This window comes from Podarcis vaucheri (genome assembly GCF_965113315.1).
Source record: "Podarcis vaucheri genome assembly, chromosome: 16".
In the NCBI taxonomy this organism is placed as follows: Eukaryota; Metazoa; Chordata; class Lepidosauria; order Squamata; family Lacertidae; genus Podarcis; species Podarcis vaucheri.
In genome coordinates this window covers 4,647,338-4,780,238 of record NC_138754.1, presented here as the reverse complement: position 1 = coordinate 4,780,238, position 132,901 = coordinate 4,647,338, and the positions used below count along the sequence as shown (strand labels likewise).

At 48.3% G+C, this 132,901-nt stretch overlaps 1 protein-coding gene across 2 annotated transcripts; it reads left to right on the top strand.

The window, feature by feature from the left end:
* The first annotated feature begins 46,402 nt into the window (after positions 1-46,402).
* ADAMTSL4 (ADAMTS like 4) lies at positions 46,403-132,482 on the top strand. Of its 2 annotated transcripts, XM_082202034.1 has the most exons (19): positions 46,403-46,874; positions 48,507-48,619; positions 74,991-75,171; positions 85,614-85,689; positions 93,421-94,139; positions 94,942-96,358; positions 100,263-100,365; positions 105,406-105,542; positions 106,305-106,509; positions 109,140-109,312; positions 111,484-111,589; positions 111,831-112,151; positions 113,621-113,750; positions 114,803-115,007; positions 119,867-120,040; positions 122,420-122,593; positions 124,816-124,995; positions 126,558-126,702; positions 128,073-132,482. In XM_082202034.1, exons 3-19 carry the CDS (start codon positions 75,140-75,142, stop codon positions 128,210-128,212), a joined length of 4,437 nt encoding a protein of 1,478 aa, XP_082058160.1. In that variant the 5' UTR covers positions 46,403-46,874; positions 48,507-48,619; positions 74,991-75,139; the 3' UTR covers positions 128,213-132,482. The 2 variants fall into 2 exon arrangements, with proteins under 2 accessions (XP_082058160.1, XP_082058161.1); XM_082202035.1 differs by lacking the exon at positions 48,507-48,619.
* Positions 132,483-132,901: the final 419 nt, after the last annotated feature.

The window sequence follows — 132,901 nt, the reverse complement described above, 5'->3', positions numbered from 1 at the left end:
CTGCACCCCCAAAATGGCTTTCCTTCTTAAAAAAATCTCAACATCCTTGGCCTGAACCCCCAAAAAGGGGGTAGATCACTGCCAGTTTTTAACTCTGTGAGTAGATCACATTCTCTTGGGAGTTGGCCACCCCTGAAAAAGAGCGTACAGCATTTTAAAAAATGATATATGGATCCGTAAAACCAAATGAGCTCGTGTTGACACGAGCTTACCTTTGCAGTTCTCTCTTAAATATTACTCTTTTCCTTTTGTTCCAATCCCCTTTTACGGCCATCAAAATTAGTGACCATCGCTGCACCTTGTGGCGCTGAGTTCCGTAAGCTAAAGGTGCGTGGCGAGAATGGTCCCCAACATTCCAAACTGGCTCAGGGGGTTGAGCCTTTCATACATGGCTATCGGCTCAACGCTTAGAATTTATTCAGGTTTCAGAACAGATGTTTACCTAGATTTGGCCTGTTTTTAATTTCTCAAGGGCTTCCTGCGGCAACCTTACCTTGTCCAGGTTCCCTCCAAATTTAACCTGGACTCCAACCCCCAAGCAGCCAGGATGACCAGTGGTCGTTGGGAGACGGGGCCAGCTCAAGATATTTTGGCACCTGAGGCAGACTCCCAAAAGGCGCTACCCCAGGGAAGAAGGGGTGAGGGAAGATCTACATCAAGAACAAGGGTAGGGGGGAGAGAAAGATCCGCTCTGGGATCTGCCGCTGCAGCGGATCTTGCCGCCCAATGCAGGCTCTTCATCTTGTCTCCGTGAGTTCCACTGGCAGAGTGAGAATTTGGGGCATCATCTCTCCCAGGTCCTAGTCCAGGGGTTGGAAAGGTTTACCTTGCCTGGGCCAGTTCACTCCAGCGGAGAACCCTCCATGTGTGTGTAAGCGCCCACACCCGCAATTTCTGGCATCTGCGCAGATGTGAAGCAAGTCCCTGCACTGCGACGGTTTAGCGCAGTGTGGGGAGACTCACTGAGTGGGTGTCTCAGTTTGGGGATATCTTGTGGGCCGGCTAAATGCCCCCTGTGGGCCTCTTGTGGCCCACGGGCCTTAGGTTGCTGACCTCTGTGCTAAAACGTAAAGGTGAAGGCACCCCTGACCATTAGGTCCAGTCGTGGCCAACTCTGGGGTTGCGGCGCTCATCTCGCTTTATTGGCCGAGGGAGCCGGCGTACAGCTTCCGGGTCATGTGGCCAGCATGACTAAGCCACGTCTGGCAAACCAGAGCATCGCACGGAAACGCCGTTTACCTTCCCGCTGGAGCGATACCTATTTATCTACTTGCACTTTGGCATGCTTTCAAACTGCTAGGTTGGCAGGAGCAGGGACTGAGCAACGGGAGCTCACCCCGTCGCGGGGATTCGAACTGCCGACCTTCTGATCGGCAAGTCCTAGGCTCTGTGGTTTAACCCACAGCGCCACCCGTGTCCCGACCTCTGTGCTTGTCCAACGCTAATTTTGGAGGGTCCCAGAGTTGGGAAGGAAAGTGCTAGCTTGTGGGGAGACGCTCTCCCATGGCTTCAGCTCTTGGGGGCAGCGAAAAACAAACCATGTCAGATATTGATCCATCTCAGAAATGGGACCTTTCCCTTGGACACAGATTTGGATTTCTTTTCTTTTGGTTCTAAGAAGACGTGCCGCTGAGCTAATCCTTGGCTTCTTGTTTCAAAGCTGACCTGTTTTTTCCAGTGACCAAAATAATCCCAGTTCCTTTCGTTTGGAATGGCGAGAGAACGGACTTGTTTTGTTGGGGGGGGGGTTTTGCAGGAGTGGGCGAACGAAACTTTGCACGGCGGCAGCGAGGGACTTGGCACTGGCTGTGTTTAAAACAAACAGGCCCCGGGGGCATCCTGGTCGCATATTGAGGAGGGTGGGGCCGGGCACCGGGCAGCTTGGCCAGAAGGGTGGGCACCCATCCCAAGCAAACAGCGCACAGCTGATACAAGGCCCCCTTTTAACAACACGTCCCCCTTTCAGGCCGCAAAGTTCACAGGGGAAAGAAACACACACTGTGCGGTGTTAGAAAAACCCAGTCTAAGATCACAGGGGAAGGTCCTGCTAGGCCTGGACTAAACAATGGCCCCCAGCGTTGCCCCCGCCACTCCAAAGCCAGTAAAACAATGGCTGGTTTCGAAAGAGAGAAGAGTTGAATTGGAAGGGGGCAGGCGGGCAGAGGATGACAAGAGCAGATGTAAGCTGAGTCCATTTATCCTGGCAACCTCCTTTGTGGGGGGGGGCTGTGCGTGACTTTCGAAGGAACGCCAGAGGATGTTCTCCCCCCCCCTTTTTTAAAATAGTTTTTATTAAAAATTTCAACATAACAATTATCAAAAACATATCATCTTCATTCCACCCATTTCCCCCCTCCCCAAGAAAATCCCTCCCCCCCCAAGACTTCCCTCAGCTCCTCTCTCTGATTTTTCAACACATGTTATTCTCTGCATATTGTAAAATTGTAAAGATCCTTAAATTATCTGTCTATTGTATTAACAATAATAAATTTGTGTATGTTTATTCGAAACCTGCCAAGGAGTCCAATTCATTTTGTTGTTCTTTTTAGTAGTTTGTAAAAAGTTGGCTGATCGCTGAAGAATTGATGCTTTTGAATTATGGTGCTGGAGGAGACTCTGGAGAGTCTCATGGACTGCAAGAAGATCCAACCTCTCCATGCTGAAGGAAATCAGCCCTGAGTGCTCACTGGAAGGACAGATCCTGAAGCTGAGGCTCCAATACTTTGGCCACCTTCTGAGAAGAGAAGACTCCCTGGAAAAGACCCTGATGCTGGGAAAGATGGAGGGCACAAGGAGAAGGGGACGACAGAGGACGAGATGGTGGGAAGGTGTTCTCAAAGCTACCAGCATGAGTTTGACCAAACTGCGGGAGGCAGTGGAAGACAGGAGTGCCTGGCGTGCTCTGGTCCAGGGGGTCACGAAGAGTCGGACACGACTAAACGACTAAACAACAACAGAAAAGTTCCCATTCTTCTTTAAAGTCACAGTTGTCCTTGTCTTGCAGTTTATATGTCAATTCCGCCAATTCCACATAATCCATCAATTTTTCTTGCCACTGTTCTTTTGTTGGGATTTCCTCATTCTTCCATCCTTGTGCTATTAAGACTCTTGCCGCCGCTGTCGCATACATAAATAAATTCTCTATTTCCCTTGGCAGGTCTTTTCCTACAATCCCTAACAAAAATGCTTCTGGTTTTTTTTTTAATTTAAACATTTTCTTCAACTCATTGTATATCATTTCCCAATTTTTTAAAAATTTTCTACATTCCCACCACATATGGTAAAAAGTCCCTTATCACATAGAGGAGGGAGAAAGGTTGTTTTCTGCTGCTCCGGAGAAGCGGACACGGAGCAATGGATCCAAACTACAAGAAAGAAGATTCCACCTAAACATTAGGAAGAACTTCCTGACAGTAAGAGCTGTTTGACAGTGGAATTTGCTGCCAAGGAGTGTGGTGGAGTCTCCTCCTTTGGAGGTCTTTAAGCAGAGGCTTGACAACCATATGTCAGGAGTGCTCTGGTGGTGTTTCCTGCTTGGCAGGGGGTTGGACTCGATGGCCCTTGTGGTCTCTTCCAACTCTACGATTCTATGATTCTATGATTCTAGAACACCAGTGTGCCTGCCTTGCCCCCTCTATGCCCCCCCGACCCCTCCGATCCGCAGAACCGGCGCTGTTACACCTACCCTGTAATACCTGTTCTGCATTTGTATGCATTGGATCTTTTAGAGGGGCTTCAGCCACCCTTGGAACTCCTTGCCAATTGACATCACCTTCTCCACTGTCCTCTTTGGGGCACTTGCTAAAAATGTTTTGGTTTAGGCAAGCCTACTTGGATGTGTATGTAGAACACGGGGTACGTGCTTCGATCTGGTTTTTAGCTGGTTGTTGATTCTCAAAAGAAGGTTTTAAATTGCTGAAATTACTGATAATTTCATTCCCCCTCTCAAAACTGCACTTCATTGGGGAGAGGCATTGGTCATTAAACTGCTCTGGTAGGCGAATAAGGGTCTCTGCCTAATAACTCTCAGCATCCTTCACAAACCACAGCTCCCAGAATGCTTTGGGAGAAGCCGTGACCGTTTAAAGTGGTATTGTAGAAGTTTCCATGTATGGTAAAAGGTAAAGGACCCCTGGACAGTTAAGTCCAGTCAAAGGCGACTCATCTCGCTTTCAGGTGGAGAGAGCTGGCGTTTGTCCACAGAAAACTTTTCTGGGTCATGTGGCCAGCAGGGCTAAACTGCTTCTGGCGCACAGAAACACCGTTTACCTACCTTCCTTTTCAGAGGTACCAATTTATCCGCTTGCACTGGTGTGCTTTCGAACTGCTAGGCTGGCAGGAGCTGGGACAGAGCAATGGGAACTTGCCCTGTCACGGGGATTCGAACCGCTAACCTTCTGATCGGCAAGCCCAAGCGGCTCAGTAGTTTAGACCACAGCGCCACCCATGCTGTATGAACATGGCCATAGTTGCGGTGCGTCCCCTGTGATGCCAAGCGCTCTGTGTGCTTGCAATGACCAAAACCTCGGCGTGAAATAATCAAATGCTCTGCTTCAGCATATGCGAGGGCGTCAAAATAAAATCGCGGTATGTAATCGTCACGTTTGCCGTCCTCTCTTGAGGCATCGACATCCTGTGTTTTTCTTTCCTGGGGAAAGCGGAGAAGAGCTAGATGGAGCCCAGTTTGCTTTGGCAAGTGCCTGTTGCCACTCTCCCACTGCCGAAGCGATGTTTGCTTTGGCCCGGGGGTGATCTGTGGGGAGCAGGCCGCCCTCCCCAGGCCGTCTCCGTCCCTTCGGCCTCAGCTCCGTGAGCCGGCTTGCCTTTCCCTTCACACCTGCGTTCCCTCCTCTTGGCCCACAGGGCTGCCAGAAACCTCTTTTCATTCCCACATTCCTCCCCCCTTCTCTCTCTCTTTCCCCCCACTCCTTTCGGATTGTTTCAGGCTCAAGTTAATGAAGCAAGGCGAAGAAACAGGCAGGCTCAGAGCATCGCGAGGCCGCTATGGGGTCACTGGCTACCTGGGCCAGGTGCAGCTTCCGGCCCCACATCACCTGCCAAAAGACTGCCGGGCGGAATTTTCATGCATAGTTTGGAAACAAGGAGTTGAGGGCTTCTTGGATGGCTAAAGTATGGGCTTCTGGCTGGAGCTGAGAGCCGCCGGCTCAGTTTTTCAGTTCTGTGGAGAGAGGCCCGGCTAAAATCCCCACTTTGAATGTTCAATTGCTGCCGGGCTGTCCTTTTTTATTATTTTTTGCTTCCTCTAGCTGCCTCAAAGTTGTGCAAAATACCAGTTTTTGGTCACGGAGAAGGTTGGTTCCTCACACCCCTCGCTTTTTCCAGTCGCAATTTCTGGCACCGTGTGATGGCAGCAAAATATTATCCGGGCCAAGCTGGGTACAGAACTGAGCAGAAGGCCAGAAGAACTACATACCTTTTGTTATGGAAAAGTTCCGGGGTGAGAGACTACTCTCAACAGGGACGTGGGTGGCGCTGTGGTCTAAACCACAGAGCCTAGGGCTTGCCAATCAGAAGGTCGGTGGTTCGAATCCCCGCAACGGGGAGAGGTCCCATTATTTGGTCCCTGCTCCTGCCAACCTAGCAGTTCGAAAGCACGTCAAGTGCAAGTAGATAAATAGGTACCACTCCAGTGGGAAGGTAAACGGCGTTTCCGTGCACTGCTCTGGTTCGCCAGAAGCGGCTTAGTCATGCTGACCACATGACGCGGAAGCTGTATGCCAGCTCCCTCGGCCAGTAAAGCGAGATGAGCGCCACAACCCCAGTCGTCTGCGACTGGACCTAATGGTCAGGGTTCCCTTTACCTTTAGCTGCATCAAAGTTGTGCAAAATACCAGTTTTTGGTCACGGAGAAGGTTGGTTCCTCACACTCCTTGCTTTTTCCAGTTGCAATTTCTGGCACCGTGTGCAGGGGCGCCGACTTATAAAAAATATTGGGGGAGCCCGCGAAAGCTCATGAATAATAAATAAGCTCATGAATATGCAGATAAAGTGGCGCCGCCTCCTCGTGAGTGAATAGGGGAGAGCGTCCTGCGCCTATTAATCAGCTCCGAAGGAAATTGGGTGGAGCTTTTGCTCGGGAGGGAGGGCAGGAGGCATGCAGCCCGACCCTGTGCATTTTGGGCTGGGGGAGGGGCGGCGGCGGCGCTCTGCTGGAGGGGCGCCCGAGATTATTGGGGGGCAGAGCCCCCCCAAACGAATTTTTGAGGGGGCTCGGGCCCCCTCAGGCCCCATGGAGTCGGCGCCTATGACCGTGTGGTGGCAGCAAAATATTATCCAGGCTGAGCTGGGTACAGAACTGAGCAAAGGGCCAGAAGAAATACATACCTTTTGTTATGGAAAAATTCTGGGATGAGAGACCACTCTCAACAGCCCAGCTCATCGGGGTGCAAGTCCCCCACAGGTCCATGCAGTCAGTAAAAGAAGGAAGTTCCAGCTAAGTAATTTGGGGCAAAACAGTAGACCACGATCTTTATTGTTGTGCAACAGGTCCCCACAGGAGTAAGCACCCCGAGCCTGGGGTGACATCCTCTTTTAAAACATCCCTCTTTCCCCCAGAATACACTTTGAGAGGCATCACTGATACATCATCACTACATCACTAGCATGTCACAAACAAGTTCAACATTAGGTCCCTTTATCAGACAACTTTCCCAACACCTCTTAAGTACCCATCACCGAAAGAGCAACAAAACTCTTTCTATATCCTTGCCCTCAGGACTTGTCTGGAGATGGGCTTTCAGAACACCTGAATTGCTAAACTGCTTCTGTGGATGTATATCTGAAATAAACTCGGAGTCGAGAGTGGATTTCACGCTCTTGATTCAGCTCATAGTGGTGAGGAGGAATGGAAGTTCCACCTGAATGTCTGCCTTATATACATTATTTACACAATGGGCCCCACGTGATTGGCTAATTCCGGGATTTTCCTGTAGGCCAATCAGATTGCAGATTCCCTTCCACCTGGAGCTGGATTGGGTGGCTCCTGTGGACCAATCAGACTGCTGCATTCTGGATCCTATTGTTCTAGGACATAACACTATCCTTGCCCCCTTGGTCACTCCCTAGGTGGGGGGGCGTGTCTGTGCTCTCATGCTTGGGGAATTATGCCCTGTTCCTGCTGCCTACGTGACTTCCTGCTTCTTGGTTTGTGGAGCCCAAATTCAACTATCTTAAGGGTTAAAATGGAGAGTCAGTTAAAGTATGGATTTTCTATGGATTTAGGAAGCTAGGTATCTTCCCTGAGCTGTCAAATCGAAAGGATACATTCAGGCGTAATATTTGTAACATTGAAATAACTTTAAAGATGTGCCCCCTCCACCTTGTCATTTCTGTAACACTTACAAGCGAACAACTTTTCTTTTTTGTAGAATCACAAAATTGTTGAGTTGGAAGGGACCTTGAGGAATCATAACTAAAGGATCCCTGAGACGTGGCTGTCTAACCTCTGCTTAACCCCCCCCCCCCCAAAGAAGGAGAGTTCATCACCTTACGAGGGAGTCCGTTCCACTGTGGATCATCTCCCATCGTCAGAAACGTTTTCCTAATATTTACTCAGAATCTCAATTCTTGTCATTTGAATCCACTGGTTTTGGGTCCTCACCTTTCAAGCTGCAGATGTCAGGAGTGCGTGCGGGAACCAGGCCCTGTGACCAGTAGGACTTTGCAGGACTGGGGCCTTCCTAAGTTTGTTCTGGAGAGGCAAGGCGTGGCTGCACAGGTGAGGCTGATTGGTAACTCACAGCACCTGGTGGCAAGAGCCCAGAAGGGATATAAGGTCAGCATTTCCCTTTGGCTCTTTGCCACAGCAACATGTTCCCTGACTTTCTACATTTGGCTCCTTGACTCCTTGACTCCTTGCTTCTTGATCCTTGGCCCCGGACTTCGTGACTCCTTGCTTCTTGACCCTTGGACCCCTGACTTCGTGACTCCTTGCTTCTTGATCCTTGGCCCCTGGCTTCATGACCCCTCGCTTCCTGACCCTCGGACCCCTGATTTCATGACTCCTTGCTTCCTGACGCTCGGACCCTTGGCTTCCTGGCTTCTGGACTCCCGTTCCTGCTCCCACCCCGGTCCCGACGTCCCCAGCCAGGACTTTGATCGCCCTTGAACCAAACCATGACAGCAGAAAACAGGCTTGTGACAGCCCTTCCGATATCTGAAGATGGCTATCATAATCTCCTCCCAGCCTCCTCTTATCCAGGCTTTTGCCCAAGAGTTGGGAGTTAAACTATTTGGCCTCCTCTGGGCATTTGAATTTGGTTCATGTTTTTGGGGTGTGGGGCTCAGAGACGCCATTCCCAAACACCCCAGATTTCTGAGAGACGGAGATCTCTGTAGCCGTGCTTTCTGCAGGGAACAGTGTCTTCGAAAGCAAAGCGAGCAGGCAAGAGACACTTTCTAGAAACCTTCCCCCCTCTCCAGATGTGGAGGCTTTTGCCGGCAGCTGATTGGACCCATCTCGGCCCAGGCGCTGCTGGTCTGAAACGGCTGAGTCGTAAATCTCCACGTTTGGGATAGACTCTGAGAAAGGTTGTCAAGGCCTGAATGAGAGCCCATGGTCTGTGGCTTGACGGGAAAGGGCTAAGGAACTGAAGGCCTTTGGAAGTGGCGGGTTGGCCTGTTATCAGGGAACTGTAGGAAGGGCCTCCGAATGTCATCTGGTACGACCACTTGCAATGCATCCATGACAGAAATTACACCAATTTATCTTTGGGTATTGAAATATACTCGGAGTCAAGAGTGGATTTCATGCTCTTTATTCAGCTCATCATGGTGACGAAGAATGGAAGTTCCCCCAGAATGTCTGCTTTATATATATTATTTACACAATGGGCCCCACGTGATTGGCTAATTCCGGGATTCACCTGTAGGCCAATCAGATTGCGGATTCACTTCCACCTGAAGCTGGATTGGGTGGCTCCTGTGGACCAATCAGACTGCTGCATTCTGGACCCTATTGTTCTAGGACCAATCAGACTGCTGCCTTTTGGATCCTATTCAACTCAGTACATAACAGGTATGTATGTCCTACTCTGTTCCATCCAGACCAGTTCAGCGGGGCTGTAGCATGCTGTACTTGTGGGCGCTGATCATTCACTCTGACAGAAACAGGATGCTGGGCTACATTATTATTATTCTTATTCTTATTATTAGCATTAGCATCGTTAGCATTCATATCCCACCTTTTTCTCCATGGAGCTCAATGTGGTACGATGGTTCTCTCCCTCCCCCATTTAATCCCCCAAACAGCACTGCGACTGAGAGACAGAGACTAGCCCAGGGACAATTGAACCTGGGTCTCTTTCATCCTAGTCCAAGTGTCAGCAAACTTTTTCAGCAGGGGGCCGGTCCACTGTCCCTCAGACCATGTGGCGGGTCGGACTATATTTTTGAAAAGAAAAAAGAACAAATTCCTATGCCCCACAAATAACCTAGAGGTGCATTTTAAATAAAAGCACACATTCTGCTCATGTAAAAACACCAGGCAGGCCCCACAAATAACCCAGAGGTGCATTTTAAATAAAAGGGCACCTTCTACTCATCTAAAAACACGCTGATTCCTGGACCGTCCACGGGCCGGATTGAGAAGATGATTGGGCCAGATCTGGCTCCCAGGCCTTAGTTTGCCTACCCATGTCCTAGTCTGACTCACTAACCGCTGCACCACACTGTCTCTCAAAACCAGCTTGTTCGTTGAAATCTACACATCTCCTCTGAATTTCGCATGCATGTAATGTGTACAAAGGTGCCTGTATTGGGGTAAAGCGTACATTAAATGTCTCGGTCGGTGAAAACAATGTACAAAGATGCATAAGGATGTACGAAGAGGCCTGTAGCTGGATCAGCCCCAAAGGGGGCGGTGGCTACCTAGTCTAGCATCCCTGTTTTCACAGCAGCCAGCCAGCCAGATCTCTTGCAAGGTTGTTGTGGGGATTAAATGAGGAAGGGGAGAACCTTCCGCGGCACCTTGAGCTCCTCGGGGAGAAAAGTGGGATGCAAATCCAGGAAATGGATACTGTATTTTTCTGTGTATAACACGCCCCTGTGTATAAGACGACCCCTATTTTTTGGGACCCCAAATTAAGGAAATGGGGAGAGATTGCCCAGAGTTGTTCAGCATTTTTTAGGGGGGGGGGGTTGCCGACAATCGCTCGCCCACCTCAACCCCGCTGACAATCGGCCACCAATTGGAGGAAGAAGCCACCAATCGTCTGCCCGCTCGCTGCCAGCAGCCGCCAACCACCTGCCAAATTGTTGCAACAGCCAATCGCCAGCAGACTGACAATCTCCTGCTGGCGACTACAACCAATCGCCCGTTCCCCCCTCTGCACTATCCCTGCATAGGACCACCCCCAATTTTAAATTATAAACACACCTTGTCTTATACACGGAGAAATACGGTACATAAAATTTCAGTTCTTGTATTCGTTTACGAGGAGCGCAATTGGGATGATTGCAGCACAAAGCGACTCATGTTTACCGCCCCCTCAATTTCTGGGCATATAATTACCTGCTTTCTTTGATTTCAAATTGAGGGTAGACTTGCTTTCCCTCTCCTCCCCCCCCCCCAAAAGCAGAACTGAAGAAGGCGGTTCGAAAGATGCAATAGCTGTTCGTAAAGAATGTACGACTCCTCTTGCTTCTGGTTTGTGAAGTTTTCGCTTGCGTATGTGTCCTCCCCTCCCCAAGTCTGTTTGATCAAAGGTGAGAGGAAGGCAAGATAAATGTTTGCGTGTATTGCAGGGTGTTAGACTTGATGGCCCTTGGCAATAATAATAATAATAATAATAATAATAATAATAATAATAATATATTATTTATACCCCGCCCATCTGGCTGGGCTTCCCCAGCCACTCTGGGCGGCTTCCAACACAATATTAAAATACAGTAATGCCTCAAACATTAAAAGCTTCCCTGAACAGGGCTGCCTTCAGATGTTGTCTAAAAGTCTGGTAGTTGTTGTTCTCTTTGACATCTAATGGGTGGGCATTCCACAGGGCGGGTGCCACTACCGAGAAGGCCCTCTACCTGGATCCCTGTAACTTGGCTTCTTGCAGTGGGGGAACCGCCAGAAGGCCCTCGGTGCTGGACCTCAGTGTCCAGGCAGAACGATGGGGGTGGAGACGCTCCTTCAGGTATACTGGGCCGAGGCTGTTTAGGGCTTTAAAGGTCAGCACCAACACTTTGAATTGTGCTCGGAAACATACTGGGAGCCAATGTAGGTCTTTCAAGACCGGTGTAATGTGGTCTAGGTGGCCACTCTTAATCACCAGTCTAGCTGCCGCATTCTGGATTAGTTGTCGTTTCCGGGTCACCTTCAAAAGTAGCCCCACATAGAGCGCATTGCAGTAGTCCAAGCGGGAGATAACCAGAGCATGCACCACTCTGGCAAGACAGTCCGCGGGCAGGGAGGGTCTCAGCCTGCGTACCAGACGGAGCTGATAAACAGCTGCCCTGGACACAGAGTTGACCTGTGCCTCCATGGACAGCTGTGAGTCCAAAATGACTCCCAGGCTGCGCACCTGGTCCTTCGGGGGCACAGTTACCCCATCCTTCCCAACTCTACGATTCTACGTTGTGTATGCATAGCGCACGCCACAGGGAATGAAACCACGCTCAGATTCTCAATTCATTTTTAAAACGACCACAGCGATAGCCTGTCTGCGACCCCAGATGCGATAACTGCTCGGGGGAAAAACGCAGCCGCCTCGCGGACAAGATTTGGCTGTTCATCAGTGGCTCCATTATTCCGCTTTCATTTCCAAGCGAGCTTGTTGGATGTGGCTCAATCCCAGGCCTGTTCTGTCAGTGTCTTTTTCCAGGAGAGCTTCTTGCAAGATTTAGAGGCGCCATTCCGACCAAGTTCTTCTGGCAAAATCTCTTTCCCTCCTCCTCCTCCACCCCCACCTCAATTGAATCTCTTCCATGGATCTCTGGATCGGATCCTGACTGATCCTGGTGGCAGGGTTCCAGCACCAACATGCAGTGACCCTATTTTGGCCCCAGTGGGGGCGAAATCTTATTTTTGTCTTGAGAAGCAACTTCTGGAGCGCAATAATCCACTGACATGTGCAGGTCTCTGGATTTTGTGTCGTACTAGGATTGCCGATACTAGGGGAAAGCATGCATAAAAATGGACCTGCTTGTGAAAATAATGTGTAAATCACTTGCAAAAAAAAAATGTGCAAATTAGTCAAAGCTGCAAATGTGTATTTTGGGAGGAACATTTGCATATTACTGGAACCTGAATTTAAGACTGGGGAAATGGGGAAACGAAAGAAACTCAAACTGATTGATTGGTTGCTATCGCACTTGTGGTCTGATAACCATTAAGTGCGGACCCAGCTGTGCCCTGCAACGAAGGCAGGTTTCAAACTGTCTTCAAGGGCAGCCCCATAAACAGTGCATTGCTGTAGTCTAACCTGGAGGCTATCTCAGCAGGGATTACTGTGGCCACAATTTCCCTTGATAAGCAGGCTGAGAACAGAGTGTTTTTAAAAAGAAAAAGTATAAGAACAGTCCTGCCAGATCAGGTCTGAAGGTCCGTTTAGACCAGGGGTTGGCAAGGCTTACCAGCCATGGGCCAGATCACTCCCGCAGAGATCCTCCATAGGCCCGACTGGCGCAGCACGATGCCGGAAATCGAATCTGCACATGCCCAGATGCAGAAAATGCACCTGCGCAGAAGCAGTTTTTTGGTGTCTGGGCATGTGCAGATTTCCAGCACCACTCAGCGAGTCCCCATGCACCGGTTTAGTGCAGCGCACAGGAAACTTGCCAATCAGGCGGCTCGATTTGTGGGCCGGTAAAACGGTTGCTGACCCCTGGTTTAGACCCACCCCTGACTTGGGCAAGCAGATAATGCAATTTTATTTTAATTATTTGTGTTTCCTTCAGGAATGAAGCACAGCGGAGACTGTGTTGTCTTTAGGATATATGGCTTATTTACACATATTTACAACCTGAGCCATATATACAACCCGCAGGGGCTCGCAGTATTAGCACCCCCAGTAAGTTCTTGCGTCTCCCATAGCTCCTGTTTGGATTTAAACAGGAATCAAGCATGTCTCTCCTTCACAGGATTCAGCCTGCCGCCTGCTCCAAGCTCTCTCACACCTCAGCTCTCTGGCCCATTTCCTTCTTAACAACAACCAGATGAGGGAACGGGATCCACCCCTTTTATCATCTGGCACAAAGCCACTTCCTTTGTTACCTTAATGACCCATATTTAGGGGGTCGCATTACCAAGAAGCTCTCCTGGCCATTCCAACCATTGAATCCTTGCTGCATCCAGAAATTAAGAGGCACTCAGAAGGTTGGCGGTTCGAATCCCCGTGACGGGGTGAGCTCCTGTTGCTCGGTCCCTGCTCCTGCCAACCTAGCAGTTCGAAAGCACATCAAAGTGCAAGTAGATAAACAGGTACCGCTCTGGCGGGAAGGTAAACGGCGTTTCCGTGCGCTGCTCTGGTTCGCCAGAAGCGGCTTAGTCCTGCTGGCCACATGACCCAGAAGCTGTACCCCGGCTCCCTTGGCCAGTGAAGTGAGATGAGCACCGCAACCCCAGAGTCAGCCACGACTGGACCTAATGGTCAGGGGTCCCTTTACCTTTACCTTTACAGGCATACAGCCTAACTTCCCCGCCAAACTGACAACACCATGTATATTTTTTAAAACCCAGAACGTAGAGCTTATACCAGAAGGTACAGGCCTTAGCCTGACCGTACCAGTAATTTTTCGCCATTCTTTCGGACCGTCCTTTTTCCATCTGCAGGCCCAGGGAGCAGATTCCGACCCAAGGAGTTTGAGCTTTTGCTTCCCAACCTTAAAACTGCTTTTTTCCCACCCTCTCCCTCTCTTCCATGCTATGTTAGCTTAAATATTTGCACATGGTGTGCGGCAAGAGGTGCCAGCAACCAGAACTTTCCCTCTCGCCAAACCCAGAAGCCGCCAGTCTCCTGCCAGTTGGTGTGAGCTTACAGGAAAACGGGGTGGCAGCCAGTTTTGGGGAGCCCAGGCAGGGCCTGAAGGGGGCACACACATTTATTTGGGGAGACCGCCGCCTGGCTGGCCGTGCTGAGTGGCACGTGTGGGGAAGGAGGCCTCTGGGGTGTGAAAAATAAACCGGTCTCTCTGTAGGAAGCGGGGAGGCCAGCCAAGATTACAAGGCTCCCCGCATCCCCGAGCTGAAAGAAGGAGCGCTCAGGGTCAACGGGAAAACGCACCGTCTGTTTTCCTGTGTGTTGCATTAACTCTGCTTTGAATGGGGCTGAGTGTGTGCCAATGACAGAGAAAGGACCGTCCTTCACCAGAGTTCAAAGGAACAGGGCAGCATGACCTGAACGCCTGAGGTGGAAATCCCAGTGTTGCATGATGCAGAAGGAAGCCTCGTGTGGCCTGTGTGCGCATGTGTGCATACCCTCCAGCATTTCCCGAAGAAAATACAGTGGTATATAATAATAATAATAATAATAATAATAATAATAATAATAATAATAATAATAATTTATTATTTGTACCCCGCCCATCTGGCTGGATTTCCCCAGCCACTCTGGGCAGCTTCCATAGAAACCAAAAAAACACTAAAATGTCACACATTAAAAACTTCCCTGAACAGGGCTGCCTTAAGATGTCTTCTGAATGTCAGGTAGTTGTTTATCGTTTTGACATCTGATGGGAGGGCGTTCCACAGGGCAGGCGCCACCACCGAGAAGGCCCTCTGCCTGGTTTCCTGTAGCTTTGCTTCTCACAATGAGGGAGCCGCCAGAAGGCCCTCGGCGCTGGACCTCAGCGTCCGGGCAGAATGATGGGGGTGGAGACGCTCCTTCAGGTATATATATATAATAATAATTGGGTTGCCCCGGCCACTCTGGGTGGCTTTCAACGTATATAAGATGCTGAGGATGTGAGCTGGAGTCTGTCAGCATTGCGTGCTGCCCTCGATTATTACTTTGCTGAGTAAAGAAAGCATTTGGCTCACCTTCAGGAGAGTTGAAAGGCCTAAGGAGATAAAGGGATTAAATTGGGAATATTAAGAGCATCCTGATGGGGGAACGCAACTGCTCAGAATCGAAGGCATGCGGGCGGTTCCACTGAATCCGATCACCGTGACCCATCCATCTACAGTGATACCTCGGGTTACATACGCTTCAGGTTACTTACGCTTCAGGTTACACACTCCGCTAACCCAGAAATAGTACCTCGGGTTAAGTACTTTGCTTCAGGGTGAGAACAGAAATTGGGCTCCGGCGGCGCGGCAGCAGGAGGAGGCCCCATTAGCTAAAGTGGTGCTTCAGATTAAGAACAGTTTCAGGTTAAGAACAGACCTCCAGAACGGATTAAGTACGTAACCTGAGGTACCACTGTATTTTTTAGAGTCGTTCATTCATTTTAAAATTGCCATCCTTTTAAAAAAAATAATAGCTGCTTACCCAAATAGGGGAGGGGGCTGTTTAAAAGTACAGTGGTACCTCGGGTTAAGTACTTAATTCGTTCCGGAGGTCCGTTCTTAACCTGAAACTGTTCTTAACCTGAAGCACCACTTTAGCTAATGGGGCCTCCCGCTGCCACCGCGATTTCTGTTCTTATCCTGAAGCAAAGTTCTTAACCTGAAGCACTATTTCTGGGTTAGCGGAGTCTGTAACCTGAAGCGTATGTACCACTGTACCCTCCAAACAAACATTCACCGATTCCCTAGCTGTGGCTCCTGCACCGCAGGGGGCTGGACGAGAGTAGTGAATGCTAAGGCAGCTCATTAAGTGAGCTTGGGCTGGATTTGAACTCGGCACCTCCTGCGACTTGCTGTGAGTTACTTTCTCGAGACTTGCTGCCATTGTTATTTACTGCACTGATATGCTGCCTTTCCTGCCAAGGAGCTCAACATGGTATATGTGGCCCTCCCAATCCCCCCCCCCTTACAACAACCCTGAGAGGTAGGTTAGGCTGGCAGAGAGGCAGTGACTGGTCCCCAAGGTTGCACCCTTTGAGTGTCACGTGGTCACGTGGGGGGAACCCTTGTCTCGCTCAGGTCCTAGTCTAACCACTACACAACACAGCCTTGTATTCCTGGACCAGCGAGCCAGCTCTGAATCAGATTTCTGTCTTTTCTTACTTGAGGCCACCTGAGACCCCCCCCCAATCCCACTGCCACCCCATTTGGTACCCCCCCCCCCAATTATTATTGAAAATAGCTTGTTGTTGTTTAGTCGTTTAGTCGTGTCCGCCTCTTCGTGACTCCCTGGACCAGAGCACACCAGGCACTCCTGTCTTCCACTGCCTCCTGCACTTTGGTCAAACTCATGCTGGTAGCTTCAAGAACACTGTCCCACCATCTCGTCCTCTGTCATCCCCTTCTCCTTGTGCCCTCCATCTTTCCCAACATCAGGGTCTTTCCCAGGGAGTCTTCTCTTCTCATGAGGTGGCCAAAGTACTGGAGCCTCAGCTTCAGGATCTGTCCTTCCAGTGAGCGCTCAGGGCTGATTTCCTTCAGAATGGAGAGGTTGGATCTTCTTGCAGTCCATGGGACTCTCAAGAGTCTCCTCCAGCACCAGAATTCAAAAGCATCTATTCTTCGGCAATCAGCCTTCTTTTCGGTCCAGCTCTCACTTCCATACATCACTACTGGGAAAACCATAGCTTTAACTATATGGACCTTTGTTGGCAAGGTGATGTCTCTGCATTTTAAGATGCTGTCTAGGTTTGCCATTGCTTTTCTCCCAAGAAGCAGGCGTCTTTTAATTTCGTGGCTGCTGTCACCATCTGCAGTGATCATGGAGCCCAAGAAAGTAAAACCTCTCACTGCCTCCATTTCTTCCCCTTCTGTTTGCCAGGAGGTGATGGGCCCAGTGGCCATGATCTTAGTTTTTTTGATGTTGAGCTTCAGACCATATTTTGCCTCTCCTCTTTCACCCTCATTTAAAGGTTCTTTAATTCCTCCTCACTTTCTGCCATCAAGGTTGTGTCATCTGAAAATAGCTTAGTGGAACCTAAATGGACAGTGATAGTCTACCTCTGAATGCTGGATCTTAGGGACAAGTGACAGGGGACAGTCCCCTCTGCTGTGCTTCGAGGACTTTAAAAAAAATTGTACAAACTCACAGTGGGATACGCCTACCAACAGATTTCAGGCCTGGCAGATGAACAGAACCTCCCTGTCCAGACTCAGTGTACCTTAAATATTAGCTGGGGAGAAATATACTCAGAGTCGCAAAGTGATTTCATGCTCTTTATTCAGCTCATAGTGGTGAGGAGGAATGAATGAATGTCCCCTCACAGTATCTGCTTTATATACATTATTTACACAATGGGCTGCACATGATTGGCTAATTCCGGAATTCTACTGTAAGCCAATCAGGTTGTGGATTCACTTCTATCTGGAGCCGGATTGGGTGGGTCCTGCCAACCAATCATACTGCTGCATTGTTCTAGGACCAATCAGACTGCTGCATTCTGAATCCTATTGTTCTAGGACCAAGCAGACTGCTGCATTTTGGATCCTATTGTTCTAGGACCAATCAGACTGCTGCAGTTTGGATCCTATTGTTCTAGGACCAATCAGACTGCTGCAGTTTGGATCCTATTCAACTCAGTACATAACATGGGGGTAGGCAAAGGATGGGGAGAAGGGGGTCGCTGAAGGATGGAGGCTATCATTGCCTGCTTGGGCCTTCCTGGGGGCATCTGTCTGGCTGCTGTCGAGATGAGAACCTAAGAAGACCCTTGTGGATGAGGCCTATCTGCTCCAGCTTCCTGTTCTCACAGTGCCCAACAAAATGCCTCTTTTAGGAAACCCGTAAGCAGGATTCTAGCGCAAGAGCAAGCCTCCCCTCCTGGGGTGTCAAGCTATTGGGGTTCAGGAGATTGAAGCCTCTGCAAGTGGAAGCAGATTATACTGGGCTTTCGTTGCAGAAAATCCTTATGTTTGAAACACGGACCACTTATAAACGCCATCTCCAACTCCTTGAAAGTTTCCATCAATGGTGTCTCCTAAAAAATTTTACACATCACTTGGGGAGACAGGTGAACTAATGCCAGTGTACTGGAAGAGGCAAAGATCTCCAGTGTTGAAGCAATGATTCTTCAACGTCAACTTTGTTGGACTGGTCATGTTGTGCGGATGCCTGATGATTGTCTTCCAAAGCAACTACTCTATTCCGAACTTAAAAATGGAAAGCGTAATGCTGGTGGTCAACAAAAGAGGTTTAAAGACTGTCTCAGGGCAAATCTTAAAAAATGTAGTATAAACATTGACAACTGGGAAACCCTGGCCTGCGAGCGCTCCAGTTGGAGAACAGCCTTTCCCAAAGGTGTCACAGGCTTTGAAGACACTCGAACTCAGGACATAAGGGGGAAACGTGCTAAGAGGATGGCACGCTTGGCAAATCCACACTGTGATCAACTCTTGCCCAGAAACCAATGTCCCCACTGTGGAAGGACGTGTGGATCCAGAATTGGCCTCCACAGTCATTGTTAAAACCGTGTTTATGGAAGACAATCTCACTTGGCTACTCGGCGAGGAGCAGAGGGTGTGTGTCATTTTAAAACATATTAATTGGCATTGGGACGGAAGTCTATTTCGGGGAGGTAGGCACAGCCAGTTATAAATAGCAGGTTGGATGTGGTTATATTTTTATTTTTTTGTTCTGTTGACTCTGACGGATGGCAAATCAGTGGTGGGGGTATCTGTGATGCAGTTGAGAGCATGCTGGATTCCTGCCAAGCCCAATCCTTTCTGCCTCATTTTTCCTCCGCTGTTTATCTTGGGTGTGTGCGTGTTAATGTTCAAAACCGTACATGAGAGAAAGACAAAAAAAGAGCATTGAAATTGGGGTGCGTGGGAGAGAAGAGGTTAGCAGTCCTAGTTTCTTGCCAGTGCAACAGGATCTCCTCTTGTCTTTCCCTCTCACTCCCACCCTTTCTTTTGCTGGCTTCTCCAAGACAGCAATTTTGCACCCGAAAGTCAAACTGGTGTGTGCCTGACCTTCTCGAAACTCTCCAACAAGTCACAGCAAGCTGAGAAGCTGCTACAGATCATGCCCTCAGATTCCTGTGCCGGCAGGGAACAGTGCATGGAGTCAAGCACTCATGACCACAACTGCAACTCAGCAGGAGGAAAAAGTCCAAAAATCTCACACTGGATGCTTGGTAATACTCACTCTGGAATATTGCTCTAACAGAGAAAATCATGCACAATTTGAGATTTCAGCAAGAACTTAAGAACCTAGGGTTGCCCTATTTAACAAAGTAAAAACAACCGGGACACCCCAAAATTTGTTGAGCTTTTTTTAGACAAACCCCAAAGTTATTGAACTTTTTTATATATATACAAAAACACCAAAAAAAGCCACAAAACCCAGCAATTTGACTTCCTAAGATCCAGGACAAAGTGGACGATTCCCCGCAGACGTCAATTCCACTTCTGAATTCCTAGTAATGTCCAGGAAAACCTGGCGCTTTCTATAGAACTTCCAGGCACTTTCTATATCATTTGACATTCCTTTACTACATATACAAGAGAGCCACCATTTTAAAGACAAAAGCACCAATATTCTTTACTTGGGCCGTGTTATTTTATCCCATTTCATTGTCTGTTTCCCTCATTTGATTTTCATCTGTTGTTGTTACTGTTCTCTCTATTTATTTCATTTTTACAATGTATATAAAGCAGGCTTCTTCTTCTTCTTTTTAAATAATAATAATAATAATTCATTTGTACCTCGCCCAAAAATTCGTGTGTCGTTTTGTCCCGTTTGCTTGTTTCGCATCATGTTTATTAAAGCTTTAAACTTATAAGAAAAGGAGGATTTTTAGGGAAGGAAAATGAAAGAGGGAAGTTACTGGAAGAGAAGCGTTATACAGCATCGACACAGACGTGGAATACGAGTACTGCAGAAATATTGTTGAGGTTTAACAAATGTTCCCTCATATTTGGATAAGAAAAAGCTGCGGCAATTTCCAACACGTGGACTGGATCAAATAAAAATGGGCTGCACTTCATTCCCCTGCTCAGTGGCGTAGCATGGGTTGTCAGCACCTGGGGCAAGACAAGTAATTTGCGCCCCCTAACACAGCCAGCACTGCAGTGAGAGAGAGTGAGTGAGCCAGGTAGGGGCAGAGAGCTGCGAGTGCGAGCGCGCCCCCCCAGATGTTGTGCCCGGTGCGGCCGGGCCCCCCTGCACCCCCCACGCTACGCCACTGCCCCTGCTTTTCCTATCATGTGCGCACCATATGAATAGAGATGCGATAAACATAAAATACGATAAAATAAAACGAAAGGGCATGGGTGTGTATGGATTGTATTTTCACGTAACCCATATTATAGCGTTAGTTGGAGGGACCTACTGCTCATATGCCTCCTTAATCATAAACGATATTTTTGTGGGGTGTGATCCATGAGAGGCAGTCAAGTACAACATTCCTTGTAATGTATGGCTACCAGACATCCGCATTTCCCGGGAGAGTCCCCGGATTTACAAATCCGTCCCCGGACAAAATCCGTCCCCGGATTTCATTTAATGTCCCCGGATTTATATTTTAAGTGTTGTAGATTTATTAGTAGGGAACGAATGTTGCGTGATTGGTTCAACGGCACAAGACGCATCATATGGGGAGGCAAAATGGCGGGCGCCACAGCAGAGAGCAGCTCCTGAAGCCAGCCGGAGTCAACTGCGCTACCAGGCTGGCTCCGGGCTGCTGAGGCTGCTGCTGTCACTGCTGAGGGGGAACCGGGGACGCCTGGCGTGTCAACTGGGGGAACCGCTGACCCCCCCATGACCCAAATTGAGCCGGGACTGAGAGCGCCCGGCTACCCGGCCGACTGCCCAGCGGTGCTCTGGAGCCGTGCAAACCCTGGAGCTGTGTGGGGCTAAAGAAGCCATAGCCGCGGGCAGCCTCTCCCGGATGGAGAGGTTGCGCGTGGCTAAAGAGGAAGCCGAGACAGCCAGCGGGATGGATCCCGATCACTGTCTTGGCTTCTTTGCTCTTTGGGGCTGGGGGGACCCGGGCTTTCCCCGGCAGCCCCAGCAGCTCTGGAAGAAGCGGACATAATAAGATATTTTTTCTTGATTTCCCCCTCTAAAAACTAGGTGCGCCTTATGGTCCGGTGCGCCTTATGGAGCGAAAAATACGGTACATAAAGTCATACCTCATGTTACGAACGCTTCAGGTTACATGTTTTTGGGTTACAGACCGCGGGAAACCCAGAAGCACCGGAACTGGTTACTTCCGGGCTTTGCCGCTCGCGCATGCGCAGAAGCGCTAAATCGCTCTTTGCACATGTGCAGAAGCACCAAATTGTTCCGGCGCCTGCGCATACACTTCAGGATGCGAACGCTGCGGGTTGCGAACGTGCCTCCGTCACTGAACGGTATAATTTCTGTAAAATATGCAGGGATTTATGATATGTAAAATGAACCATGGAAAGAGAAGAAGGGAAGTCATTGATATCTTAAGGATGTAAAAATGAGTACATTAAATTGTAAAATATATCTCTATCTCTATCTCTATCTCTATATCTATATCTATATCTATACAGTATTGCCCCGCACGACGAATGCCTCGCAAGATGGAAAACTCGCTAGACGAAAGGGTTTTCCGTTTTGGAGGTGCTTCGCAAAACGAATTTCCTATGGGCTTGCTTCGCAAGACGACAATGTCTTGCGAGTTCCTGCTGGTTTTTTCCCCTCCCCCCTTTTTCTAAGCCGCTAAGCCGCTTATCAGCTGATCCGATCAGCAGATAAGCCACTAAAAGCCGCTAATAGCGCTAATAGCGCTAATCCGCTAATCCGTCAATGGGCTTGCTTCGCAAGACAAAAAAACCGCTAGACGAAGAGAATCACAGAACGGATTCTTTTCGTCTTGCGAGGCACCACTGTATCTATATAACTGGCTTGGGGGCTTTGGTCCAAATTGGAGGCCCCTTCGCTCCAAATTGGCTGGCGGTAGTTTGGTGTTCTGTCAGCAACAGGCTCTCAAAGATGATGCCCTTTCCTTCCTCCCTCCCTCGGTCTGGACCCCAAATAATCGCCCCAGAACACCTCTGCGCTACCAGTTCCTTCCGCCTGCTCTCGCGCCCGGCGGCCTGTGTTGAGAGAGGCCATGTCTGAGGAGCTGTCATCGCGCCCAGGCGGTTGGCCTGATGTCTTCCAGCCTTCTAGGCTGGAGGACTAGGGACATCTCAAAGCTTTCCTTGTGCTCCTCAAAGCTAAGCAATAGCTTTTCAGAGGAATAATTTTTCACATGGGTGTCCAATTATACACACACATATGCTTAAAAATCCAGTTTTTCCACAGTTCCTGCCCATAGCAAGTGCTTTTATGTATCAGTCAGCAACTACGGGGGGAAATGTTTTTGAGCCTGCACTGGGCATCAGTTCTTACTGAAAGCAACAGGATTTCGTACCCTCCAACATTTCTCCGAAGAAAATAGGGACATGCCCTATTCCATAATAATAATAATAATAAACAATAATAATACCCCACCCATTTCAATATATATGCTTTCGTAGATTTTCACGGGTACAGGAATGCAGGTTTTGGTATCTTCGGGTGTCTTCCCGTGTAAGAGTCGGGGTGTCTGTGCGACGTTTCGACGAGGTCTCACTCGTCATCTTCAGGCTGGTGCTTTCGGCTTCTTGTTACTGGAACAGAGCAGAGTCTGGTGTTTGAGTTCCTATAAATACTGTTGATGGGTGTGGTGTATAGCCTCCAACGTTCGCCCCTATACACGAAGCCAAGCCAGAGCACAACTAAATGCAGCACAGCCATCTTCTCAGAAAAACTCTTCACAAGCTCAAGAGGTCAAGACACGAAAGCTTTAGCAACTAATCTACACTTAATGACCCACCCAGTGGTATTCAGAATATCACTCATGAAATCACCCAAGATATCCCTCAAGTAATTAAGGAACAAAAGAAGAAAAGGCACACTAATCTAGGAACTTCCTCTCTGCCCAGAACGTTGGAGGCTATACACCACACCCATCAACAGTATTTATAGGAACTCAAACACCAGACTCTGCTCTGTTCCAGTAACAAGAAGCCGAAAGCACCAGCCTGAAGATGACGAGTGAGACCTCGTCGAAACGTCGCACAGACACCCCGACTCTTACACGGGAAGACACCCGAAGATACCAAAACCTGCATATATATATATATATATATATGCTTTCGTAGATTTTCACGGGTACAGGAATGCAGGTTTTGGTGTCTTCGGGTGTCTTCCCGTGTAAGAGTCGGAGTGTCTGGGCGACGTTTCGACGAGGTCTCACTCGTCATCTTCAGGCTGGTGCTTTCGGCTTCTTGTTACTGGAACAGAGCAGAATCTGGTGTTTGAGTTCCTATAAATACTGTTGAGGGGTGTGGTGTATAGCCTCCAACGTTCTGGGCAGAGAGGAAGTTCCTAGATTAGTGTGCCTTTTCTTCTTTTGTTCCTTCCAGTTCATAGAAACAATAAAGAAGCAATACCTACATCCCGATGACCTTCTTGTGAGCTTCGATGTTGTATCTCTCTTCACTCAAGTGCCCATTAATGAAGCCTTGACAGCCATTCAAAACAAATACAACCCCCCCAAATACATCCTGGACCTGACCAACCACTGCCTAACCAACACGTACTTCATCCACAATGGACAAAGATACAAACAGATAGAAGGAGCACCTATGGGATCACCCCTCTCACCGGTCATCGCAAATTTGTACATGGAACACTTTGAAACCAATGCTTTAGACAAGTCAGAACACAAACCCAAACTTTGGCTCAGATATGTTGACGACACCTTTGTAATTTGGCCACACGGGAAAGAAAAACTAGATAGCTTCCTCACACATCTCAACAGCCTACACCCCAAAATACAATTCACTATGGAAATAGAAGACAACAACCAACTCCCCTTTCTTGACGTCCTAATCTACAAAAAACCTGATGGCTCCCTAGGACACACTATCTACCGGAAAAAAACACACACCAACCGCTACTTACATGCACAATCACACCACCACCCTGCACAAATAAACTCCGTAGCCAAGACTCTCATCTCCAGAACCAAACGCCTGGCTGACAAAGACCACTTGACAACTGAGTTACAGAATCTCTCAAATGTGTTAATCGCCAATGGATACCAGAAAAACAGGGTTACGAAGCTAATCCAAAAAGAAACACCCCCCAAAAACCAAGACACAGAAGAAAACAATGGCATGGCCCTCCTTCCTTATATCAAGGGCACTACAGACAAAATTAGCAAAATCCTCCATAAACACAATATCAAAACAGCCTTCTGCACCAACCAAAAAATAGCCAATATCCTCAGAAACCCAAAAGACAAAATCCAGCTGGAAAACCAAGGGGTCTATGAAATACCCTGCAAAGTCTGCCCAGCCACGTACATTGGACAAACAAACAGACGAATAAATGCACGTATCGCAGAACACAAGAATGCCGTCAAAAAAGAAGAAAAAACTTCCTCTCTTTTCCAACACATGAAAGAAACAGGACACGAAATTAATTTTGCAGATTCCAAATTGCTCTTTAACATGGAACATCACCACAAGAGAATAATCATGGAAGCCATCGAGATAGAGAAACACCCTCACAACATGAACAAGCGTGACGACACGTCCCGCCTGCCAGACATCTGGAAATTAGCCCTCCCCACAAAAACCGACACCAGAACCAGAGGCACACAGAACGCCGTCACCAATCAACCACACCAGACCCAAACCCAGACCCTCTCCACAGACATATTACAGACTCCATCCAGTAGCCAAACTATAGTGGCACCTCCGGATGCTGCACCCCCCTGCAATCCCTACACAGATCTGGCTGGCACAAGGCACAAAATTACAGCTCGCCCCTATACATGAAGCCAAGCCAGAGCACAACTAAATGCAGCACAGCCATCTTCTCAGAAAAACTCTTCACAAGCTCAAGAGGTCAAGACACGAAAGTTTTAGCAACTAATCTACACTTAATGACCCACCCAGTGGTATTCAGAATATCACTCATGAAATCACTCAAGATATCCCTCAAGTAATTAAGGAACAAAAGAAGAAAAGGCACACTAATCTAGGAACTTCCTCTCTGCCCAGAACGTTGGAGGCTATACACCACACCCCTCAACAGTATTTATAGGAACTCAAACACCAGATTCTGCTCTGTTCCAGTAACAAGAAGCCGAAAGCACCAGCCTGAAGATGACGAGTGAGACCTCGTCGAAACGTCGCACAGACACCCCGACTCTTACACGGGAAGACACCCGAAGACACCAAAACCTATATATATATATATGTCCAGTAGCACCTAAGAGACCAACTAAGTTTGTTCTTGGTATAAGCTTTCTGCACGCACATGAAAGCTTATACCCAAAACAAACTTAGTTGGTCTCTAAGGTGCTACTGGACAATTCGTTTATTTTATTTTTATATATTTTGATTACGTCAGACCAACTCGGCTACCTACCTGAATCTGCCCCAGCCACTCTGGGCAGCTTCCAACATATATAAAAACATAATAAAACATTTTAAAACTTCCCTCTACAAGGCTGCCTTCAGATGTCTTCTAAAGGTTGTATAGTTACTTATCTCATTGGCTGGGGAGTTGCATACCATATATTCGAATATTTCTCCGATGAAAACAGGGACGTCCTACCATAGCCTCTAACATTTCTCCGATGAAGATATGGATGTCCTAAGGAAAAGCAGGGGATTTCAGGATCAAATCAGAAACCGGGATGACTTCTGTAAAACTGGGACTGTTCCTGGAAAATAGGGACACTTAGAAGGTCTGGAATTTGCCAGTTTGTTGTTGTTGTTTTAAAAAATAAAAATAAAATAACCACTAGTAAAAACAAAAAAGGGAGGTTGGAAAACCCTGGCACTCTGAGCATGTGCAGAGTGCTGTCAACTTGCAGCAAGCTCTCCTGCAGATCCCGGTGCATTCAAGAAAAGAGCATGTACAGAGTACACAAGAAATACAGCTGCCATTTAAAGATCACAAGGACCTGTGTGCATGTGTAATCGAAACTGCCCTCCCTCTGTCCACAAAAGTTACCTTTGAAAAACAAACAAACACCACAAGTGCATCTCTCAGTGCAAAGCAAAATAATAATGAAAACAGTCAGCAAAACATCCCTCTGACTTTACCTCTTACATTTTAAGGCCAGAGGATGAATTTCTGCTTAAGGCAGGAAAAATCCTGGCTTAGCAGGAAATTGTCTTTCTGATTCCTAAATCTGATTCTGCCTTTCTTCCGATCTTCTTCCTTCACTAAAAGGTTCTTGCAGCAAATAAGTTTATTCCAAGACAAGAGAGAGAGAGAGAGAGAGAGAGAGAGAGAGAGAGAGAGAGAGAGGGAAAATCCCCTTGAATTAAATACCTTTCAGCCATCGGCCTCCTCGCAATGTCCTTACGATAACAAAATAACTCAATCTGCTTTGATCCTCGTTTTTATTGGAATTGCAACCCATTTTGCAATGAGGTGTTTATTAAGAAAGCTGGCGCGGATGGTCTCAACAAAATACGATACGAAGGGAGCTTTTGTAGCCATGGATGCTCTGGAAGCAATTCTAGGATGGGGGAAAGAATGTAAGGTTTGTCTTTCTGGGGGCAAACGAAAGGTCTCTTTCATCCTGCTTTCTAGGCTGGCTGGTCAGATGAGTCCAGGAAAACCAGGTGCAATAGCTCCTGCCTTCGATTTGCCCCTTCAGCGTATGGCGTTAAGGGGTAAATTACCCCTACATACCCTCCAACAATTCTCTGATGAAAACGGAAAAGCCCTATTCCATCATCATCATCTTCATCATCATCACCATCATCATCAGTGCTTTTTTCCTTAAAAAAAATGTTTAGGGCTACTCTCATTTTCCTACTCATATTCAGATACTGCCCCTCAATGAGGCCAAACTTAGATTCACAAAATGTTTAGGGGTACGCATACCCCTGTGCCCCCCGCCCGAAAAAAGCACTGATGATGATTTGTACCCTCCACAGCTGAATGGGTTCCCCCAGCCACTCTGGGCAGGTTCCAATATATAAAGGTAAAGGTAAAGGGACCCCTGACCAGTAGGTCCAGTCGTGGCCGACTCTGGGGTTGCGGCGCTCGTCTCGCTTTATTGGCCGAGGGAGCCGGCGTACAGCTTCCAGGTCATGTGGCCAGCATGACTAAGCCTCTTCTGGCGAACCAGAGCAGCGCATGGAAATGCCATTTACCTTCCTGCCGGAGCGGTACCTATTGATCTACTTGCACTTTGACGTGCATTCGAACTGCTAGGTTGGCAGGAGCAGGGACCGAGCAACAGGAGCTCACCTGGTCGCGGGGATTTGAACCGCCGACCTTCTGATCAGCAAGTCCTAGGCTCTGTGGTTTAACCCACAGCGCCAGCCACGTCCCCTACCAGTATACAGTGGTACCTTGGGTTACATACGCTTCAGGTTACAAACTCTGCTAACCCAGAAATAGTACCTCGGTTAAGAACTTTGCTTCAGGATGAGAATAGAAATCGTGCGGCAGCAGCGGGAGACCCCATTAGCTAGAGTGGTGCTTCAGGTTAAGAACGGACATGCAGAACAAATTAAGTTCTTAACCCGAGGTACCACTGTATATAACAACACAATAAAAGTTTTAACATTAAAAAACTTCCCCTCTTCTGAAGGTTGCATAGTTACCTATCTCCTTGGCTCACGGTTTGCATAACTCCGTACCCTCCCAACATTTCTCCAATGAAAATAGGGACGTCCTAAGGAAAAGCCGGATGTTCCGGAATCAAATCAGAAGCCGAGACGGCTTCTGTAAATCCAGAACTGTCCCTAGAAAACTGGGACACTCGGAGGGTCTGTGTTATGTACTGAGTTGAATAGGAGCCAAAATGCAGCAGTCTGATTGGTCATGGAACAATAGGATTCAGAATGCAGCAGTCTGATTGGTCCTAGAACAATAGGATCCAGAATGCAGCAGTCTGATTGGTCCACAGGAGCCATCCAATCCAGCTCCAGGTGGAAGTGAATCCACAACCTGATTGGCCTACAGGAGAGTCCCGGAATTAGCCAATCACGTGGGGCCCATTGTGTAAATAATTTATATAAAGCAGACATTCTGGACGAACTTCCATTCCTCCTCACCACTATGAGCTGAATAAAGAGCATGAAATCCACTCTCGACTCCGTGTATATTTCAACATGGAGGTTCCATCTGAACATGGGAGTCCCGTCCTCGCAAATAGCTGCTTCTCCCCCTTCACGAATTCATCCGATCCATTTTTAAACTGGTCGGGATGCTGGCGGCCGCCATCCTGTGGCAAGGAGTTCCACGGGTTAACCGTGCGCCACGTTCAAGGCAGGCTCTCCTTCATCTGCCCCTGGATCCTACCGCCGAACAAATCTCTCTCTGCCAGCACCGCCCTCCCTCAGCATGCCAGGGATTGCGACGCTAATGATCCGATGAATTAGCCTTTTGTAGGTCACCGCTTAATTTTCTAAAGATAGACGAGGCGGCGGGAGCGGGGGAGGCAGGCCACGGCTCACTTTCAATTGGCTTCAACGGGAAGGTCGAAAGCAGACGGAGGTTTCGTAGGGGCAGGCGGCAAGGCCTGCTGGTTTTGATAAGATCTGGTGGATCCATGACCTGTCCTCAAACGATCCAGGGGTTCCCTTCCGGCAAGCCTGCCGTTGCCTCAGTTGCCGGGGATTTGGCGAGGTTATCAGGGCAAGAGAAAATCCAGAGCAGGCCAGGCATGCTTTTTGTTCCTGAATTGGAAAAAAAATAAACACACCTCAAGAAAGACTCTTGGAGTTGAAGAACATTTGGGTGCTTTTTTAGAGGGCAGACAAGACAAGAGGGGACATGATAGATATTCAGATACAATGGTACCTCGGGTTACACACGCTTCAGGTTACAGACTCCGCTAACCCAGAAATAGTGCTTCAGGTTAAGAACTTTGCTTCAGGATGAGAAAAGAAACTGTGCTCTGGCGGCGCGGCAGCAGCAGGAGGCCCCATTAGCTAAAGTGGTGCTTCAGGTTAAGAACACTTTCAGGTTAAGAACGGACCTCTGGAATGAATTAAGTACTTAGCCAGAGGTACCACTGTACGGGGTGGAGAAAGCAGATAGGGAAAAGTTGTTCTCTCGCTTTCGTAACGCCGGAACTGAGGGACGTCCAACGCAGCTGAATGTTGGAAGAGGCAGGACGATGGAAAGAAAGGACTTCTCCGTGCAGAACACAGTTAAACGGTGGAACTCCCTGCCACAGGAAACAGCGATGGCCACCAGCCCAGATGGCTTTAAAAGAGGATTGGGCAAATTCACGGAGGAGGAGAAGGGCTATCGATAGCTACTAGCTCCGATCAATGTTCTAATGGAACCTCCAGGTTGAGAGGCAGTCTATCTGCATCATCCCATTGTTGTTAGCCGCCCTGAGCCCGGCTTCGGCTGGGGAGGGTGGGGATATAAATAAAATTATTATTATTATTATTATTATTATTATTATTATTATTATTATTATCCCGAGATTCTATGGGGTATTTTTGAACCACTGTCAGAAAAGGAAGCTGGACTTGATGGACTGTTGACCAGCAGGCTCTCCTTCCTTGGAGGTTTTTAAGCAGAGGTTGGACGGCCATCGGTCATGGAGACTTTAGCTGAGACCAACCCAGGGGGTTGGACTAGATGACCCCCTGGTGTCCCAACTCTACAATTCTATGATTCTGTTCTGTGACTTGTATGTTTTTATAGCAGGCCAGAAGGAGCCTCATGGACTGAATTTCTGCTTGTGATACCTAACACTACCTCTATTCTCTGGGCAAGGGCTCCTGTGCCTTTAACACTTCTTTTTTTTAAAAAAAAACGGGCAGATATTTGGACCTGGAAGGGACATGGGTGGCGCTGTGGGTTAAACCACAGAGCCTAGGGCTTGCTGATCAGAAGGTCGGCGGTTCGAATCCCCGCGACGGGGTGAGCTCCCGTTGCTCGGTCCCTGCTCCTGCCAACCTAGCAGTTCGAAAGCACATCAAAGTGCAAGTAGATAAATAGGTACCACTCTGGCGGGAAGGTAAACGGCGTTTAAGTACACTGCTCTGGTTCGCCAGAAGCAGCTTAGTCCTGCTGGCCACATGACCCGGAAGCTGTACGCCGTCTCCCTCGGCCAGTAAAGGGAGATGAGCGCCGCAACCCCAGAGTCGTGCACGACTGGACCTAATGGTCAAGGGTCTCTTTACCTTTTTATTTGGACCTAGGGAACAACATAGGCACCTCTGTAGCTTTGATGTTACTGTGCTAAACAGGGATGCTTCTTCTCAGCCCCCCCCCCCCCGAGACAGCCAAGACAACCTGTGCACTTTTTCATCTGTTTTATGCGCCACACATTTAAAGCATTCCCACCTAAGAATTGTGGGAAGTGTAGTTCGTTAAGGGTGCTGCGAAGGATGAACTACAGTTCCCAGGATTCTCTGCAGGGGAGCTTTTTGCATGAAATGTAAGGTGTGCATGCAGCCTGCCTGTTAAATGGGGCCTTGCCACCGAATTAGGCATCTGGCAGCAGTAATAAAATAATTAAAAACGAAACCAAATACTGTACAGTGGTGCCTCGCAAGACGAAATTAATCCGTTCCGCGAGTCTCTTTGTCTAGCGTTTTTTTCGTCTTGCGAAGCAACCCTATTAGCGGATTAGCGGATTAGCGCTATTAGCGGTTTAGCGGCTATTAAAGGCTTAGCGGCTATTAAAAGCTTAGCGGATTAGCGGATTAGTGGCTTAGAAAAAGGGGGGGGAGCAAAAAAAAAATCGGAACACTCGCAAGACGTTTTCGTCTTGCATAGCAAGCCCATAGGGAAAGTCGTCTTGCGAAGCAGCTCAAAAACGGAAAACCCTTTTGTCTAGCGGGTTTTCCGTCTTGCGAGGCATTCGTCTTGCGGGGCACCACTGTAAATGAGATGGATGAAACCCTAGTCAAAAACAACCAGCTGAGATCGGTTGCAATATATTTACAAGTCATCTTGTAAAAGAGGTTTGGCAGGTGAGACTTTATCTCTCTCCACCCCCACCCCTGCTCATTACTGCATCTCTCCATCTGAAAAGAATCACCTGTTGGATTTCTGCCTGCCACACACCTGTGTGGGGAAGGGGGAAATGTCAGAAACCCTCCCCCCAAAAACAAACCTTTCCTCTATAACAACAGGCCTTTACCCTCTAACTATCTGTGGTTTTTCAAAAATGGGTGCAGTGTTTTCAATCTATTTTTCTCCCCTTTTAATATACCATATTTTTCGCTCTGTAAGATGCACCAGACCACAAGACACACCTAGTTTTTGGAGGAGGAAAACAAGAAAAAAAATATTCTGAATCTCAGAAGCCAGAACAGCAAGAAGGATCGCTGCACAGTGAAAGCAGCGATCCCTCTTGCTGTTCTGGCTTCTGGGATAGCTGCGCAGCCTGCGTTCGCTCCATAAGACGCACACACATTTCCCCTTACTTTTTAGGAGAGAAAAAGTGAGTCTTATAGAGCAAAAAATACGGTATTTATGTGGTAGTTTCCCCCCTTCCCCCCTTTCCCTTTTGATTATAAGTCACCTTGCACGAGATAGAGCGACTAACAAATTTATTAAACAACAGTCATAATAAACTGAAATGATAACGGGTACCTGAGCACGTGCAAAGCGTTTCCCCCCCGGCCAGCCTTATTTTAGCCAAAGGGTGAGGTCATTCGCTTCCCATAGGATCCCTGCAGGAGCATCCCAGGAACTCTGAGCCAGTGGGAAGACCGTGAGGTCGGAAGCGAAGTCCGGCTGATAAAACAGATCCTGTTATCTCGCTGGAGACAAATTGTACACCCACCGAGGTTTCTGTGCGTATTTCGTGGGCTAATCTTAGAACATTTTTGTCCTGGTTGCTTTCCTGTTCCGTAGCAAAGGAAATAGGGATAGAGTGAGTCACAGACACCAAAAAGGGTTTTGTTGTTTTTAGTGTGTGTGTATTTAAAATAAAACAGGAGATGGAGGGGAAGGTATTAGGGCTTAATTACTGGGACATTTCCCCAAGGCTGAGCCTCAAGCATCCCTCCCCAGTACCAAATCTTCAGCCTATGGAATGAGACAACCACCCACGAGCATGTGCAGAGTGCATTATTAACGTTAATCAACTGCTCACCAGGTCTTCATATGTTAGGATTTAGGCGAGTCGGGGAGGCCTTTCAGACCAGAGAGCGGTGTTTCCAGAAATATCCAAGCCCTCATTTTTCCTCCTGGAAATTAAGCACCAGGAATTACTTGCATTGGACAAAAGAGCTTGATTATTTTGGGAGCCAGCGAATGTTCGGAGAAAATAGAAAGCGTAATATTTAGGACCACCCCAAGAGCAGTTGGATGAGAAGCTCGGACTACTGCCAGTTTCTAGCAAGAGGGCCAGAGCTCAGTTTTGGAACAGCTGCCTTGCATGGAGAAAGTCCCGGGTTCCAGTCCCCCATTGTATCTCCAGGTAGGGCTGGGAATTGTCCCCTGTTCCTGAAACCCCGGAAAGTCACTGCCAGTCTGTGCAGACAATATTGAGCTAGATGGACCAAGAGTCTGACTCTTCCTAAGTCAACCCTAGATTCAGGACCATGAGGACTGGAATCTTAGGACAGCGGTACCTTGGTTCTCAAACTTAATCCATTCCAGAAGTCTGTTCCAAAACCAAAGCGTTCCGAAACCAAGACGTGCTTTCCCATAGAAAGTAATGCAAAATGGATTAATCCGTTCCAGACTTTTAAAAACAACCCCTAAAACAGCAATTTAACATGAATTTTACTATCTAATGGGACCATTGATCTGTAAAATGAAAGCAATAAACAATGTACTGCAGTCACATAATCAGTCAGTCAATCAATCAATCAATCAATCAATCAGTAGCTGAACTGGGTTCCACACAGTCACAAAAACAAAAAGAGCCGCAAGAACAAAAACGCAAAATAAATAGCAAAAACAGACAGACCTCAGTGTAACGCTCAAAATGGAAGTGTGGCACTCAAATTGGAAGCGTAACCCTCAAAACGGAGCACGTTCGGCTTCTGGAAAAAGTTCGCAAACCAGAACACTTACTTCCGGTTTTGCAGTGTTTGGGCTCCAAGTTGTTTGAGTACCAAGGCGTTTGAGAACCAAGGTTCCGCTGTATTCTTTCAAAGCTAGTCACAGAACACCTGCTTCACATGCAGAAGGTCCCGGGTTCGAAACCTGACATGGCATCTTCAGGTAGGGCTAGGAAAGCCCCTTTGCCAGGAGCCCTGGGGAGCTGCTGCCAGTCCGTGTGGACAATATTGAGATAGAGGAACAAGGGTCTGATGCTTCCTATGCACCCCAAAGATGGAGCAAATTGGGGGGGTGTAGGGCAATTAAACCTGTTCTTCTCCCAGCAATTGAGGGGAGCTGCGGTGAAGCCCCAAAGGCGGGACGCTGTCCACCAGGTTAGTCTCCTGCGTTTCAGGGGTGCGTGTGATTCGTGGCCCCCCCCAGATATCACCAGGGCCCAACTCCCATCCACAAAGAAGGCATCTGGGAACACTGGAGCAGAGAAAGTTGCCTTACCCTGAGCCAGACCAATGGGGTCCATCTAATGCAATGCTGCCTACACTGACTGGCAGCTGCTCATTCCAGGGTTTCACCCGGGGGTTGCCATAGGGGTGGAAACCGCGACCGTCTCTCCTCTCCCCGTCTCCCCTGAGACAGCCTCTGTTGCTTTTCTTGGTCTTTCTGTGTATATCGGCTGTAATCTTTTAAGTCCTGGTATTATAAATATTATTAATACTGTTCCATAAAAGGAAAGTCTCTCTCACTCTGTTTTTGTGGGAATCGTTCCTCCCCCCTCCCCATTTTTTCCTGACGACAGAAAGCAATGTTCTCTCTCTCCACCTGTGAACCCAGTGGGCCAGATGTAGTCCTTAGAACCTAGGAATACAGATAGACTGCCTCTGTGCATGGAGGCACCATAGGAACGCCACAAGATCCTGGCTGTGGATCGGGTCCAAAGGGGCCTAAGTAGCCCAGCGCCCAGCAGGAAGAACTACCGACGAAAGGAAAATGGAGGATGAAACTGATGGGCTATGCAGAATTAGATAAACTAACTGGAAGAATCCGAAACCTGCGGGACCAGAAATTCTCAGAAGATTGGAGTAAATTTGTGGACTATTTGAAAACTAATTGCGATGAACAGATCACGCTAGTAGGTTTGCAAGAAGTTTTGCAAGGTAAATTATTTGAAATATTGCAAAAAAGACAACGACAAGAATTATTACTTAAGGATACTAAAGGCAATATGAAATTAAGAAATGCATAATGTGTGATTAAATAATGGGAAATGACCAGAGGCGTTGGTGGAAGTCCAAAAATATTGTATAGGAAGAGAAGTTAAGTTGTATGAATGTTGGAAATAATACGTTTTAAAAAAATAATTAAAATGTATCTATATATATAAATAAGTAGCCTAGCACTTACCTCTTTGGAAGCCCACAAACACTTTGCTTCCCCTAGAACTGGGGTTATTCACAGACATTTACTGCCTCTCCTACATTGAAGTCATCCGTTACTGAGCTGCCCTGTTCCAAAACCCAGAGCGATGTTTTAAATTTTTTCTCAAAAAAATACAACTATATCAACTCCACTCTCTAATCATAACATAACCGCCCCTTCCAGCCACCCCATTCCCCATTCTGCGCCACAATCAAATATTTGGGGCTAGCGGATGGGGTTGTTTGGCAGCTCAGACTTGTGATTACGGCCAGAGGGGGAGAGAGAGAGAGGGGTGTCTTCTGCCGGCATCTGTTGGTTCTTGGGGCGGTGACGGGGTAGGGGAGAGATGGCGAGCTTTCAGATCACACAGCCTGTGGTGCACGTGGGTAACCAAGCAATTGCTAGTTCAAGAAAAACCCCGGAAACCTCAGTGGCCTGTGGGTGATTCTGAGCTGGCCTAGGAGCAGGTGTCTTGGAAGAAGAGAGCTACTGAGCTCAGGACCTGCTTGCAAGCTTTCCACCACAGTGGCCATTGTGAGAACAGGAGCCTGGAGGAGATGGGCTTTGGCCTGACCCAGCGAGGGCTCTTCTGGCGTCTTCCATGAGGACTATGGTTTCCATGAGGAGCTCTGGTTTTCCCAGCCGTGATGTATGGAAGTGAGAGCTGGACCATCAAGAAGGCTGGTCGCCGAAGAATGGATGCTTTTGAATTCTGGTGCTGGAGGAGACTCTTGAGAGTCCCATGGACTGCAAGAAGATCCAACCTCTCCATTCTGAAGGAAATCAGCCCTGAGTGCTCACTGGAAGGACAGATCCTGAAGCTGAGGCTCCAAGACTTTGGCCACCTCAGGAGAAGGGAAGACTCCCTGGAAAAGACCCTGATGTTGGGAAAGATGGAGGGCACAAGGAGAAGGGGACGACAGAGGACGAGATGGTGGGACAGTGTTCTCGAAGCTACCAGCATGAGTTTGACCAAACTGCGGGAGGCAGCGGAAGACAGGAGTGCCTGGCATGCTCTGGTCCAGGGGGTCACAAAGAGGCGGACACGACTGAACGGCTAAACAACAACAACATGAGGACTAGAATCTTACTTTATTTTTAGGGAAGGACTGCGGCTCAGTGGCATGGAGTTCCCCAAGCTCAATCTCCAGCCAGATCTCCAAGCAGGGCTGCGAATGCCCCTTGCCCAAAACCCTGCAGTGGCTGCTGCCAGTCAGTGTAGGCATTACTGAGCTGGTTGAGGTAACATTTGCTGAAACCCAAAGGGCAAAAAGAGCGTTGGCTGAACTTCAGGAGCGGTTTACGGAGACTCTGTGTAGATTTAATCTTGCGGGTCGTCAATGGGCAGCAAAGTCCTCTCCTTGTCGCCACAAGAGCGAAGTCTTTCTCAATCCTGTTTCCAGAAGGTGGGGAGGCGGCTGCCTTTTTCCGTCCAAAATTCCTGGACCTCTGTGCATTTTTTAATTTTTAAAGCGAAGGAGCCTACACAGTTGTCTTCTGTTCCTGGGGACGGCGCATGTTTTCCTTCCTCTGCGAGAGTGTTGCGAACAGTCCGGCCTTTATGTGCAGAGGTGCTGAAGAGGGCATTAACCTGGCGTCCAAAATCCACAGCGCCTCGGTCAGTGCTAGAGCCAGGAAAAGGCTGTGTGTGTGTGTGTGTTTTTAAAAAACTAAAACTCTGGAGTTTGCCGTTCCAAAGCGTGGAGGAGATTCTGCTCCCTGTCTTTTTCTCAATCCCGGGATTTTTTGGGAAACCCTCGAAGTGAGGGTCACCTCAGGGGCAAGAGAATTCTATCAGGGCTTGCAAAATTATCCTTTTCCAAACTCAGTCTGCATCAGGGGAGGCCTAGGACATTTTGCTGCCCGAGCTTGAAGAGTCACCCACTTTTGCATGCACCCAAAGCCAACTTTGGGTGAGAGCTGGACCATCAAGAAGGCTGATCGCCGAAGAATTGATGCTTTTAAATTCTGGTGCTGCAGGAGATTGTTGAGAGTCCCATGGACTGCAAGAAGATCAAACCTCTGCATTCTGAAGGAAATCAGCCCTGACTGCTCACTGGAAGGACAGATCCTGAAGCTGAGGCTGCAATGCTTTGGCCACCTCATGAGAAGAGAAAACTCCCTGGAAAAGACCCTGATGTTGGGAAAGATGGAGGGCACAAGGAGAAGGGGAGGACAGAGGACAAGATGGTGGGACAGTGTTCTCGAAGCTACCAGCATGAGTTTGACCAAACTGCGGAAGGCAGTGGAAGACAGGAGGGCCTGGCATGTTCTGGTCCAGGGGGTCATGAAGAGGCGGATACAACTAAATGACTAAACAACAAACTTGCACTAGCAAGTTCTATAACTTAGCAGAGTTTTACATTCCCTTTTTAAACGCACATCGGGTAGCTGGTTGCAGGCTTGTTTAAGCCTCTCAATATTAGGTTCCTGGTAAGTTCCCTTATATCTCTCTTAAAAGAATAAACACGCCACAATCTTGTGTAAAGTATATAAAAGAAGTTTACTCACATCATCAGTTCACAGTTGGATCCCTGAAGGCAGACTTAGTTTCAAAGTATATACATGTGGATTTATCCCATATAGAGATAATCCCTGTGTCCTCTGTTGGCTGACATCCAACAGAGCAATTCTAGCTAAAAGCTGCTGCTCCGGCGACGGAGGAAGTTAGAGAGAAGTTGTGCTGCGTGACTTGCCCTTTTGTTACTTGGACAGGTAAGGTCACACCCACCTCTGTTGTTGTTTAGTCATTTAGTCGTGTCCGACTCTTCGTGACCCCATGGACCAGAGCCCACCTCTAGTCACATGCAAAAAGAAGGATGCTCCAGCCCAGGAAGAAACAGGAAGTTTTTGACTGGCTGGACCAAACATTCTCCCGCATGTCCACTCTGGGAAAACAAGGAATGTTGTACTTGACTGCTACTTATGTAGCACAACTCACAGGATGCCTCTTGCCAGATTCGTCTGGTTCACCAACTATGGTGTCTCTGTGTTGGTCACCTCAAGACTAGATTGCTACAATGCGCTCTGTGTGGGGCTGCCCCTAGGGCCACTACAGAAACTCCAGCTGAATTTCCGAAACTGGCCGCTCATCTGCTAGGTTCAAGGTTCTTCAATTAATTTGCAAAGCTCTGAACAACTTAAGCCTGGGGTACCTGAGGGATTGCCTCAGCTCCATCCCTGAGATTATCCGCAGGAGCGTCGCTGGTCGTTCTCCAAGCCGGTGAAGCTCATTGGATAACAAGAAACCTTTTGTGCCGCTTGGCCAGTCCTGTGGAACTCTCTGCCACTAGAGATTACGCAGGCACCTTCCATTTCAACATTTTAAATGCCCGCTGGAAACTTTTCTAGACCACCAAGCCTATTCAGGCAGTACGTCCTTCCACAATTTTTTAAAAGGCTTTTTTATTGTGTGGTTTGTGTTTTTATTGCTGTAAAACTCCTTCGTATCTTTTTATGGGCACAGCAGTATGCAGATTTTTAAAAACAAACAAAAATAATAATGATGGACGCTTCTTTTTTTGCAAAGCAACTTTCTGTAGTAATCAGGCATTTTTGTTACATTATTTTCACTTTACCCCAGTGTATGCGTTTTAATCAGAGAGGGAGAGGTGAGACGCGTAATAATAATAATAATAATAATAATAATAATAAGACGTCTTTCTTGTTGCCCTGTCTTGGTGTTGAATAACAGATACCCCGAGGGAAGGCTGTTGAGTGAGGTCTTGGGCCAGCGCCCTTGCATTTCCCCTGGGGGTGACAATAAATTGAGTCAGGGCTCATTTGGGGCCTCGTCAGAGCGGCTTTCATCTGCTGGTGGAGCGTGAGACTGGCCGAGTCAAAAAAATAATAATCCGTAAACGGAGCGCAGAGACTGACCCTTTTAGCAAATGACTAATTAAAGGCTACAGACAAAGTGGGGGCGGCTGCTGGTGGTGGGGAGAAGAAGAGAATCATTTCTCCCTGTCTGTGGGAGAAACTTTCTATGGCCAGGCAGACATAACAGGCACCCCCACCCCCCAAAAAAGTCTGGAGGGCTAAATCTGGCAGACTCCATTTGTGGATTTTAGCCGGGATTAGCTGTCCTCCTCGCCCCCACAAGCCGATGGATATTCCAGTAAGTAGACTGAGCAGAACCTCATGGGTGAACACGGGTTGACTGCAAAGTTAGCTCTACCTAGAGTAGACCCATGCAAAGCAATGGACAGGACGCGCCAAGATCCGTTAATTTCAGCATTTGAGCAAAACCTGGTTGGGCACAAGCCCCGAATCTCCATCTCCAAAGCACGCCTAGTTCCTAGCTACGCTTTCGTCCCACTTGGGAAGTTTGCCTCCTTCTGACTGCTCCATCAACCCCCCCCCCGACGGCACTTAATTTATTAAGATAATACAGATAAATTGGCAAAAGGTTTTATGTTTTTTGAAAGCTCTGAATCAGGGGCTTCCCAGTGGGTGCTCCAGGGAAGATATTTGCTCCCAGCGTGGTATGCAAGGCGTTGGTGGCAACTTAGGGGTCTGGTGGGGGGTCAGGCACTCTGTGCATGCTCAGGAGTAAGGATGGTCACGCCTGTCAGTTTTGGTTGCTCAACCTTCAGTTTTCCGCTGCAGTTTGTGATTAAAAAAAAAGTAAAGGTAAAGGTACCCCTGACCATTAGGTCCAGTCATGACCGACTCTGGGGTTGCAGCGCTCATCTCACTTTATTGGCCGAGGGAGCCGGCGTACAGCTTCCGGGTTATGTGGCCAGCATGACTAAGCCGCTTCTGGCGAACCAGAGCAGCGCACGGAAACGCCATTTACCTTCCCGCTGGAGCGGTACCTATTTATCTACTTGCACTTTGACGTGCTTTCAAACTGCTAGGTTGGCAGGAGCAGGGACCGAGCAACAGGAGCTCACCCTGTCGTGGGGATTCGAATCGCCGACCTTCTGATCGGCAAGTCCTAGGCTCTGTGGTTTAACCCACAGCGCCACCCGTATCCCTTTTCTTTTATTAAAAAAAGTACTTTAAAAAAAGTACTCGTGGCTAATTCTATCTGTATTTTAGTGCTCATTTCAGCTCATCTACACATTAGACACTTAATTTCATGGTTGTGGGTTCGAGCCCCACATCAGGGCAAAAAGATTGCAGGGGGGTGCAACAGTTGACCCTCGTGGTCCCTTCCAACTCTGCAATTTTATAATTCTATGAGAGATAAACATTTTTTTTGCAGGCTGTTTTCCCCAGTATGTTTCATTTCTCATGACGTTTTCCTGGATAGAAGCCTTTTCCACACACTTGCCCCTCGCATGCATCTCTCTTACATTATCTTCACAGCTTCGTTTAGTACACACTTTTTTTCCTCGAATAATTGCAATTTTCACACGCGTCCTTGGCGGGAGATTTCTGGCATTGCAAAATTCAGAGAAGTACGATTATTATTATTTTTTCAAAGGCTCGCTGCATTTCAGTTTGTTCACTGCTTGGGAAAGCGTGGGTTGGTTGGGTTCTCGCTGACCACGTTTCATCCCAATCTCTGCTCGGAAGAGAACCTATTTCTTAACTTCCAAAAACAGGGCAATAATAGCTTTATCGGGCCAGCTTCAATGTCACCCACAGCGTGTCAGCTTCTGGGTCCTGCAGAATTCTTCGTCTCAGTAGAATGGAAGATGAAACAAAATTTGAGAGGAAAGAAGGGAAAAATCTGCAGTCAGTTGCTCCAACTGGAGCAACAGAACAATCTGGCCATTATGAAGAAACGCTGCCCCCTCCCCTCTCAGTTTGACTCCCTGGCACCATATTTGTATAAATTAGGTAAAGGTAAATGGACCCCTGACCGTTAGGTCCAGTCGTGGCCGACTCTGGGGTTGCGGCACTCATCTCGCTTTATTGGCCGAGGGAGCCGACGTTTGTCCGCAGACAGTTTTTCCGGGTCAGAGCAGCGCACGGAAACGCCGTTTACCTTCCTGCCAGAGCAGTACCTATTTATCTACTTGCACTTTGACGTGCTTTCGAACTGCTAGGTTGGCAGGAGCAGGGACAGAGCAACGGGAGCTCACCCCGTCGTGGGGATTTGAACCGCCAACCTTCTGATCGGCAAGTCCTAGGCTCTGTGGTTTAACCCACAGCGCCACCCACGTCCCTTGTATAAATTAACCATCCCAAAATACAGATGTGCCTTCACACTGGCCAGATTGGATGGGATGCCCTCTGCCGTACTTGAGGGCAGATACCGAAGGATTCCAACTGAGAAACGACCCTGCCCCTGTGGAGATGGCAACCTGGAAACAGTGGCTCATGTTCTCCTGTCTTGCCCCCTTTATAAAGACCTGAGGAATGAGATCATCACCCCACTCCTACTTACCATCCCAGGCCGCCCATCTGAGGCCACATTGTTCTTCCTGTTGTCAGATCAGAATGATCAGACAACAGCAAAGGTTGCTAGGTTTATCGAGGGTGCAATGAGATTAAGGGCCACTATTTGAACGATGGTCTTGGTCCTTTTTATCCATTGTTGTTGTTTTTTAATTGTATATATTGCTTGTTTTATGTTGCTACGGCCATTGGCTAATGCAGATAAAGTTTATCTCTATCTATCTATCTGTCTATCTATCTATCTATCTATCTATCTATCTATCTATCTATCTATCTATCTGCAGTCAGTGGCAAAGTTATCCGTAGCTGGTTCTGACACGGTCGCTTTGCATGTTCTGGGAATGGGGAGGCAGTATCGGAAACAAGATTCAAGGATAATCCCTGATGATGAGCTTTGACTCAAACTAAGGCCTAGTTGCATGAACATGCAAATAGATTGCTTCTTCATCTAGGCAGGTGTTTCTGCATTCCAGACATGAAACTCTCCCAAAAAACAGTATGGATTCCTGAGAGCCTTATAGAGAGGGCAGCTTTCATCCCTGGCTTCGAGAACCTGTTATTTCTTACGTGCTTCTCACCATCACTGCCATAAATTAAATATTTGAATTACTGTAATTTTTAAGCATTTTATTGATGCCTAGCGGGCTGTAAATAGATTATATTCAGTTCTCTCAAATGTCCTGTCCTCCCCCCTTTTGCATCTATTTTGTCTTGGCAGACAGAATTCATAAACCTCTCTCTGTGTGTCTGGTAGGAGAGACGGGAATTTAAAAGCAAGAGATTCGCCGCGAAACTGTGCGATCTCACCCTTACAATTGCTTCTCACAAAATTGGGGCTGTGACTGAATTAAAGAAGCCTTAGGCTGTGATTCTAGGTGTTCCTTGCCTGGGACAGAAATTTGAAAATAACAATAATCATGCATTCTTGTAAGTGCCCTTCTCAGATGTAAGTCCCATGGAGTTCAATGAGGCTTCGCACCAGGAAAGTGTATATCAGACCGCAGCTTAATTTTTGGCCAAAACGTCCAGTCCCAATTCATCGATTCATTACATCCCTACGTGGAATAATGCAATTAAAAATCTTCGCTTGCAAGCACACTGAAATTGCTCCCTCTCTATATGTGTGGATTCAGTACAAATCATGGGGCTTACAGTGATATTAAAGGAATTCATGTTTTCTTTGGATTTTTTTTTAAAAACCCTCTTACACTGCTTCTAAAAATGATCATTCCTTTCGCTCTGCAAACAGATTGGAATTTTTGGAGCAGCTTGTGTTATGTGTGTGTATATATCTATAATTACTGTGCTTTATTAATTGCACTGAGCTCATGAGATTCCAAACCCCCCCCCCTTATTGTTCCTTTGTGAAAACCTTCACACATGACTGTCACAATTCCTCTGGGAAGTTGCCAAGAGAGCTCTGTAGCTGGGCATATCCCGTAAATGTTGCAAAACAGTCTTATTGGGAATGATTGTCAGTGGAGGGGTAGCCTTTTGGCATATTTTATGCGGGACTTTATTAAAACAGCATTATGCATAGCCTGTCCAAACTGGCACAAAAACTACATTTTTAATAATAATAATACTAATAAACTAATTATTTTGGTCACATTCTAGATGTCCATTTTCCAGGGGAGAAGCACCCCCCCTTACCCATTTCCACACTCATTTCTGAACCTCTGAGCATGTACAGAGAGCCTTCTTTCCCCAATCCCAGAGTAACTGGTGTTTGTCAGGTTGCAATTAATGAGGGAGGAGGTCTCGGCCGCCGAGACTATATAACATCTGTCCTGAAAGACCTACACTGGCTCCCAGTACGTTTTCAAGCACAATTCAAAAGTGTTGGTGCTGACCTTGAAAGCCCTAACCGGCCTCGGTCCAGTATACCTGAAGGAGCATCTCCACCCCCATCGTTCTGCCCGGACACTGAGGTCCAGCTCTGAGGGCCTTCTGGCGGTTCCCTCACTGCGATAAGCGAGGTTAAAGGGAACCAGGCAGAGGGCCTTCTCGGTGGTGGCACCTGCCCTGTGGAACACCCTCCAATCAGATGTCAAGGAAACAAACAACTATCTAACTTTTAGAAGACATCTGAAAGCATCCCTGTATTGGGAAGTTTTTACTATTTAAGGTTTTATCATGGTTTTATATCTGTTGGGAGCCGCCCAGAGTGGTTGGGGAAACCCAGCCAGATGGGCAGGGTACAAATAAATTATTATTATTATTATTATTATTATTATTATTATTATTATTATTATTATTGCTACCTTCCTTTTGAGGATGAAAATACAGTGGTACCTCGGGTTAAGAACTTAATTCGTTCTGGAGGTCTGTTCTTAACCTGAAACTGTTCTTAACCTGAAGCACCACTAATGGGGCCTCCCGCTGCTGCCGCCGCGCGATTTCTGTTCTCATCCTGAAGCAAAGTTCTTAACCCGAGGTACTATTTTTGGGTTAGCGGAGTCTGTAACCTGAAGCGTCTGTAACCCAAGGTACCACTGTAGTTTGTCCTGTCTCCCGTGACTGCATACAGAGAATGCAGACCCCCAAATTCTGTTTTTTTCCTCCTTTGCAGTTACTGGATCATCATAAGAACGCTGTTGGATCAGGGCCAAAGGAGACCCATCGAGTCCGGCATCCTGTTCTCAACCAGATACCTCACCGAGAAGCCTGCAAGCAAGTGGAAAACACCCTTTCTCTCCCAGCTTGTGACCCTCAGTGACTGGTACCCAGAAGCAGCTCGTCTCAAATCCTGGAGGTAAGATGCAGCCATTGTGACTATTAGCCATTGATGGTCTTATCCCCCCGAATTGGCCTAATCCCCCTTTAAAGCTGCTTAAATTGGTGGCCGTTTCTTGCGGGGGCAAATCCCATCCTTTAAAACGAGCTGTTCTTCCGAATGATACAGAGGCGCACAGACCCAAATATGCTGAGCTTTTGGGGCAGTGAGAACATACTTTGTTACTCCCCTTAAAAGGCATATCAATTTCCCTCCAGGTTTTACTGTCACATTCCAAATAATAAATACACAGGAATGCACATTTGTTGTTTAGTCGTGTCCGCCTCTTCGTGACCCCCTGGACCAGAGCATGCCAGGCCCTCCTGTCTTCCACTGCCTACCGCAGTTTGGTCAAACTCATGCTGGTAGCTTCAGGAACACTGTCCCACCATCTCGTTCTCTGGCATCCCCTTCTCCTTGTGCCCTCCATCTTCCCCAACATCAGGGTCTTTCCCAGGGAGTCTTCTCTTCTCATGAAGTGGCCAAAGTATTGGAGCCTCAGCTTCAGGATCTGTCCTTCCAGTGAGCACTCAGGGCTGATTTCCTTCAGAATGGAGAGGTTTGATCTTCTTGCAGTCCATGGGACTCTCAAGAGTCTCCTCCAGCAACGAATGGAGGCAACGGACATTTAAAGCACACACACCCCTCCCCAAAATAAAATAATTCTGGGAACCCCTCACAGAGCTACAGCTTCCAAGCCCCACAACAACAAAAAACGTTCCCAGGATTCTTTAGAAGGCGAGGTGTACTCTGTTTTATTTCATAAAATTTGTGTGCCATTTGATTGAAAGGAAACCAAAACCTCAAAGCAGTTTACAAAAAAGAAAGAAATTATCCGTAAAAAAACAAAACAACCAGTTGAAAGCAACTATTAAGCTAAAACCTTATTATAGCATATGGCTGTAAAGGCTTGCCTGAACAAAAATGCTTTAAGTGCACAATGAAGGTGCCTGATGGACATCAATAGTCAGGGAGTTCCAAAGATCAATTTCTTATGTTATTTTTTGCATTAAATGGGTAGTGTGAATGCAGCCCTGGGTTTCACCCTTGATGACAATGAGGTTCTTAATTCGCCCCAGTGGGAGAGAAGGTGATTGGCAAACAAGTCCTGAGAGACTACAATCTGTTTGGAAAGATTGGTGTTAAATCCATCTGCAGAAATCGACAGCGCAATTATGCCCAAATGAATCTTGGGGGAGGGAGGAATCGGCCCAGTAGACCTGAAGGAGCGTCTCCACCCCCATCGTTCTGCCCGGACACTGAGGTCCAGCTCCGAGGGCCTTCTGGCGGTTCCCTCATTGCGAGAAGCAAAGCTACAGGGAACCAGGCAGAGGGCCTTTTCGGTAGTGGCGCCCGCCCTGTGGAACGCCCTTCCAGCAGATGTCAAAACGATAAACAACTACCTGACATTCAGAAGACATCTTAAGGCAGCCCTGTTCAGGGAAGTTTTTAATGTATGATATTTTAGTGTTTTTTGGTTTCTATGGAAGCCGCCCAGAGTGGCTGGGGAAAGCCAGCCAGATGGGCGGTTTACAAATAATAAATTATTATTATTATTATTATTATTATTATTATTATTATTATTATTATTATCTATGGAAATGATAATTTGGACGGGCTTGTAGCCAATGCGTCCTAGTCAGAGGAGACCCAATGAAATTCATGGGCACGTCTTCACTTTACTCCGTTTAAGGCAATGGGCTGCATCTCTGACAAGTCCATCTAGTTCAGTATTGCCTCCACCCAACACCAGCAGAAGCTCTCCAGGCTTTCAGGCCTTACCTGGAGTTGTCGGAGGAACTGAACCCAGGACTTTCTGCATACAAAGCAGGTGTTCAACCATCTGAGCTTCGGCCTTTTTACAATTAAGGTTCCAGTCCTCATTACAGTGGTACCTCTGGTTACAGACTTAATTCATTCTGGAGGTCCGTTCTGAACCTGAAACTGTTCTTAACCTGAAGCACCACTTTAGCTAATGGGGCCTCCTGCTGCTGCCGCGCCGCCGGAGCACAATTTCTGTTCTCATCCTGAAGCAAAGTTATTAACCTGAAGCACTATTTCCGGGTTAGCGGAGTCTGTAACCTGAAGCGCATGTAACCTGAAGCGTCTGTAACCCGAGGTACCACTGTATTCTGATTTAATGGGCTGATTTAAACAGGATCGCAGACCTACTGAAACAGACAACAATTTAGCCACATCCATTCACTTCAGTGGGCCTACTCTGAGCAGGAACTCCAAGCAATGGCTTTAAAAGCTGTCCTGGATGGTTTTCAAACTATTAAACCGAATCCCAACCCCTATTCCACTTAAGTGCTTACAGGCAATCATTGTGGGATGGGATGGAAAGCAAGCAATGGTTTTTTAAAAACTATTTGCAATGGTTTTTTTTTTAAAGTGTTAAGCTGAATCCCAGCCCCTGCTTAACCATTTACAAGCAATCATTATGGGATGCGAATCTAGCAGTGCTTCTGAGCCATCACCCAGCTGTTCTCTTCCAGCCAGATTCCCATCAGAGTTTTTATCCTGAAGTTGTTCCATGCAACGCCCATTCCTTTTACTTTCTGTTTCTGATGGTGGGGAGAGGGGGGGGGTTTCCTTTCTCTCTCCCCCCCCCCATCCTCAGCACCACCCTGGGCTATATATTAGCCTGGCAAAGGGGGAAGGGAGGGGGGCCGGCCAGGAGCATAGAAAGGGGTGGAGCTACAGGATTGGGGGGGCGTGGTGGGAGGGAGGGAGGGAGGGAGGTGTTGCCAGAGTGAGGAAGGGAGAGGAAGAGTGAAGGATCGGTGAATCTGAAAAGGGGAAGGGGCCAGAGGCAGGCCAGGGAGGGGGGCGGCTTGGGGGCGAAGTGACCGAGCAGGAGAAGGAGGGGGGGCAGAAAACGCGGAGAAGAGACAGTCTCTGCGTCCAGTCCAACCTCTCTGCCTGCCATCTCAGCTCCCAAGTTTTCCTCCCGCTTCCCTGGGAAAACAAGACTGCCCAGGACCACCACCAGAGGTGCAGAGAGTCCAGGAGGGAGGCGGAAAGTGGGGAGGGGGAAATCTCTCCTTGCAAGCCCTTCTTGGGGTCCCCCCCAAAAATCTGCAGCCCGGCCACGCGCTCCGTCCTGGAAGAGGCTGGAAGAGGAGGAGCGGCAGCAACAACAGACTTGGATAAGACACCACTGCCCCACTCCCTCTGCAGAGAGAAACAGAGAGAGAGAGAAATCCATCAGGGTGAGGAAGGCAGGAGAGCTACACCAGGAGAACTTGCACCTGCTTCCAGGGACTCAGGTGAGTCTTTTGTTTCGCTTGCCTCTGCAGCTTTAGCCTGGGGTGCTATCATAGGAAGACTTCAAGGCAAGGGACACTGCAGACATTCCCCCACCTCCCCCCAAAAAGTCTTAACTTTGGAAGTACAGTGGTACCTCTGGTTACATACTTAATTCGTTCCGGAGGTCTGTTCTTAACCTGAAACTGTTCTTAACCTGAAGCACCACTTTAGCTAATGGGGCCTCCCGCTGCTGCCGCACGATTTCTGTCTTCATCCTGAAGCAAAGTTCTTAACTCGAGGTACTATTTCTGGGTTAGCGGAGTCTGTTACCTGAAGCGTCTGTAACCCGAGGTACCACTGTAAAGGATTGGAACTTCCCTCCTCACTGACATCCCCCTTCCGTTTACATGCATTCAGGAAAGTTGTCAAGTCATTATTATTCTGAGCTGGTATTTCGGTTGGGGTGGGGCGCAATATACCTTCATGAAGCTTTCACGCTGTTTTTCCCCGCTGCCGCCTGAGAGACAGAGTTTTGCTTTCAAAGCTGCTCTTTACGAAACTCACGTTATTGTTACGACGAGGAAGGGCAGGTGGGATGTTTGACGTGATAATTGTGTGACTATATAACCCACTGAAGAAAGAAAGGGAGGGAGGTATATCGGACCTTGAAGTCCACATTCTAAACTGATCTCACCAAATCTCTGTATCTCCCTCCCTTCGTGCTATGGGCATCTATCTATCTGCTCCAAAGTCCTCTGCCCACATTTCCTGCTTGCCCCCATATCGCATTTCTAAATTCTGCCTGCCTGTCACTCAACCGCTCTGCTTGACTTGCTCTTCCATTCACGCGTCCAACTCTTTCATCCTTAGCCATTCCTTGTTGGACGGCTCCAATTCTCTGCCCATCGCTCCACCAGTTCGCTAAGCCGGACTGCCGTCGAATGCGCTCCTGTCCGGGGCTGTTCTGAGTAGGATTGCAGCCCTGGGGATGGCAATTAAATTCTGTTTGCATTCCGACGAGGAGCTACCCAGTTCACGCTTCTCAAAACCCGGTTAGCCTTTGAAATTTGCACTCCTGCAAATTTCAAAAGACGCGGTTTTCCCGCGGAACAACGCACTTGTGCATTCCCAAAAATGCATGTGTCTGTGAAGATGCCGTACAGATGAAAACATTAGGGGAATTTGCTTGTGAATCAAAACTGCATGCAGAAATGTGTGTCTCAGGAGAACTCCTCACTCAAGCAGTGGCGAATTTTTCACAAGGATTGAAATGCGGAATTTAAGACTGGCGAAATGAGCGAAATGGGACTGATTTGTCACTCCCTAGACCAGGCTCCCTGGGGTCTTTAATCCTAAAATGTCTCTGTGGTGTTGGTAATTCCTACGGAGCCAATCTGTTATTCTCTCTCCTACTCGTCTAGGTCTGGAGCTATCGACCGAAATGTCCATTTCCCTGTTCTCCCACTTCAGTGTAGACATCCTTGTCTGAGGTTAACTTTCCTTTCCTGACCCCCTTTCAAAATCTAAGCTTGTGTCTCTTCCCACCTTGGAGACACGCTATTCCTCTCTTGACAGCCTTCCTGAATTTTCCGCCTTCTGCTTCCTCAAAATTTTGACTCTTCCTCTTCATCCCTCTATGTTCCTTCCTCTAGATCACCTGCACATTTAAAAAGACGCGTCCATCTGTCCATCCTACAGCCAAGACTTTACCTTCCTCTGCTGTTTTTCTGAACTCAGCTCTTCACTCCAGACCGATGGCCAGCAGGTTAGTGCACTTTTAACTAAGCAAAAAAAGAAAAAAGAAAAAAAATCAATTGTGGTTTTATTTATTTACCCGCTTGATTTAAATTTGGGGCAAGGAAAAAGTGGCTGAGGTCAACCCTGTGGTTGAGAAAGCACAGGGTGATTGTGGTTTGTTTTGCAGTTGGGGAGAGCACTCTGCAGATGCTCAGAGGCACAGTCTTCTGAGGAGTCAGACCGAAATGATATCCAGGGCCGAATTTGCCCCATCAGCAATGGTGGTGGTTGCCACTGTGGACTGTTTTAACTTTATGTCAAAGTTTTTAAAACTGGGTTGTGGGGAGAGAAGGGGGTTCCGTGCATGTCTTGCGATGACATCGTGGGTTAGAAATAGTTTGGGTGCGATCCAGCGGTGGCTCAGGACAAATTAAGTCCTGTTGGCTTCAGAGGGCGAGTCAAATCTTTCCGATTTAAATCAACGAGACTTTCTTCTTTCTTTCCTTCTGTCCTCCCCACCCGCTTGTTCCTCGTGCCTCTGCGTTTTGAATAATTTTGGCTTCGGACCACCCACGACAGAGAATGCTTAAAAAAGAGAGATAAATGTGAGGAAGGAGTTCAGTGTGGCAGATGAACGGTGACGGCGGGCTTGTAGGTAGTCGTATCGCATGCAGATCTTCCCAAACCGAGGTGCCCTTTTAGGGAGAGAGGAAAAGGCCTATTTTTATTTATTTTATTTTGCAGAGAATCAGGCCCTACCCAGAACTCAATATTACCAACACTGACTGTCTCCAAGGTTTCAGGCAGAGAGTTGTCACCTGGAGATTCCGGGAACAGAACTTGCGAACTTTTCGCGAGCGAATCGTGCACTCTGCCAACTGAGTTTTCTATTTTTTCAAAAGCCCCCTTTTTATAGCGCCTTGTCAAATGGTGTGCTCTCGTTACCATTGTCTCTCCTCTGATCGCCAGAGGTTAGTAACCTGATAGGGGAGAGAATGACATTCCTCAGAGCTTTGGAAAGCCTAAAGCAGCTGATTTTAATATGTGTGTGTGTGAGGGGGTGCGTCCTCTCTCCCCCCCCCCAAGTACTTTTCCATCCAAGCCTGAGAAAGTAGGTGGAGACGTTTGCATACAGTACTTGCATTCTTATATAAGAATCCAAGAACTGCTGGATCGCTGGTGTTCGCTGAGCCCAGAGCGAGGCTTCGGGTGATGGTCAGCTGGACGATTCCAAGACTCTCACAAGCAAAGCAGGAAAACAGCTCCCTTCCCTCGTTGTCTTTCCTCCCCCTGTTGCCCAGTGTTGCAGAGGTAGACTGCCACTGCACCTGGAGGTTTCACTCATCTATCGATTCTTTAAAGGGCCGGATAAAAAGCCCTCTAATAAAGAGCTGGGTGAACCTGCCACTTTATCTTGGCTTCGCATTCCCCTCCCTGCCAGCCTTTCTTAAGTTTCTTTTGAACCATTTCCAGCATCAGTTTGCAAACCGTTTTTAAAATAAAATATTCTTATTTGCAACGGATTTATTTTTAAAGCCAGTGAGAAAGCTTTCCGATCTTTTCGCATTTGTGTCTCCAGCGGCTGCCCCTAGGTTGGGGACCTGAAATCTCAGGTTCTGGGATACACCTGACTATCTGGGCCCAATCCAGCCGAGCAAAGAGGAAACGTGTCTGCTTGCATTGAACCGCTTCCTGTTGTCAAAGGCCCCATTATTAACTATCCCTTTTTCAGAGCTGGAGGGGGGCACACACACACACACACACACAAACAAACAAATATTTGGCATTCTTTTCATCCAATGGCTCTGTGGAAGAAAGCGACGGGGTTTGTGCTTGTGAGAAAGACTGTTTACCACCAGCAATTTCATGTCAACAAGGTCTTGGGTCCGACCCAGATGGCTTAAGTGATTGCATAGTGCAATTTCCATGCGTGTTTACTCAAAAGTCAGCCCCACCGAGTTCAGCAAGTCCTAAGGGAGCAGGCCACTCACTGGTCACTAATTGAGCCAAGATTGCAGTTTTACTCCTGATGTGTAAAGCCATAAAGGCCAGAGATGGAGGCATGGTTCTGAATGGGTGGCCAAAGATAGGGGCAATTCTAAATGGGTGTGGCCAAAGACAGGGGTAGTTCTAATGGGTGTGGCCAAAGACAGGGGCAATTCTAAATGGGTGTGGCCAAAGACAGGGGCAGTTCTAAATGGGTGTGGCCAAAGACATGGGAAGTTCTAATGGGTGTGGCCAAAGACACGGGCAGTTCTAAATGGGTGTGGCCAAAGACAGGGGAAGTTCTAATGGGTGTGGCCAAAGACACGGGCAGTTCTAAATGGGTGTGGCCAAAGTCAAAGGAGGGGTTCTGAACAAGCATGGTCAAAGTCTGAGAGATGGTTCTGAATTTAGTTTATTTTTTATTTATTAAATTTCTATACTGCCCTTCATCCGAAAATCAGTGGGCGGTTTACAATATGAAAACGCAAAAATATATAAGTCATAATAACAAATGAAAAGAATACAGTTTAAAAGGCTAGAGATTGTTTGCCAAAGGCTTGGGAGAAGAGGAATGTTTTCCCCTGGCACCTAAGTAATGAAGGCATCAGGTGCGCCTTCCTCGGAAGAGCATTTCACAAGTGGGGAGCCACTGCAGAAAAGGCCCTGCTGTTGCCCTCCAGGCCTCTTGCGGAGAAGGCACACGAAGAAGGACCTCAGAAGATATGAGGGTCTGGGTTGGTTTTATATAGGGAGAGGCAGTCCTTGAAGTATTGTGTGGGGTGTTTCAATAGCTGAGCCTTTTTTAGGGAATCCCCAAAGTTGTTGAGCTTTTCTTACAAAAAGCGCCGCTTTCCAGAAATTCCCAACGGACGTCAATTCCGCCTTTGAAATCTCATATGCCAGCCCTAATATTGGGGTCCAGAGCCTCATAAGAGGTCAAAACCAGCACTTTGAATTGGGCCCAGAAACTAATTGGCAGCCAGTGCAGTCGGACCAGGATCGGTGCAATATGCTCAAACCATCTTGCCCTGGTGAGCAACCGAATTCTGCACCCGCTGAAGTTTCCGAACCATCCTCAGGGGCAGCCCCACGTAAAACGTCTTGCAGTACAGTGGTGCCCCGCAAGACGAATGCCTCGCAAGACGAAAAACTCGCTAGACGAAAGAGTTTTCCGTTTTTTGAGTCGTTCCGCAAGACGAATTTCCCTATGGGCTTGCTTCGCAAGACGAAACGTCTTGCGAGTTCTTGCGAGTTTGTTTCCTTTTTCTTAAAGCCGCTAAACCGTTAATAGCCGCTAAGCCGTTAATAGCCGCTAAGCCGGTAATAGCTGCTAAGCCACTAATAGCCACTAAGCCGCTAATAGCTGTGCTTCGCAAGACGAAAAAACCGCAAGACGAAGAGACTCGCGGAACGGATTAATTTCGTCTTGCGAGGCACCACTGTAATCTAGCCTAGGGATTACCAGAACATAGACAACAGAATGGGTCCGGCCCAAGACAGAGGGATGGTTCTGCATGAGATGGAGGGGCAAGGTCTCGTGTATTCTGATGTCCTTCCTTCACCTACCTGCCCCTTCCCATCTCGTTACGCAAACGAGATCAAGCTGGTGATTTTCCACGATGATTCCCGCCACTCTGGAATTCCCTTCTGAGGGAGGGCCTCCCAGATTGATCTTTCCCAGCGTCGCCCCGTCCGCCAAGCTCCTACTTATATCAAAAGCCTTTTGTCTGCCCGTCTTGTGTGTGTTTTGTTTTAAAGGAGAATAGAAAATCTTTCACGGGTATCTGTGGCTTTGTGGCTTGGCGGGAGATCACTCGAGAACCTTGCACTGTGGCGGCGAATTCCTTGAGCTCCGAGGGCGTTTCGGGATTAGATGTTTTAGCAGTTCCAGGCTTTTTGTATATAATTGCAGCATATATGTTTGGCTGTGGGATTTTGCCCAGAGAGAAGCTTTGGCTGCGATGCTGGAGTGTACAATGCACGTAGAAAAGTGATATATCAACACTGAGAAAAAGGTCCAAGACCAACATTCCTTATGTGTGTTTGTTTCGCCGCTTAACATTGCTGAAGTTAAGGATGACTCTCTGTTTTTAAGCAGTGCAGGCTGTGGTTGTTCTAGAAATATAGCCCTTGAATCTTTGGCAACATGCTCACCACACGGAAATCCTGGGAACTCTAGTTTGTTGCTGGGAATTGTAGCGCAGTGAGGGGTCTACTACAGCTATCTGGATTCTTTGGGGAAGCCATATGCTTTAAATGCAAGTTGTGCGGACATGGCGTTTGTTATGTTGAACAGTTCCATAGTACGTATATATTTCTATCCTTTGCTTTGAATCACACACAGGCCACCACACACCCTCCTTTTGCAGACTGGTTATGGAGGTGTGTTTCTGATGTCACAGATCCTTGCCAATAGGTCCTCACCACAGCTGTAACACAAACGTGGCATAAAAGGAATCTGCTTTCCAACGAAAAATCTGGTTGAATTTTCGTAGGGAACAATGGCGAACCACAAGCCTGAGGGTCTCTCCTTTGCACGAGTCCTTCAGAGGCGACTTGCTGCTGTCCCTGAACTGTGGCTAGAATCATTGAGCTGTTGCTCATTCCAAAAACCAAACCCTTGCCAGAGATTTCCTTGAAACTCCCTGTATTTGCCCTAGAGGTTGATAATTTTGCAGAGGCAAACATGGCCCTGCAAGATTAATGTCTGCGCTGAAAAACTTATCCACTGGTTTGTGCAGCCTGATTGCTGCTACTTCAGGAATTGATGGACTAGCACTCTGCACATGCATAGAGGAACCAACCAATATAACAGCTCAGGACCGAGTCCTGGCACAGGTTCTGGGGCCAAATCCTGAAGTCATTCATCCCTGCACCGTAGATATAGTGAGGGTGAAGACAGAGAAATGATATAAGGGATGATTTGCTTGCCTGGTGCACAGTTTGGAAAATCAGAAACGAGCTATGGGCCTCCAAACCAGCAGTATTTTTCAAATTCTGGAATTATTTCCGGCATTATCTGCAAACCACCCAGTAGTCGCTGAGCAGTTTGTCACGGTTTGCAAGCAGTGTGCTGTCTCTTCCAGCACAACTGTTGGCATTCAAAAAAAAGAGAGAGTTCAATTCCAGGTTGCAGAAGGGAGGGGAGGGAAAAGATGGGTAATGTTTTCCAGGTATAAAAAAAACCACCCTGGTGCAAAGCCAGGGTGTGTGTGTTTGGCTGACACATTGAAAGCAGTTGCAACGCAGTGGAAGAATTGCTTGCCTCCCCTTTTCGCAGCCTCCCTGGGTGTCTGTCACCTGAAGGGATAAGCAAGGCTTTGGAGAGACCTGCCCAGGTGCAGCAGGGTGATTTAGGGAGCACAGGCAGAAAAGCCCAATGGGTGTCTGTATGTTGGACAGAGAGGAAAGAATCAAGGAAAAGATGAAAACAGCGTCTCCAACGCAATTAGTTACAGTTATACCTCAGGCAAGGGACGCGGGTGGCGCTGTGGGTTAAACCACAGAGCCTGGGGCTTGCTGATCAGAAGGTCGGCGGTTTGAATCCCCGTGACGGGGTGAGCGCCTGTTGTTCAGTCCCAGCTCCTGCCAACCTAGCAGTTCGAAAGCATGTCAAAGTGCAAGGAGTTAAATAGGTACCACTCCGGCGGGAAGGTAAACAGCGTTTCCATGTGCTGCTCTGGTTCGCCAGAAGTGGCTTAGTCCTGCTGGCCACATGACCCGGAAGCTGTACGCTGGCTCCCTCGGCCAGTAAAGCGAGATGAGCGCCGCAACCCCAGAGTCGGCCACAACTGGACCTAATGGTCAGGGGTCCCTTTACCTATACCTCAGGCTGAAGTTGCTTCAGGTTGAGCATTTTCAGGTTGCGCTCTGCGGCGACCTGGAAGTAACGGAATGCGTTACTTTCGGGTTTCGCCGCTCACGCATGCGCAGACGCTCAAAATGACATCACGTGCATGTGCAGAAGCGGCGAATCGCAACCCGCGCATGTGCAGATGCAGGTTGCGTTTGCTTCAGGATGCGAACAGGGCTCCGGAACGGATCCCATTCGTATCCAGAGGTACCACTGTACTTTTGATCTTAATCTAGGACAGAGGAAGCAGTCCTATGTCAATCCATCCAGCTCAATATTATCTACTGTAATGGCAGAGGCTGTCCAGGGTTCCAGACCAGAAGTCTCTCCCAAGCCTTGTCTGAAAATGCCAGCGACTGGTCCCGGAAACCTCTGTGTTGAGCAAAAGATTCCTGCATTGCAGAGGGTTGGTCTAATTGACCTTCGTGATCCCTACGAACCAGAGCTAGATTAAAGGGTTGGCGTGGCTTGTTGTCCCGCACAGGGCGCTGAGACGAGAGGACACAAAAGAGTGCGCTTGAGAGCATGCGCAGAACAGAAGGCAAGAAAGGCGAAGGACCCCTTTCTTCCCAAAAGAAATTATTGTGAAAATAAGAAATGCTCCGTGCCTATTATGGACTGGTATAATACTAAGGGGGGGACGCAGGTGGCGCTGTAGGTTAAACCACAGAGTCTAGGGCTTGCCGATCAGAAGGTCGGCGGTTCGAATCCCTGCGACGGGGTGAGCTCCCGTTGCTCGGTCCCTGCTCCTACCAACCTAGCAGTTCGAAAAAACGTCATAGTGCAAGTAGATAAATAGGTACCGCTCCGGCAGGAAGGTAAACAGCATTTCCGTGCGCTGCTCTGGTTCGCCAGAAGCAGCTTAGTCCTGCTGGCCACATGACCCGGAAGCTGTACGCCCGCTCCATTGGCCAATAAAGCGAGATGAGCGCCGCAACCCCAGAGTCGGCCATGACTGACTGGACCTAATGGTCAGGGGTCCTTTTAGCTTTACCTTTATAATACCAAAACACTTTCGGCTTTTGAGCTTAAAGATTTACAAATTACAGCTGTACCTTGGATCCCAAACACCTTGGTACTCGGATGTTTTGGCTTCGGAATGCCGCAAACCCTGAAGTGACTGTTCTGGTTTTCAAACGTTCTTTTGGAAGCCAAATGTCCAACGGGGCTTCCAATTGGCTGCAGGAGCTTCTTGCAGCCAATCGGAAGTTGCGCCTTGGTTTCTGAACGTTTTGGACCATATCTCCTTTGGTCATCCAGATTGCTTCTTTCTACCTCCTCTGTTTTGTGTCCTCGGGTTGCTTCAGGTTCTTTCTGTCTGTGCATCAACAAGCAGTGCCAGAACTAAGTTCCCGGACAAGATTTGTTATGTGTGTGTTGTTGGTTATTGTGAATATATGAAGAGGTTTCTGCACCACAGCCTTAGGATCAAGTTCTTTGACTGCAAGGTCTGGGGAGGAGAAACTTGTATGTCACTGAAGAGATTTGTTCCCCAAAAGCAGAAATTTAAAAGGGTCAACTCTCTTCTAGCTTGCATCATCATCATCATCATCATCATAATATTTGGGGAAATTTTTAAAATTTGTGGAATGCTGGCACCTTCCTTATACACCTTTAGGCACCAGGTAAAAAAACGTTCCTCTTTAACTAGGCCTTTGGCTGATTGACATTCAATGCCCTTTTAAAACATGTTTTTATTGTTCATTTTGGGTTTTTATATTGTGATTTGGTGTTGCAACCACCCTGAGACCTGCAGGTATAGGGTGGTATATAGATATTATTATTATTATTATTATTATTATTATTATTATTATTATTATTATTATTTAATAATAAATGGCCTGGTCGCTTGTAGCCATTGCTGAGTCACCACTGGTGACTAGGCAAGTCAAAAGCCCTGGAGTGTGTTTGACATTTCCATGCACGTGAAATGACAGAACTCTTACAGCTGCGCCCCAGCCAAAGGGAAGGGATGGTTTTGACCCAATTTTGTGTGTGTGTGTGTGTTTACATGGGAGAAACCATTACTCATTCCGTTGGCCATGGGTCTCTCTCTGTGTGCTTGCCAGGTGCTCTGTAACAAATAATATTCCTTTCCCTTCTCCATCCTCTCTGAAGTTTGCTGCTGCAGTGTTAGGTTGCTTAACCCTTGATTCGCACCCGTGCCCTACCACTGTTTGCATTCGCGCCGTCCGGTCCCCACGGGGAAGGAAGCTTTGGCTGGTCCTCAAGCCTTCCTTTAGAGCGCAGCAGCAGCAGCGATGAAGAGCGCTTGAAATTCTCCCTTTCCCTTGGCGGAGAGCGAAAGAACAGCCCTCATTGCTTCATCGGTTAACAATGAACAGATGGACAAACGCGGCTGGACGGGGAGCCTCCCATCTGCAGGAATTGTTGAGCGGTGGAAAAGAGAATCCCAAGAACATTTCTTGGCCCCGCCGTGAGAACGTAAGAAGTAGACCCTGCTGGATCAAGGCCAAAGGCCTAGCCTCCTGCTCTCATGGGAGCCGAATGCCCTTAAGAAACCTAGAAATGCAGGTAGACTGCCTCTGGACCTGGAGGTTCCATTAGAACATAAAACGAGCTTGCTGGATCAGGCCAATGGCTCACAGAGGCTACCCAGATGCCCGGAAAACCCGCAACTAGGAAATCCCATCGCAAGAGCCCTTCCCCACTGTGGCTTCCAACAACTAGGATTCAGCAGCATTTGTTGTTGTTTAGTCGTTTAGTCGTGTCCGCCTCTTCGTGACCCCCTGGACCAGAGCATGCCAGGCACTCCTGTCTTCCACTGCCTCCCGCAGTTTGGTCAAACTCATGCTGGTAGCTTCGAGAACACTGTCCAACCATCTCGTCCTCTGTCGTCCCCTTCTCCTTGTGCCCTCCATCTTTCCCAGCATCAGGGTCTTTCCCAGGGAGTCTTCTCTTCTCATGAGGTGGCCAAAGTCTTGGAGCCTCAGCTTCAGGATCTGTCCTTCCAGTGAGCACTCAGGGCTGATTTCCTTCAGAATGGATAGATTTGATCTTCTTGCAGTCCGTTGGACTCTCAAGAGTCTCCTCCAGCACCAGAATTCAAAAGCATCCATTCTTCGGCGATCAGCCTTCTTTATGGTCCAGCTCTCACTTCCATACATCACTACTGGGAAAACTAGAGCTTTAACTATACGCCACAGTGGGGAGTGTCGGGGCGCACAATGCGCCTCCTCCCCTCGCTAGTATCCGCCCCGGAGCCACGGCAAAGGTGTAAAAGAGCCACATGCGGCTCCGGAGCCGCAGGTTGCAGACCCCTGCCTTAGGATGTCCCTATTTTAATTGGAAAAACATTGGAGGGTACGGCATTATCTGACCCCCAAGCCGTCTGAAGACAATCCTGTTCCATGTTTTTAAAGGCTGCTCCCACATCTGAAAAGGCTTGCGTGGCGTGGGTTGGGAGAGCTCTGCAACTCTCAAGGTTTCTTCAGGATTTTAAATATCTATATATATATATATTCTTTTTTGCAAGAGAGAGAGAGACTGAATGCCTGTATTAATTCCTTCTCCCACAGGCTGGTGGGCTCCGGAAACCACCAGCCTTCCAAGGGTTAAGACCCCAACCTTTTATTTTAGGCCCTAATCCTGCGCGCAAACCCTTTTAAATCCCTTTCCTGTGTCAGCCTGAAGCTAGCACGGAAAAGAAAGGAGATCTCTTTTCGCAGGAGCTAAAAAAACGAAGCACAGCAAACCGATTGTGACTCTCTGCTAGACGTCCTTCCCAAAACCAGATTTTTACCCCGGCACCTTAATCTTTCATCAAGTTTTTTATTATTGTTGTTTAAGAAAAGACATTGATCCAACAGCACACCTTTTGCGCGAAAGCGCCGTGCCTTAAATAAATGTGTGTGCTTGGAGAAACTTCACCCGTTGGGTTTCTGCCTGCTCAGCAGCTGTTAAAGGAATGGAGCCTTATGTCTGCTATTCCCCCCCCTCCTTCAGTGAGCACACAGTGGTAAGCTGGACAGAAAACATGACTTAGGTCCCGTCCCCCGTCCCCCCCCCCGATGAAATGCTGAGTCAGATCTGAAAACAGGAGCCCCACCCCTTAACCCACAGGGCTCCGCCTCTTGCCTGATGTACTTCCAGGTAGGAAATGGACATTTCCACAGACCTCATTCCAGCATTCATAGGCGGGAGGGAATCCAAGTCGGTAGCAGTCAATGGCTCCTGCGGAAGTGAGTTCCACAGTTCAGCTATGCGCTGTGTAAAGGACTTTCTTTTACCTAAGAGCTCTACCTCTCTTTTAAATCAGAACAAGTGAAGGCGGTGAAGGTCCTGTGTGAGTGCCTGGAGGCGGTTGGAGGATGGATGGCGGCAAACAGATTGAGGTTGAATCCTGACAAGACAGAAGTACTGTTTTGGGGGGACAGGAGGCAGGCAGGTGTGGGGGACTCTCTGGTCCTGAAAGGGGTAACTGTGCTCCTGAAGGACCAGGTGCGCAGCCTGGGAGTCATTTTGGACTCACAGCTGTCCATGGAGGCACTGGTTAATTCTGTGGTAGGGCAGATGTTTACCAGCTCCATCTGGTACGCAGGATGAGACCCTCCCTGCCCGCAGACCGTCTCGCCAGAGTGGTGCATGCTCTGGTTATCTCCCGCTTGGACTACTGCAATGTGCTCTACGTGGGGCTACCTTTGAAGGTGACCCGGAAACTGCAATTAATCCAGAATGTGGCAGCTAGATTGGTGACTGGGAGCGGCCGCTGCGACGACATAACATCAACATAAGATCTACATTAGCTCCCAGTACGTTTCTGAGCACGATTCAAAGTGTTGGTGCTGACCTTTAAAGCCCTAAACGGCCTCGGCCCAGTATACCTGAAGGAGCGTCTCCACCCCCATCGTTCTGCCCGGATGCTGAGGTCCAGCGCCGATGGCCTTCTGGCGGTTCCCTCATTGCGAGAAGCAAAGCTACAGGGAACCAGACAGAGGGCCTTCTCGGTGGTGGTGCCCGCCCTGTGGAACGCCCTCCCATCAGATGTCAAAGAGATAAATAATTACCTGACATTCAGAAGACATCTTAAGGCAGCCCTGTTCAGGGAAGTTTTTAATATGTGACATTTTAGTGTATTTTTCATCTTTGTTGGAAGCCGCCCAGAGTGGCTGGGGAAACCCAGCCAGATGGGCGGGGTACAAATAATAAATTATTATTATTATTATTATTATTATTATTATTATTATTATTACTAATGCAGCCTAGGACCCATGTACCTACGGGACCTCCTCTCCTGGTATGCCCCGCGGAGGACCTTAAGGTCCACAAATAACAACACCTTGGAGGTCTTGAGCCTCAAGGAGGTTAGATTGGTCTCAACTAGGGCCAGGGCCTTTTCAGCGCTGGCCCCAACATGGTGGAACGCTCTGTCCCAAGAGACTAGGGCCCTGTGGGACTTGACATATTTCCGCAGGGCCTGCAAGACAGAGCTGTTCCGCCTGGCCTTTGGTTTGGACTCGGTCTGACCCTTATGTTTCCCTCCCCTTGTCGTCTTGATTTATCAGCTACTTTAAAATGAGGCTGCATTTTAAATGCCATTTTAACCTGTATTTTAAACAGGGTTTCCCCCCCCTCTTCTCTTCCCCCCCTATTATGTTTTTACTGTGAATTTTATTGGTGTTAGCCACCCTGAGCCCGGCTCTGGCCGGGGAGGGCAGGGTATAAATCAAATTATTATTATTATTATTATTATTATTATTATTATTATTATTATTATTTATTACAGTGGTACCTCAGGTTAAGTACTTAATTCGTTCTGGAGGTCTGTTCTTAACCTGAAACTGTTCTTAACCTGAAGCACCACTTTAGCTAATGGGGCCTCCTGCTGCCGCTGCCACCGCCACGCGATTTCTGTTCTCATCCTGAAGCAAAGTTCTTAACCTAAAGCACTATTTCTGGGTTAGCGGAGTCTATACCCTGAAGCGTATGTAACCCGAGGTACCAGTTTATTATTATTTGAATCTTCCACGATCAGCTGCATTTGATGCCCACGAATTCTAGTCTTAAGAGAGAAGAAAACTTCTGTCTTTTTCCATTTTCCTCAGGCCGTGCATAATTTTCAAAACTTCCATCCTGCCGCCTCTAGCTCGCCTTTTCTCCAAATTAAGAAGCCCCAAGCGCTTGACGGATCGACTTGCCCTTTCCTGAACCTTTCCCCAAACTCCTCCATTTCCATTTTGAGGCAAGGCTTTTTTCCCCTCCCAAAAGGGACCTCAAATTCCAGGGATGTGCCGCGCCCTGGCAGGATCGCAGTGGCGAAAGTATGAGCAAGGCATTTGCCAAGGGACGCGATCCGCGTGGGGAGGAGACGTCGCTTGCCAAGACCTCTGGCCTAGCTGGCAAGTCCCTTCAGAGAAAGGCCGTGTCCTCCTGGCTCCGTCCTCCTCCTCTGAACATCGACGCCGGTCTTCTGGGGTCCCTCGGTAGCCGTCACACCAAAGCGTGACCAACGGAGGGGAGCTCTGTCAGCCGGCCTGGACGCCTCCACCCCAAAAAACTCCTCCTCATTCCCTGCGTAGGTCGGCAAAGCTTGGCTCCCTGAGGACGACAGGATGAGCTGGAATGTTCCGGCCGAGCGAGGAGCACGGATCGGAGCCTCTCCGAAGGCTCTCCGTTCCAAAAGTTTGCTTTTTAAGACTTCTTGTGGCGTAATTCCTCCCAGCGCATCAGCCGCTCGTTCTGGCAGAGATCCCGAGTTCTAGAGCAGGTGTCTTGGGGGGGTGTTTCCTGCACCTGGAGGAAGAGGGGGGTCTTCAACATCCCATAATACACCAAGCTGGAGACCGAGCCACCCAGGTTGCACCAGATTCGCAGGCCCTCTCCCCATCGCCAGCAGGACGCGTCTGTCAGAGGGTCGGACTAGGCAGACCTGAGTTCGAATCCTCACTTGGCCACAAAGTGCACTGGGTGTGAGCTTGGACTGGGGCGGCCAGTCACTGCCTCTCAGCCCAAACTGCCTCACAGGGTTGTTGTGGGGGCTAAGTGAGGAAGGGGAGAACCACACATGCCACCTTGGAGGAAAAAGGTGGGGTGCAATCACAATCGACCGAGTGTTCAACCTCCAGGCTGCCAGCTGCCCCCATTCGCCCAGAGCAGCCTTGCCAGCAGAATAAAGGTAAAGGGACCCCTGACCATTAGGTCCAGTCGTGGCCGAATCTGGGGTTGCGGCGCTCGTCTCGCTTTATTGGCCGAGGGAGCCGGCATACAGCTTCCGGGTCATGTGGCCAGCATGACTAAGCCGCTTCTGGCGAACCAGAGCAGCACATGGAAACGCCGTTTACCTTCCCGCCAGAGTGGTACCTATTTATCTACTTGCACTTTGACGTGCTTTTGGTTGGCAGGAGCAGGGACCAAGCAACGGGAGCTCAGCCCGTCGCGGGGATTCAAACCGCCGACCTTCTGATTGGCAAGTCCTAGGATCTGTGGTTTAACCCACAGCGCCACCGCGTCCCTCCAGCGGAATAGGAGACCCTTAATCTCATGGGTCACGGGTTCGAGTGCCATGCAGAGCAACAGATTCCTGCATTGCAGGGAGATGAGCTAAATGGCGCTTGTGGTCTCTTCCAACTCTCCAGCACTACGCTTCTATCCCCATGCAACCATTTTCGGCTCCCATGAGCCAAGGTGGCTTGAGAGGGGAGTGGGGGGTGCTTAGGAAATGACCCCCCAGTTGAAAACAAGTTTGAGAAGCGTGGCATCGGGAGAGGGCAGGACCTTTCAGCGCTAGAGAACCTGGTCTGCATGCAGAAGGTATCTTTCTTCAGAAACATGAGGACTGGAACCTTGCTTTATTTTTAGAGGAGGGCCATTGCTCAGTGCTGGGAAATCCGCGCTGCATCCAGGAGGTGCCGTTTTATCGCTTTGATTGATTGCTGGAAACTGCAGGAGGGGGGAGTTGCTCTTGTGTTCGAATCCTGGTATCAGATTTCCCACCTGGTTGGCCACGGTGAGAACACGATGCTGGACCGCTTTTGAACTGATTCTGCAAGCTCTTTTTAGGTTCTTAAGCTCAGCTAAGGGTGATCAGGGCTTTGAGTTGCAAGGCATCAGGTCCTTGGTGGTCTTTGCAGCACCTTGCCCCTCCCCCATGGTGAGCGGAATAAATTATGCCCAAATGAGTTTAATTTGCATAGATTATTCAGGCCATTGCATCTGAGTTATGTCTGTTTCGGGGGCAGGGTATGCAGATGGTCTTTGTGCTCAAAACTCAAACCTCCTGCTCCCGGGTTTCCCCCAAATACTGCACAAGGAAAATCCAGATTTTGCAGCTTGCATATATTAAGCTAAATGGCAAACATTTGCATCGTGTTTTTTTCTAGTTACAGCTGAACGGCTCAGTATCCCAGCTGATTCCTTCTGTTTTCACGCCCTTTTGAGCCTGCTTTTGCAACCATGTGGACTAGGAGCTTGATCTTCATGCGGAAAGCTGTTCATCTGCGGAACTGCCTGCCTCAGGACGTGGCGGGCTCTCCTTTGCTGGGGATGCTTAAATAGAGCAGAGGAGGAGAACTGCCCTACCCCACTATGGGCCAAATTTGACATCACAATGCTTGGCAGGTGATGTGGAGCTTTGAAGTCCCAACAACCAGCTGGTGGTCGGGACATCAAAGCCCTGCGCTGTCCTTTGAAGTCGGATTGATATGCTGATCAAGGGGAACTTTAGAAGCTGAGGTTTTGTCAGCCCCAATCAGCTGATTGTCAGGACTTCAGGAGTGTCTAGACTTGCTGATTATCAGCCAGTTGTTGTTGCTTAGGAGGCTGCTTTCAGACTGCCTTTTTACCTGTCCACACCTGGCATCATAGGTGCTTCCAGGTGATTGGCAGGTGGGCTTGGCCTGGCAAAATGGGGAGCCCTGATGCACAAGCCAGAGAAACCCTTAAAGAGATGCTTGATCCCTGTCACTACCAGAATCTCTCACGGGTTCGATTGGATGACCTCAGTGGTGCCCCTTCTAAACTAAAAAAAAATAAAAATAAATTCTATTATTCTTGTTGTTTAGTCATTTAGTCGTGTCCACCTCTTTGTGACCCCCTGGACCAGAGCACGCCAGGCCCTCCTGTCTTCCACTGCCTCCCGCAGTTTGGTCAGATTCATGTTTGTAGCTTCAAGAACACTGTCCCACCACCTCGTCCTCCGTCGTCCCCTTCTCCTTGTGCCCTCCATCTTTCCCAACATCAGGGTCTTTTCCAGGGAGTCTTCTCTTCTCATGAGGTGGCCAAAGTCTTGGAGCCTCAGTTCAGGATCTGTCCTTCCAGTGAGCACTCAGGGCTGATTTCCTTCAGAATGGAGAGGTTGGATCTTCTTGCAGTCCATGGGACTCTCAACTGTCTCCTCCAGCACCAGAATTCAAAAGCATCCATTCTTCGGCGATCCGCCTTCTTTATGGTCCAGCTCTCACTTCCATACATCACTACTGGGAAAACCAGAGCTTTGACTATACGGACCTTTGTTGGCAAGGTGATGTCTCTGCTTTTTAAGATGCTGTCTAGGTTTGTCATTGCTTTTCTCCCAAGAAGCAGGCGTCTTTTAATTTCGTGGCTGCTATGATTCTATACAGGTCAAAATTGGGAACATAAAGGGCACCCAGGTGGCAACTAGTGTGTCTGTCTATATAAGAGAGGGCGGAAATCTAGGCGTCTTTGTGGTGTGCTTTTCGAAGGAACAGTCCTTCTGTCCCCAGGGACTAGTCTCTTGATCGCTCTGAAGCGCGACCTCTGCACTCGCAAGCTGCATGCCAAATCGCAGAAGGGCGGGGTGGGGTATTGAGTTGGCCCGCTCCGTCGGAGAGGGAATGGTGTGGTGTGTTTAACCTTGGCTTTCAAGTTCCCCTCGGCTCGCTGCTCTTTTATTTCCCAAGGAACGAGAGCGCTCCGTTCTTTTCCAAACACCCCGGCCAAACAGCTAAACGATTTCTGCTCCTTCTGGTGAAGTAATACGAGGGGAATGTTACTGTAACTGTCCAGGCCAAGAGGAGGAAGAATTTACGCTGGTTCAGCCTTTTTGTTTTCTTTCCCCTTTCTGCAAAGCGTTTAGCTTAGTTTATATATACACAGTGAGGGAGGGGGCAAGTATTTGATCCCCTGCTAAATTTGCCCGTTTGTCCTCTGACGAAGAAACGACCAGTCCATAATTTTAATGGTAGGTTTTATTGTAGCTGTGACTTTTGTCTTCTGGGTTTCTGGGGGTTTTCCTGTTGTTGTTCTGTCTCTCACAGCTACAATAAACCTACCATTAAAATTATGGAGTGGTCATTTCTTCGTCAGAGGGCAAACTGGCAAATTTATCAGGGGATCAAATACTTTCCCCCCTCACTGTCTGTGTGTGTGTGTGTGTGTGTGTGTGTGTGCGCGCACACACACACACACACACAAACACACAAACACACAAACACACAAACACACAGAAGCAAAAGTCTTCAAAGGCTGACACAAGTCTCTGGGGATTCTAGCCTGATACAGTTGCCCTCCCTTGTCCCACATTTATTCCTCCAGTGAAGAACAGCAGGCACTCTGCACGTCCTCAAGAGCACCATTATTTTTGGTTGCTACTCCTCCCCCCCCCCAAGAGATCTGAAATATACTCGGAGTCGAGAGTGGATTTCATGCTCTTTATTCAGCTCATAGTGGTGACGAAGAATGGAAGTTCCCCCAGAATGTCTGCTTTAATTACATTATTTACACAATGGGCCCCACGGGATTGGCTAATTCCGGGATTCACCTGTAGGCCAATCAGGTTGCGGATTCCCTTCCACCTGGAGCTGGATTGGGTGGTTCCTGTGGAACAATCAGACTGCTGCATTCTGGGTCCTATTGTTCTAGGACCAATCAGACTGCTGCATTTTGGATCCTATTGTTCTGGGATCAATCAGACTGCTGCATTTTGGATCCTATTGTTCTGGGATCAATCAGACTGCTGCATTTTGGATCCTATTCAACTCAGTACATAACAAGGTCTTTTTGCTTCAAAATCTCCCGTGCCAGGATGTAACCTTCCACCCTGATCCAAATTAGGGTGTGTGGGTGTCCTCTTTTATGGGAGCAGTCCTCCTTGATGGGGAACTTTTTCCCAGCCATATTGGGCAATCTCCCACGGGCCAGGTGGCAATGGTGGGCGGGGCCAGAGGCAGAAGTGGGCGGGGCGACGAATGTGAAAGAAAGTTCCCTTTGGGCAGGAAAACAAAATGTCATGATTTCTGCTTGCCCTGTGGGACTTTCACACGCTCTGCTCCTCTGGGTGTTCACCCTCTCATGTCAACGATCCCCCTTTTTTTTAAAGGGAAATCCCCTTATTCCTGTTACCGGAAAAATCCGAGGGCTCCCTTGGACAAAAAGTAAAGACACCAACCAGAGTAAATTGAAGCAAATCAGCAGCCTGTAGGCTTGGCCTTTATTGAAGAAAGACTGTCACGACAGGGTGCTCCCCTCACTTGCAGGTGAGAGGAATGACACAGAAAAATAGTGTGCAAGGTCTTATAAAAACTTTTGAAATTCCCCTCCTCTAGGTCAAGCCCACCCCCAGAAACATCATGCATACATTACAGAAAGGAGGGGTTGAGGGAGGAGTTGTGGTGGTAACCTGAGTGTCCTGTCACCTGGCTGGTTCCTCCTTTCCCCCTGCCCATGAGTCACTTCCAGGAGACAAAGGGGAGATGGCAGTTCCCCGCCCCCAGAGGGAAGATCTGATCATTGTCCTTTGTTTCAGTCCAGGCTGAATCCACTCCCATATGCAAGTTCTTTGTGATCTTGATGGTCTTCTGTCTAGGACCATCAGGGTTGGCATAGCAACTGGGCAGGGCTCCTGTGGATGTGCTGGGATGGTGAAGGGATTATGGCTGACCAGAACCAAGCCACCCCCCTTTGATAGTCCCTGTCATATGGAGTAAAATAAAAATGGAACAGTGCAAATCCGATGTATGGTTGATTTTTCTATGAATTTATAACAGAAGTGTGGCATATGTAGTGTGTGAGTGTGAGTGTGTGTGAAGTTTGTACAAACAGAATGATTGGGGTGGGGGAGTTCCTGCTACATTCCGAATAGGATTCCTCGCAAGAAAAGGGAAAAGTTGACAGCTATACACCCTCTCCAACTTGCTCCAGAGGGTATGGGGAACCCCAAGAGCAGATTTAAGGGAAAGAAAAAGCCTGTTTTACAGAGAAATCCTTGCAATGTTGGGACACATTGCTCATTGCCACTCTGGATACAGCGCATTATTTTGTCGTTATAAATAGTCATCCCTTTTTTATATTATTTTAGCAGTTGGCTAAATATTTGTTCTATTTATTTATTTATTTTAAATGCTCTGCCAGGTTGTAAGAAAACAACAACCTCAAGGGGTTTGTGAAAAAGATACAACAATAAAATTACCGGGGGGGAGGGGAAACAATAATTCAAGACTTTAAAAACAGTTAAAGTAACATTATACTTGTTTGGAAAAAAAAAAGACTTTAAAAACAGTTAAAATAACAGTTTACTTAAAAACTTGCTTCAAATTTCCGAACAGCTTGAGTAGGCTTGCCTAAACAAAAAAACGTTTTTTAGCAGGCACCGGGAAAAATACAGTGTGTTAAGAAGTATGTGTCTGAACTCAAATGTGTGTCCAGCACTCACAAGTTTTCATGCACAAGAGTTTTAGGATGTGGGATTCGTTGAGAGCGCTGACGAAGTTCTTTGTCGCAGCATGGAGTGAGCTAACTTAACCATTAGGATTTTTGTACTAATTTTAGCCAAAGCGTTCTAATGGAGATGGGGGGAGGGGGGCTTGAGATGAGCAATTCCTCTAATTCCAATAATTCTGTTGTCTCTTCCCAGAGTTTCCTGCTTGTTTCTCATTTTGTTTATTTTGCTCCATGAAAAGTTGAAGGAATATAATAGCAGTCAGCAAAAACTGGTTGTCCTCGTTTGCTTTCTCATTTTGCCTGTGGAGCAGCCATTCCTAACAGGAGGTGTTGATTAGATTTTACTGGTAACTAGATTACGAGCGCTGATCTTTATACAAGGTATTAGCAGCTCAGGAATCTTCAGGGCACCTTTGAGATAAGACTGGTACCGGGGTCAAGGAAGTTCAAAATGGGGAATCTCCTGCGATATTAAGTTAGGCCGACCTTTTTACTCACGTCATGATCTGCAGCAATAAACCACAGAAAACGTTGTGATTGACGCGGGTGGCGCTGTGGGTTAAACCACAGAGCCTAGGACTTGCCGATCAGAAGGTCAGCAGTTCGAATCCCTGCGACAGGCTGAGCTCCCGTTGCTCGGTCCCTGCTCCTGCCAACCTAGCAGTTCGAAAGCACACCAGTGCAAGTAGATAAATAGGTACCGCTCTGACGGGAAGGTAAACTGTGTTTCCGTGCGCTGCTCTGGTTCGCCAGAAGCGGCTTAGTCATGCTGGCCACATGACCTGGAAGCTGTACGCCGCCTCCCTCGGCCAATAAAGCGAGATGAACACCGCAACCCCAGAGTCGGCCAAGACTGGACCTAATGGTCAGGGGTCCCAACTGGTCCCAAATTGTTAATGGCTCTATATACTAATAAGAGCACCTTGAACTTGGCTTGGTAATTATATTAGATATTATATTTGATTTGATTTTTGTGGGGTGGGAAAATCAAATTGCCTGATTTGACCAGACCTTTCCATTTCAGTCAAGGTCTTGTCATCTCCTGAGGCCAGATCTTGCACTTGCCTTCCAAAATATTCTAGCACAGGGAATGAGTGAGGCCCAGTTGTCCTTCGGAAACAATGTTCCTTCAAGGATTTCCCCACACTTACAAAAAAATACAAAATATTCCTAAAACCAGCGATCTTGGCAACTGCGATGGGTGCTTTTAATTGCTCCTTTTTCAAAGAGGGTTTTTGGATAGCTGACCGTGTCCAAACCTGATCTGTGATTCGTCTCACGGTTTTGGATGTGAAAACATCTGCCTTCATCTGTTCCTTTGGCTGGGCGTTTTAATTCCACTGGGATGTCTGCCTGTCCTAACCGCTGTATGCCAAATCTTGTCCTTGAGTGCTGGGAAACAGAGGGAAATATATCTCCTCTCTTCCTCCCTTCCTCTGGATATCAACTCTCCCTTTTTAAAACACCTTTTTGTAAACTGAGGCAGCATGCGCAGAATCAGTGTCAAACTCCTAGTCCTCATTGTTTAGGCTTGCCATATTGCTCAGCTTATATATATATATAGAGAGAGAGAGCGTGCGTGCTTTTGGGAGCTATATTTTAGGACAGCCCTAAAATCTTCTATTAATCCCTGTTTCCTCCTCCTCCTCTATTCTAAGCTAGTCTTCCCCAAAGCCTCTTGAAAATTCTTCTGCATTTCCATAGAATAACGAAACTTTAGGGTTGGAAGCGATTCCAAAAGTCATTTCATCCAGCCCCCTCAGATGTAGGACTTGCAGTGCAAATTTCTCCCCACGAACACATTTTTGCAAGCCGTTCCCCCGATATAATGTGTTTTGTGTTTTACTTTTATATTGATCTATACAGTGGTACCTCGGGTTACATACGCTTCAGGTTACATACGCTTCTGGTTACAGACTCCGCTAACCCAGAAATAGTGCTTCAGGTTAAGAACTTTGCTTCAGGATGAGAACAGAAATTGTGCTCCAGCAGCGCGGCAGCAGCAGGAGGCCCCATTAGCTAAAGTGGTGATTCAGGTTAAGAACAGTTTCAGGTTAAGTACAGACCTCTGGAACGAATTAAGTACTTAACCCGAGGTACCACTGTATGTGCACTTCCCCCTAATATATCCATTCCCCCCCCCAAAAAAAACCCCACCTCGTTCTGGTTCTCAACATTTTGGGAAGTGCAAATTTAGTGGATTTGGTTTGAAACACGAGCTGAATCGAATTCCATTGCTTGCTCCTGCTCCTCCTAGGCTCTGCTTGCAAACTGGCTGAAATGCGGCAATAATTAAAAGCCTTAGGACCGGCTAATTGTCATCCTTAGAAGGTCATTAGAAAGTCAAAATATAGCCTCTTTTTTCCCCCTTCTTGACTTCCTGGGTGAAAAGATTTCTGCTTCTGTTCTTCGTTCGCCTCGCTGCTGAGGGCACCCTTGCTTGGAGAGGACCGTTTGTTTGCAAACAATCCCATCTGATTTACCCATCAACCGTCACTTTCCCAGGCTCCTTGCCAGGGTCCTGCCAACCTATGGCCTGCGCCCACTCGGCCCCTGCTGAACGGATTAGCACGGGGTGGGGTGGGGATGCTGCCATGTCCTCAAGGTACCCAGGCGACATATTTTTTCCAAGAGGGATTTTAAAAGCTACTTTCCATGGATGTAAACAACAACAAAGCCCTCCACCCCAGACCAATTGCATTTCGCCTTAAAAACCACATCGCTTGCTGAAATTTTTGTGTGCCAGGGGTGCTTTTTCGGGGTGGGGTGGGGATTGTGTCTGTGAAAGGCAGAAAGCACGTCCCTGGGCCGATGCTGGAATTAAGGCACAAGTGCAATGAAGTTGATTAAAACAGTGTGGCATTTGGGTGTGTTGTGTTTTTCAGTTTTTGAATTCCCAAAAAGGCGGGGCATTCATTGCCTTGGGCCAATACCAACTTGATCTGATTTTAGATTGCAGGTGGTGGAGAATTCAAAAGAAATTGTAGGTTAAATTGATATAATTTTGTCTTGCTTTGTAAGTAAAATGTGTGTAAAGTTGCATGTTGTTTAGTGGTTTAGTTGTGTCTGACTCTTCGTGACCTCCTGGACCAGAGCACGCCAGGCACTTCTGTCTTCCACTGCCTCCCACAGTTTGGTCAAAACTCATGCTGGTAGCTTCGAGAACACTGTCCCACCATCTCGTCCTCTGTCATCCCCTTCTCCTTGTGCCCTCCATCTTTCCCAACATTAGGGTCTTTTCCAGGGAGTCTTCTCATGAGGTGGCCAAAGTCTTGGAGCCTCAGCTTCAGGATCTGTCCTTCCCGTGAGCACTCAGGGCTCATTCCTTCAGAATGGAGAGGTTTGATCTTCTTGCAGTCCATGGGACTCTCAAGAGTCTCCTCCAGCACCATAATTCAAAAGAATCAATTCTTCAGCGGTCAGCCTTCTTTATGGTCCAGCTCTCACTTCCATACATCACTACTGGGAAAACCAGAGCTTTAACTATAGGGCCCTTTGTCAGCAAGGTGATGTCTCTGCTTTTTAAGATGCTGTCTCAGGTTGTCATCGCTTTTCTCCCAAGAAACAGGCGTCTTTTAATTTCGTGACTGCCGTCACCGTCTGCAGTGAGTAAAGTTGCATAGAAACCATTAAAAATGATTGCCAAGTACTTGCAGATATGATGACGATGATTAAGATTAAGATTCAGCATTACCTGACCTTTTCAGAGGGTAAAATTAAAATTCTTTGGTTTTCCAAAAGCAGTTTATGTATCTGGATAACTCAGTTGATTAGACTAGAGGATTATCAAGCCCTCTTCCAACTCTACAATTCTTTGATTCTATTATCCATCAAACGTAGTCTTACCAAGCTAAATGTTGAACGGTCACATAGTAGCAAATTTGAATCCCTCACACCCCAAAATGTATTTTTAAGACTGAAGAAATGTGCAAAAATTAAGTTTCATACCTGTAGTGGTAGCTGTGGGTTTTAAAAAGGAGAGAGAGAGAGAAAGGAAGGAAGGAAGGAAGGAAGGAAGGAAGGAAGGAAGGAAGGAAGGAAAGAAAGTAAGTAAGTAAGTAAGTGTTTGGTGGGTGCCTTCTCAGGTGCAACGACCTTCCAGGTGTGTTTTGATAAAACAGCATGGCTTTGTTAAGTTGCTGGTACTCATTGCAAATTTGCCTTTCCAAGGTGATACTTACATTAGCAACCTGTGGGTTTTAAAAGGAGAAGAGAGAGCGAGTTTGGCATTTGGGCCGAGCGTTCTCTTGGGTGCAGTGACCTTTTCAGACATGTTTTGATTCCACAAAGCGTTGACCTTTCCTTACACAACTCCCAGCCAAGGATTCCTTTTTTTTTTAAATGCAGCCAATGTAACTGATTTAGAAAGATAAGTGGGGAATGTGAGCGGGTATATTTGGACGGTCCACTCCATATGGTGCCAACGCAACAAAGATTTGGACGGTCCCCAGCGGGATAAATATACCCGGGCCTGGGTTAAGCAAAGTTTGACCAAACAAAGGGAGTGGGGCCCAGACCTCGCAGGGCTGTACCTTGCACCCGGTCTCTCCTCTTTTCCCTGTGATAACCGCAGTAGCGGGACTGGTCCATGCGACGTCGAGACATTTTGGTTCAGGTGGGTGATGGTGATGCTCAGAGGAGGATGAAAAGGTGAGAGCGGAGCTCTTGGGGGGCGTTTTTTCAGTGTCAGCTTGCGATAAATAATGATATTTTTTAGAAACGAGTTGATATAATGAAATGAAGAGGCGACTGGATGGTTGGCGCCAAGTTTATGTCGGAAGGTTGTTGCTGAGGACTAGAAACCTAGGGCCAGATTCAACCAATGGGTCCTGCTGGAGGAAGTCCATGGTGAGGACATCGCCGCAGTGGGGCTTTCCCCCCTCTCGCCTCCACCTGCACCGCCCCCATTCTCCCAAATTGGCTCGGGGTGCCAGGAGAACCCCGACAATGGCGCCTTGGGGTGGAGAGCAGAGATGGTTGTCTCAGGCAAGCAGAAACTTGCCTGAACTGTTTAAAAAACATAAAAATAAAGCTGGGAAGACTCTGCTTCCTTGAAGGTTTTGAAACAGAGCTCAGTTGGTCATCTGTCAAGAGTTCTTTGGCACTGTTTTTTGCATCGCAGGGGGTGGGAATTCCAATGACAGTGGAACCTTGGTTCTCAAATGTCTTGGTACTCAAACAACTTGGAACCCAAACACTGCAAACCCGGAAGTAAGTGTTCCGGTTTGCAAACTTTTTTCGGAAGTTGAATGTGCTCCGTTTTGAGTGTTACACTTCCGATTTGAGTGCCAAAATTCCAATTTGAGTGACACACTTCCAATTTGAGTGTTACGCTGAGGTCTGTCTGTTTTTTCTATTTATTTTGCGTTTTAGTGGCTCTTTTTTGTTTTGTTTTTGTGGCTGTGTAGAACCCAGTCCAGCTACTGATTGATTGTGTGACTGCAGTACATTGTTTATTGCTTTCATTTTATGGATCAACTGTCTCGTTAGATAGTAAAATTCATGTTAAATTGCTGTTTTAGGGATTGTTTTTAAAACAACAGATTAATCCATTTTGCATTACTTTCTATGGGAAAGCACGCCTTGGTTTTGGAATGCTTTGGTTTTGGAACGGACTTCCGGAACGGATTAAGTTTGAGAACTAAAGTACCACTGTATACCATTCTATGGTTCTCTGTGTTATAAGAAAAAACTGCGCCTATATCCCTTATTGGGTATCCAAGAGCCCGTGCAGAGTTCTTATGTAGGTTCTCTGTCGGTAGGAAAAAATAACAGAGGCCAACCAGAGAATATTGAGAAGCAAAGCAGCTCGTAAGCCTGATCTTTATTCAACTGTTGCAACAGGGTCCCCACTCACCACACGCAGGAGGGAAGAGAGGAACCCAGAACATTGGTGCGCAAGCTCTTATACACAGTGTAGACTTTTGAAATTGCCTCCCCTGTAGCTCAAGACCACCCCCAAAACATCATACATACATCACAGAAAGAGGTGGTCCTCAGCAGAAATACATCACAGGGGGCAGTCTACAGCAGAAAACCTGTCTGTCGGGGTACCTGATAATGGTCACTGATTGCTTTACCTGGGCAGCCTAGCCATTCCCTTTGAGATGCTAAATACTTAGTTCCTGAATCCAGGTCACAGCTCACCCTATTTATACACAAATATTCCCTAAAGACAAGAGTTGGGAGCAAAGAGACAATGGAGAGAATATTTGAGGTTGCTGGAAGAGTCAAAATGGCTTCAGGGTTGCTCTCCTGTACTATTTCAGACACGTGGTTTATATACTTACGTATGTGTTTGCCTTGGAAATCGGGTCCTCCCTTAAAGGGGACACGTATTGTGATGAGTCCATGGGGCGTGCTCTGGTCCATGGGGTCACGAAGAGTCGGACACGACTAAACGACTAAACAACAACAAACAACAATTGCGATAAAACCTGGAAAACCGACTCCCTGTGTTGTGGGTGGGTACAATTGGTCAGCCACAACACCCAATTGGTAGGTCCCTCGGTGCAATCTGGCCAATAGGACGCAGTCCAAACGGTTCAAGGGACCTATTTATGCCCACGCACGTGACCCAGAGCTTCCTCTTTCGGCGCGTGCATTCAGAACACCCGCCCACCTCTCCCTACTTTTAGGGCTTTGCGCTTGACCTTGCTATGCCGTCGTGTGTCATCTCTCGTTGGGACAGGGGCACGGCAGGAATTTCCCCCACTTGGCTGATTGGCTGTTGCCATTTAGGTTTCGCCTGCAGCATAGCAAATCGTCACAACTTGTAAGATTGCGGATAGGCTCTGGTTCAGGTGATAGGGATGGGGGAACGCTCTCGCCATCCCTATGTGAAGGGTATTCCGTTAAAGGAATCCAGGGACTCGATGGTTTGGTCAACCCCTGAGAGGGGGTTGTGCCCGTGCCTGAGTCCAGGGGGACATTTGGGTGGCTGAGATAGCCTGTTCCCGGCTTTCCGCTCATCCAGGTGTTCACCCTTGGCTGACCTATGGTGGAACCCTGGGTCAGCGCTACCTGCAACGGTGCAGGGAGCTAGTGCATTCAGTCACTTTCTGTAATCAATAAAGTTGTGGCCTAAATTCTGCCAAAAACAAAATTTGAGTCATGTATGAATTTATTTAAGGGGGAGGTTTCTGGGTCTGAACACACAAATTTATGAACATTTATTCTATCTATCTATCTATCTATCTATCTATCTATCTATCTATCTATCTACTGTATCTATCTATCTATCTATCTATCTATCTATCTATATCTATCTATCTATCATCTATCTATCTATCTATCTATCTATCTATCATCTATGACCTTAGAATTCCTATAACAATTGACTGCTTCTGTATTCTGTTTTTTCTCTTTTGCAAGTCTTGTGCATGGGATAATTCAGCTCAGAACATCAGTTCTGTATTTTTTCATTGCCTGGGGAAGGGTTGTCCCTGAAAAGATTTGAGCGCTCGGTTCCTCTTTCTTTCGTTTTGCAAAAAAAAATTCAGCCTTTGAGGCACACAGAGGCGAAACGCGGTTGGCACGATGGAGCCCGGGTGATCGGAATCTGTTGCACATTTTTATGAGCCAATTTCCTCTTCTGGTTCTTCACCCCCCCCAACAAAAAATGCACTGAGTGACTGATTTATGAGTCACCCAAAACAAGAGTCTGGGTCAGCTTTCCCCCCTCTTCCTTTCAGAAAGGTCAACGAGGGGTTACGAGTTCAGGCATCGTTCAGGGGGCTTTTACGAGCGAGGCGAGCCCACCCACCCCCAAAATTCCCCCTCCAGCCTCCTTTTACAGGCCCACTTCTATAAGTCAACATTTAAAAGTGGCAGAGACACACAAAAGAGGTTCCAAGCTTCCGTTGTTGACTTTTGAACGCTGACATTTTCCTTTTTTAAAAAAAATTAAAATTTGTTCCTTTAGGGAGCTGGAAAGGTCTTGAAACTGGGGGGTCGCCCCCCACGCCCAGGAGAAGAGGGGCTTTGCGGCAGAGAGAACAGGCTCCTACGCAGATGGTGAGGTTGCGAAAGGGGTCTGGTCTTCTCTAAACCGACGGCACGAATCAGAAGGCGATGGGGGCAGCAAGCCACGGTCAGATTGGCAGGTAAGTAAGGGGGCAGCCCCCATTTTGGGGGGGGGGTTTCTGGGGTGGCAGGGTGTTTGGATGAGCCATAGGTAGGGAAAGACTCCTCCTCTGAACCCTTGAGAGCTGCTGCCAGCCAGTGCGAGCCGTTCAGAGCTTCCTAAGCCAGCCCTGCAATTGGAACCATGAGGACTGGAATCTTGGCGTTATTTTAAAGCCAGTGGTAAAGTGCCTTCTTTGCATGCAAAAGATTCCAGGTTGGATCGCTGACAGATCCCGGTAAGGCTGGGAAGGACTCTTGGCCTGAAACCCCGAAGAACCGCTGCCGACGGAGAAAAAGGGATGCCATGGTCTGATTCTCTAGAAGGCGGCTTCCAGGGTTCCATATGCCCATAGTCTTCTGTGACACGTGAGATCTCTGCCCCATGGTGCTTACAGTACAGGAAAGGAGCCAGGGAGAGAAATGAGCAAAAGACAAACGCAGCGTAGTCCTTAGAGTGTTTCCCTTAGAGCCTGCGAGCCCAGGGTTCGAGTCTCACACTCAGCTACATTTTTAAAATTTATTTTAGCCTTTTTTCTAAATAAACAAATGCTGGGTTTTTAGCTAGCTCCTTGTCTGTTCTCATTATTTTGGAAGGTTTTAAGCTGCTGTTCTGAATTGGTTGGGTTTTTTTTACTGGTTTTGTTCTCTTTTTTTTTTGTAAACCACTTTGAGGGTTTTTTTAACAATCATAAAACAAATTTTGTGAAACAGGTAAATAAATATGTTCTATCCTGCCTTCCCCAAAAGAGATAAGGGCATCAAACACAAGCATGTTAAAACAATACAGTTTAAAAGCAAGCAAGAATGTGTTTAAAACTTAAAAAAAATCCTTAAAACTATATAAAAGCAATTTACCAACCACGTAAAAACATTTGAGAGCACCTAAAATCCTTTTAAGGGACGCGGGTGGCACTGTGGGTTAAACCACAAAGCCTAGGACTTGCCAATCAGAAGGTCAGCGGTTCGAATCCCTGCGACGGAGTGAGCTCCCGTTGCTCGGTCTCTGCTCCTGCCAACCTAGCAGTTCGAAAGCACCTCAAAGTGCAAGTAGATAAATAGGTACCACTCCGGCGGGAAGGTAAACGGCGTTTCCGTGCGCTGCTCCAGTTTGCCAGAAGCGGCTTAGTCATGCTGGCCACATGACCCGGAAGCTGTACGCCGGCTCCTTCAGCCAGTAAAGCGAGATGAGTGCCGCAACCCCAGAGTCGGTCACGATTGGACCTAATGGTCAGGAGTCCCTTTACCTTTTTTTTAAAGCCTTTAAAAAGGGATTGCAGACCCTCACAGTTGTCCATTATCAGGTAGCTTTCATGAGGCCTTCCTGGAACCACGGTCTCTCAACCTTGAGCCTACTTCACAGAGTTGTTGTTCTGAAAAAGGAAAGGAAGAAGATCTGCTCCTCTAGCTCCTTGGAGGAAAAGGATGGCTATAAATGTCACGATAAATAAAAATGAACAGAGGAAAGTTGGAAACGGAGGCTAAGGCTTCAGCCAGGGGGTGGGTGACTGCGGCGGTTATACAGACTTAGCACTGAGAATTAGGGCTAAGCAACTGGGGTCTGTGCCGGAGATTTAACAGGAGAAGGGGAATCTGAAATAACAAAGTCCCCACATATGCACTTATTTAAACAATTTGCAAGAGTGCGTTTAATCCCACACATGCATTTATTTAAATAAGAATGCTCTTATTTCCACATATGAGTTTATTTAAATTGCCCTGCTTTCCAAAGGGTTTTCCAAACGTGCAATAAACGGAGCCTGTTTCACAGCGAGTTCAGCCAGAGGGCTGGACCCAGTCTCCCTGCGAAACCCCTGCAACGCTTTGCGTATTAATTTGACCATTTCACCAATATCCAGAGGTTTTTTCTGCAATTCCTTTTCCTTTGATTGGTACAACTTGTATTGTTTATTTATTGAATTTATATATCGCCCTGTACCCGCAGCTCTCAGGGCGGTTGACAGAATAAAGTCAAAATATAAAACCACAAAATCCATTAACAGAATAAAATAAAATAAAAATTTAAAAGGGCATAGGATGTCAATCAATGGCCAGTAAAGCTATTCTTTTAGCATGTTCTATTTGGGGAGCTTGGATTTTGAAAAAAGTGACCCTTACCTCTCTGGGCTTTTGTTTCTGCCTTTTGTTTTTGTTTCATGAGAACTAGAAACCTGCCCTGCCTCTCCACATATTCCTGGTTTGTGGCATTTTTGTACTGAGGGAGTTTGAGGTCTCTCTGTGTGTGTTTGTTTAAAAGGCTTCTGGGCATAGATTTTGGCAGGGTCAGAAAGGAATCCATCTCTCGCCCCCGGAAGCAGAAGCCAGCCAGGTGCGCCCTGGTATTTATTGATTTCCTCTCTGTCTGGAGTGTTTCAGGTAAAAACCTTCCCTGCAGGGCACAGATAGCAGACGCGGTCCAGGTGTTGCACTGATCTGCTTCGACAACTCCCCCCCCATGCCCCCCTATGGCCCTAATTGCAAGGCAACGAACAAATTCATTTCCCCCCCTGAAAACAAAATGGAGGCAGCAATGTTCATTGTTGTTGATGTTTAGTTGTTCAGTCGTGTCTGCCTCTTCGTGACCCCCTGGACCAGAGCACGCCAGGCACTCCTGTCTTCCACTGCCTCCCGCAGTTTGGTCAAACTGATGCTGGTAGCTTCGAGAACACTGTCCCACCATCTCGTCCTCTGTCGTCCCCTTCTCCTTGTGCCCTCCATCTTTCCCAACATCAGGGTCTTTTCCAGGGAGTCTTCTCTTCTCATGACCAAAGTATTGGAGCTCAGCTTCAGGATCTGTCCTTCCAGTGAGCACTCAGGACTGATCTTGCAGTCCATGGGACTCTCAAGAGTCTCCTCCAGCACCAGAATTCAAAAGCATCCATTCTTCGGCGATCAGCCTTCTTTATGGTCCAGCTCTCACTTCCATACATCCCTACTGGGAAAACCATAGCTTTAACTATATGGACCTTTGTCGGCAAGGTAATGTCTCTGCTTTTTACGATGCTGTCTAGGTTTGTCATTGCTTTTCTCCCAAGAAGCAGGCGTCTTTTAATTTCGTGAAAACAGATTTAAACCTCTCAAATTCTACGTGTCCGGGGGCAGCCTTGCCTAAATGACCGCGTTTTAAGCAGGTGTCGGAAAAAATGAGTATAGGAAAGGCCATCAAGTGGCAGGGAGTTCCAAAGTTTAGGTCAATTTCTCGCAAATGCAGAACAGATATTATGTGGTGCTGGCTCTGCAGGTCGACGCAGGTGAGGGAGCACGTATCAAAAGGTGAGATCCGAGGGCCAGACAGAGACTGCTTGAGGGCCGCATTTGGGAGTTTGAGGGCCGCATTTGGTCTAGGACGATGACAGGAACTGGAAGTTGGGGGGGGAGGCACTGGTCCCACACCCCCTAGCGTGACCTCTTGGGGTCATGCAAAGGAAAAGGGTGTGTGTCTTTTTTTCCATCAAGATTTACGGTATTCCTTTTCACGCATTTCAGGCAGAGAATTCCCACTGAAAGCTCACGGGGCGCAACCGGAAGACCCCCCCCCCCCAGCTGGGGTTCCAGTCCACCAGATGCCTCTCTCTTGGTGGGGTCCGTCTGCGTGATGTGGGGGGAGCCAGGAATTGGTTAGCGTTTCCTACCCCAAAGCATATGCAGTCCAGATGGTGTAGCAACAGCTTTTCTTTTTTAAAAAAAAGGAAATAAAGAGGGGGTTTTTTTTTGGTGGGTGGGGTAGTATCTTCTGCAACCTTCCTCTGAAATTGGAGGGCTTTCATAATTGGCGAGTGGCAGAGAATTTGGCCCATTTCCCTTCTTATTTTTCTATAGGGGAATCTGGGGCCGGCCCTACTGTTAGGTGGGTGTTGTAAAACGGCAGCCAACTGCTGTTTAATTTGGCCAAAAACATTATACTGATTTAAGTCAGACCTCAGGAGGTCTGCCTAGCTAGGTATTGTCAACTCAGACTGGCAGCTGCTCTTTCCAGGGGACATTCCCAGCCCTACTTGGGGAGGCTGGTGGGTTTCGAACCCGGGACCTTATGCATGCAAAGCAAATACTCTCCCGCTGAGCTAGGGGGCGTTCCCCTTAAAATGAAGCTAAGGTTCCAGTCCTCGTTGTTCGGAATAGAGGGCTGATTTAAATAGGAACACAGCAAAGGGCTTTCTATGGAGCCTTTTCAGATTGAAAACCAGGACACATGTCTTCCTGATCAAGTCAAATGACCTGCAGGCCAGTGTTTCCCAATTGTTGGTGTTTATACTATATATATATATTTTAAATATGCCTTGAGACAGTCTTTAAACCTCTTTTGTTGACCACCAGCATTACACTTTCCATTTTTAAGTTCGGAATAGACTAGTTGCTTTGGAAGGTGATCATCAGGCATCCGCACGACACGACCAGTCCAATGAAGAACATGGTTGATTGGGAACACGCTACTAACCCCAAATGGGATGTCTGAACTATTTCAGCGAACTAGTTCCTCCTCCCCCCCCCCCGTAAATACGCTGAGGGTATATATCCTTTGTGTATTTGCAGGACCTCCACTGAAAAGTTTCTGGGAGCAAAAATCCCGTTGAACTCTTGAAATGGGTTGGGTGGTTCAAAATGGCCAACAACAAACTTGTCTTGTAGGAAGGGGAATTGAACCCTGAATTCGGGTTTTGATTGGCGGGCATCTCGACGGCTTCCAGAACAGCTTGCCTGTGGCCCATCAGCTCTCGTTGGGCGGCCTTGACCAGGACTGCCGGGTTCCTCCTGAGAGAACGTTTCCTGCCACCCTTTTAAACGGTTGGCCCTCGTGGCTGCCCGCCATGTCCCACCCTGTCTGGAGAGCATAGTTTCCTGCCCTCGCGAGCCTTTGGCCTTGGAGCGATCAAACGCAGAGAGGCTGAACTTTCCCTCTTCTCAAGAGACTTCTTGTTTGTGGAAATAACTTTTATCTCTCTTCCAAGCTGTGTGGGACCTCTGCAATCGTAATAATCAAAGGGAGAGTTGACCTGTCATAAAGAAGGAATTATTTTAGGAGCAGAGAGACAGAACGATGGATTTTGAGACAGATCGCAATCTCAGTTCCAAGAAGGCCTGACGGGGAATGAAAGCATTTTCCCGCCCCGTGCGACAGAGGCCTGGGACCGTGTCCCGTACCCTCCCACCCAGTGCAACAACAAAGCCAAACATGCAGAAAAGAGCCGAATGTCTGCGCACCCGTTATATTTTCACAAGTGCTTGTTCTCTGCTCCCCAGGGTGTTTGCTAGCCAAGGGCGACGTTTACGATGTTTGGTGACAGTTTTGCCACGTGGTCAACGAAGCCCGTTGTGAAAGCGGCTTTGAAAATTGTGCCACCCAGGTCGACGTTTCTGGGGAAAGGGCCTTTCCTCTGCCCAAAACCACAGGTTGTGCATGAGCGATGATGGCTGCGTCCCACCTCCCGTGTCGGAGGCAGTAAACACCACTGGATGAGAAGAGTTGCTGGGGATCGCCAGGGAAACGAGAATTGCTGTTGCACCCAGATCATGCTTGCGAGTTTCCCTAGTTGACCCCTAGGATGGGGGTCAGCTAGGTTTATCTTGCCTGGGCCGGATCAGTCCCACGGAGATCCCTCCATGAACCGGATCATGCCCTTGCCCATGATTTTCGGCGTCTGTGTGTGTGCAGGCGCAATTTTCACACCTGTGCAGATGCGATTTCTGGTGCCACGGAAGCGAGTCGTCGTGCTGGTAGCTCGGTTTGGGGGCGGCTTGGGGGCCGGTCAAACATCCTCCACAGGCCGCTTTTGGCCCACGGGCCTTAGGTTGCCGACCCTTGCCCTAGGAGGACAGGATTTCTGGACTAGGTGGCCTAACTCCAGGGCTCTTCTGATGGAACCTCCAGGCCCAGAGGCAGTCTACCTCGATCCATAGGTTCTTGGGGACATTTGGCTGCTGTGAGAAAAGGGCTCCTTTTGCCCTGACCCAGTACCTCCACCTATTCTTAAGTTCCTGGAATCTCATGTAGTAGAAATGGGCTAAAGAACTTTCCTCCGAGATTTAGATTCTCCGATTTGGCCTTGATCGCCTTGATTCAAGGTATACTGCCTTGAAACAGGGAGGCTCCATATGTCCATAAACACACTGGAATACGAGAAGGGTCATTCAGCAGCTGCATCTGGCCAAAGCAGGACACTTCTATTACAACAACCTCTTCTCCCTGCGGCCGGCCAGGTGCCCAAATTGGAAAGTCCAAGAGCATAACAGTGGTGCTCTGAGATTCCCTCAAATTCTGCCTCTGACAGGAGAGGTAGGACATATGCAGCTACCTAGGCAATTGTCCTTCCTGAACCCCAGCTAAAGCCACCATTCACCACACCTTGTGACCATGGATTCTCTAAATGAAGTTTCCACTGTACTGCACAAAGGTTGCTGCAGACATAGTTCTCCACCTCAACATTTAATCCCCACAGCAACCCTGTGAGGTAGGCCAGGCTGAGAGAAGCAGTGGCTGGCAGCCCCCAAGCGTCATATCCCCCGAGTGAGCTCCCAGGTGAGCTGAGTGGGAGGATTTGAATCCGTGACTCTTGGATCCAACACTCAGTGGTGTCCAAACTTTTTTCAAAGAGGGCCAGATTTGATGAAGTGAAGGGCTGTGAGGGCCTACCAAAGGGCCAGCCAAAGTTGTTGAGCTTCTTTTAGGATTGAAGGTGTTGAGGTTTTTTTTAGGATTTTAGCCCAGGAAATAAACTTCCACAGGGGCCGGATTAGGCCCCTAAAATGGACTTTGGACATAACCACCACACCGCCACCGTCTCTCTCTTGAGAACTACATTTGAGTAGCACGTTAAAGTCTGGAAGAATAAGAAATCAAGATAGCAAACTTTTCGTAGCAGAATGGAAACGGTTTACTGAATATTTACAGATAAATTGTAAATAGATAAAAACATTGGCAGGATTATTGTAATAACCTGCAGCTTCATAAAGAAGATGAATAAATGAGCAAATTAAGTTAATTAGGAGATGCAGAAGATACTACAAATGAATTTGAGGAACCGCAGAAAGAGGGGGAAGGAAGTCAAGTTTTGAAATGTCAAAATGATTGTAAAATCAGTGAAATGTATAAACCTGAGAAGCATAAATAAAAAATTTAAACAAAAATGAAAAAGCAACAACAACCAAAAGTCCGAACAGTATTGAAAGCTGCTGAACAGGAAAATATTTTTAGTGTCAGCCGCTCTCTGCAAGGTGCATGTTGACGGATTAATGCGCTGTGCACTGAGTACAGAACCATGTGTGCGCGCATTAGAGAAGAGAGCGTTCTTTTATTGCTCTGTTGGAAGAAACTCCGAGGGCTGTCTCATCGTCACGGGCTCCATCCTGAGCCAGGACAACCTCTGCAAACATCCCCACCAAATTCCTGTCCAACTTTTTTCTCCCTTGCAAAAAAAATAATTAAAAAGCGCCCCCGGGGAAGGAGATTCCACAGCCGCCTCCCTGCGTGAGTCAACTTCGCTTGCTTTTGTGGCACCTGATTCCTGCTTGCGTAGGTTGATCTCTGGGCGCGCGCGGAGGGGGGGCGCTTTTACTTGTGGGGGTTGTTTTGCCCCAATCTGGTTGGTGACAATGCTAGCTACCTATCTGAGCCAGCCTCTGACTCATCCTTGGCCTGCCGCGAGAATCTCTTGGCGGTCACACAGGGTAATAAAACTGTTGCACGCTCGTTCCCCTTGCTTCCTTTTGTGCAAGATGGGCGATTTTTCAGGAGAGATGGGGAAGGTGAGAACTGCCGCCGCCCCCCCTTAGTAAGTGACTCACTTCAGCAAAAGGACAGGGCCGCCTGTTGACCTCTGGATAGGAAAGGATTGGAGCCAGAAAGTTTGTGATGGGAGGGCAAATGCCCCGAGGGTGAAACTGGGGTAGCTCTTGTGAAAATTTCTTTGGGGAAGAGATTTTGATTTAAATCTGCATTTAAAAGCAAACCTGCCTAATCTGCAATTTCTGAAACTTTTATGTGAACCAAAGCACAGCCCTCCCTGGAAATCTGCTATTTCTCTGAATTTTGCAGGGTAGTATCGAAAAATGCATATAACTAAGGTGAAATAATGCAGGAAGAACGTGTTGAATTGGGCGTCGTCGCTTTGCAAAAGCGTGCCCGTTCAGCGAAATCATGTTCTGACGTGGGTTTTAGTGGAAATGCGAAACGAAAATGCATTGTATAAGGGGAAATGGCTTTGCAAAGAAAATGTGTCCGTTGGGCAAAATTGCATCAGAAATGTGCGCGTTATGGGAAAGTCACACTAAAGTCGTCAATTTGTAGAGTCGGAAGGGAGCAAAGGAGTCATTCTAGCCCAGCCCCGTACAATGCTGACGAGTTTTTGTGAGGAGTTAAAAACAAAATCACAAACTGGTGTGGAGAACTGAACTTGAAATGTAAGGCTGAAAAAAATTTGCAGGTGTCCTTCATCCCTAGCACACATTAACCTTTTCAGTCTGCCAGGAGGGTTTTCTTAAGATCGACCGATCTACAATACCTTGAGCCATGGAAGCTGCCCAAATTAATGTCATGTATGTTGGCTTGTTTTAGCGTCCTGGTTGTCCCCAGCATCGAGTTCGACAAATATTTTCTTTCCTTTTTTAATATATTTTAAAATTTTATTAGTATTTTCCACACAACAACACGAAAAACATCGAAAAATAACAATACACAAAACACAAAAACCAACATACAAAAGCACCCAAATCCATATCTTACAAGTTAATAATATAAACGCTAAAAAGAAAAACACACTGACTTCCACCAATCCTACAACACCTCCTTTACCTCTCATTGTGTCTTCCTGTTTTCCTTATCATCTCTATGCTAGCATCTAGATATAAATCTAGATATAAATCTTTTCATCAGTAGGCGGGGAATTCCAAAGTTCCACACTAAGAGATCAATTCCGTACAAATGCAGAATGGAGGGAGGGAGCTGGCCTAGTAGGGGTAAGGTGATGGAAATAATAATAATAATAATAATAATAATAATAATAATAATAATAATTTATTATTTATACCCCGCCCATCTGGCTGGGCTTCCATCAAAGGGCCCCGGTGCTCTCTGAGCAAGGAATCGCGCATAGTTTCGCCCGCCAGATGTCCCCCACCACCCTCTGGCTCTGATGTGCTGGCGCCGTGGCAGCCAGAGACTGATTCGATCTCGGTGCCTGGTGACATAACCGCTGTACGGTTAATGAGGATCCCCTGGGAAGGGGATGCGAGCGAGAGACTCGGAGGCCAGCAAAGCTCTTGCTGCTTGGACTCTGCCTTGACGCAGCGGGGGGAAGCGCTGAAGTCAGTGGTCCCTGCGTGAGATTGTCCTCGCAGCCAGCTTTCAAAAGGGAGTTTTCTTATGTACGATTAAATCATAGGGACAGAAGATGCTGAGCTGGTTTTAAGGCGCATTCCTTTCTCCACCTACCCCAGAGGTCCATATGGTCTTGCAATAGCCAACGCAGCACCCTCACAGAGCCTTTTACTCCAGCGCTGGGCAGGCAGCGGTGCTCGGCGGTTAGGGACAATATGAGTTGCCGCCAAGCCAGACCTGTGGGGCCACTTCCGATTTATTGAAAACATTTTACCCCGCTTTTTAACCTTGTTTTGGAGAAAACAATCCCAGGATTACCAAAGATCAGTGGTAAGAACATCCCGAAACCTGGATGTCCCGATATACCTCATCTGGGTGCAAATAGGCATTTTTGGATCTGAATGGGTGGGTATTTGCCTCTAGTGCTAGTTCTTCACAGAGAAAAACCATGGATGTTAATAAACAGGACTACCAATGACTGCTAACCACAATGGCTATGTTTTCCCTTGATGGTCAGAGCAGAACTGCTTCTGAATGCAAAGCACAGAGAACCGTACTCTAAAGCAAACCACAGCTTTTGCAAGAAGAATCTGATTTTTAAAAATATTATTATTGCAGTGGTACCTTGGTTTACGAACTTAATCCATTCCAGAAATCCATGCTTAAACCAAAGCGTTCTTAAACCAAGGTGTGCTTTCCCATAGCAGCGGGGGACTCAATTTACAAATGGAACACACTCAACAGGAAGCAAAATGTGTTCTTAAACCAAGGCAAAGTTCACAAACCAAAACACCTACCTCCAGGTTTGCAGCTTTTTTCTTAATCCAAGTTGTTCATAAACTAAGCTGTCCTTAAACCAAGGTACCACTGTATTATTAATTAGATTCAGCAGTGAGTGCAAGACCGCCACAGCTTGCAGTGAACCTTCCTGTGTTCAGTGAAAGGGTCCTCCTTGACTATAAAGCGATGGGGCATTAAAAGCAGGGATATTCCCATCATGCTTTGCTCAGGAACTTTCCTGGAGAGGCTGCCTGACTCACCACAGCCTCCATCTTCCTGCCTCGCCCACAAACAGCAGCTCCCTGACCATCCCTGCCTTGTTTTCCTTTCCAGGTTTCCCTTGGCTTCCATCTCCTTGACTCTCTCCGCGATGATGTTGACGGCCAGCCTCTGCCAAGCCGCCGAGAAGGTGAGTCAGTCTGCAGCAATGGGCTTACTCACGAGCAAAGATCTTTTTTGCAAAGATTAACTACCTTCGCTTGGAGAAATCGATTCCCCAAAAGTGAAGGCGGTTAATCTTTGCAAAAGTTCTGGACGGAGAATAATAATAGGAGCTGGAGACTGACAGCATGAGAACTCAGAAAAGTGAGGACTAGCGGCTTGGAGTTTGGTAAGAATCTGCCTGCAATCTGATTGCATAAAGGACATCAGAGGAGCTCAGCTGGATCAGGCCAAGGGAACAAGTCCAGTATCCTGTTCCCAGAGTGGCCAACCAGAAGCGCACTAGCAGGACTAGCAACACTCTCCCCTCTTTGACTATGTCCAGTTCTCTTTTAAAGCCATCCAAGTTGGTGCCCTGCAGCAGTGAGTTCCAAAGTTTAACTATGTGCTGGATGAAAAAGGTCTTTTTCATTTATCTGCCCTGAATCTTCCAGCGTTCATCTTCTTTGGATGTCCACAAGTTCTTTTTGCTCTTTTCAACACGAGGACTGCCTGAGTCACTAAGCCTCTGGATACAGGTTAAGTGGCCTCCCAGCCCTCAGTTTTCCCCATCTGTAAAATGGGCATAAGAAACAGCAGCGGGCGGATTCGGCTAGTTGAAATAGCGTTCTCTTTTCCTCCTTGCAAGAACAGGGGGCACACAAACACACACACAGTTTTATTATCTGCAAAACAAAATTTGTTATAGAGTTGTGTGCAGGCTTTTGCCGCATTAATAGAACTGTTATTTTTAACTTTCTTTGTTTTTCCTGCCTCTGTTGAAGCCGGAGCAAGGCAACCAGGAAACTTTAATGGTGGGCAGGAGCTAAAATAAACGGGCTCAAGGCTCCACACTTTGGGGAAATCCTTTTTCAGTTATGGGAAAATCAAGACACCGGCTATTCCTGGAAGGTTAAAAGGGAGATCTGTTGCGTCTGGAGGCCTAAACATTGGCCTCAATTGTAATCAAGGCTCTTATTTGTTCCACAATAATAATAACAAAAGCTTGTTGTTGTTTAGTCGTGTCTGACTCTTCGTGACCCCTTGGACCAGAGCACGCCAGGCCCTCCTGTCTTCCACTGCCTCCCGCAGTTTGGTCAAACTCATGCTGGTAGCTTCGAGAACACTGTCCCACCATCTCGTCCTCTCTTGTCCCCTTCTCCTTGCGCCCTCCATCTTTCCCAATATCAGGGTCTTTTCCAGGGAGTCTTCTCTTCTCATGAGGTGGCCAAAGCCTTGGAGCCTCAGCTTCAGGATCTGTCCTTCCAGTGAGCACTCAGGGCTGATTTCCTTCAGAATGAATAGGTTTGATCTTCTTGCAGTCCATGGGACTCTCAAGAGTCTCCTCCAGCATCAGAATTCAAAAGCATCCATTCTTCGGCGATCAGCCTTCTTGATGGTCCAGCTCTCACTTCCATACATCCCTACTGGGAAAGCCATAGCTTTAACTATACGGACCTTTGTCGGCAAGGTGATGTCTCTGCTTTTTAAGATGCTGTCTAGGTTTGTCATTGCTTTTCTCCCAAGAAGCAGGCGTCTTTTACTAATTTCGTGGCTGCTGTCACCATCTGCAGTGATCATGGAGCCCAGGAAAGTAAAATCTCTCACTGCCTCCATTTCTTCCCCTTCTATTTGTCAGGAGGTGATGGGACCAGTGGCTATGATCTTCGTTTTTTTGATGTTGTGCTTCAAATCATAAAAGCTTACAAGCAAGCAAATCCTGAGCATTATCAGCCTTTAGCCTCATCCCCATAACCTGTGAAATGGACATATTCCAGACCTATCTGGACAACTGAGTTGTGAAGATCATGGCTGACATAAGGAGCCCTGCACTTTTAACAGTGTGGGGAAAACATTCATGAATAAGAAATACTGAACTGAGCAATGCATATCAGCAGCGGCTCCACCTCCTCGATCATTTTGCTAGCTCTTTTCTGAACCTACAATATCCTTTTCCAAGCGAGGCGACCAGAACAGTCCTCAAAATGCAGTCCTACCATCCATTGCATTATGATAGTGGCAGTTTTGATTTCGATTCGTTTCCTAATGAACTCTAGCATGGAATCTGCCTTATTCAGGTGTGGTTAAGAAAGTCAAAGGGCATCTTAGTTGCTTAATAATAATATTTATTATTTATACCATGCCCATCTGGCTGGGCTTCCCCAGTGCGGGGAGCAGAGAGTAGGGAGTTAATGTGGGGCCGGTGTGGAGTTGGCCGGTGGAGCGAGCAGCCCCCTAATATATACATACTTTCCGTAATATAAATATGGCAATCTTGATTAATGACCATCTAAAAACAGAATCCAAAGAGAATCTCGAGATTTGTTCCATCCTTTCATTTCCAATTTAACCTTTTAAATACATGTGCGTAATAAATCAACTCGTCCTTTTGGAAATTATTATTGTGGCCCACGCTTTCTGCCAGGCAGCTGATAAGCGTTGGCGTGACTTTGGCATCCATCAGCATGCTCCCAACCAAGTCTTTATCCTTCGGATTAACTGTATTTTTAAAAAGTCCAAGAAATATAGCATCTGGTTCGAAGGATATTCTATATATCCTATAATTCTGTCCCCCACCCCACTCCCAAAATTGTTTTTTTTTCCTTTTCTACAACAGGAATGAGGGACATCTGTGACCCTCCAGGTGGGAGCTGGAATCCAGCAAAATCTGGAGATGGCGAGGCTGAAGGGGGAAGATGTATATGCAAGCCATGGGTGCGGATTCTGAACCCTCCAGATGTTTCTGGATTCCAGCCCTTAGCAAGCCAGTGGGGGCCGGCCAGGGTCAAGGGTGATGGGAACTGTAGCGCAGCAACATCTGGAGGATGCTAGCACTTAAATAACACAGGGGCCGTCCAGAGAGAGAATAAATCCCGATAACACTTTGGAGAGGGAAACTGGACAAAAACAGCGTATGATTCGAATCGAACGAAACAGAGAGGTTTTGTCCCCCTGCTCTGTGGCACTTTTCCCCCTCCTCTGCACGTGCAGAAGTGCAGAAGGGGCAAAGCTTTCCCCAAACTGACTCCCCAGGGACGTTTGCCGGCGGCCGGATTTGTTGCTGGCGAAATAAGGCCGCCTTTTTCAGAAGGGGGACAAAGCGAGAGGTTGTTCAAATGAAAGACCCTTCTCTCCGGTCGGCGTGAAAAGAGGCATCTCAGTTTATTTCTCTCTGGGTGGTATGCGCTGCGTCAGCTTGGACCAGTGTGCGTTGAGCATCTGGGCTCAATTTTCTAGATGTTGATTTTGTAACTTTAGACGGAGACCCTGGAAGGCGGTGGTTTGGGGTGTTGCATCACGGACGAAATGGAAAGCAGGAAAGAGTAGCCCCCAAAGGCCTTTCTGATGCGTATCGCTGGTGGAATCAGAACGGGGAATTATTCCAGCCAGAGGTGGAAACTCCTTCCTCCTTGTGCCTTGGGGTCAATCATCACCTCTTAATTTTTTATTTTATTTTTTTACATAGGAAATTACTATCTGTACAACAAACCTGTAAGGTTTACTGTTGATATTCTGGTTTTTACAGATACAGGCTCACAGCTGAGAGATAACCCTACTTGGGGACTTCCCTGGCTTTTTTCTGGCCCACGTAGGACCAGTCTGGATAGTTAGCCTTGGTGAAGACTTGACGTTTTCATCCCCCCAAAAAGTTTTTGCGTTTCTGCTGAAATGAGGCTGCATTTTAACGCTGTATTTTAATCTTGTTTTTAAGTTGTATTTCAATCAATCTGTTTTATATTTGGTTAGCCGCCCTGAGCCTGGTGATGGCTGGGGAGGGCGGGGTATAAATAAAATTTATTATTATTATTATTATTATTATTACAGCCTGACGTCTTTGTAGGTCTGAGGCAGAGCGCCTGTTTGGCATGCAGAATGTATCGGGAAGTTTTTAATGCACGATGTTTTATTATGTTTTTATATTTTGCTGTAAGCCGCCCAGAGTGGCTGGGGTATAGATAATGAAATTATTATTTTTATTAGTAACGTTCCTGGTAGTCATCCCTGTAAACTCCAGTAAGAATTATCTCAGGTAGCCAATGATTCCCTGTTTATTTCGTTAAACTGTGGAACTGACTCCTGCAGGACAGTGACGGATGCCAATGTGGTCGGCTTTAAAAAAAAGAGGGTACGAATTCATAGAGGAGGAGAAGCCTATTAAGGGCTGCTAGCCATTGATAACCTTCTTGACTCCCTCTCTAAAAACCGGCTTCTGGTTCAGCGTGCAGCCTCAGTTTCCCATTTCTTACAACCAGTTTGGGTGGCGCTGGCTTCCTCCTCAATCTCAGTGTCGCTCCTTGCAGAACTCAGCAGAGAGCAGGATGGGAACAAAGACTTAGAATCACAGAGCCACAGTCGGGTGGGACCCCGTGGAATCATCTAGTCCAACCCCAGGCAACGCTGTAAAGAACCCTCGAAAAATGGCCACCCAACCTCTGATTAAACGCCTCCAAGTGAAGGAAAGTCCATCACCTTCCAAGGAAGTCCGTTCCCCTGTCTGTCTTTTCTTCGCCTGGCTAAACATACTCAACTCCCTCAAAAATCAAAATTACTTGACTCTGACTGTCACTAGTTGTGGCGCCCCCTGTTGGGCTCGTCAACTTTTGCCCTCTCCCCAGTCCTGACGGGCAGCAGCCACCCCTGCAAGAGCCTGATTGGTCCATCTGAACCTCCACATTCAGAGGAAGTCTACCTCTGAAAACCAATTGTGGCGGCAATAATAATAATAATAATAATAATAATAATAATAATAATAATAATAAATTTCATTTATACCCTGCCAGAGCCGGGCTTAGGGCGGCTAACACCAGTAAAATGACAATAGAAACATAATGGGGGGGGTACAACCCAATTTAAAATACAGGTTAAAATGCAATTTAAAATGCAGCCTCATTTTAAAAGTAGCCCATAGATCAAAACCGTAAGGGGAGGGGGAAACGTAAGGGTCAGACTGAGTCCAAACCAAAGGCCAGGCGGAACAGCTCCGTCTTGCAGGCCCTGCGGAAAGATGTCAAGACCCGCAGGGCCCTAGTCTCTTGTGACAGAGCATTCCACCAAGTCGGGGCCAGTACTGAAAAGGCCCTGGCCCTAGTTGAGACCAATCTAACCACCTTGCGACTTGGGACCTCCAAAGTGTTGTCATTTGTGGACCTTAAGGTCCTCCGCGGGGCAGACCAGGAGAGGCGGTCCCGTGGGTCCTAGGGCTTTAAAAGTCAAAACCAGCACCTTAAACCTGACCCTGTGCTCCACCGGCAAATAACCCACAATCCTTTTGAGTGCCTTTTAGAGCAAAAGCAACCCGGGTTGCCTTTCGCCCGACGGACTGGTGCCTCTGTTATCTTCCGCCCCAGCGCTATCTCTCCCTGTGACCTGGTCCCCTACCCCACACTGCCAAGGATTTGGGTTATAGAGCACGCCAGCCTTTACACATTATTAATAATTTCCTTTTTTGGCTGAAAAATGTGCCCTGTCCAGACCTCTCCAGCTCTGTGCATCCGCGACGCCCTCGCCCAGCGAGGGAGGGAACCAGCTGCCCGGTCAGACGGTCAGCAGCTGGGAAGGATCTCCTGCCACCCAGGACAGTTGTTTCTGTGTCTCTTTGGAACAGGGAGGAAATAATTCTGGCAAGCAGGGAGCCAATTTGGATCGGGAAAAGGCAGAGAGACCCTTTCCCCTCTTCCCCTGCAAGGCGAAAGTTATAGGAACATGTTTGGGGGGGGGTTGTACAGAGTGGTGTGGTGCAATGGTTAGAGCACTGGATTTGGACCTGAGGGAGATCACTTGGCTAGAACAACAACAACAACAACAACAACAACAACAACAACAACAACTTACTTATACCCCGCCCATCTGGCCGGGCCTCCCCAGCCACTCTGGGCGGCTTCCAACAAAATATTAAAATACAGTAATGCATTAAACGCTTCCCTAAACAGGGCGGCCTTCAGATGTCTTCTGAAAGCCTGGTAGTTGATTTTTAAAGGTACAGTGGTACCTCGGGTTACATACGCTTCAGGTTACAGACTCCGCTAACCCAGAAATAGTGCTTCAGGTTAAGAACTTTGCTTCAGGATGAGAACAGAAATCGTGCTCCGGCAGCGCGGCAGCAGCAGGAGGCCCATTAGCTAAAGTGGTGCTTCAGGTTAAGAACAGTTTCAGGTTAAGTACGGACCTCTGGAACGAATTAAGTACTTAACCTGAGGTACCACTGTAAAAGTAAGCGTGATTTAAAAAAAAGGTTAAAAATTACAGTGGTGCCTCGCAAGACGAAATTAATTCATTCCGCAAGTCTCTTCGTCTTGCGTTTTTTTCGTCTTGCGATGCACGGTTTCCCATAGGAATGCATTGAAAATCAATTAATGCGTTCCTAGGGAAACCGCCTTCAGACCAGGTCCGGGGACAGTCTGTCCCCGGACCTCTTCTGAAGGCTGGGGGGGGGGACAAGGGCTTTTCTTCCCACCCCCAGCATTTTAAAAAACCCCGGGACAGCGGAGGACTTCTCCGCTGTCCGGGCGATCTTAAAATGCTGGCGGGCGGCATTTTAAAATCGCCCCGGGACAGCGGAGGACTTCTCCACTGTCCAGGGCGATTTAAAAGCCCCTGGGAAGGCAGGCAGGGGGGACAAAGACTTTCGCCCCCTGCCCGCCTTCAGAAGGTGTTCCCGCCCCCCCGCCCGGCTTCGCAGCAGCGCTACGAAGCCCGGCGGCTGGGGCAGGTCTTCCCGCCCCCCCCCGCTTCGGAGCAGCGCTACGAAGCGGGATGGCTGGGGCAGGTCTTCCCGCCCCCCGCCCCGCTTCGGAGCAGCGCTATGAAGCGGGGTGGCTGGGGCAGGTGTTCCCGCCCCCCCGCCCGGCTTCGCAGCAGCGCTACGAAGCCCGGCGGCTGGGGCAGGTGTTCCCGCCCCCCCACCCCGCTTTGGAGCAGCGCTACGAAGCGGGGCGGCTGGGGCAGGTGTTCCCGCCCGGCTTCGCAGCAGCGCTACGAAGCCTGGCGGCTGGGGCAGGTGTTCCCGCCCCCCCACCCCGCTTCGGAGCACCGGGAGAAGCGATCTCCCTGCAGCCGCTTGCTTCAAAAGAGGTCCGGGACGTCTTTTGAAGCAAGCGGCTGCGGAGAGAAGCGATCTCCCCGCAGCCGCTTGCTTCAAAAGAGGTCCGGGGGCAGCGCTTCCCGCTGCCCCCGGACCTCTTTTGAAGCAAGGGGCGGTGGGGAGAAGCGATCTCCCCGCCGCCCCTTGCTTCAAAAGAGAAGACCCGCTGTCCCCGGGGCAAGCTTCGTTTTGCGAAGCAAGCCCATAGGGAAATTCGTCTTGCGAGGCAACTCGAAAACGAAAAAACCTTTCGTTTTGCGAGTTTTTCGTCTCGCGAGGCGTTCGTCTTGCGGGGTACCACTGTATGATATATGTAAACTGCTAAAGATGAGGTAAAATGAAAATCAGATGGGGGGACTTGGGGAAGCTCACCTGACAATGTTTAGAAAAATAAGGATAAGACAAGAATTTGTTTGTATTTTTTTCTCTTTGTGTTGTTTAGTTGTGTTATAAAATGAATAAAAAATTGGGGGAGGGGGACAACTTAAACTGCCATTCTTCTCTGGGAGGGACTTTTTTTCCATCTCGGGCTCTTCTTCCATACGTGGAGAAGGAACGATGGGTGGCAAAGGGTGGCGGGTTCCGGTCCCGGCAAGGGCTACCCCACTGACGATGTCTCCCTGCTTCTTCCACCCGCAGGTCCCTCGCAGGAGACCTCGCCAGGCCACTGAGGACGATGGCCCCGGGAGCCGGGTGCCCGGCCTGTGGAGCGCCTGGGCATCGTGGTCAGCCTGCTCGCAGCCCTGCGGCCTGGGGGTGATGGAAAGGACTCGTGCGTGCCAGTCCCCGTACCAGCGCGTCCCCTGGGCCGGCCGGCCGGAGATGGCCCCGCAGCCGCTGTACCCTCCGCAGGCCCACGAGAACCGGCCCGCTAGCCCTTACCCGGGCCGGCCATCCTACCCTCTCCACACCGAGGGCAGTGCCAGGCCGGGTCTGCCCTTCCGCGGCTCAGCCCTGACCCTCCACGGCCAGGCCCAGCTGCCTCGCACCCCGCGCCTCGGACCCCAGAACCGCCACACCCGCCACCAGGCGCTCCCGGCCGAGGAACTGCCCTCGCGGGACACCGTCGCCCCCCAACATGGGCGCCAGAGGGACGCTGCTCCCTCGCAGGAGGCTGGCGTCCACCCGGCGAGGCCTCGGGGGAACCAGGAATCTCGCCGGAACCCCAACCAGCCCTTCAGGCACAGTGCAGCTGCCCGGACCTCCGTTCGGGACGCCATCCCCTTGTTCAAACCCCTGAGGAGGGACAGCCCTGAGGCGGGCTTGAGCCCTGACCGGCCGCGCCACGGTGGTCAAGGGGACGGTGACCGCCGCAGCTGGGCTGCTTCTCCTACGCCGGAGTTGCCAGCAGCCCGGAGGTGGGTTTAGGGTCTGGTTTAGGGTGGGTCTGGACCCTGATTAAAACAAAATACGAGGCTTGGCCAGCAAGACTCTGGGAGGAAGTGCGGATCATAATCTGTCACACCCCGGCCCAGGCCCCTTTTATTAACAAAAGAACTTTTAACACAGCGTTTGTAGGAACCAATCAGATTTCCTCTGAGCATTTCAAAAAAGCCACCACGTGGGGACCAGTTACCGTATTTTTCGCTCCATAAGACTCACCTGACCATAAGACGCACCTAGTTTTTGGAGGGGAAATGCAAGGGAAAAAAATATTCTTTAAAGGGAGCGCTGAGCAGAGCCTGTACGCATCAGCAAATATGATGTCCAACACTGAACAGTGATTCCGGATATTTGGAATGAATGTATATAAATGAAAATATCAAATGCTGTGGAACAGTGCTCATGTAATAATGTAGTCACATAAGATGGGTTTATGAAGCAATTCTGTATCCTCCCACCACTCTGACGAAGAATTCTACGAAACAGTAGTCAATATCCGAAATCACTGTTCAGTGTTGGACATTAGCTGAATACACAAAGCTTCACAGCTTGTCTTTCATCGTACAAAGTCTGGTACCTCGCTTCATTTAAAGATTTTCAGAGACTTTTAGACTAAAGATTTCATTTTGTACTTATTATGGTTTGAATGAATTCTCTAAAGATTGTCTATTGCGTATGTACACGGCCATCATGTTGCCTAGACATTGCTGACGTTCTCTTTGCAACACAGGGCTTTGTTTGGTTTCAAATTCACATTGTGGCACTTTGCCCCCTCAGGTCCCGGGTTCGAGAGGCGATCAAGCCAGGCAAGTACGGCTACGGGAAGCTGCCGTTCGCCTTGCCCCTCCACACAGACGTGGCCGAGGGGGCCCAGCCCCGATTCAAGAGGCACCACGGGGGCAGAGGCGGGGAGCCCCCGTCCCCGCCTCCCCCTCCTCCTCCCCCACCTTCGAAAAAACAGAGGCGCAAAGCTGTCCGCTCTTCCTCCCGTGAGGAAGAGGAGCAGGAGGAAACTGGCCGGGAGAAGAGGCCCCTGAACTCCAGGGCCGAACCCAGGACCCCCCTGAAGCCAAAACAGCCTCTGCTGGCGGACGCTGCTGCCCAGCCCCACACACAGGCTGGTGAGGGGGTGAAGAGCCATTTGGCGCACAGCCACTCAGAGGTTCATGGGCACATGGCAAACGGAGGGGGCACGGCGGACACAGAGCAGCCCACGGAACCGGGTACGGCCACGCTGCAGAAGAGCGAATCTTCGGGGGAAGCAGAGCATCGTGGGAAGGCAGCAGCAACCTCTCCAGGGTCGCACGGCGAGGCTCAACAGGCAGGGGGCGCCATAGCACCTTCGGGGAACCAGCATCTCCCAGAATCCTCTGCAAGGTCCCATGAGAAGCATCTCCCAGAATCCTCTGCAAGGCCCCACGAGAAGCATCTCCCAGAATCCTCTGCAAGGCCCCACGAGAAGCATCTCCCAGAATCCTCCTCAAGGTCCCACGAGAAGCATCTCCCAGAATCCTCTGCAAGGCCCCAAGAGAAGCAGCTCCCAGAATCCTCTGCAAGGTCTCATGAGGAGCGTCTCCCAGAATCCCCTGCAAGGTCCCACGAGATGCCTGAAGTGGCAGAGAGTTCCACGGGCGGCTCAATCCCCATGTCAGGTGGCGGCGGAGAGGGAGGTAGCCACCCCACAGCGGCCGTGACGCATTCCTCCTCTCAGGGGCCGTCCGTGGCTGGCAGTCCCGTTCCCCATGCGCAGGGGGAGCTGCGGCTGACCCACCACGTCCTCAGAAACAACGGCTCCGCTGCCAAGAGGAAGGGGTCTGGGGTGGGCAAGAGCCACCGGGCCACGCCAGAGCCGCCACGCCGCCTGGAGAGCAGCTCCGTGGCGCAGCCTGATGGGGCGGGACACACGAACCGCCCGCCCCATGGGCAATCCCGGTCGCGGAACCAGAGGCAGAACGAACACCAGGGCAGGCGGCCGTCGCACAGCCTCTTTGTGGACCAGCCCGTGGCTCCTCGTCCTGCGGAGCCGGACATTTGGCTGCTGCACCGGGGCAACCCTGTTCAGTTCCACGCCAGGGGGCAGCCGGGAGGGGTGCGCCCGGGTGGTGAAGTGCCGCAGTGGAACCTCTACTATCCTGGCACCGAGACCTTCCACTGCGAAGGAGAGAGCAAGCAGTTCAAGGCTTGCAGGCAAGAGGTAAGAGATCGGGGTGGGGTTTTTCCGCCCTATAGCAGGGGCTCCCTAATTGTGGTCCACCCGTGGCCTGAGTGCTTCATTTTAATGTATTTTTAATCTTTGTTGGAGACGCGGGTGGCGCTGTGGGTTAAACCACAGAGCCTAGGACTTGCCGATCAGAAGGTCGGCAGTTCGAATCCCCGAGACGGAGTGAGCTCCCGTTGCTCGGTCCCTGCTCCTGCCCACCTAGCAGTTCGAAAGCACGTCAAAGTGCAAGTAGATAAATAGGTACCGCTCCGGCGGGAAGGTAAACGGTGTTTCCGTGTGCTGCTCTGGTTCACCAGAAGCGGCTTAGACCTGCTGGCCACATGACCCGGAAGCTGTATGCCGGCTCCCTCGGCCAGTAAAGCGAGATGAGCGCCGCAGCCCCAGAGTCGGCCACAACTGGACCTGATGGTCAGGGGTCCCTTTACCTTTAATCTTTGTTGGAAGCCGCCCAGAGTGGCTGGAGAAATCCAGCCAGATGGGCGGGGTACAAATAAATTATTATTATTATTATTATTATTATTATTATTATTATTATTATTAGGGTGGCCTTTGACATGCCTGAAGAACAGGGCAGCAGTAGCTGTGAGCAGGGGCTTCTCCATCCTTCTTAATATTGTTTCGTCCACCCAGAAAGTGAGCAGCAATGGAGCAGAAGCAACAGATGTAGGAGCTGTTTGAAAGGAGTGGAGAGGATCAGCAGCGTAGACGGGAGGCGAGAATGAAAGGAATTTAATTTTAATTCGCAGGTGTATATTCCTTGTATTGTGCTTTGCTGTATTGCAGTTTGAATTCCTCGGACTTCAAATTGCGGTACAGTGAGACCTCAGTTTTCAAACGTACAGTGGTGCCTCGCAAGACAAAAACAATCCGTTCTGTGAGTCTCTTCGTCTAGTGGTTTTTTTGTCTTGCAAAGCAAGCCCATTGGCGGATTAGCGGATTAGCGCTTTTAGCGGCTTTTAGCGGCTTATCGGCTTAGCAGATAAGCAGATAAGCGGCTTAGCGGCTTAGAAAAGGGGGGGAGGAAAAAACCCCCGCAGGAACTCGCAAGACATTTTCGTCTTGCGAAGCAAGCCCATTGACGGATTAGCGGATTAGCGCTATTAGCGCTTTTAGCGGCTTATCTGCTGATCGGATCAGCTGATAAGCGGCTTAGCGGCTTAGAAAAAGGGGGGAGGGGAAAAAACCCGCAGGAACTCGCAAGACATTTTCGTCTTGCGAAGCAAGCCCATAGGAAATTCGTTTTGCGAAGCACCTCCAAAACGGAAAACTCTTTCGTCTAGCGAGTTTTCCGTCTTGCGAGGCATTCGTCTTGTGGGGCACCACTGTAATCCGCTCCGGAAGACCGTTCGAGTTCCAATACGTTCGAAAACCGAAAACTCAACACGGAAGCCTCAGTACGGAAGCTGCATTGCATGTTCAACTTCCGGGGCGTGTTCGAAAACTGAAGCAATAATAATAATAATAATAATAATAATAATAATAATAATAATAATTATTATTATTATTATATTATTATTATTATTATACCCCACCCACCTGGCCGGGCTTCCCCAGCCACTCTGGGCGGCTTTCAACAAAATATTAAAATACAGTAATGCATCAAACATTAAAAGCTTCCCTAAAGAGGGCTGCCTTCAGATGTCTTCTAAAAGTCTGGTAGTTGTTTATTTCTTTGACATCTGCTGGGAGGGCGTTCCACAGGGCGGGCGCCACCACCGAGAAGGCCCTCTGCCTGGTTCCCTGTTACTTCACTTCTTGGAGTGAGGGAACCGCAGAAGGCTCTCGGAGCTGGACCTCAGCGTCTGGGCAGAATGGTGGGGGTGGTTTACTTCTGGGTTTATGGCGTTAGAAAACCAAAACGCTCGTGGACGTTTGGAAACCGAGGTACCACTGTAAACAAAAGTACGATATCCAGGAAGCAATAAAAATGCAACCCAAAATTGCACAGCGTCTAGCGCAGCGCATTGCGATCAGTACAAGAGGCGGGGGGGGGGGAATCATTAAGTGGTCTGCCAAGACTCGTTTTATCATTCTTACAGTCTGGTGGCGTATCCAAAAAATTAGCAGAATGGGCTGGAGGTAGCAGGGGTGAAGAGACACTTGAAAGGAGTGGAGGGGGTTAGCAGCAAAGTTAACGGGAGGCTAGAATTAAGGAGTTTAATTTTAATGAATAGATATTCCTCCTATTGCATTTTACTCTGTTAGTTGTGTTTTACTGCAAAACAGCCCTGATTCAGCTAATTGGGCTCCTTACATCCCGAGTTCAGAAGCTGATGCTCAAACTGTTGTTTATTTGCTGATGAAGCGGGCGTACCCAACACACATTTGAAGCACGCTTTCCATCCCCAAAGAACCCTGGGAACTGTAGTTCGCAAAGGGTGCTGGGGATTGCAGCTCTGGGGGGGAACTACAGTTCCCGGTATTCTTTAGGGAGGGTGTTTGAAATGTATGGGGTGTAAGTACACAGCCTAAGACTTTCAGAAACGTACGGTTCAGTCTCCTGTTTTTTACTTGTCTTGTAAACAAAGAGTTTTCGAACAGTGATGGGAAACAGACCTCTTTGTTCAGAGAGATGGCTCTGGCGAATTCTTAGGGACTAGAGCCATGGGCGTTTTGCGTCGCTGCTTCCAAGCTTTCCTGTTTGGCCCGTTGGGACCAGACAAACAGCTGCCTTCAAGTTGGGGGGATTATTTGTAGAAGAGGAAGGTTGTCCGTGAATAAGTACAACTTGGAATTAAACACACTTGGGCTCCTTCCTCTTTAACTGCTGGATCCAACTCCTAACTTTGAGCCATTCTGGAAGGCTTAGTGGTTAGAGCAAGGGAGTGTGTGTGTGTGTGTGTGTGTGTGTGTGATGATCTTTCAGAGATGACCTTTGGCTGGAGGCAAGTGATTATTTTTTTAAGAGATCCAGAGGGGCATCATTTGCTAGATTTTTCTCATTTTCTTTTCAGCTGCTCTTGACTCCGGTCAAACAGATCCAGCAGGTTTTGGAATCTACGCAAAAGCCTACACAACCTGTTTATCCACACACAGCAAACCCCTCTTTTAAACCACTTTTAATGCACTGGGAGGAGGCGGAAAGGGAATGTTTCTCCCCAATCCTATATGACCTCTCTGGGCGTCCAGCTTCTCTGTAGATAATGCTTCTATTGTTACCGGCCCTTTGAAGTGAGCAGGAGATAAACTCATGATTGAATTTCCTGCTTAATTTCCCAAACCTCCTTTATCGTTAGTACGAGGGCAGCGTTTTTGTGCTTTTTACAATGGGTGGGAAACCAAACACCAAAAACGTCCACACTTTCAAAGACTGTTCGGACAACAGCCATTAATGAATTTGTTCTTAGAAAAGGTTATTAGGATGCATTGACCTGATAAAAGCAGTTTCAAGGGTCTTAATTTCCTTTCTCCCCTCCTGACAATAATCAGAGGGGCCTTGCGGCTTGGAGGATGCGAGTTCGAATCCCTGCTTTGATCGCGAAGCTTATTGGATGCCCTGGGGCCTGCTTTCCTCTCTGTCTGTTTCTTTCTCTCTTTGACCCACCTGCAAGGTTGTTACATGGATGAAAGAATGTCTCATTTTGTGTGTGTCCCTCAGAGGCTAAAATCCAACACATTTCTACTCAGAGAAGACCCACTGGATTCAATGGGCCTGCGTTAGCCATGTCCATCAATTTTAATGGGTCTACGCTGAGTAACGTGGGATATAACGCAATGTAAGGGCTGTACGCAAATGTGACAAATTACATCCTTTGTCCGAACTGGGAAGTAAGAATTTCTGCTATGTTGCAAGTTCACCTTTTTAAAATCTAGGAATAATCTGACTCTCTCTCTCTCTCTCTCTGCCCGCCCGGCGTTCCCCCTTTTCCTTCCGCAGCCATGCCCGCCTGATCGACCTGATCCTCGGGCCGTCCAGTGTGCGGCATACAACAACCAGGAGTTCATGGGACGCCTGTACCAGTGGGAGCCCTTCACGGACGGTAAGAGTCCCGCCTCTCAAAATTTTAAGGTTGCCCCAAACCTATTTTCCAATCGGGAGTGACTGCCCCAGCTGTCGGTCTGCTGCCTTTGACAGCTGGCCAGCTGGCCGTACATCTTGTGGCAGTGAGTTCCGCAGTTGACCCGCAGTGCATGAAGGCATGCTTCCAGCTGCTCAATGTTTCGTTGCTATGGTTTGCATGGTCCAGAGAAGGCAGGAACAGGAGCAAAAAGCTGGCTGTGTTGTGTTGTGTTGTGTTGTGTTGTGTTGGTGCTGACCTTTAAAGCCCTTAAACGGCCTCGGTCCAGTAGACCTGAAGGAGCGTCTCCACCCCCATCGTTCAGCCCGGACACTGAGGTCCAGCGCCGAGGGCCTTCTTTCGGTTCCCTCATTGCGAGAAGTGAAGTTACAGGGAACCAGGCAGAGGGCCTTCTCGGTGGTGGCGCCCACCCTGTGGAACACCCTCCCATCAGATCTCAAGGAAATAAGCAGTTTTAAAAGACATCTGAAGGCAGCCCTGTTTAGGGAAGTTTTTAATATTTAATGCTGTATTGTTTTTAACACTCGATTGGGAGCTGCCCAGAGTGGCTGGGGAAACTCAGCCAGATGGGTGGGGTATAAATTATTATTATTATTATTATTATTATTATTATTATTATTATTATTATTATTATTCTGCGATCTCAATATGAATGATGAAAAGAAAAAAAGCAGATTGGCCTCGTCTTGTCTTCTACATCACTTCTGATTCTTACCAGCCAGGGGAAAGGATCAGGAGATGGGCAGAGCCCTTGCCTCGACTTTCCCCACCGAAATGAGCTGTGTAACAGTCTTGTGTTATAACTGGGGGAAGATTATTTGTGGTGCAGGAGAGAGAAAACCCCAGAAACAATTTCAATGATTTTTTTGGTCATCTTGTAAGTCTCGCTTCTGAGATATTCTGTGTCCAGGGCAGCTGTTTACCAGCTCCATCTGGTATGCAGGCTGAGACCCTACCTGCCCGGAGACTGTCTGGCCAGAGTGGTGCATGCTCTGGTTATCTCCCGCTTGGACTACTGCAATGCGCTCTACGTGGGGCTACCTTTGAAGGTGACCCGGAAACTGCAATTAATCCAGAATGTGGCAGCTAGACTGGTGACTGGGAGCGGCCGCCGAGACCACATAACACTGGTCTTGAAAGACCTACATTGGCTCCCAGTACGTTTCCGAGCACAATTCAAAGTGTTGGTGCTGACCTTTAAATCCCTAAATGGCCTTGGCCCAGTAGACCTGAAGGAGCGTCTCCACCCCCATCGTTCTGCCCGGACGCCGAGGTCCAGCGCCGAGGGCCTTTTGGCGGTTCCCTCCCTGCGAGAAGCATAGCTACAGGGAACCAGGCAGAGGGCCTTCTCGGTAGTGGCACCCTCCCTGTGGAAGGCCCTCCCATCAGATGTCAAAGAGAACAACTACCAAACTTTTAGAAGACATCTGAAGGTAGCCCAGTTTAGGGAAGCTTTGAATGTTTAATAGGTTATTGTATTTTAGGGTTCTGTTGGAAGCCGCCCAGAGTAGCTGGGGGGACCTAGCCAGATGGCGGGGTATAAATAATAAATTATTATTATTATTATTATTATTATTATTATTATATTGGCCAGGCTTAGAACCAGCATCCGATGTCCCCGGATCAGACACACCGTACCCTTTCGCATGTGCCTTTGCGGCCTTGAGGACTAGTGGCTTGCTCTCAAAGCAGAAACAGCTTCTTTGAGAAGCTGAGTTGCTGTGTTGTTGCACAGATGGGTACCCCACACCTTTTAGCATATGACGGGGGCCTTTTCTCTCTGGGGTTTTGGCTGCCTCCAAGCCGCCCTCCCCTCCTGAGCTGACAGCTGGCCTCTGCCTTCTCCAGCTCTCTACGGCCGGCAGATCTTGGCTCTGCCAGTCGGGTGAGATGCCAGACATCCCTGGCAATCTCGAAGCGCGATCTCGAAGGTTTGTAAGCTGCCCGCCTGTGACTTTTCTCCCCGCTTGCCCTCTGCGAACAGCAGCTGAGCTCTCCAGCAATCTCAGGGAGGGAGCTGGGGGGGGGTTAGGGAGTGTTTCTTCCCCTCTTTCTAAGCCCCCCCCCTATTATTTTAATGAACAATTTATACCAGCATGGGGCCAGTGGGTATTTGTCACTTACATAAGCAGATTTGGAGAGGTCACCGCAAGGACAGCGCGGCTTAGGGAAAAGAGCTGGAGCTCAGGCGATGCCAGACTTGGGAGCGGCCAAGCTTACAACTCCTTAAAACTGGGGACTGAGGATTATTATTATTATTATTATTATTATTATTATTATTATTATTTTAAAATGGCCACACTCTTTCCATTCTGCCCAGAAGGGTCTCTCGGGTTTCCAGACCCGCTTTCTGCAAAACCCTCCCGCTTAAGCTGCGTTCCTTGTGGGCCTGTGGAACTCCTTGCCACAGGACGCTGCAAGGGCGGTGAAAGGCCGGGTGCTGCTGTTTTCCTGCATTGCTGCAGAGGACGCTGCACCGGTGGGATTTCTGCCTTTCGGGGAAGGTGTGCGGGAACCGGTTTGGAAAGTGAGGCGGGCGGGGAGGGGGGAGGGGACGGCAAACAGCCACCCCCTCATTTCCCACGTGTGTCATTTTTTGAGCTGATCTCATTGGTGGCCCTGGGCCAAAATCTGTATTTATGCTGGGAGATTTAAGGCCTCTCTTCTGGCTTGGAACGGAGTGTGGTTTTGTGTGTGTGTGTATGAGAGAGAAATTTAATTATTGCCAAGGATTATGTATGATATCTTATCTCTTCCACCCATCGCACCCATGAAATTGCTTTATCCCTGGGGTCTTCGCCCTCCAACCCTGCCCCAAATATTTGTGGGCGATTTGTGGCATGGGCAGAATGCCAGCGCCCTCTGCTGGCCAGCTGTGGAGAAGACTGCAGTTGTGGCCGTTTCCCTTTTTCCAAAAATACACAACTTGTCAGATCAAAGTACATATTGTGGTTTTGTTTTGGTTTTTTGCAGCAAACAGCTCTCGCCCAGCTCAAGGGAACACGGTGCTCTGCCCCTTCGCTCATGTCCTCCTCCTCCTGGGAGGACAGCGTCAGAAAAGGGAGCACTCTTGACATGCTCAGAGTCACACTTCTGAGAAGGCTGATCCTGGAATGGGCATCTGTCTGTCTCCAAAGACCCCTCTGCTTTTAATGTCTTCAGGAAGAGTCTTAATCTTAGCCATGGCATCTGCTTTCTCAGCCTTGGAATTCCTCGTGATGATAATACAAAACAAGATAACTCTGGAGCATGCGCAGAGTGCGTTTCCCTCTCCCTGGTTAGCTACATTATGGGACGCAGTGATGCTCCGAGTCCAGCTTGAGGTTATGGCCTCCAGTCCAACGTGTGACCCCCAAGACTGCTATCATTAGTATTAGCCTTTTGGTTTTGGGATTCATAGAATTGCAGCCTTTGAAGGGACCTAAAGGGTCATCCAGCCTGACCCCCCGGCATAATCTCTGAGACTCTGGCATAATCCGAGCCCTTTATCTTTCTGACTATGCTTTGGGCAGGGGCTCCTTCAGTCTTGGTTAGAAAGAGATGGTACAAAGCTGCACAGCTCGTTTTCCAGGCAAGGCAAATGGCATCTGAGCATGTACAGAGTGCATTTGATTGCAATTTCCTCTCACATGCTGTCAGTAGGTCTTTCTGGGCCTCCAAACCTCTCTCTCTCTGTCTTTCGAAAGAGAGCCATTGCCTCTTTTGCCTGCAGTCTGAAACTAAATCCCAAGCAAGCTTCCAATGAACTTAAATATTCTTAAATAAACAAGGTGGGAGTCTCCAGACAGAGCCGTCTCGACCTCCTTCCTCCCCTCTGCCGGCCTTCTTTGTTGATTTCCAGAGCCAATATTTTTGTTTTTAAGCACTACGGGACAGGGCAGGGCTGGTGGCGGCGATGGGGGAGACTTTGCACAAAAAGGCGCTTTGTTCTTCGCTTCCTTCGTTCGGCACAGCCCTGGCCGGCCGGGACAGAGGTCTCCCTGCTATAGCAAGGGAAGCCAGGAGGGGGCGCAATCGAGCCCTCACTTGCCATCCAGGCCTTCGCTTGCCATTGCGGCCCTCGCTTGCCAGCCTGAACCGGCAACTTCTTTTTAAAAACAAAACCTGGACAGTGTAAAAAACTTCTTGTTGTTGTTGTTGTTGAGTCGTTTAGTCGTGTCCGACTCTTTGTGACCCCCTGGACCAGAGCACGCCAGGCACTCTTGTCTTCCACTGCCTCCCACAGCTTGGTCAAACTCATGCTGGTCGCTTCGAGAACACTGTCCCACCATCTCGTCCTCTGTCGTCCCCTTCTCCTTGTGCCCTCCATCTTTCCCAGCATCAGGGTCTTTTCCAGGGAGTCTTCTCTTCTCAGAAGGTGGCCAAAGTATTGGAGCCTCAGCTTCAGGGTCTGTCCTTCCAGTGAGCACTCAGGGCTGATTTCCTTCAGAATGGAGAGGCAGCCAGACTGTTGACTGGCAGCAGCCGCCGAGACCACATAACACCGGTCTTGAAAGACCTACATTGGCTCCCAGTACGTTTCCGAGCACAATTCAAAGTGTTGGTGCTGACCTTTAAAGCCCTAAACGGCCTCGGTCCAGTATACCTGAAGGAGCGTCTCCACCCCCATCGTTCTGCCCGGACACTGAGGTCCAGCTCCGAGGGCCTTCTGGCGGTTCCCTCATTGCGAGAAGCCAAGTTACAGGGAACCAGGCAGAGGGCCTTTTCAGTGGTGGCACCCACCCTATGGAACGCCCTTCCACCAGATGCCAATGAAATAAACAACTATCTGACTTTTAGAAAACATCTGAAGGCAGCTCTGTTTAGGGAAGTAATGACTGATGTTTTAATGTATTTTTAATCTTTTGTTGGAAGCCGCCCAGAGTGGCTAGGGAAGCCCAGCCAGATGGGCGGGGTATAAATAATAAATTAGTAGTAGTAGTAGTAGTAGTCGTATGAACGTGGTCCCCCCCCCCCCCGATCCTACTGACCCCTCTACTTCCCTCTCCTCCCATTATGTAGTTCGGGGGTCCCAGCGCTGCGAGCTGAACTGCCGCCCCATTGGCTACCGCTTCTACGTGAGACACACGGAAAAAGTGCAGGATGGGACCCCGTGCGAATCCTCCTCCCAGGACATCTGCGTGGCCGGCCAGTGCCTTGTGAGTTGCTCGCGCACTCGTTGTTGACTTGTTAACTTGGAAGGGATCTGTGTTTTGTTTGTTTTTTAAAATATTAAATTTTATTTAACATAATTATTACAAAATACAAGCAAAATACATACAAATACATACATACACGTTTTTTCAGATAAACACACATATGTAAAAAAGAACAAAAAAGAGATAAGGAAGAAAAGGAAAAAGAAAAAATAAGAAGAAAAATTGCAAAAAGAAGAAAAACTGGAAGAATTTCCTCCAAATTCACTCCACAAATATCTCAACATTTAAACCTTCCTTGTTTGACTTCCATCGCATTGCGCTGCACTTCCTGTATACATTTTAAGCAAATTTGCATCTGTTATTCCGTATTTTCCCCATACAAATATTCTAATCAATAAGTTTTCTAAATCTTTCATAAATCTATTCTAAACACAGCCAACACCTTACACTTAATCCTTCCCTACATAAATCATCATTTAAACATTTCCATTGTTTCTGGATTATATTTTTGGGTTTTTGTCTTTGCTAATTCCAAGGGAAGGGAATCTGTTTTTTTTTAAAGGAGGGTTTGGGGGAGGAAGTGGCAGCACTTGAGAGAGAAGAGAAAATATATTTCTGGGCAGCAGGGGGACGAAGGAGGCATCAGAGAACATCTGGAGAACCAGATGTTGCCCTCTGTATGAAAGGGGAGACCCCTTCTCGCTCGGAGGCTTCGGCTCATCTCTCGACCTCGTTTCTCCTCTTTTTCCATGGCCTCGCCAGACCCCCGGTTGCGACGGGGTCCTGGGTTCGAATCGCACGCTGGACAGCTGCGGGGTTTGCGGCGGGGACCACACCACCTGCAAGCTGGTCGTGGGGAATTTCAGCGACACAGACGTCCCCATTGGGTACCACCGCATCCTGGAGATCCCGGCGGGCGCCACCCGAATCCAGGTTAAGGAAATGACCCGCAGCCCTAACTACCTGGGTACGTGTTTATGCCGTTTAGTGGGGGGGGGGGTTTGTAGTTTGTTTAATTTGGTGGGTTTATAAATCCGCTACTTGAAGATGTTATCCGTGCACGCTCATAGAAATTCAACATTTGCTTTTTAAAAAAAGATTTTTATTGATACAACAAGAAAAAAGGGGGGGAAAACACAAATACCAAATTACACAAAGAATAACCATAGACACATAATTTTCTTAGAAAACAATAAAACATCTGTTGGTCTTAACACTAAAGACCCAACCTCCCTTCTATTCTATATTTCAGTTTCATATTACTTATTACCAATGCACCCTTTTAACATAATTAAACTTACTCTTAATAAATCTAATTTCTTATATCTACCTTACAACTATTACTGAAGTTCCTCGAAATCTGCAACAGAATTTAATCTACTATATTTATTTTCCAGTTATTCTTTGAAAACCTCCCATTTTGAAACAAATTCCTGTTTTGATTTATTCTTTATTTTTTCCTGATACACCATCTAATTCGGCATATTCTGTCAGCTTTTGGATCCAATCTTGTATAGAGGGGATTTCATTACTCTTCCATTTTGCTGCGATCAAAACTCTTGCTGCCGCCATCGCATATAAAAAGATATTGTGGAATATCCAAATCTGTTATTCCCAGGAGATAGGCCTCTGGTTTTTTATTGGAAAATAAAAAACCAGAAATTCAACATTTGGACAAGCGGAGCCTCTTACCAGTGCAGACAATTGGGCCATCTAGCGCAGTATAGCCTACTCTGACTGGCAGAGGCTCTGCAGGGTATCATAAAGGGGGACTTTCCCATCTGGAGAGGCTGAGGACTGAGCCCAGGGACCTTTTGCCCGCAAAGCGTGTGCCCTGCCATTGAGCTGCGAATCTTCCTGTAAAAATAAAGTAAGGTTCTAGTCCTCATTGTTCTTAATAAAGGGCTGATTTCACTGGGAACAGCTCAAGCTACCATGTTACAAAGCTGGATGTTGGAACCGCCCAGTCAGATGGGAGAGTAGTAAATTATATTATTATTGTTGTTGTTGTTGTTGTTGTTGTTGTTGTTGTCGTCATCATCCAAGATAGAAGCCCTCTACCGCTTAATGTGCTGGTTTAGGGCCCTCGTATTTACGGGACCGCCCTTCCTGGTCTGCCCCGCAGAGGACCTTAAGGTCCATGAATAACCATAGTTTAGAGGTCCCGGGCCCTAAGGAAGTCAGACTATCCTCCACCAGGGTCAGGGCCTTTTCAGTGGTGGCTCCGACCTGGTGGAATGCTCTGTCCCAGGAGACTAGGGCCCTTCAGGATTTAACCTCCTTCCATTGGGCCTGTAAGACAGAGCTATCCTGCCTGGCTTTTAATTTGAATTCAGCCGGATCTTTTATTTAGCTTCTCTCCCCTTTTATGAAGATCACCCGCTCTGAGACCCCACAGCTAATTCTCCCCTGGCCTCCTCACTGGCCCAAGTAGGACCAATTCAGCCAGCTAGCCCTGGAGATTATCTAATTGATTTTTGAATTTTATTGTCATTCATGTTTTTATACTGTATTTTATGCTGCTTTTATAATTAAGTGTTTTAAATTGTTTTAAATTTGTTGTTAGCTGCCCTGAGCCTGGTTTTTGAACCAAGAAGGGTGGGGTATAAATAAAAATTTATTATTATTGTTATTAATGCCAGATCTATGGGCAGGGAGAAGGCAGGCGGGCTGTGTTTCTCTGTGGCGACCCAAGTGCACTCTGTACGGGCTCAGAGGCATTCTGCCATTCCTTCAGAGGTGGCTCCAGGGTGGGGGCCTTGGTTCCCTGAGTTACCCTGCCCTCCTTCCCATCTCAATGACTCTGTTACAGGTGCCACCAAATACCCGGTACTCATCCTGCGTTTGTAAGAATCCGATTTTTTTAGCGTGGCAGCGCCCGCACTATGGAACTCCCTGCCGATTGACGCCAGGGAGGTGCCTTCCCCGTCCTCTTTCCGGCACCTGCTAAATTTTTTTTTTTTTTGTTATAGGCAACGTGTAGAATGTTGACGAGCATTTTAGCTTTGTCGTTGAGTGTTATTTGAGCGTTGCTTTGACCTGTTTTGACTGATAATCTTGCAAACTGAGCGGTTGCATTTTTGAAAAGCAAGCTGCACCTGGAATGAGGGAATAAAAATAAAAATTGCAAAATTGTACGGGAAATTAAAAAAAAAATGGAAGGAGGTAATATAATGTACAGTGGCGCCTCAGGTTACATACGCTTCAGGTTGCAGACTCCGCTAACCCAGAAATAGTGCTTCAGGTTAAGAACTTTGCTTCAGGTTGAGAACAGAAATCATTTGGCAGCGGCATGGCAGCAGCAGGAGGCCCCATTAGCTAAAGTGGTGCTTCAGGTTAAGAACAGTTTCAGGTTAAGTATGGACCTCTGGAATGAATTAAGTACTTAACCCGAGGTACCACTGTATGTAAAAATCCCAAAATTTAAAAAAAGGGGGGGAATAATAAAAATTAAAATTGCAATGGCGGCGGGCGGGGGCCACAGAGCGAGGGAAGGAAGGGCTTTGAACGGGTAGTTTCATGTTGCTGTTGACTCACTCTCTCTCTCTCTCTCTCTCTCTCTCTCCCCCCCCATCCCTATGTCCCCAAATCTCCCAGCCCTTCGGAGCCACAGTGGCAAATCCATCATCAACGGGAACTGGGCGGTGAACCCGCCAGGGCGCTACGAGGCAGCTGGCACTGTCTTTGTGTACAGCCGCCCAGGAAGCGACCGGAGGGAGGGCGAGTCCCTGACCGCAGAAGGTCCCACGACAGAACCTATAGATGTGTATGTGAGTACGCAGTGGGGTGGGGTGGGGTCTCAGGGAGAGGAGAGGTTGAATCCGGAGCTGCTTGGACGCCTGCGGCTCACCCCGAATGCAGATCTCTGCCTCTTTTCTCAATGGGGAGGCGGGTCTCCGCTTTCATTGATTCACTTTAAAAACCCAAGTTCCTAGTCCTCAGGACTTTCAGATTTCTCTCGGTTTTGTTTTATGCTGGTTTTAACAGGCGTGTGAATTTATTTATTGTCGCAAGTGGCTTTGAGTTGTTGTTGTTTAGTTGTGTCCGCCTCTTCGTGACCCCCTGGACAAGAGCACGCCAGGCCCTCCTGTCTTCCACTGCCTCCCGCAGTTTGGTCAAACTCATGCTGGTAGCTTCGAGAACACTGTCCCACCATCTCGTCCTGTCGTCCCCTTCTCCTTGTGCCCTCCATCTTTCCCAGCATCAGGGTCTTTTCCAGGGAGTCTTCTCTCCTCATGAGGTGGCCAAAGTACTGGAGCCTCAGCTTCAGGATCTGTCCTTCCAGGGAGCACTCAGGGCTGGTTTCCTTCAGAATGGAGAGGTTGGATCTTCTTGCAGTCCATGGGACTCTCAAGAGTCTCCTCCAGCACCAGAATACAAAAGCAAGGCTTTGAGTTACTTTTGTTATTAAAAAAAAAAGCAGCAACTGATAAGTTTAATAAATAACCATTGATCCTTAAGGCTTCTCTTATGTACAGTGGTGCCCCGCAAGATGAATGCCTCGCAAGACGGAAAACTCGCTAGACGAAAGAGTTTTCCGTTTTGGAGGTGCTTCGCAAAACGAATTTCCTATGGGCTTGCTTCGCAAGACGACAATGTCTTGCGAGTTCCTGCTGGTTTTTTTCCCTTTCCCGCCCTTTTTCTAAGCCGCTAAGCCGCTTATCAGCTGATCCGATCAGCAGATAAGCCGCTAAAAGCCGCTAATAGCGCTAATCCGCTAATCCGTCAATGGGCTTGCTTCGCAAGACGAAAAAACCGCTAGACGAAGAGAATCACAGAACGGATTCTTTTCGTCTTGCGAGGCACCACTGTACAGTCATACCTCGGGTTACAGCGGTTGCAGGTTGCGTTTTTTTGGGTTACGGTCACGCATGCGCAGATGTGCCAAATCGCAACCCGTGCGTGTGCTGATGCGTCACTGCAGGTTGCGAACTCTGCAGGTTGCGAACGTGCATCCCACACGGATCACGTTCCGAGCGTCCACTGTACTAAGCTTGGATCCTAGAACAATAGGCAAGTAGGATCCTAGAATGCAACAACTGATTGGCTTTCAAGAAAAGACCAATCAAGCTCCAGGAGGACGTTAATCAGCCTATTAGGCTGGTAGGATCATGGAATGCGACAGCTGATTGGCCTGCAGGTAAAGACCAATCAGGCTCCAGGAGGGAAGCAGAATCAGCCAATCAGACGGGACTCATTGTGTAAATAACGTATATAAAAGCCTGAGGTTGGGGGGCAATTCAATCACTGTAAGCTGCAATAAAGAGCATGAAATCACAACAGGACTCTGGCTATATTTCAGCTTCTTTTTCCAGGTTGGAAAAGTGTGGTTTGCAAAGTCATAAGGTAGTCCAAGGATTAAAAGTATGAGCACAGATAGGAGCAGAGCCTTCTGTTCAATGCAGCTGGGCTCTCCAAAATGGCCTAGTCTATAGAGATGCAAATACTGTATAGGCAAATGAACTGTGCGTACTTTGAAGAAATTCCTTTTCTTCGGGTTATTTGGGTGCAGAGTATCTGGGGAAGGGAATCAGAAATTAGCCGTGGGAGGGATGGGCTTGGAACTGCAGGAGATGGTGGACGACAATGGGCTGAGACGTCTTTAAAGCGGGGAGGGAGTTCAAGGCAGACTGGTGATGGGGGGTGGGGGCTGCAGGAGCTAAGTAGAGCCCCCATGTCCAGACAGAGTCTACCTTCATAATCAGATTCTGAGGACAGACAACAGGGGCTTCGTGGAGGTGTTTTCATCTGACACAGCAAGACTTTTCTCTGATGTTCACACTGGGAAAGGGATCCCAAGGCTCTTTCTGCCCCCCCCCCAAAAAAAGAGGGAGGGATCTGTTAACTCCCAACGGAGAAGGGGACTTGAGGTGCTCATTTTACGTTGCCCCCCCCTTCCTTCCATGCCCTGCTTTAATTTCTTTTCTGCTGCCTCCCGCAGATGATCTTCCAGCAAGACAATCCTGGTGTCTCTTATCAATTCTTCCTGGCCTCTGTACAGCCGGAGACCCCCACTCCTGACCTACGTAGCCCCCGGCAGGACTTTGGTGAGCAAACCACCCCCTCCCCTCATGTGGCAGGCAAAAAAAAAAACCCAAACCCCTGTGTTTGCTTATTTCCTCCTCCATCCCAGTCCGTTTTCCTTCGCTGCTATGCCAGGTGGTAGGCCTGTGTTTTCCTCCTCCGTCCCAGAGCGTATTCCTTTTGTGCCATGTCTTTTTTTAGCCGACGCCCTTTCGTGGAGCAAAAAAATCACCTTTCTCTTTCTTCCCACTCTGTACCCGCCAGGTGCCTTGACTGTGGTTTCCTCTGGCAACCAGATGGAGCCCCCGCCCAGCCACCAGCGCCCTGTGCCCGCAGATGCCCGGAACCTCAGCCCGGCCCGCCTTCCAGCTTCTTCCGGCCAATCGGGGAGGAGCCGTGGCGCGGCTCCGCCCCCTCCTGTCTCGTCCGGCCAATCAGGGAGGAGCCCCGGGACCCTGCAAAGGAACGTCCGCGTCCCGCCCCTCCCGCCCCCTCCACCTCCTGTCCAGCACAGCTCGGACCCCCTGCAGGATTTCTACTGGAGGCGGATTGGCAACACCGACTGCTCTGCCACCTGCGGGAAAGGTAAGTCCTATTTCCCTTGGCAGCTGGTATTCAGAGGCAGCTGGTATTCAGAGGTAGACTGCTCCTATGCATGGAGGTTTGGGTCGACTTAGGGTGGCGCTGTGAGTTAAACCACAGAGCGTAGGACTTGCCGGTCAAAAAGTCAGCAGTTCGAATCCCCCCGACGGGGTGAGCTCCCGTTGCTCGGTCCCTGCTCCTGCCAACCTAGCAGTTCGAAAGCACGTCAAAGTGCAAGTAGATAAATAGATACCACTCCGGTGGGAAGGTAAACGGCGTTTCCGTGCGCTGCTCTGGTTCACCAGAAGCGGCTTAGTCATGCTGGTCACTGACCCAGAAGCTGTACGCCGGCTCCCTCGGCCAATAAAGTGAGATGAGCGCTGCAATCCCAGAGTCGGTCACAACTGGACCTAATGGTCAGGGGTCCCTTTACCTTGAAAGCATATTTACAGGCATTTTATTCAGCATCAGGACAAAAGGAAAAACATGTCTTCTCCCCTTCGTGTCCAAGCAAGCGGCATAAGCAAAAGCTGTACACACAACGGAAGTTCCCAGCAAGCTGTGCTGGAATGTAAGCTGTGCTTTTTTAAGGATGTGATACACAACAACTCCACACATCCATTAAGGTGGAACGGAATATTGTAACATCCTTACCAGCCTCTTACAGCTGGCGCCCATTGGGACGGATAGGACAGAAGGCAGGGAGCCCAACAGCAGGGGGCGCCAGAGAAGATTGCTCTAGTTTTCTCCCACCCTAACCACTACACCACACTGCCTCTCGATTCTGCAAGGGCGGAACTGAGACTTAAGGTGGAAGAAAGTGACTGGCAGTGTCGCCCACTGGACCTAGAGGTAAGCAAGAGGCAGACAGAGTACAGTAAGTGGTTGTCCATGCCCCCAATGGCCCAGTCCTCTTTCAGCTATTAGCAGTTTTAGTCCCCCTCTCTGACTTTATAGAGCACCATGCAGTAGGAAGTGTAGCTGCAAATCGGGGAAATCCCTGGTTTGAATTTCAGAACTGCCACAAACTCACTTGCTAGCCATAGCTGAACCACACGCTCTCGGCCTCAGTTTGCCCCATCTCCAAAATGGGGGGAATTTTAAAATGTATTTGCTTTTATTGAAACGACGCACCTGCCACTCAGCTACGGCGGTCTCTTAAGCGCTTCACAACACTCACAAGGCCGTTGTGGTGAGGATTAGGCCCTCGGGACACTCTGAGAAAGCGCCAAACAAGCATTGCGAGGTGTTTTTTTTATCCTCTAAGCTCGTTAGGGGCCCCCGCAGCAATGGTGAGAACGAAGCCATCGCACAAAGGAAAAAGAGAGGCGTTCAGACCATGTGAAAGGACCACATTTGCCAGTATATGCTGAGTTCTGTGATTTTCGGCCCCTCGATTGCCTTGAGGACTAGAAACTTGATTTTTAAAAGGCAAAAGTGGCTAGTATGCTCCTCGCTGTCTTTCTCTACAGGTTTCTGGCAGTCTGTCTACCAGTGCATCTCTCGCGTTACACAAGAGGAGGTGGGGGAGGAGAAATGCCACCTGATCCCCAAGCCCATCGTGTCGGAGGAAGCCTGCAACACGGAGCCTTGCCCAGCCTAGTGAGTGTCCAGTCCACCCTTGCCTCTTATGGGTCTCCTTTGGAGTCAGCTGCTGCCCTCTGAAGGCCTGGAGGCCTCGTGACAACCCGCCTGGACTCTGGCATCGGGCATCTTCCTCTGTCCCTATTAAAATTTGCATGTGTGAGCTTTGGGGAAATGACGGTCTACTTCTGAGTAGGTCACCAGCATCTTGAGCAAGACACCACGCGGGCCCAAGCCGCCTCCGCTTGTCACAGAGTTAGAAACCCCTCTCTGCAGAAACCCTGGTGCCCCGTGATTTCACTGTCCCTTGCTCAACGGAGGGTTTCAGCAGCAGCAACAGCCTCTGTTGCAAGAATACAGAGCAAAATTTGTCCCCAGCGGATATTATAGGTTTGCATAACCCTGGCAGGTTACCTGTTAATGCTCACTTGATTGGATACCCTGGGGAGCCTGGCCAGTCTTCTGTAGTGACAAATACAGTACTTACTTCCTGAGCCAGGTCACAGGCTCACCCTATTCCTACACATATATACCCTTAAGACAGGTTTTGTGAATGAAAAGACAATGGGGAGAGGCTTTTCCATTTTCCTTTGACCTTGCAGAGAAAACATTTTGTCAGTTTGGGAGTCAATATGGTTTCAGGGCTGTTTTCCTGTGCTGCTTCAGACAAGCGGTTTATATATTTATGTACATGTTTGCTTGGTACATGGATGAACATTTATTATATATATAAGACTGTTGAATAGGATCCAAAAGGCAGCAGTCTGATTGGTCCACAGGAGCCACCCAATCCAACTCCAGGTGGAAGTGAATCCGCAACCTGATTGGCCTACAGGTGAATCCCGGAATTAGCCAATCAAGTGGGGCCCATTGTGTAAATAATGTACATAAAGCAGACATTCTGGGGGAACTTCCATTCCTCCTCACCACTATGAGCTGAATAAAGAGCATGAAATCCACACTCTGCTCTGAGTATATTTCAAAGACCTTAATTTTTTTTATTTGTCTTGCGAGGGAATATCCCTTTTTTCTCTGCTCATTCCTCCCCACCCCATCCGTCTCTTTTCCAGCTGGGAGGCGGGCGAGTGGTCAGCCTGCAGCAAATCCTGCGGCCTGGGCACCCAGCACCGCCAAGTCCTGTGCCGGCAGATCTACGCCAACCGCAGCACCATGGTGCACCCCCAGAGGTGCGCACAGCTGGAGAAGCCCAACGCCACGCAGGCCTGCCAAGTCCAGGTTTGCAGCCGCTGGGAAGTCCGAACTAATTGGAGCTCGGTAAGGGATTTGGTGGTAGCCGGGGGCGGGGGGAGGAGAGGATGGGGCGTGGGGGGGTCATTTCAGCATGGGAAGCAGCAGCAAACTCTAAAGCAGGGTATCTCAAATGCCTGCAAAATGGGCATCGATGTAAGACAATGTGAAATGTGCCTTCAGCAGGGTGGATTTGATTTAAATCAAATTGAATTAAATCATGATTTAATTCACTTGTCAGTAAGACTTGATTTAAATCGTGTGTTTTTTACAGAAAGACTCATTCTTGCCGGTATAATATTAATATTTACAACCAGATGAAGGTTTCATTTTTGGAATAATGAATTTTCAGTGTAGTTTTTGCAGTCATATCAAAAATTACTGATTTTGTTATACCGTTAGAAATACATAGACACCATTAGAAATACATAGACAGATAAATTATGAAATTATTGTGAGGTTTAATAAGTTAACTATTTATATTTGGACAACTTTTCTGCTGTACTTTATTGGAAGGAGACAAATAAGTCATTTCCTTAACAACTGAAACAATTTAACTAAAACAATAATATTATAGCATATGTATCCATGTTTGTTAATGGATGTGGTTAAACTTTTTTTTAAAAAACAACAACAAAACACTGAGTTTTAGTACACATGAAAAACTAAAAACAAATCTTTATTTCCTCATGAATAGCCTTTGGACTATAATGTAACTTAAATAGAAAGCTACTGCATCTTTAGAAAGATTTTTCCTCCGAAAGCATTTTATTTTAAAAACCTGATTTAATTTTTTTAAAAATCCGATTTTAAAAAAATAAATAAATCCGATTTTATTGTTGTTGTTTTTATAAAAAAATATTGATTTTTATCCACCCTGGCTTAATTTATGCCATGTGCTTTGTGTGGGGCTGCCCTTGCGCCTGGCCTGAACTCTGCAACAACTTGTGCAGGATAAGAACCTCAGTAAATCCTTGCAGCTGGGGCAAATGGGCCCATCTTGCCCAGTGTCCTATAATAATAATAAAATTTTATTTATATCCCTCCGCAGCCAAAGCTTGGCTCAGAGCCGCTAACAACAATAAAAGTAACATAGCATTCTAAAATCAATTCATTCTAAAATCAATTCAGAATCAAATTAATGGCAACCATTGGGCTAGAGTTCTGTGAGGATTACCGAAGGAGGGAGTCAGACTGTGCCCTGGCCAAAGGCCTGGCAGAACAGCTCCATCTTGCAGGCCCTGCGGAAAGATGTCAAGTCCTGCTGGGCCCTAGTCTCTTGGGACAGAGCGTTCCACCAGATCGGAGCCACAGCCGAAAAAGCCCTGGCTCTGGTTGAGGCCAGCCTAACCTCCCTGTGGCCCAGGATCTTCAAGATGTTTTTGTTTGAAGACCATAAGGTCCTCCATGGGACATACCAGGAGAGCCGGTCCCGTAGGTACGAGGGTCCTAAGCCCAAAGGGCTTTAAAGGTTAAAACCAGCACCTTAAACCTGACCCTGTACTCCACCGGGAGCCAGTGCAGTTGGTATAGCACCGGGTGAATGTGATCCTGCAGCGAGGACCCCATAAGGAGTCTCGCTAGGGCATTCTGCACCCGCTGGAGTTTCTGGGTCAGTCTCAAGGGCAGCCCCACGTAGAATACCCACAAAGAACCTAGAAACTTGACATGAGCCAACAGTGTGACGCGGCAGCTAAAAAAGCCAATGCAATTCTGGGCTGCATCAATAGGAGTATAGCATCTAGATCAAGGGAAGTAATAGTGCCCCTGTATTCTGCTCTGGTCAGACCTCACCTGGAGTACTGTGTCCAGTTCTGGGCACCACAGTTCAAGAAGGACACTGACAAACTGGAACGTGTCCAGAGGAGGGCAACCAAAATGGTCAAAGGCCTGGAAACGATGCCTTATGAGGAACGGCTAAGGGAGCTGGGCATGTTTAGCCTGGAGAAGAGGAGGTTAAGGGGTGATATGATAGCCATGTTCAAATATATAAAAGGATGTCACATAGAGGAGGGAGAAAGGTTGTTTTCTGCTGCTCCAGAGAAGCGGACACGGAGCAATGGATCCAAACTACAAGAAAGAAGATTCCACCTAAACATTAGGAAGAACTTCCTGACAGTAAGAGCTGTTCGCCAGTGGAATTTGCTGCCAAGGAGTGTGGTGGAGTCTCCTCCTTTGGAGGTCTTTAAGCAGAGGCTTGACAACCATATGTCAGGAGTGCTCTGATGGTGTTTCCTGCTTGGCAGGGGGTTGGACTCGATGGCCCTTGGGGTCTCTTCCAACTCTATGATTCTATGATTCTAACCTGGATAGACTGCCACTGGATTTGGAGGTTCCACAAGGGCATAAGAACAGCTCTGCTAGAGCAGGCCAGTGGCCTGTCTAGTCCAGCCTCCTGTTCTCACAGGGGCCAACCAGATACCCCAATAGGAAGCCCAGAAGCAGGACTCGGGTGCAAGAGCCCTCTCCCTCTCGCTCCTGTGGTTTCCAGAACGCAGCAGCATTTCTGCCTCCAACCACGGAGACTCAGCTAGTAGCCATTGATGGCCTTGTTATCCTCCACAAATTGGCCTCGCCCTCTTTTAAAGCCGTCCCAAGTTGGCAACCATTGCTGCTTCATGTGGCAAGGAGTTCCGCAGTTTAACTGGGCACTGTATTATCGGTCCCCTTTCTTTCGTTTGTCCTAAACCTTCCGGCATTTGGCATCCTTGGATGTCGAAACAGAATGCACGATAGCTCGTCTCCTCCTTGTGGGAATGTTCAGGGAAGCAGGAGAGGATATATTGCTTGATTATAGCCATTCCAACTTGTGTTAACGAGTTCCCGAATTTCAGCAGAGTAATACATTCCCCTTTTTAAACTCACAGCGGATGCGTTAGCTCACGCTCGCTAAAGCCTCTATAATAACTGTTCTGGCGTTTTCCCCTTATTCCCTCACAAAAGATAAGACATGAAGCAGGCTTCTGTAAAAGTATAAAAAGAGTTTACTCACATTCTGTTCACATTCGGATCCCAGAAGGGAGACTTAGCTTAGGAAAGTAACATACACTGCGCTCGCTGTCTTGGCTTCCTCTTTAGCGGTGCACAACCTCTTCAGCCGGGAGAGGCTGCTGCAGCTAAAGAAGCCGGCCGGAGGGGCTGCGCGTGGCTATGGCAATACCCCCGCAAAAGCCCACAGGAGCCGCGCATCCTTTAAGGAGTGCGTGGCTCCTGCGGGCTTTTCTACAAGGAGGGAGAAGGGACTGAATGGCCGCATCAGTCCCTTCTCCCTCCTGGGGAAAAGCCCGCAAGAGCCACATGGAGCTTGTGTGCGGCTCTTGGGGGCTTTTCCTGCCTGCCTCCCCCCCTGCATTCGCTCCATAAGACGCGCACACATTTCCCCTTACTTTTTAGAAGGGAAAAAGTGCGTCTTATGGAGCGAAAAATACGGTATCTCATAAGGAGGCAGTCCCTTTGTCCTCTCTTGACTGGAAGCCAAGAGGGCATCTTTGGCTAAGCAGATGTTGCTTCTTCGATGCATGTAGTCAAAGAGAAAGAGATGGCTGCCCTGCCCTGTGCTTTTGCGTTACCTGCACAGGTGAGGCCACGCCCACCTCTAGTCACACGCAGAGGAAGTCTGTCCCAGCCCAGAAGGAAACAGGAAGTTGACCTGCTGGCGGGACAAACATTCCTCCCCATTGTAAACATCTTCATTCTAGGAATGTTGTACAGTGGTACCTCGCAAGACGAATGCCTCGCAAGACAAAAAACTCGCTAGACGAAAGGTTTTTCCGTTTTCGATTTGCCTCGCAAGACGAATTTCCCTATGGGCTTGCTTCGCAAGACGAAAACGTCTCGCGACTTTGTTTCCTTTGTCTAAAAACAAAGACATGTTTTGTTTATAAAGTTAATTTATTTTCCCTTCAATTTTTGAACTGCTCTTTACAGTATGTGTGACTTTAAAGAGCAGTTAATAAACTGTTGTTGTACCAAATTTGGCTTTGTTTGGACTTTTTTTGACCATAGGAACGCATTAATTGATTTTCAATGCATTCCTATGGGATTTCGTGATTCGCAAGACGAAAAATTCGCTAGACGACAAAACTTGCGGAACAAACATTTGCCTGATAACAAATGTTGGAAATGTAAGGAAACTGAAGGTACTTTTTATCATCTTTGGTGGACATGCCCGAAGATTAAGGCTTTCTGGGAGACGATATATAATGAAATGAAAAAGGTATTTAAATATACCTTCCTTAAGAAACCAGAGGCCTTTCTCTTGGGCATTGTCGGCCAAATGGTGCCAAAAAAGGATAGAACTTTTTTCATGTATGCAACAACAGCAGCAAGAATACTGATCGCAAAGTATTGGAAGACACAAGATTTACCCACCTTGGAAGAATGGCAGATGAAAGTGATTGACTATATGACATTGGCGGAAATGACGAGCAGAATTCGTGACCAGGGAAAGGAGACTGCGGAAGAAGACTGGAAGAAATTTAAGATTTATCTTAAGAACTATTATAAACTTGATGAAGCTTAGAATGTCGAGATTTTACAGAGAGAAAGGGTTGCAGTAATATAAGATCAGATTAAGAAAGGACTATGATGAATTAGGATGGGAAAGAACATTTATAAGTTGCTATAAAATTTGGACATGAGGATGCAGAAAGGGGAGGTATGGGGAAGTCCGAGGAAAGAAGTCTATGAAAGGACATTTTGAAATTATATTTGTTTGTTTGTCTGTTTTTCTTTTATGTTTGTTTGTTATAAGAACTTTTGTAAAACTAATAAAAATTTTATAAAAAAAAAAAAAAACTTGCGGAACAAATTAATTTCGTCTTGCGGGGCACCACTGTACTTGACTGCTCTTGTGTTTCACATCCCACACTCCTTCCCCCTTCTAGTGCTCCGTCCTCTGCGGCACCGGACTTCGGACACGCCACGTCCGCTGCGTCAGTAACCACGGCGACTTGCTCCGCGACAGCGACTGCCCAGGGAACCATCGACCGAAGACCAGCGAAGTTTGCGACATGGGGCCTTGCGTGCGCACCTGGTTCTACAGCGACTGGAGTAACACGGTACCTCCTCTCCCCCTTTTTTTTAACCCGTGGGTCTTCCTCGTCTCTCTTCCCCAGCCCGAAATTCCCCATTTCTCCAAGAGCTAGATTAAACCCCTGCAAAGGCGTTTCCTCCTACGCTGCTACCCTCCTGCTTCGCTTCCGTTTCTGGCCACGCAAACCGCTCTCCGATACTCCAAATAAATAGCTGCACAATCTTGCTCTCCTCTCTATTTAAATCTCCCTTTGTGTAGAGATTTTCAAAAGGGAAACGTGACAAATCTGAAGGATCTTGAATTGTGCAGGCTGTTTACGTTAGCCAGATTTAATATGATAGTAATAGAAAGATATTTAGCTCTCCCAGAATCAGAGCGTCTCTGCAAATGTAGTAAACAGGAACCTGATACTTTGGAGCATATTTTCTTTTCTTGTGATTTTGGCATTTATGCCAGAAGACCATTATTAGAGGCCTTACAACACAATAGGCTCAATTCTATGCTACCAACAGTTCAGGACCTGCTCTCGGACAGGAATGATCAAATTATTTTAATAGTGGCTGAATTTTTGAGTGCTGTCTATGTAGAAAGACTGGGCCATTATAAAGAGATTTAGTGGTTCTTAATTGATTGGTGACAGTGGCGTAGCGTGGGTTGTCAGCACCCGGGACAAGGCAAGTAATTTGCGCCCCCTAACCCGTGGATTTGCACCCCCTAACCCGTGGATTTGCGCCCCCTAACCCTAACCCCCAGATGTTGCACCCGGTGCGGCCGGCCCCCCCTGCACCCCCCACGCTACGCCACTGATTGGTGATGTGGTAATGTTGTACAGTGGTACCTCACAAGACGAATGCCTCGCAAGACGAAAAACGTGCAAGACGAAAGAGTTTTCCGTTTTTTGAGTCGTTCCGCAAGATGAATTTCCCTATGGGCTTGCTTCACAAGACAAAACGTCTTGCGAGTTTGTTTCCTTTTTCTTAAAGCCGCTAAGCCGTTAATAGCCGCTAAGCCGCTAATAGCCGTGCTTCGCAAGACGAAAAAACCGCAAGACGAAGAGACTCACGGAACGGATTAATTTCATCTTGCGAGGCACCACTGTATTGTATTATTTATGCAAATTGGTTTTCTCTGGAGTTAAAGATCTGACTGGGACAAACCTTCTTATGTTGAGCTCGTATTTTGCTCAATTTGTATACGGTGTCTGTTTGATAATGTGTGGTTTGCTATGCCTAATAAAGGATATATTTGGAAAAAAATAGCTGCACAATGCACTTCGGTTCACTTGTGTGACGTTCAGTTAACTCCAAGGCACTTTTTGAACGGAACCCCAGAGATTGCTGCAAGTGAGAGATGAATGGTTTGTGGGAGATGAAATGGCTGCCTCTCTTCCCAGGGGTCAAAAAAGGTTATTTATGTGTGCTGCTACTACTGCGGCCCGTGTTTTGCTCGCCCAAAAATGGAAAACGAGTGAGGTAACAACCAAAGAAGAGCGGCAACTTAAGCTGACAGAATATGCGCAGTTTGCAGACTTAACATATAGAATAAGGGAACAAGAAGAACATATGTTTAGAGAAGATTGGAAAATGTTTATTGAATATATGGGAAATAACTGTGTACAGCTGGAAACGCTGGCAGCATTGAGATAAATTCCACAGTGTAAATAAAGTTATAATGGATGTAATAATAGAATACTGAACGCTATATTTTCTGTAAGATATGCATGAGTATTTTAAATTGGAAAAGCAGAAAAATTGATATAAATTATATACAAATAGCTGCCTCTCAGGCTGCTGGGGTATTGAGGAGGGGAATGATGATGATGATGTTAATAATAATAATATTTTATTTATACCCCACCCTTCCCGGTTCAAAAACCTGGCTCAGGGTGGCTAACAAGAAATTTAAAACACTTAATTGTAAAAGCAGCATAAAATACAGTATAAAAATAATAATAATAATTCAAAATTCAGAAATCAATTTAGGGGAAATAAGCATTAGATAATCCCCAGGGCTAGCTGACTGAATTGGTCCTACTTGGGCCAGCGAGGAGGCCAGGGGAGAATTAGCTGTGGGTTCTCAGAGCGGGTGGTCTTCATAAAAGGGGAGGGGGAGGGAAGGGAAGGGGAATAAAAGATCAGGCTGAATTCAAATTAAAGGCCAGGCAGAATAGCTCTGTCTTACAGGCCCGACGGAAGGAGGTTAAATCTTGAAGGGCCCTAGTCTCATGGGACAGAGCATTCCACCATGTCGGAGCCATCACTAAAAAGGCCCTGGCCCTGGTGGAGGATAGTCTGACTTCCTTAGGGCCCGGGACCTCTAAGCTATGGCTATAAGAAGAGCCAGTGGTATGATAAAGCTTATGAAAGTCTCTCGCATTCCCTCTCTCCCTCTTTCTCCTCTCCAGTGCTCAGCCGAGTGTGGGACGGGGATCCAGCGGCGCTCGGTGGTCTGCCTTTCGAGTGCCGCCAACGGGCAGGTGGAGGAGAACTGCGCCGGCACCAAACCAGCCGACATGAGGGCATGCAACGGCGGTCCGTGCCAGAGGGTCAACCGGTGGTACACTGGGCCATGGAGTCCGGTGAGCAGCGCCCCTCGTCCCATCCCGGTCTCGTCGCCAGCATCGTTTGAACCCGGTTTGCAAAAGCTTAAGGCGTGCATCCCCAGACTCGGCCCTCCAGATGTTTTGGGACTACAACTCCTATCATCCCTAGCTAACAGGACCAGTGGTCAGGGATGAAGGGAGTTGTAGTCCCAAAACAGCTGGAGGGCCAAGTTTGGGGGTGCCTGGCTTAAGGCATTCTGGGAATGGTAGTTTTTGCGAACGAGCGACTGGCGACTAACAGGAGGAGTCCTGGCTCCCTCACAAAACTACAGATCCCAGGATTCCTTGCTGCTTGCAGGGAGCCCCAACAGCTAGACAGATTTCGGACCTCGAATCATAGAGTTGGAAGGGACCCATAAGGGCCATCTAGTCCAACCCGCTGCAATGAAGGAATCAGTTGACGTGTTTGCTAAGGGTGTTGAGAGTTGTTAAGAGGAGACTCCCTATTGCCCTTCCTCACAGAGCCAGATTTCCCAGAATTCCCTGGGTTGACTGTTAAACCACTCTGAGGACCGTAGCTCTGTGAGGGGATTTTTTTGGGGGTGTGTGTTACTCCTTACAAATTTCAGCACCCTTAGTTTTATTTATTTCAAAAAAATTATACCCTGCTTGATTGTAAAATAAATACACAGCAACACCTCAAAGTGGTTTACAAAAAAAGAATATAACAATAGATTTATCAGTGAAAAAATAGTTAAAAACAACTATTTAAAATGGAAAAAAATTATTGATAGACTAAAAACAGATTAGAACATGCATCAACATTCTACAAATGTGGGTTGACAGGCATAAAACCAAGTCTGAAAGTAGAGCTAACTAAGAGACCTAGACCTTATTCCAGCATAGCTGTCAACCGTCCCTTATTTGGCGGGAAACTCCCTTATCCCAGCGCCGTGTCCCGCTGCTGTCCCTTATGGATGATGTCCCTTAAATTTCCCGGGTTTCATGCTCGCCCGGCTCGGGAGGGAAGCAGCGGCTCAGGGCCCTCCGCCATGAGAGAGAGTGCATGCTGGCGCCGTCGTCCTGGCGCAAGGAGTTCCATCGGCCCTTGCCCACCCGAAAGACTTTTGCCCACGCTGCCCGCGAGCCTGGAGGCGGCAGTGGGGGTGGCAGCTGACGAGGCAGTCTGAGGGAGGAGGAAGAGGAGGGGATGGGGAGGGATGCAGAAGGGCAGCGCTTCAGCGGCCACCGCAGCGCCACAACCACCTCATGCCGGATTGACAGCATCTGTCAATCCTACCAACATATGCAACTCTTTACAATAGCAAAATTCCTTATTTTGGCTGCTGATCCCTTATTTTCAAGGCTGCTGGTCCCTTATTTTCAAATCTGTAAGTTGATAGCTATGTATTCCAGGCATCCCCAACCATTGGCCCTCCAGATGTTTTGGCCTACAACTCCCATCATCCCTAGCTAACAGGACCAGTGGTCAGGGATGATGGGAACTGTAGTCCAAAACATCTGGAAGGCCAAAGGTTGGGGTTGCCTGCACCACATTTAAGACACTATTGTAGCACAACCATGCACTTTGCACAACCATGGCTTCCCCCAAAGAATTCTGGGAACTGTAGCTTGTCCCTTGCAGAGCTACAGTTCCCAGCACCCTTGGCTTCTCACAGCGAGGGAACCGCCAGAAGGCCCTCGGCACTGGACCTCAGTGTCCGGGCAGAACGATGGGGATAGAGACGCTCCTATATTCAACACAGAAAAAATTGTTGTTGACTAAGGACAGCTGGACATATAAAGGGCCCCGCTACCTTCAATAGGGGATGCGGGTGGTGCTGTGGGTTAAACCACAGAGCCTAGGACTTGCCAATCAGAAGGTCGGCAGTTCGAATCCCCGCGACGGGGTGAGCTCCCGTTGCTCGGTCCCTGCTCCTGCCAACCTAGCAGTTCGAAAGCACGTCGAAGTGCAAGTAGATAAATAGGTACCGCTCCGGCGGGAAGGTAAACGCCGTTTCCGTGCGCTGCTCTGGTTTGCCAGAAGCGGCTTAGTCATGCTGATTGCATGACCCGGAAGCTGTACGCCGGCTCCCTCGGCCAATGAAGCGAGATGAGCGCCGCAACCCCAGAGTCGGTCATGACTGGACCTAACAGTCAGGGGTCCCTTTACCGTTTTACCTTCAGTAGCTTAGGGCCTCATCAAACCTAAATCCGGCCCTGATCCGCCCCCCCTCTGCCTCTTCGCCCCCCCCCAGTGCTCATCGGACTGCAGTACGGGCACCCAGCGGCGCGACCTCATCTGCGTCAGCAAGCTGGGCGCCGAGTTCAACGTGACGGACGCCTCGGACTGCGCCCACCTGGAGAAGCCGCCCTCCTTGCAGCCCTGCGTGGGCACGTCTTGCGAGGCCCGCTGGTTCTCCACCGCTTGGAGCTCCGTGAGTGAGGGCGAGGGTCTGACACGGGTGGGGGGACAGGAACCCCCTTCCACACGTAGGATTCGGAGAACGGGCAAAACGGGGAAGGGGTTTGCGGCAGGGAATACCCCAGGGTGGGTTTGATTTAGATCAAATCAATTTACCGTATTTTTCGCCCCATAGGACGCACCAGCCCATAGGACTCATCAAGTTTTTTTGGGGGGAAATAAAGGGGGAAAAATATTTTTTCCCCCAGGCGCTTGTGGGGCAGGCAGAAGGGAGAAGCGCTCTTCTCCCTGCTGCCCGCCTTAAGATCAGGTCCGGGGACAGCGGGGTCTCCCCGCCGTCAGCCTCCAAACCACTTTGGGAGACAGCAGGATGGTGGCGTTCCGCCTCCCTCTGTCCCCCGACCTTGTAGGGCTGGCGCTGGGGCTCTCCTGAAGCCTGGAGAGCAAGAGGGGTCAGTGCGCACCAACCCCTCTCGCTCTCCAGGCTTCAGAGAAAGCCTGCATTCGCCCCATAGGACGCACACACATTTCCCCTTCATTTTTGGAGGGGGAAAAGTGTGTCCTATAGGGCGAAAAATACGGTAAATCACTAGTCAGTAAGTCTTGATTTAATAATAATAATAAATAATAATAATTTTTATGTATACCCCGCCCTCCCCGGCCAAATCCGGGCTCAGAGCAGCTAACATCAAATGTTTAATCATTTTTTTTTACAGAAAGGCTCATTCTTGCTGGTACGATCTTAATATTTACAACCAGATGAAGGTTTCGCTTTTGGAATAATGAATTTTCAGAGTAGTTTTTGCAGTCCTATCAAAAATCACTGATTTGGTTATAGTATTAGAAATACATAGACAGATACAGTGGTACCTTGGGTTACATACGCTTCAGGTTACAGACTCCGCTAACCCAGAAATATTACCTCGGGTTAAGAACTTTGCTTCAGGATGAGAACAGAAATCGTGCTCCAGCGGCGCGGCAGCAGCAGGAGGCCCCATTAGCTAAAGTGGTGCTTCAGGTTAAGAACAGTTTCAGGTTAAGAACGGACCTCCAGAACGAATTAAGTACGTAACCTGAGGTAGCACTGTATATTATGAAATTATTGTGAGGTTTAATAAGTTGACTGTTTATATTTGGACACCTTTTCTGCTGTACCTTCTAAATCCAGCCCGCGGATGGTCTGGAATCAGCGTGTTTTTACATGAGCAGAATGTCTCTTTTTATTTAAATGCATCTCTGGGTTATTTGTGGGGCCTGCCTGGTGTTTTTACATGAGCAGAATGTGTCCTTTTATTTAAAATGCATCTTTGGGTTATTTGTGGAGCATAGGAATTCATTCATTTTTTCCCCTTCAAAATATAGTCTGCCCCCCTGCAAGGTCTGAGGGACAGTGGACCGGCCCCCTGCTGAAAAAGTTTGCTGACCCTTGATTCAGATTTATGCATTTTTGCCAGTTTACTAGATATTAGATACCACCGATATATAATTTTAATATAATTTTCTCTTAAACTGTAACATGCTGTATATTTAAGGTCCATATTCCCCAACCGTTCCGTTTCCCCTTTGTCCTTTCAGTGCTCCAGGTCCTGCGTTGGGGGGGTCCAAATGAGAGAAGTCCAGTGTCTGACCCAAAACAAGACCCTGAGCAACCTCTGTCCGCCAGATCTCAAGCCCATCAAGAAACGGCCCTGCAACGTTCAGCCCTGCCTCCTGGACCTCGGTAACCCACCCGGCCCCCTCCTCCTCCCTACGGCCAAAAATGGGGGGAGGACGGGCAGGCAGGCTGAAAAACTCCACACGCCCAAGGGGTGCATTTCTGCAAAGTGGTTTATTTGCAGAGATACAATTCCTACAATATGACGTGGTGGTATACGGTGTAGTCATTCAAAGCAGGGCCTTCCATGTGGCTGCCCCTCTTCCATGGAATGGCCTCCCCATCGAGATACAGCAGGCCCTTGCTATCTGCGCTTTTCGGAAACAACTGAAGATGGTTGTTTTTGTTCCAGCAGGCTTTCCCAGCTGGATAAAAGGATTCTTACAAGTGTCAGCTTGTTAGGGTTTTAGTCTTGATACAGAATTGTAGAATTGGAAGAGACCCTGTGGATTGTCTATTCCAGCGGTTCTCAACCTGTGGGTCCCCAGATGTTGTTGGACTACAACTCCCATCATCCCTGAGCTCTGGCCTTGCTAGCTAGGGGTGATGGGAGTTGTAGTTCAACAACATCTGGGGACCCACAGGTTGAGAAAGGCTGGACTCTATACCAACCCCCCTGCAATGCAGCGGTCCCTTATGGCAATTTGCAGTGGTCCCTTCTGGCAGTATTGGGACGCGGGAGGCGCTGGGGGTTAAACCACAGAGCCTAGGACTTGCTGATCAGAAGGTCGGTGGTTCGAATCCCCGCAATGGGGTGAGCTCCCGTTGCTCGGTCCCTGCTCCTGCCAACCTAGCAGTTCGAAAGCACGTCAAAGTGCAAGTAGATAAATAGGTACCACTCCGGCGGGAAGGTAAACGGCGTTTCCGTGCGCTGCTCTGGTTCACCAGAAGCGGCTTAGTCATGCTGGTCACATGACCCGGAGGCTGTACGCCGGCTCCCTCGGCCAACAAAGCGAGATGAGTACCCCTGACCATTAGGTCCAGTCGTGGCCGACTCTGGGGTTGCAGCGCTCATTTACCTTCCCGCCACTTACCTTCCCGCCAGAGCGGTACCTATTTATCTACTTGCACTTTGACATGCTTTCAAACTGCTAGGTTGGCAGGAGCTGGGACTGAACAACAGGAGCTCACCCTGTCGCGGGGATTCGAACCGCCGACCTTCTGATCGGCAAGTCCTAGGCTGTTTAACCCACAGCGCCACCCGTGTCTCTGTAAAAACGTCAGATAGTTGTTTTAAATTATTCCGGGAGCTGCGGTTATGAGGTCACTGAAGACGTGAGCCGAGAACTTATCCCAGCGAACAGAGTCGTATTTCCCCATTTGTCGGGAGAGTTAACTGGGCAGGGGACATTCTCAGTCTCCTTGTCAGGTTTGTCAAGATGAAGACCCCCCAACTCTTTGGGGTTTTCATGTTGCTTTTCCTCTTTGGTCGGCAGATGAGAACTGCAGGGACAAATACCACAACTGCCCGGTGATTGTGCAGGCCCGCCTCTGCGTCTACTCCTACTACAAAGCCGTCTGTTGTGCCTCATGTACCCACGCCTTGGAGAGGCGCCACGCCGGACCGAGCCGATAGCACCGGCGAGCGGGCGGGATCCTGGACTCCTCGCACCTTTACCTGAACCGGGGACGAGCGAATATATTTTGTGGACTGCGGGAGCCCCCGCCATCCGCAAAAAAACAAAACCCATCTGCTGGAGAGGGATCGCGGCAAAGGCATTGAAGGACCGAATGGGATTCGAACTCGAGGTCCGAGAAATTCCCATCAGTGTCCTCTCCTCTGCTCTCTCCAGAAGAAGTATTTCATACTGTACCCCAGTATTTCCAGAGAAACCTACCCCAAGCTACGGACTCATTGTACTTCCTGCATTTCCTTATAAGCTGTCCCCTTTCACGGAGGCCAGGAAGAGGGGAGGCGAATTGCGCCGGCACGCCAGCGTTCTGGCAGACCCACAGGTGATTTTGGTGGCCTTGGCTTTTAAGGAACTCCCAAGGGGTACCTTTGCACCCCGCTCGGCCTCCTCCCTCCCTCCCTGAAGACACACCGCCAAAATTTTGGTTCCCTCCCGTGAAGCCATCCCCAATCCCATTCACACACACACACACAGACCCCGAGACGCTCATTTTGCAACCAGCTAAAAGGAGGTCAAAACTGTCTGCACAGCTCCAACTTCAGCTAAGGACACGGCACTACGGGCCGTGCACGGACGACCTGGCATTGCCGTCGCTGGGTTCGATTCCTCGCGGAAGCCCTTTGGAAACGCACGGGACATGATGTGGAGTTCTGTGGTGGGTGGTTTCGGTCCCCGAGGCCTGTGAACTCGCCTGAGACAAAGCCCAGATGGGGAGGGAGCTCTCGACCCAATCTATACCACCCCGGCCAGTAAAACCCCGTCAGCTGCGGCAAAAAAAGGCCGGTGGATGGACTGGAACTCGGAGCCCTTGCAGTTCCATGCGCTCCCTTCCAGAGGGCAGCACTGAGTTTGACGCCTCCCAGCCATATTGGCTTTGCTCTAGTATTTCCTTAAGGAAGCGAAAAATATGCATTATTTTTTTTCCTCCTGAAAATATACAGTATTGGTGCTACTTTGGATTGTGGGGAAAGCTGATTAGCAGCCGAGCAAGACGGTTCCTACAATCTTGCCACTGTTTCCTGATTTACAGTAGAAAGGGGGGGACCTGCGGACCCCCAAAGGTCACTGGACTCCAGCTCCCCGCAGCCAGCATGTTCAATGGTGATAGAAGTGGTCAAGCGACCAGCCTAAAACTCCCTCAGTCCAGAATGGACCTGGATTCCCTCGGTTTTGAGGAAACAACACAGAAGGGCAAACGCTTCTGCAGGAAGTCTGATCAGCCTCTCCAAGCCAGCTTCCCAACTCGCAAGTTGCAGCTAGGTTTTCCACACAGTTCTTGAGGTTGCCAACTTTTCCTGCCTACCCATGCTCCTCTGTCATCAACATCAATTCTGTTCCTCTCCATCCCTAGAGAGAAGCACAGCGGGTTTTTGTTTTTACACGTCAAGGTGTCCCTTAAAGGCACGTGAGCTTTGGTTTTTGCTGAAGTTGGCAACCTTAGCACTCAGAGAGGTTTCCTTCCTCCTTCCTAGCCCGGGCGGTGTTGCCAAGTGACCAGAAAACCCAGCCCGGCCTGCTGTTGTGTTTCCAAGAGGAGCTTTGCCTGCAGAAATGTGGAAGCGAAGCTCCTCTTACAGCCTAGAGATATATATTTTTTTAAGCGGGTTGACGATGTCTGTAGATGACGACGCGGCTGCTAAACGCACAGGCGCAGGTCTCAGTAAAACAGTTGGCAACCCTCACCTCTAGAAACAGGAATATATTGCCTCCCCTTCTTTGCAGCTCAAATCAACACACTTTTGTTTTTCTCTCTGCCCTTCCCGCTTCCGAGAGTAGCTTCTGTAAAGGGTTGCCAACTTATTTCTGGGCAGATTTCCTGCGTCGCTAACACTAAATCCAGTAGGAGCAGCCGTTGCCATGTCCATGTCTAGGAGGGGCCTGATCTGTTGGATTTCTGCCTGTCACTGAGCCATTGAATGCACAAGAACCCTGGCAGGGTGGGAGAAAAGTTTGGAGGGCACACAACCGCAGCATGCATTCTGTAGCTGTGAACCCTTAAGGCTTTGTGGTGGAGTTTGTGGGGTGAAGCTTAAGAAATCAACAAGGCCCTGCAGTTAATATTTGGACCTGAAGGCAGGGGCAGAGCAAGGTGGGGGCAGTGGGGGGGGCAGACAGCCCCAGATGTCATCTCCGAGGGGGGGGGAAGCTGCGGAGCGCTAACCCTAACCCCCCCCCAAAAAAAATGCTCTACAGCAACTGACAATGACAGTGATCACAGCCAGTCTTTTTATACCGTGAGTCGATCGCAGTCTCTTGGGATTCCAACTAGATTTCAATGGGGGGCAAGAAATTTTCTGCCCCGGGTACCACCTGACCTTGCTACGCCACTGCAGGGAGGGCAGGTAGGGGGAGACACATTTCCGGGGGGGGGTTGGACTAGATGACCCCTGAGGTCCCTTCCAACGCTGCAATCCTGTGATTTTAGATTGACAGAATATCCTAAATCCCATAGTTGACACCTGGTGCTGAATTTGCTGCCCACACTAGCTTCTCACAGGCCCAGGTGACATCTGAGGACAGATGTCATCACCTTGAGTCTTTTGCCAGGGGCCTTTTTTAAATGACAGAAATTCAACAGGTGAAGAGGCATATTCCTCCCTGTAGCAGCAGCTGTGTCATGATGGGGGAAGTACCGTATTTTTCCGTGTATATCACGCCCCTGTGTATAAGACGTCCCCTATTATGGGGGCCTCAAAATTAAGGAAAGTGGGGGGAGATTGCCCCTGTGTATAAGACCAACTCCCCCTTTTAGCATTATTTTTTGTTAAAAAAAACAACCTAGTCTTAATACCCGGAAAAGTATGGTACATCTCTCGGATTCCAGCTTCCCATGCAACCATTATAAACATGCATACATGCGCGCAGTGCCAGATTCACGTATAAGCTAAACAAGCTATAGCTTAGGGCCCCCCTATCTTGGGGCCCCCCAAAACATGTAAAGGAAAAAAACACTGGATGTACATTTCCAAAATATTAATATACTTAATTGTATTTCAGTTCAACCATTACTTGGATAAAATACGGTCCATATTTTATTATGTGCAAATGGCTTTAGATACTTACAAGGTCCATAAATAAATAAATATAGCATATATTCAACACACAAAAACAGCGACAATTTGTTGCTGGCAAAGGACAGCTGGACATATAAAGGGTCCCATTACCTTCAGGAGCTGAGGGCCTCATCCAACCTCAGTCCGGCCCTGCATGCGCACATACATAATTTTATTTGTATGCCGCGTTTCAAACTTCCGACTCTACAATTCTATGATTCTATGAAACTCAAGGCAGCTTACAACATGGGGGAAAAATGCATAACTGCAACATTGCAAAAGTATAGTCGTACCTTGGTTTTCAAACAGCCTAGTTCTCGGACGTTTTGGCTCCCGAACGATCGAAACCCGGAAGTGATTGTTCCGGTTTTGGAACGTTCTTTTGGAAGCCGAACATCCGACGGGGCTTCTGATTGGCTGCAGGAGCTTCCTGCGGCCAATCGGAAGCCGCGCTTTGGTTGCCGAACGTTTCGGAAGTCGAACGGATTTCCGGAACGGATTCCGTTCAACTTCCGAGGTACGACTGTAGTCCTGTACGATAAATAGAACATTACAAAAACACACAGTCAAACTGAACAGTTTCCACATAAATTACAACAAGCCCTAAAACGAAGATACAAAAAAATACCGACAAATGACACAGGAGCCTTTCTGGAAGAAAAAGTTGGCAACGTCCTGTCTTTCTGGTAGGCCAGATGGTAGAATGAGCCACAAGGGAGGATATTGGGCAGTACCAATGTGCAACGGGCTCTTGTGCATCAGGAAGAGAGAGAAAACAAACCACCCTAAGTGGTTTCCCTGAAGCACTGAGGAGAGGAAAGAAACAGCACCTGTTGAATTTCTTCCTACTCTTAAAAGGTACAGGCACCCTCTTGGAACCAGGGCTTGGCTTCCCACTGAATTGCAAATAGCTGCATCAGATTATCAGAAACGGACAAAAAAAAAAAAAGGAAAAGCATTTATAGGAAAGACTTTTTATAGAAATGGCTCAGAGTGCTCAGATTATATAAATATATATAAAATATATATATTATATATAAATCTCTATGATAAAGCTGAATGTATCTAGGTTTGGTTTGGTTCCCCCTCCCCCAACCCCTTTTTTTTTCCTTGGTCCAAATCTAATTTATTTTTTATTAAAGATTTATTTGAGGTTTTATGCCTGGAGTTTTCTCTTTATTTCTTTAGGTGCACTTTTCTAAAAAAAACTTCACTGTTGTTGCTTTTCCTCTAATCCGCCGGCATCGCAACAGAAAACCAAGGGAACAGTATTCTTAAAAATGGGAGATTCCAACCCAAGCGAAACAGTACTATGGATACAGGAATCTTGTAATCTGGAGAACCAGTGTGAAAAAGAAATTAGTGCTGAACTAGGACCCCCCCCCGCTCCAAGTAAACCACAAGTAACCCCCCCACCACCCCAATGATCTAAGTAATCTTACAGGCCCACACAGGGGTAGCTGATTGGCAGCCAGTGCTGCTGCCTCAGTCGACACAGCTGTAGAATGGGTGCATCCAGGCAATGTGGCCACAGAATCCTGCACCTGATGCAGCTTCCAGACCGGTCTCAAGGGAAGC

Bases quoted from the DNA above. Each gene is read 5' to 3' on its own strand.
- ADAMTSL4 (XM_082202035.1), top strand. From the start codon at position 75,140: ATGGGGGCAGCAAGCCACGGTCAGATTGGCAG. The intron at 105,543-106,304 runs GTGAGTTGCTCG...TGGCCTCGCCAG, and splicing joins GCGTGGCCGGCCAGTGCCTT to ACCCCCGGTTGCGACGGGGT. The intron at 113,751-114,802 runs GTGAGTGTCCAG...TCTCTTTTCCAG, and splicing joins ACGGAGCCTTGCCCAGCCTA to CTGGGAGGCGGGCGAGTGGT.